Genomic DNA, 121,896 nt, shown 5'->3' on the forward strand with positions numbered 1-121,896 from the left:
TTTTTATAACATTATCTACTGAAGCAAATGAAAGTGCTCTGCATTTTGACAGCACTTTATGGTGTCCATTGCTTTTCATAATCTTCTCTAACTAAGCCTTCCTATACTGTCCCAAATTGGAAGAGATGTTTTACAACAAAGCATGCACTTCTTCATTCCTGAGCAATGACAATATGGCCAATGATACAACTCAGAAGAGGACTTACAAAAGTGTTTTAATTCATAAAGTCTTGTCTAACAATATCAAAATGATCAAATAATGTAAGGTACTGCACAAAGGAAGAAGAAATGTTAAATTTGAACACACAATGGGAGATCTGAAAGTACTCCTTATAAGAAGGACCTACGGGGCATAGTGGACCTGTAACTGTCTACACCCAGACAGAGCACAGAAACAATCAAAAAGGCTAATAAGATGCTAGATTATGTAACATCAAGACAAGGAAGGTTATCTATACTGCACACTTGTGAGGCCTCATCTAGAGTATTATGTTCAGCTCTGGTCTCTGTGTTGCAAGAAAGACATTCCAGTGCTAGAGAAAGTCTAGAGAAAAGTGAACAGGCTGATTCCCCGACTGAGAGGTATGAGCTATGAGGAAAGATTAAAGTTGAACCTTTTCAGTTTGTAGCAAACTGAGATTGAGAGCAGATGGGATTGAGGTTTTTAAAATTATGGAAGAAATCAGTAGAGTAGATCACAATTGTTACTTCAAAATAAATTCTGCAACAAGAACACAAACAGTGAACATGGCTGGAAACTTCTTAAGGGCAGATTTTGCACAAATGTTACAAAATATTTCTTCATGTAAAGAAGAGCAGTGACCTTTAAATCTCGATTTGATGTTATTCTGGTCAATCTAGATGAATAGAATGCACAAGCTAGTTGGGCTGAATGGCCTGTTCCCATCATAATCTTTCTACTTGCCTAATGTTCTAAAAAATGACTTGGATGTTATAAAAATCTATCTTGCTACTTCACCATGACACAAACCACCTTATGCTCTGCTTCGAAACACTCTATGAGTACCGAGTGTCTCCAGTTTGTCCTCCTGTGAAAGAGTCTGCCTAAACTACAAAAATATTTTGGCCCACTCTCCAGGATAAGCTATGACCCCTAAAATACAACAACAATTTTTCCACTTCTCTGATTTTTCTGATAGGTCTCAAAGTGTGGACTAGTTTTGAGCAAATTTAGCCACAAAATCTGATGAGATGATGTTTGTGTTCTAAATCAGGTTATATTCACTTTTACATACTTTAAGGATTAATTATGGAGTAATCTAATTATTTTGATTACTTTTTTTAAAGTCTTAGTTGCCTTTCTTTGTTTATTTTTTTACAATTCCATCCTGGATCATAGAATTGGAGTCGGGGTAATGGAGTTTCCGATTTATTGGTTGAAGTCCGACTCCAACACTTCATTCTCAAGAGTTTTAAAAACCAGAACTAGAACTCCAACTGTGACATCTGTCAATTTAAGTTGCGAAAACACTATTAAAAACGTACCAATCTGCCAACTAAACAGCTAATTTGTTTTAAACGTAATTCAGAAGTATTGAGCCCATCATGTAAGGTTGGAAAGGGGATGTCTCGTCATTTACTGTAAGTTAAGTAGCACAACCAAGAGATACAAAGAAAGTCATCAAGGAAGAGTGAGAGCCATTGCAGCGCTAGCATATAAATACAGTATTTTCAAATAAACTCAGTCCAATTTCCCTAAATAAACAATGGAATTCACTTAAAATCAGTTAACAGAGGAATGTTATTTTATTCAAAACAAATCTGCCTTATTTTGCAGTCATATCACTGAGGTATTGAGCAAGCTGCACACAGCTTTTTTCAGCTACAAAATTACATAGATGAGTGTCTTCACAACATGGGTAGATTTGTTAGAATAGATAGATAGATAGATAGATAGATAGATAGATAGATAAGGAGTGTCTAATGATAGATAGATAGATAGATAGACAGATAGATAAGGAGTGACTAATGACAGATAGATAAGGAGAGACTAATGATTGATTGATTGATAGATAGATAGATAAGGAGTGACTAATGATAGATAGATAGATGGATAGATAGATAGATAAGAAGTGACTAATGATAGATAGATAGATAGATAAGAAGTGACTAATGATAGATAGATAGATAAGGAGTGACTAATGATAGATAGATAGATAGATAGATAGATAGATAGATAGATAGATAGACGCTCACATCCACCTGATGTATGTCACAGTATATTTCACAGCACAGAACTCCAGCATTAGGAATCTTTTCTGGTGAATCAAGGCAGACTGAAACCCCATTCTTGATTAAATGGCTGAAATTTGAAAAGCACAGTTCAATGTGTTATTTCTACTTCTTCAGCCACTGTTTATTGGATATTTTATGCCAAACAGTTTGGAAAAAGCTGCCGCTTGCTATATATAAATATATACTGTATATATTTATAAGTGAAATTAAAGAGCTGTCATGTCTATGTAGCCTGCACCTCTAGCATATTATTTGGAAGTATGGAAATCACTACTAATGCTGTCATTTGACAGGTGATGTTGAAGACATTGAAAATTGTTGATGTTTAAGCAAAGCTAGTCTCAAAATTGTTGACAGCATTGCACAAAGCTGTAAAATCAACATTGACCAAACACAAAAGGGGCAGGCGTAGTACCAAGGGGAGTGCAAAGCATTACAGCAGGACCCCTAAAAATCAAACAGTTTGGTATCATTGCAATAGTTTTCATCTCCCATGGCATGTCTACATTTTATTAACTGTGTTAGGGATAGTGTTTCCAATTTTTGTTTTCATACCCGACCCGTATGCTTTACCCTTAGGCAATTCTATCAGACATGCTTTTCACAGAATGTTGTAAAAAATCACCTGAGCTACCATATCTTTTTTTTTTTTTTTGTTATTACATCTCACTCTGCTGTGGAGGTCCAAACAAACAAAACATCTTGTACACCTTTGCTAAGGAAAAAAGGCAACTTGTACATTTGCTACAGTGCTGAACAGAAATAACTTTAAAAAAGCTGTGTTATGTGCTGTAAAGTCTTACTTTTCTCAAGTTTGGTTTGTTATTAAAGGACAGCTAGAGCCCACACACCTCAATAGAATTCTGTGAAGACCAAGTCACTCCAGTATTCTGGAAGACTGGCAACTCTAATCTTTGTGGGTGTGTGTGCTCAGTGATGGGATAGTGTGCCATCTAGGCCTGCTTTTTACATTGAACCTACTACAGCCATGATGTAGTATTTAGTTTTGGATGATAATAACTGGAGAAAACTTAGGAGTGAATAAAAATGAATGGAAGGAAAATGGCCAGCTTCAGATCAAGTAATATTTGAAAAATTCCATTGTAGAGCCATTTGTAAATGCTAATTTACCTGAATACGAATTGATTTCACTCTGCCACTTTCTTTCATTAAGTTTCAAAGTATATGCAGGAATAAGATCAGACTCACAATGTTATAAAAGTCATATTCTTCTTTCTGTTCATCTTTTCCCTCTTCTATGTGGGGTCGATGTGCTTGTCCAACCTCCTCCATCCAGCTCAGTCCTGCACCTCCTCACCAGTCAAGCCCTTTTCCTTCAGATCTTCTTTTACTTTAACCATCCACCTCCATTTTGGCCTTCCTCGCCTCCTCTTCCCCTGTACTTTCATTCCCATCACTCTTTTGCCCACATATTTATTATCTCTCTTTATCACATGTCCATACCACTTCAACCTACTTTCCTGTACTTTCTTAGATATCTCTCCCACTTTTATTGTACCTCTGAAAGTCAAATTACAATGTATAAAACACAGTTCAATGAAAACTACAATATGAAAGTCTTCTTTTTCAGGATACATTGTATTGTTTTCTTCCTCATTTGTAAACAATTTAGAAATGTGTTGCGTTGCTGGCACAGTGGCCCAACAAAAGCATTGCTATCTGGTGACAAGGAGACCAACAAGGTTAAGCTTTCACGTTCTTCCCAAGTCTGTGTGGGTCTCCCTCAGGTGCTCTGATTTCCATCCCACAGTACCAAAGACATGGAGGTCAGGTGAAGTGGCGTTTCAAAACCGTCCCTGATGTGTATTTGTGTGAAGGTGTTCCCTCTTGAGGAATTGTTCCTGCCTTGCATCCTAAGCTTGTTGGGATAGTTGCCAGCTTCAGCTCAGGATAAACAGGTTTGAAGATGGATGGACGGATGGATTTTAATTTGCTGTTGCAATTAATAATGCCAACAGTATGCAACAGATAGTTTCTTAGTCTGTAAATGCTGTCTGTGCTCCCAGAAGTCTCCCTTTTGACCCCTTTACTCCAGGGTATTGCTTCTCAGGGCTAATGTAATGACCTGTTATTCTGCACATTGATTGACATTTCATAAACACATGAAATAAACATTGTAGATCACAGTGGCTCTTTAATAACTGGTATTGATTCCTGTCCCATGACGCACATTTCTATTCTGATTTTTGCCAAATTAAACTCATTGAGACGTAACATTTCCGACGCTGTAAGGCTGCTGCATTTTCCTTGATACAGTTGTCCTGTCTGCTGTGGTGTGTGTTCCTGCCCAGAGCACAGAATACACATCAGCCCCTTGATTTTTGGGAACGCTACAGCTATGAAGTTATCTTAAATGTACAGCAGTCACTTATCTGAGTGGTCTTACCTTCTACTCCATGGCCTTAAATGGTAAATAAAGGCCACAAACTATTAAACAATGTAAGATGTGTTCATATTATATATTAGAATTTGTGTAACATGCTCCAGTAAAGAGAATTTCTGGCTTACATAATTCAGTGTCTGAATTTTACAAAGTTGACATGGAAGTTCTTGGACATTGCTTATACACCACTTGGTCCTGAAGCTGGAGCCGAGGATTATCTTGCTCTCATAACTACCTTCTGAACCTCCTTCAACCTTGGCTCTCACAGGTCAAAGTTAACTTTGGTGGATTGATGTGAGCCTTGTGGGGATCATTCACCTGATCTCTCTGTGGATCTCTCAAGGCGTTATTAAGGAAGTGATCTACCTTTCCTAAAGCGCATGGTAGGTGACCACTGTGTTTATCCCCTGACAGCTTTTTGACAAGCCAGATGGGTTGAGGAGGAATATAGTTTGCTGCATCTCACCTGAAATCGCTCCTGTGCATTGCAATTCATGCTTTCTCAGATTCTCATTCTGGCCTGATGGATTTTAAGACCATCCTTATTGTTGCAAATAAATAATTAAAGAACCACTAATTCCTCCTATTTTCCTATTCACTCCATTATTACTAAGCCTAGTAAACCCAATATGAGAAATACAGAATTTGTGAGCATCCCCAGCAATGTTATGACCTAATCCTGCATATGTTTGTACCACCTCTGGTGCCACAATCATGTTTTAGCATCACAATTAATTAATTGCTAGTTAAAGTAAAACATTTTCAAAAATGGATTAAGGGAACAGGTGGCACGGTGGCGTAGTGGTAGTGCTGCTGCCTCGCAGTTAGGAGACCTGGGTTCGCTTCCCAGGTCCTCCCTGCATGGAGTTTGCATGTTCTCCCCGTGTCTGCGTGGGTTTCCTCCCACAGTCCAAAGACATGCAGGTTAGGTGGACTGGCGATTCTAAATTGGCCCTGGTGTGTTTGTGTGTGTCCTGCGGTGGGTTGCCACCCTGCCCAGGATTGGTTCCTGCCTTGTGCCCTGGGATTGGCTCCAGCAGACCCCCTGTGTTCGGATTCGATGGGTTGGAAAATGGATGGATTAAGGGAACACTTTAGGTGGCCTTCTGGCTGTTTTTTCTATTTACTCTTTTCAGGCTTTGTAAATGGATGCTGTCACATCATGCTTCAACTCCATCTCCAATTCAATCTCAATGCAAACTACACCTCCAGTCTTCATTTTCACAAATGGGATGTTGACACCAAAAAGAAGTAGAAAACCAGAAGTAAAGCGAATGCTGGCAAGCACCATCAATAATAACAAGAATAAAAAAAAAAAAGGAAAAAGAATTCAAAAGTGTACACAAATAAAGAACATGACAACATCTGGCATGCTCTTGCAGACGAGTTGATCCTGAAACGTTGGCTACTTCCTGTATGCAGAGATCCTTGAGGCATGCAGATGCCACAAGAAGAACTCTGTTTCTCATTTCATGGATTCAACAGCAAGAAAAACAGAGTCCATATAAAAAATTAAGGGTCAATAGCTTTTTTGAAATTAAACACATAGTATCTGATAACCAAAGCAGGCAAAAGGGAAAATTAGATTACGTGAAGGACTGCTGCTGGAGAATGGGATTAGAGGCTAGGAAAGGCAGCACAGAAGAGAGGGGTAGTGCTCCTAAAGCCCCTGAAAGAGACAGTAAGGTCCAAGTTGGCCTGAGACCTAAAAGACCTTCCTCACATGTCAGAGCCAGGCCAGAGGTGACCCCCAGAAGAGAGTTTCAAGCAGCTGCACAGCCAGAAGTCTATTTAGTTTGGAACAAGTAGATGAACTTGCTCATTTACACATTGTGGTTATTTTATAAGAAATATTAATGGCCATTTTTGTATACTTTGACATCATTCTGAAAAATGAGAAACACTGTGATTTATGTTTTATGTATGCTAAATAATAAGAGGCATAGAAAATCCTTCCATTGAAACAATTAGCTCAAGAAACAAGTGGCCAAAGGTGAAACTGACTGATCATCAAAAACAGAGCGACTTTCTGTACTCCTTTGGTACTGTGTATCTTCAGAGAATCCTTGGGTACCATTGGTTTGACTTTGTGTCGAATGAGTGGTTGCTTATGGAGTCCCGAATGAGGCACATTACCTGCATTGTGAGGGAGTGTCAGTTACGGCACTATAGGTGCATTTCCCCAAGGGTGATCCTGCTCATAAGATCCTCATTGTTGGGGGCCAGAGTGTCTGGACCAGGCCAAGGGGTCGCCCACATAACACCTGGCAGCAGGAGATAGAGGGTCATTTCCAGAGGGTGGGACTGGACCGTGTGTCTGCCTGGGGGGTTGCAAACCGGGATCCTGAGCTGTTTCGTTGTGTAGTGGGTGCAGCAACGCACTGTACCAGTGCATGCTCCCCAACTTGACTTGACTTTCTGAAAATCACAACATCAGAATTTCTATTGAAAACGGTCCCACAAAACGGCACTAAGTAATGAAAGACGACCCTTAACAATGGCAGTGTCTGGTGCAAAGACACAACTCGGTGACTCCAAATCCCTAGCACAAGTGTTAGTTTTCTAATAGGAAACAAAAAGACACGTTGCATAAAATTTACTTTTTAAAATATCTGCTTAGACTTAACTGCATTATTATTATACAAATCATTTAATAAATAATTTGATTTGCCACTAATCTTAAATCTCATGTTCTAAAATATAACTGGTTTAAAAATACTTTATTCTCTATTGTATATTTTCATCTGATTTTTGATTGCCTATCTTAACTATCCCCAAATCTCCATTACTTTAAATAATCCATGCACTACAGTCCTAATTTTTGATTCTGTTAACTGATACGTGAAAAAGATATTTTCTACTTCTGGAATTAGGATTTGGGTTAGGCTAAGGAATTAATTCTCAAAAATATGGGACTTAATCGAATGACACAGTTGTTATAAATTTTTTAAACTGACATCCATTTTGTTGTTACTTTATAAATGTGCTGGCAGCTGCCATATACTCTATATATGTTTTGTCATAGAAGACACAGGTTGGATGGCACCCTGGCTGGGGTGGATGGTTCCTTACCTGGCCAGTAAGCTGTGATAATGGAAGGATATGGCTGGTCAGGCATCTCACCTGGGTTTTTTAGTGATACCTTTCCCAGTTAGGAGGCCATTAGGAGGGAAGGACAGAGGGCTACTGCCTCTCGGGGGCTGTGTGTTCCCCCAGTACACCGCGTGGTGGTATCCCTCTGGTATGACTCCCACATGGCTAGGGGGAGCTACTGGGGGCAGGCTTTCCTGTTATGGAGAGGTCCCTCCAGACATGGAAGTGCTTTCAGGTGGCAGTCCTGTTGCACCAGAAGAACTCCAGGGTTCAGGTTGAAAATCAGCCGTTCTGCCTCAACTGGGGGTCAGAGTCGTGAGGAGAATAGGGTGCAAGGCAGGATCATACCTTGGATAGGGTGTCAGTTAATCTCTGGGCAGTCACACACACCCACCACACACACACCACACACAATTTAGTATTGCCATTTCACCTGACCTAAGATTGTGAGGAAACCAATGGAGACATGGGGAGAAACTCCACACAGGGAGTACCTAGGCCATGAACCTGTGTCTCCTTACTATGAGGCAGTACTACGACTGTGCCACCATCGTGCCCAACACAGTGTCACTGTTTACTAATGCACTCTGTTGTCCTACCAATAGACAGATTAAATAAAAGTGGTTTGAGACAGTAAATAAAGAAATTAAGCAACAGCTCATCCCAAAATTATCTGTACTCTCTTTCAGACATACAAATAATTTTTAAGCTGTTTGTGTACATATTTTATTTATTTAATCTGATATTTTTCCCTCAATACTTAAATGAAGATGAGTAAATAAATTCCAATGTGTATCAAAAATTCCTGCACTCACTCAAACAAAGTATCATGAAATGCAATCAAAGTCTCTTAATTAGAAACTGGGCAGCAAAACAAAATAACTATGCAAAAATGCAGTGATAGTGACTCTGCGTTAAGATCAGGAATTTTGACACCTGCAACATCCATCCCTCCTTTTTCTTCTTCAGCGGGACCCATTTGCACTAACAGCAATGTTGTACAGGACAGCACACAAAACAATCCCTGTGCATCATGGCTGAGGTGAAAATCCGGTGCTGCCTGACATTTTATGATGACAGCTCTAGCGAGTAGGCATATGGGTATCAGCATAAAGCTCTGCCTCTACCCAGATATTGCAGTCCATCAGAATGCAGGTTTGCTGACGTGCCGCACTGTATTGTTCTTTGACCGCCATCTGACAGCTAGTTACACATGTCAATAGATATACAGGAAGGAGATACCCCCATCACCCAATAATCGCTCATCAGAAAACTTGCTGCTTCTTGCTTTTTGACCCAGTCAAGATTAGCTCAGATGATGACCTTAGTGACTGCAAAACCACACATGCAGAGAACGTTTATGGCAGGTAAAGTGACTAGACTCCAAGGGGCTGGAAGTGTGAATAGATATTGTTTACGACTCATTGATTTCATTCAGAAAACGAGTGTGTGTCGGCTTCATGAGGTGGTGGTCAGGAGACGTAGGTACACAATTCAGGGGATATTTTGGGTGGGTTTGCTTAATTGCAGCCAGCCTGTCCCGTCCCAAAAGAATAAGTCTGTTGTCCTTGGCCCTTCTTGCTCTTTCATCCCAAAACCAGCAGCAATTCAAAAAATGTCTTGGAACACAGATACTTCAAAACATGTAAGGAATATAACCTAATAAATTTATAATTGTTAACAGTTTAAATTATTTCAATAATCCTAAAAATGCATTAATGCCTTTCATCATGAAAATAATACCATATCAATTGTAAATCTTAGTGTTCTAAATGTTCCGAGAACTGTCATGATGTGAATGCCATGTATTCTGTGAATGGCGTAAAATGCTCAGCAGTTTAAGAAGTGCTTAGCAGGAAATGAGTGGATCGGGAGAATATAGATTACAAAGGATTTAACGTGGTACTTTACTTGTGGTGGATTCTGAGTATCACTCTTAAACTTACAACCGATCTTAAGACTGAGTTTACGATGTTCTTAGCATTACGATGCTTATGGGAAAGGCACTCCACATTTAGTTGAGAAATAGCAACTAGACACAGCTTTAGAAATTTAAGTTAACTTCATTTGCTTACCTTCTGTTAATTTACACAAAGTTTTACTTGCCTTGCCTTCATCTAGTCAAATTAAAAAAGTCTAAGAAAAGAGAGTAGTCACTTAGTATTACACAAACAACTAACATACATTTCCATACAAACTGCTTGGTAGAAAATTATATGGGCACAAGTAAGGATGAAAATGTATCTATACTAATAAAAGGCAAAGCCCTCACTGACTCATTCACTCACTCATCACTAATTCTCCAACTTCCCGTGTAGGTAGAAGGCTGAAATTTGGAGGCTCATTCCTTACAGCTTCCTTACAAAAGTTGGGCAGGTTTCATTTCGAAATTCTACACGTAATGGTCATAACTAGACGCTATTTTTCTCCATTTACTGTAATGGAGTTGAGCTCGAAAGCCGTTGGGGGCGGAGTTCCATGTGACATCATCACGCCCACGTAATCACGTGAACTGACTATCAACGCAGTACGTAGAAAACCAGGAAGAGCTCCAAAAAGCGCTGAAGAAAACATGCATTATATAATTGAGAAGGCAGCGAAAAAATAAGAAGCGAGCGACTGACACATACAACCATATTCATGAGTGCTGCTACTTCAGAAACAAAACACGGTGTAAACCTAAAGTTTAAATTAAGTTCATAGACAGGCTGCCGCTGGCGTTTGTAATTTAGTGCCTGCCCATATAAGGCCGTCCGTCAGCGGCAATCCAATAGAAACACTGCCGCTAAATATTCACGGGTGAAGGACTGTGCTTATGCAGAGGAAGATGAGATGGTCAGGGTGGTGTTTGGCACAAACTCAGCGAAACTGCGAGAGAAAGTTTCAAGTGCCGGGCCTTAGCTAACATTAAATACAGCCATGGACATCGCATGAGATGGCACCAGCACAGCTGGGAACCTTCGATGCATGTACACCGAGCGGCTCACGTGAACTGGCGCGTGCACAGATAAAAAGCAACAGTTCCAAAGAGTGCTGAACAAAAACCGAATTACACAATTGAGAAGGCAGCAAAAAAATATGAAGCGTCTGATACATAGAATCATATTCATAAGTGCAGCTACTGCGGAAACAAAGCACACGGTGGAAAAAGTCAACGTCCTGCTAAAGGAAGACAGTGTAAAAAAAAACCCGTGCATGCAGTGTGTCACATCTCAGATAAAGAGGAAGACAAGCTGTTTATTGATGCAGTAAGAAACGAATCGATGAATGAAACCTGTCATCTTTACAACGATTGACAAACACGGAATGTAACTTGAACACAACACATCCTACAAATACGAACCTGATTGAAAGAAATAATGATAATCAAATCCTTGATGACAGCAACACTCAATAACACTCACAAAACAATTACTGTATATTGACAATCATGTTACATTATTTTTAAAATGTTCCCTTTTCTTTTTCATAACTTCTTTAACACACTACTTCTCTGCTGCGATACGCGGGTATATATATATTGTCACACATGTGCGATTAGGAGGCAGTCAAAGAGCCTAAAGGTGAGTGAAACATCGCGAGATAGAGGGTTGTCACGTGGTACTTACCTGAATCTCTTTTGCCCGACAGAAAACTGGAAGAAAAATAACTCCTCCACTTCCAGATTCCAAAATGGCTGCGACGACGTCACTTCCGGCTCCATCAATTCACATCACCTCCGTCCCATCCTGATGACGCTGTTTCTGGTTCCTGTTTTCAAACTTCACTTACTGCCAACCATTTCCTGTCCCATAATCCTTCCCTCTATAAAGTCGCCATTTTGTCTCAGGAAGATTGTTCATTGTTTTATTTTTAAGACTTTGAATCGTGTTTTCTTTGATTGTCTGGACGACAATATATGGGGACGGTCCCCAAAACTTTTTTTTTGTTTGTGTATCATTCTTTTGAAGAAGAATCCTTATCACATTGGCGTAGTCGACAAGGATTGTTTTTCGTCGAGTTAAAAGATGTCGGAAGAACAGGACCTTAATTCTATTCTGAGCACCATCATGACGGATCTACAAACCCTGAAGCTACAGATGGGTGAAACAAGGACCCAAGTAGCAGAAGCCAACGCTCGTGCTGCTGCTGCTACTGCAAGTGCACGGATGGAGGTCGCTCGGCCACCACCTGTTGCTATAGCGACACTAACAGAGTCAGATGACATTGAGACATACTTTTTGATTTTTGAGCGTACCGCTAAGCGGAACGCATGGCCGAGGTCGGAATGGGCATACATACTGGCTCCCTACCTGAAGGAGCGGCGCAGAGAGCCTATTACGATCTAACTGAGGAGCAGGCAGCTGATTACGACGCTCTAAAAAAGGAGGTCTTCAAGCGTTACGGCGTATCTCCGGAACAGCAGGCGAGAATGGAGGGAGTGGCAGTTTGATCCCGACAGACCTATAAGAACCCAGGGCTTTGAAGCCTGGGGAAAAGTATGTCGCTGGCTATGGCCCGATATTAATAATTCTCACAAAATGGCAGAACTTCTCGCTTGTGAAACTTTTGTGCATGCCCTCCCTGACCATATCGCCCAGCAAGTTCGGAAGCATAATTTTGAGGACATGGACTCCTTGATCCAGATCACAGAGCGTCATTGGGCGGCTTGCAAATCAGGGAAATCAGAGCGGTTCTCTCGTCGAACCCAACAGGCACGTGGGGCAACTCCTGAGCCCACCCGACAAGCTCCCGAGCCTGCCGTCCGTAAGCAGGACAGAGGTGCTAGTCTTCCCCGCTGTTTCAAGTGTGGGGAGATTGGACATCTGTCCCCCAATTGTACCATCGAGCCTATGGATTGCTCATTAGTTAAGGGAGAAAGGTATTGTGCCACTGTGACTAATCCTTTATCTCTTCCATATACAGGTGCAGTTATTATAAATGGCAGGAAGGTAAGAGCAATGTTTGATTCCGGGAGTAACATTTGCATTGTTGCCACCCGTTTCGTTTTACCGCAACAGTGGACTAGGATAAAACTAGTCTAAAATGTATTCATGGGGATATCAGGTATTATAAAACGGCCAGATGTGTAATATCAGTGAATCATCACCTAACGAGCATGGCCATGGCTGTATTACCGGATCCCCCTTTTCCAGTTATATTGGGTAGAGACTGGAATAATATTACCAGCGGTAATAACGTAACTGTACCTACGAAACATTTGGGCTTAGTAATGGAGAATACTGCTCCGACTGCCTCCACGCCATGTCCCACAGTAGCACGGACCCATACGGGTACCCAATGTGAAGAAATTGATGTCCCATCAACCTCTGCGGGAACCAGTGCAGTTAACGCAGAAGACGTGGAGACAGAAACCACGCCCCTTAAGGTCGCACAAGACCCTATACAAGATTTAACTGCTCAATTTGTATTAACACCATCATCTTTTAAAAGGGAACAATGGAACGATGATTCCTTAAAAAATATTAGGAATGCAGTAGTATCTACCGAGGGTTATACAACCCTGGATCCCATGCCACTGATGCCGTTCTTTGTATTAAAAAACGAATTATTATATAGAGTGGCAGATCACGAGGGAGAAGTGCGAACGTTGTTGTTAATTCCACGCACTTTTCGGCGAAAGGTGTGTGAATTAGCACACGCTCACCTTCTAGGAGCCCATTTAGGCTCCGAAAAAACGTTAGAGAGAATAAAGCTCCGATTCTATTGGCCGGGAATTAACGAGGAGGTCCGGCGATTTTGCGCTTCCTGTCCTGAGTGTCAACTTCGCCAGATTCCTAGAAGGACACGAGCTCCTCTCGTTCCCCTTCCCCTTATTGATATCCCTTTCGAACGAGTCGGTATCGATCTCGTAGGACCATTGGAACCCTCGTTAAAAGGTTTTAAATATATTTTGGTGCTAGTTGATTATGCCACTCACTTTCCGGAAGCTGTTCCTTTGCGCTCAGCTAATACAAAAAACATTGCACGGGAATTAGTAGGGATATTCGCTCGTGTGGGGATCCCCAAAGAGGTTTTAACGGACCAAGGGACTCCATTCACTTGGAGACGTTCAGGAAGTAGCCAAATTACTCCGAATAAAACATCTGAAAACGTCTGTCTATCATCCCCAAACTGACGGATTGGTAGAACGTTTTAATCAAACTTTGAAACAGATGTTACGCAAGGTAGTTAATGAGGATGGAAGAAACTGGGATCAGTTGCTTCCTCTCGTTTTGTTTGCCTATCGGGAAGTCCCTCAGACCTCTACTGGTTTCTCTCCCTTTGAATTATTATATGGAAGACAACCCAGAGGACTTTTGGATATGCTAAAAGAAGGATGGGAAGAGGAGGTCCTCCCAACTTCAAATATTCTCGAATATATCGCGCAATTACGCGATAGACTAGAGAAAATCAGACCAATTCTAAAAGAAAATTTGGAAAAGGCACAAGCAGCGCAGTCCCGTTATTATAACCGAAACACCACCATTCGGGAGTTTGTCCCGGGTGATCGTGTGATGGTACTCGTCCCAACTTCTCATTCAAAGTTGCTAGCACATTGGCAAGGCCCTTATGAAATTAAAGAAAGAAAAGGTCTCGTTGATTATTTGGTTAAACAACCTAATCGGCGACCTACTGAACGAGTATATCATATTAATTTGCTGAAACCATGGAAGGACAGGGAACCTGATCCCTCGTCCAATCAGCCTCGTTCTCTTTTTATGTCATGTGCCCATCTCAATTTTGGCCCGATTTGACATTCAAACAACGACAAGATCTCGAGGCGGCTATCTTGTCTGTCCCTAAAGTTGTGGACGAGATACCAGGACGTACTGCGTTGATTGTTCATGATATTATTACTAACCCTGGAGTGATTGTCAGAGAGAGACCTTATAGGCTCCGGAGGCAAAGAAAGCGGAAGTAGAGTTGGAAATTAGACGAATGCTAGAATTAGGGGTTATTGAGGAAAGCCATAGCCTTGGTCTAGTCCAATTGTCTTAGTTTCTAAACCTGATGGGTCGTGGAGGTTTTGTAATGACTTTCGTCGACTTAATCAGGTCTCTAAATTTGATGCGTATCCCATGCCGTGGGTAGATGATTTACTTGATCGGCTGGGGAACGCTCAATTCCTAACTACTCTTGACATGACGAAAGGGTATTGGCAAATTCCCTTAGCGGACTCCGCCAAAGAAAAAAACGCTTTTAGTACGCCCAGTGGACATTGGCAGTACAGGGTCCTTCCTTTTGGCTTGCACGGGGCACCAGCTACTTTCCAACGTCTGGTAGACACACTGCTAAGGCCCCACAATTCATATAGCGCTGCCTACCTAGATGATGTGGTCATTTATTCCAGCACGTGGAAGGATCATGTCTGGCAGGTTAAAACAATACTCTCCACGCTAGCGAATGCTGGTCTTCGAATTAATCCAAAGAAATGTTTTTTTGGATTAAAAGAAGCCAACTATTTGGGCTACCTAGTAGGAGGGGGTGTTGTTAAACCACAATGTTCCAAAATTGATGCCATTCTTAATTGGCCCCGTCCGATGAATAAGCGGCAGGTACAAGCATTTTTGGGACTGGCAGGTTACTATCGTCGTTTTGTACCTCATTTCTCAGAAATTGCTGCGCCCTTATCTAATTTGACAAGGAAACTGTCTGTTACGTAAGGCTGTTACGTCTTTGAGGTACTACCTACTGGGGCGTGAGTTTACTCTGGTGACGGATCATGCCGCTTTACAGTGGATGTCCCTTCATCGGGAGTCTAACCCTCGCGTCACTAGGTGGTTTTTGAATCTTCAACCTTATCGTTTCAATGTCATTTATCGTAGAGGTTCCTTGCAGGCCAACGCAGATGCTCTCTCTCGTGTCCACGACCTCTCGGTGCAGGTCGCCCGACCCGAGGGGTCTGGGCTGAGGGGGGGGTCATGTCACACATGTGCGATTAGGAGGAAGTCAAAGAGCCTATAGGTGAGTGAAACATCGCGAGATAGAGGGTTGTCACGTGGTACTTACCTGAATCTCTTTTGCCCGACAGAAAACTGGAAGAAAAATAACTCCTCCACTTCCGGATTCCAAAATGGCTGCGACGACGTCACTTCCGGTCCACCATGATGACGTCACTTCCGGCTCCATCAATTCACATCACCTCCGTCTGATCCTGATGACGTTGTTTCCGGTTCCTGTTTTCAAACGTCACTTACTGCCAACCATTTCCTGTCCCATAATCCTTCCCTCTATAAAGTCGCCATTTTGTCTCAGGAAGATTGTTCATTGTTTTATTTTTAAGACTTTGAATCGTGTTTTCTTTGATTGTCTGGACGACAATATATGGGGACGGTCCCCAAAACTTTTTCTTTGTGTATCATTCTTTTGAAGAAGAATCCTTATCACAATATGTATATATATACCCCGATCTACATACTCTCAAATAGACAAGCCATACCGTGCCGCAATTGTAGAGGCTTTGCCTCTAGCGCCGGCATCCGAGGTTCGATTCCCGAGAGGGGATGCACGAGTATGTACACGCGCTTCCCGATTCATTTTACCCTCGCATCCCCTTGGTTTGAGACGTATGAAAAAATATGCAGTTAGCGCAGAATCATGTTATGATATTTTTAAAATGTTTCCTTTTCTTAGCACAAGCACAGCTGAGAAGCTTTGATGCATGTACTCCATAATGCGTTAAAAAAAATAACGCATTTAATCACACTTTCAATTCCAAGCAAAGGGGAACTTTTGTCAATGCATGATTTCCTGGTACATCGATGACATTGATGCACACATCAGAGCTACAAAAATGTTAGAGTCGGAATAACGCGCATTCCTACGACTGATTGGAGGAAAATTTCATTTCAAAAGACTACCCGATGGAAACCTTGATAAAAGCATGGTTTTGTGCACACTGAAAAGCAAGCAAAATTAGATGCATTACAGAAAGCGGACTTTGTGGCTCTTACTGGGGATCATTGGACTTCCGTGACCATTAGTAATTTTAATAACATCTAATTACAAAATGTTCAATGATCACACTGTTTTAGCCTAATGTACAAAATAATTTTGGCTAAGGTTACTCGGAGTTTAAAGGTGAGGCTGGTCAAATGACCTTTTATGTTTGTGCCTTATTTTTTTAAGAAGAAAAACTGCACTTTATGTTGAAATTTTTGTTATTATTATTTAAAGACAATACCATTATGAAATTGTACTTAAAGTAATTAAAATACCACTTTATTTTTAAGTCTGCCCAATTTTGGCCAGGGATGATATTTTTGTTTCTGTTTTGAATTGAAATGCAGTTTAAAAGCATTTTTTTTTCCAGAAATTAAAAGAGCTTGAGTTTACAAGATTCATGTCCATGTCTATTATTTGATTCTGTCGCCCACTAAAACCCTTTTAAATTAAAAAAAAAAATTTGCGATTTGGGGTAAATTTTCATGTGTGATTACATACGATTAATCAATATTAATTATTACACAGCCTCTAATTAATTAGATTAATTTTTTTAATCGAGTCCCACCCCAATAATATATATATGTAGATTTGTATATATATATGTGTATATACAGTATATATGTAGATATGTACAGTATATGTATATATATGTGTGTGTGTGTATATACATGTATGTGTGTATATATATGTGTATATCTATACTAATAAAAGGCAAAGCCCTCACTCACTCACTCACTCACTCACTGACTCATCACTAATTCTCCAACTTCCCATGTGGGTGGAAGGCTGAAATTTGGCAGGTTCATTCCTTACAGCTTCCTTACAAAAGTTGGGCAGGTTTCATTTCGAAATTCTACGCGTAATGGTCATAACTGGAAGCTGTTTTTCTCCATTTACTGTAATTGAGATGAGCTTGAAACCTAGATTTTCACAAAAAATTGTACAGAAAACTATCTGGAGCCTGTCTTGGAGTAGGCCTGAGTGAAGAATGCCCTGGACAAAAATGTACAAAAATTGCAACTTAAGGTCATAGACAAAGATCCATGGCGCAGTTTTGAAAAATGCCTACGATCTGCTAATAGCTCAAATTAACAAATGTGGGGCCAGAGCAGCAGCAATTACTTGGTACTCATAAACAAGTCAAGAGCAAGAAGTGACAGCCTCAGATCTGACACAGAAATAGCACAAGGTTTTATTTTTACTATGAACACCTTGCTATCCTATTTCCATTGATTGTATTTCAGATTTACTTTCTAAGGACTTACAGCCATTCAGGTAACTGTTAATGAATTGTCAAAGTTGGTCATTTGTGCTTTCACAGAAACGTACCTTCTGGATCATTTAGCAATGTGGGTTTTGATGCAATTTTGTATTTAGGCAAGGAATACAGTTTGTATTCTATTATAGGGAAGCCCTTCTAATGTTATTTTGTTTGTTTTCCAGCAACTATCCTGAGATAAAGGCTCAAATAGAATGATTAAGTTTTAGATCCAGCAGCCAACTTGTCCCAATGTGTAGAATACATAAAATACATCCCAGTCCCCTTCTACTGGACTCTCGAATATCAGGCCTCCTGTACTGCTTTCAAGTGTTACAGGAGCTATTAGTTTGATCTGTAACTTAAAAGTCACCTTGGAAGAACAGATGATGTTATGTTTCAGGTTCTTCGGCCTGTGACACAAAACTGAGTAAACATTGAGAATTCCCATCATTATCTTGTCAGTCAAGTCAAATCAAGGCATGTCACATTTTCTCAGGGTGTACACAGTGCAATGAAACTCTTACTTGCATGACTCCTCTGAACATTGGACAAAGCTTGCCAGGATGTGATACACCCGTAGAACTTCGTCAGAACAGTTGGGAACATGTGAGCAGTCCTTAAACATTTGAGGAAGTAGAGGCCCGTGAGAGTCTTTTTGACAAAAGTCAAAATGCGTTGCATCCACCTCAGTACTTCAGTGAAATTCCTTGTGGCTCACCTTCCTAATGACTCCCCCTCGGATGTAAGCAGAAGTGGTGTGGTATTCCTTCTGCTTCCTGGTTTTGCTAATACTAGGGCAACCATTTACAGTATATTGTATCAGTGTCTGGGTGTGCGTCCTGTGGTGGGCTGGTGTCCTGCCCGGGGTTTGTTTCCTGCCTTGCGCTCTGTGTTGACTGGGATTGGCTCCAGTAGACCCCCGTGACCCTGTAGTTAGGATATAGCGGGTTGGATAATGGATGGATGAATGAATCTTTACTTACCTTCCATTTAGATTCAGTAGTCTATCTTTACTAGAAAAGTTTTCAATATTATTGCAAGATATCTTTTACAACCATTACTAATCATGCTAGTAGTAAAATGCCTGGGTGTGATCTCAGGTAGAAATGCTCATGATTCTTGAAGATGAAGACTTACAGTATACAGTACATCTGTTGTCAAAGCAATACAAGACACTCTTTCCCAAAGTAAGACATGCTTGGCTCTTGTGGCTTTCATTCATGTGGACCTTCTTAAATGCACATTATAAGTGATCACGCACCATTTTGATTTTGGTCAGTCTTGGATTTTCAAAGTCTCTGCTTTCCTTGGCTCTATGATTTCTTAAACTCATGGTGGCTTGCTTCAGTTACTAGTAAAATGTGTGTTTTCTCCCCCTTTAACAGACTTCACTTTGCTTATCTCTGGATTTTGACTTTGATTTAAGGTTGCTGCATGTTTTGTATTTCTATATACGACTGTGCATGTCATAATGGAGGTGGAGGCTTCTCCCTGAATAAAAGCATTTACAATAGAACCCCAATTTAACGGTAACATCATTAATGTTTTCACACATTTAATGTCTTTTGGATGCTGTTGTTGGATGCTGTCAGAAGAAGCGTGACTCTTTTAAGCCTATATTCAGATGGTAGCTAAGAGTGACTCTATCCTCATTTGTCCTTCACATCTCTTTTTTTGACTGCTCAGATAAATTCTGTGACTGATCCAAATCTGTCATTTCTGAATGCGACCAACAGGCACAAAATGAACGGCAAAGTTTGGTCAGCCAGATGCAAACTGAAAGCTGTTGGCTGCAGCTCTACTCTCTCACATTTCATCAGGACTTCACTGGGTATTTAGGTGTTCAAGATGTTTTTTGGCAGGAAAAAGTGCCAGCTGGGTTTTCCTTTGGTTGTGTTAGTGAGTAATGTCAGGTAAAGGGAAATTACCTTTGAACATATTTTAAATTAAAAACCTGAACGGGTTCTCCACCAACATGAGACATTGTGCACACTTATACAACCAAGTTTAATTTTTTATTATTTGCTTCTAAAAATGATCCAAATATGAAATTGTTGATTGCATATAAATATTTGAAAGAATCTGTCTTGATTTTAGGTTTTATGTCAATAAACACTGAAAGTTCAATCAGAACATGTAAACTTTTGATATCTAGTGTAGGTCAATAAGAACAGCAGAAATTTGACAAACAAGAGGAGACCATTCAGTCCATCAAGCCAATTTGTTTAGCTAATAGCTGAGGAGTCCTAACAGATATCATTTTTTTAATTACTAAATGAAAATTATTAGCATGACATACAGTAAATATATTATCTTTACAGTTTACAATGGAAAATTACAAACCTATGATGATTCTTTTATTTTTTTAATAATCGCAGTAAAGCCTTGTTTTATCAATTTAAAAACTGACTTTAATTCTTCAAAGAAATTAATCCCACGACAAGTTCTTTCATTGGAAAAAAAACTTAGTGTTTCTTTCAGCCTATCTGGACTGTGAAATTCTGAAACCTTAACATATCAAGAGTGCAGTTAATTTACAATGTTAATCTGAAGCTAAAAAAATCTTTTGATCACAATCACTGCATGCAATCATAAACAGAAATGCCTTCAGATTTTCTTTGTAGCAGTTCGACCTTGACTATATTAGCTTTTGGTTTAGCTTTGATTTGCCATAAACCTTTTTTATACTTATGAAGCATGTAATTCAAAACAGATCACTCTAACTGACAGAGGGAGTGCCCTGGGTATCAAGAGCTGCCAGATTATTTACAAGAGGTTACAAGTTTATATTCGCAATCATTTTAGAGTAAGCTTTGCAGCAAAGTAAGCAGATGTTCATCTGTTGAGTGTCTGTGCTGTTATTTGTTAATTGGCCTCTATAAAGTGTGAGAGTCTTGCAGAAACATGTCTGGAGGCAACCTTTTACCTCTGCCTCAAAGTGGTGCAACTTAATTGTTTTGACTGCAATAATGGTCAAATTTGCCAACACATCAGACAGCGGCCATCTGACTTTGCAGATGATAACTATAGTGCAATACACTGGGAACAGACAAAAGGTATCATTGCAAGTCAAGATGGAGCGGATTATATTTTGGAAGGATTGTATCTCTATATCTCTCTAAAAATGGGATGAGACCAACATGGTTTCATTTGCACATTGGCTTGTGCTGCTCAAAAAAAGTGAGATTTAAGTTATATCCATGTTTTCCAAATTCAGTCCTATTTACATTGCTCATAAACATTTAAAAGCAATGATAATTTTGCTTCTTACAATAGTAATCAAATTAAGGCCCTATATATAAATATATATATAAATACAGGGTGGTCCAGATCTAATTATGCAGATCCAGATCGTCTGGATGACTTATGCAGGGACGATTTCAGTTTGGCGCAAAGACGATTCTTCATGTAGTCAGTTTGCACACTTCTTGATGGTCCGGGATTTTTTGGGTAATTTTCTATGTAATAAACTTAATGAGTTATAGTGTAATGAAAATTGCATAATTAGATGTGGACCACCCTATATATTATATTATATTATATTATACTAGACATTAAGCCCGTTACAATAACGTGTGCTAGAACAGCAGTGCATAAACATTAGTAGGAACAGTCCATATTAAATGGCAAGGGACCTTGTATGTGGCTGTAATATGCGTCACTGTATTGTGTGCCTTTAATTTTCTCTCTCAGTAATACTGGTTTGTATTTCCGTAAAATGCCTGTAAATTTTGTCTGACAGTAATACAGTGGAACCTCGGTTCACGACCATAATTCGATCCAAAACTTGGTTGTAACCCGATTTGGTCGTGAACTGAAGTAATTTCCCTCATAGGATTGTATGTAAATACAATTAATCTGTTCTAGATCGTGTTAACTGTATGTAAATATGTATATTTTTTTAAGTTTTTAAGTACAAATATAGTTAATTATACCATTGAATGCACAGCGTAATAGTAAACTAATGTAAAAACATTGAGTAACACTAAGAAAACCTTGAACAAGAGAGAAAACTAACACTGCAAGAGTTCGCGCTATAGCCTTACGAGCCGCTCGCTAAAAACACTTTTTTTTTAATGAGTTTTAATGAGGGGATGAATGGAAAAAGAGAGGAAAGAAAGACGGAGGTTGCTGGAGAGCACGGAGCAGGTGAAAGCGAGAGAGCGCAAAGGCGAGAGATCAGGCTCAAGTGCAGCTGGCCGGTGGGCCCTAGTGAGGTGTTTAGCTAGCACCTAGGGCAGTTGATTGTAGTCGCTCCCGCTGAGCATTTGGAGAAGAGCGGGAGTGACTAGGAAGAGCGGGAGTGACTAGGAAGGTGACTCGCCATTGAAGAAAGCAGAAGTCAGGAGACTTGGCTGAGAAGTCCTTGTTGTGAGCGTTCTGGTTGGCAAGGACTCCAAGTGTCAGGCCTGGGATGAGTGCATGACCGAAGCCAGGATTGGGCGGCCTCCAGACCTGTGTTAGTGAGAGAAGGACAGCTGCAGAGAGAGCATCTCACCTGCTGCAGGGCCCAAACGGGAGAAGCCGGTTGAGACACTAGAGTAAAAGAAGCACCGGGCTTATTGTTTTAAAGGACTGTTTCCAGCCACGTTTTAACCTCCTCATCTTTTTAAAGGATTGTTTTTGTATATCTTTTAACCTCCACAATTGTAACTGTTTTAATAGATTATTTGTTTGTTTAAGACTTTTGGGAACCACTGCACTTTACTTTGAACACTTTGTTTTTGTTGTTGGTTTTGAAATAAAAGCACTTTTGCACTTTTATATACCATCCCCTTGCTCCATTGCTATATTGCCTCACTGTCTAGCTCATCTCGGTAACATTATCGACGGTGATGGGTTCAAGGGCTCCCGAACAGTGGATGGGAGCATGGAGCTGAACCCGCATCGTCACAACAACCCCTGACAGGATGTTGTACTAACCTGTAGAAGGAACTAAACAGTAAATGTATGACAAGGCTTACTTTACTCTCCTGCCCTTTTGCCATAGCGGGAGTACTTGATTGTTTGAATTAACTTATAATGGTTTTCCTAAGTAGCTATAGTTATGATGTTGCCTTTTACAAAAGTTCACAAATACAGACCTTAAAGTTCCAATGAGGCCTAACCAAAAATAAAGCCTTTCCCCAAAACTCAGGGAGCAGGTTTTTAGCCTATGAGTACTCAACAAGGGGGCTAAAGTTTTCAAAGGTCAAAAGCCAGAGAACTGTAAGAGAGGAACCGTTGAAACTCTTGCTCAAAATAAAAAAGCAGTATTCATTTATATCTATAAAATTTGTTAACAAAAAATTTGAAGAATGAACAAAAGCAATGGCAGAGAAATCCAAACTGAGTTCTACCCTAAAGGCAAACCTACAATCAAACAAATCCACTCTGTAATCCAGAAACCAAAATCAAAAACATAGCCAAGACAAATCCACTTTGTAATCCAGAAACCAAAATCAAAAACATAGCCAAAGTCAATTAATTGACGAGTAATCAGAAAAAACACAATAAACACAATCTGAAACCAAAGAAGAGCCAAACACAAGTTTTACCGCAATGTCGAGGCAGCCATTAAATAATAATGAGTGCAATTCCTTAGCTACAGCATGAGGAGGACGCACCCCCCTTAGGCTCAACAGGCAGAGTACAAAGAACATAATTTAAAACTGAGACACTGCAACAACATTAACCTATAATAACACAGTATAAAATAATAAAAAAAAATTCAAAATAACCAAAAATAATCACCAAAAAAAAACAAAACAAATAATAATGCAAAACCGAGTCCTGATAAGTTCATAACAGCTGTGTTAAAGTAATCTTAATGGAGATTTTAATAATCACCTAAAGTGGAAACACAATTAGAAAACAATTTTATCTCTGTTTAACTGGCAGGATTTTACCAAATTGTAAAAGGTCAAGTACACTTTTACAATCAAATGCTAAATCTCATTATCACTCTGTGGAGCCGTTATTCTAAATGTGACCACCTTTACCCAGAGGCTGTGTATGCCATTTGACCACTCTGTGCAAAACATAATTGGGGAACTGCCATCACAAGCAACAGAAAATTCCATAGCAAAAGTAAACACTGCGGTGCAATGGCACTTCCACTTTAAACAATCATCAGGCCTTCTATTGGACACACATGTTTTAACCCTGCAAGCAGTCGTGATGATTCAGTTCACACATATCCTCCACCAACGGCGATCTCTTGGTAATGCACAATCTTACTCTTACATGCATCGATAGACACAAACTAGAAGTCTACGGAGAAAAAAAATCAGCACCCACCCAACACTAAGTGTACTTAAACAACTAAAATAGCATTATTGCATCAATAATATTATTGCAATAATTAAGCTTAACTTCAGAAGTGTGTACATCAGATCTTCTGTACAAAGCAGCAAAGAACATAACTGCATCTTCTATTGAAATCTTCAGCGCCATTTCATGTACTGAGGAAATTGTAGCCAGACCATTAAGACTGTCCTTTATCACTATGTAGTGTAGAAATGCCTCTTTTTGTTTTTGGAGTGCGTTCCCTTTTAACAGTGCCCCCTTTTTTATCTTTAGACAAACTGTTTTAGACATTTTGCCATTGATTGGCAAGCTCTCATTGATCCTGCTCTCATCCCGCTGACCAGAATTGGCACGGGTACCATAATGCCAGGAGTGTGTCGCTCATGGTGGGTCTGGCACATTTCTCGGCTATTGAACATGATTTTAGAGTGCTTGGTAGGATAATGTGCTCTGCCATCACGTTTTAATGGTATGTTTGGCTGCCTTTGCTCAATCATGTAGCTCTCCACAATAGATGGAGATCTCTTCTAATTAAAAGTGCTTTTTACCATTACTCATTTTTCTACTTCTGTAATGTGCAAATTCAAACAAGAACAGTGCAACCGCTTGACAACAAGAATGGATGAAAGTTAAGGTTATATCAAGAGCAAATAGAATACGATTTAATTAAATAATGCAGACTAAACACTACAGTGTATAAAAATAGGTATTTATTTACCCTGCTGTGAATCCTGTTTCTGAGTGATAGATGAAAACAACAACAAATCTGACATATTGTTTAGAATGTTTTTTAAATTGACAAATGAGAATCTAAAATGATGGTTAAAATGCTTCCCAACATTAGTAAAAACGAGTTTATCAGTAGTCTCAGTGCCCTAAAAGAGATCAATGAGAAAGCTTTATTAAATAATCAGATTTAGATTCTTTTGTACTTAAGAGCTATATACCAATTTTCAATATATTGTTTCCTTCTGAAGTCCTTGACAAAATAGTTGTATACAATAAAATATTCATTTTGCTGTTCCGGGTCATGCATGAGAGTGGACTGTAATGTGGAGTGCCTGGGCTGTTGGCCAAGAGTTATGAAACCATTTGCTTCTGCTTTTTACTAAGCGCACTCAAGAGCCCTATTTTGTGATGAGTGTTCTTTAGTATTCATTAAATTTAGTTGTTTTATTGCAAACAATTGTATAAATTGAGTTAAATTTTCATGGTTGAGCTTAACTATATCTGAACGCAGGGATCAACTGTTCCTGACATGCATGCAACAAATGAATAAAGACTAACCTATTGTAATCTCTCAGATGAACAAGGAGAGTTTTCTTCAATGATAGCCTTATAATTTAAAATTGAATTGAAACAGTTTTATCTGTCTTTTAACACAGTAACACATGTAACTAATTTTATCCAAGATATTCTGCAATCCTCAGATAGAGGTAATGCAAGTTATTATGCTATTATTATATTTTAACAATAAAAACAATAATACTTTTCATTTAATTAGCACCTTTCCCATACTCAAAGTACTTTTAATGTAGCTTTTTGACACCAACAACCACGTCATTCTGAGAATTAACTTAGTCTGTCTGCATTTTTTCTCTCTTGAGTTTCTGCACCATATATTATTGAAAGTTCAGTACTCTCCATGATAAGTAAAAAAAAAAAAAGAACTCATTGCAAAGTGGTCTCCCTGTTAGAAGCCCCTATGTTGCTTTTATTTTGTTATCTTAAAATAATGAACTATTAAACAGTTTATTTAATGCTTCTGATTAGCTAATTATATATATACTAGGGGGGTCCCCCCTGCTTGCTTCGCTCACCATCCCCCTGGCCTGCACTACGCTCCAGCTATTTCACATCTTTGCTGCTTGCATTGTGAAGAGGGGTGCTGAACGCACCCAAGGAGACGCGGTCTTTCCTCCGAAACCCCCTCTTAAACGGTGATACAATGGGAAACAAATACAGGTTTTTTTTTTAACCTCCTCTTTGCTCGATCACCTGCTGCTGCTGCCATGTTGTATGAGCTGCATCTCGCACGGTGCTTCAAACATTTAAAAGCCCGTAGCGCGGCTGTCCTACTCTTTGTTTTTTATCTCCGGCTCCGAGTGTTGTTAAATCTCTTGGCACAAAGTCTCATCTCGCGGGACGTAAGTTGTTGATATTTTTTTTTAGTTTATAATTTAAAAAACGAAATAAGAATCTGAAAATCTAACAACATCACATTAAAATTTGATAAATTCTGATAAAAATGATACCAAGCATATATATGTAGGTTTTAAAATAAGAACGATTTAAAGCATGACAAAAAACGTGACATAAAATCGTTGCACTTTTAGGCTTAGGATTTTATCTATATAGAGTAGATATATACCTTGTGAATATTATTGAGGAAAATACACCTTCATGGTATCTTGCTTATAATTTATTATGCAAGCACCGTGCTGTTATCAACCTACAATGGTGGAAGTATTACAGACAAGTGGTCAAGGTTGTTTTCCGAATCATTATTTGTGGAGCGCCCATGTTGTAAGTGTAGCTACCTAACTGAGTGTGATTGATAGGGTTTGAAATATGGCAGGGCCTAGTCTTTAGTACAGTTTGCGTGTTTGTTCGTCGCCTCTCTGAACAAGAGAACAACAACAAAATACTGCAAGAACTGTAGGTTGTATTGCTGAATTATTAGCTTAGCTTTGTTTTTTAAGATGTATGGACTTGTACTATTCCAGACTGTAAAATGACAATGCTGGAGGCTGTCCGGCTGGAGTAAACACTAATTATATGCTTAGAGTTATATTTTGATAAAATTGAGGTGAATTTTCTATGATTCTTTCAGTTAGTATTGAAATAGAGCACTTTTGTCAGTGTTGAGCCATTTGCATTTTGAAACTTGGGACTTTTTGTCATGTAATGTGTTCCTGTTTCATTGTAACATGAGTGCCTAATAATTTATTTGCATGTTATTGTCCTCGGTGGCTTTAATATGTAAAACTAACTGACTAACTTCACCTTCAGATGCACAGCACTGGAGTGAAAGCTCCATCCACAAAATGGCACCACATTTACTGCTCGCAGTAGCCCTAAAAGAACAAGAGAACAGATTCACCCCAAAGCTTCTCTACTGTATCGGCTTTGTCTGTTTGTGCCTGGTGCTTCATAGAAGTGAAAACCTCTTACCTGAAGTTGATGAAAATTCTGGCCTAAGTCATTGTTGACACTTGACAAGGTTGATATCAAGAAAGAAAATATTTTAAGGTGTGAAATAAATTGCAACTTGATTCCAGGATTTACTACTAAAACATTGTTCTTGAATCGCAATTTTAAATATATAGGTAAACATAACATTGTATTTTCAGTCCCTATAAATCTTGAAATATGCAGGTAGACAGTGCCTATTTAACTTTGATCACTCACACAGGAGGAAGAGGAGACGGTTAGGAGCAGGAGAATGCACTGATATAGCGTGTTGCTGCACCCACCACACGATGAACCACCTCAGAATCCCAAATTAGGACCCGAGTACAGTTGTGCAACGGGTGACACCTCGGCACTACACTGAACAGTGTGAGGTTTTTTACAGCGGCTGGTGTGCCAATCCTGCCACCAGCTCCCAAGTTCTCCCTGCAAGTCGGTGGACCTGATTAACATCATACCCAAGACAGAGCAATTGCAGGATAAGGGCCTTGCTCAAGGGCTCACTGGAGTGGAATCATTTCTGGAATTTACAGGATTCAAACCGGCATCCTTCCAATTGCCGGCACAGATTCCTTGCCTCAGAGACACCACTCTGCTTACTTTACACAGCACAATCTAAAAACACTTTACTGTGGTAACGGATTCATTCTGCACTCACAAAATCATGAGAGTTGCAACCCCAGCTCTCCATGCAATTGCAGCTCTTTAAGATTGTATGTACCAATAAAAATAAACCTATTTTGTTTAAAAAAACTTGCACATTGAAACACATCTAAAAAAGTGGGCAAAAAGGATTTTATATATTTTTGAAAAGATGCTCATCAGCTATTTTAACTTGAATATGCATGTTAAATTTCATTTCATGAACGGTAACTGAGGTGTGTGTGTGTGTGTGTGCAAATCAGTGATGTCTTTATGTTTTTCCATCTGCACAGAATCCAGATGTTTCAGTAACATCTTGGACGTTGGAGGACCAACCTCAGAAAAGGCACTAATCCAGTACAGAGCTCACTCACACTTTAATGGAGTCAGTTTTGGGTGGTGTTATTTGCTTTCATATTCATTCATTTAACACATTATAACTATTTACTAAACTTCAACTTTCTTGTGATACACGTGTAAGCTTTTTATATGTTGTGTTTATTATAAACTTTATAAGCCCAATTCAAATGCTTTCTTATCCTGTCAATACAGATTTAGTTGCCATTAGGGTGGCTACAGTTCTGCTCAAATCAGCATCATCTTCAGGAGAGACTAACCCTTTACTTCCATGTTCATTTTTATCAGGGGTCTGCAAAGTTGGTCCTCTAGGCCTGCAGTGGTTGAAGGTTTTTGTTCCAAACTGATTGCTGAATTAGGGACTAATTCTTGCCAACAGTTGGTTTTGTTGGCAGCTTCTTATTTTGTTATTTTCAGGTTTTTATGTTGTCATGTCAGGTGTTTCTTATATTGCAGATTTTTTTTCCATTCAAAGGATATCTTCTAAATGACAAGTTATTCTCAGTTCTTCACTTATTAAAATTTGCCAATGACATGACTGTGGTGGGTCTCATCAGCAACAACAATGAGTCAGCATACTGAGAGGAGGTGCAGCAGTTAATGGACTGGTGTAAAGCCAATAACCTGTCTCTGAATGTAGGCAAAACAAAGGAGATGATTGTTGACTTTAGGAAAACTAAGAGTGACCATCTGCCACTGAACATTGACGGCTCAACTGTGAAGGTTGTCATTAGCACTAAATTTCTGGGTGTCCACCTAGCAGAGAACCTCATCTGGTCCTACAACACCAGGTCTTTAACCAAGAAAGCCCAGCAGTGGCTCTACTTCCTGCGTAGGCTGAGGAAAGCCCATCTGCCACCAGCTACTCTGACAATATTCCACAGAGGAACCACAGAGAGCATCCTGAGCAACTGCATCACTGTCTGGTTTGGAAATTTCACGGTCAGGGATTGTAAAGCTCTACAACAGATACTGAAGACAGCTGAAAAGATCATTGGTGTCCCTCTTCCTTCCATCATGGACATTTACATCATACGCTGCATCCGCAAAGCCACCAGCATTGTGAATGACCCAACACACCCTTCACACTCACTATTTACAGTACACTCCTGCCATTGGGAAAAAGGTACCAAAGCATTCGGACCCTCACCACCAGAATGTGTAACAGTTGCTTCCAACAAGCAGTCAGACTCCTGAACACTCATGGACCAGACTGATATCTGATATATGTGTTCTGCTCTGCAATGTTGCACATGTTTGCACATTTGACTCACATGCACCATGTTATATATTATGTGTCTTTATGTTATGTGTCGTGGATTCTTCGTTGTCCTATGTTTTATGTAGCACCATGGTCCTGGAGGAACGTTGTTTCGTTTCACTGTAAGCTGTGCTACTGTATATGGATGAAATGACAATAAATACTCTTGAATCTTTTTCTTCAGTTTCCTTCCAAATATTTTATTAATTAATAATTCACAATGAATACACAGAGGTATAAATAAAATCAAGTTAGTTCCAGTTCCTTTGTCATTTGCATCTTACTGCTAATAAAGGGTGGAGAATCTAAACTCAGCCCAATTCATATATCTATCTATATATATATATGCATACACTGTATATGAATTCTCTTTGAACAGTAAGTGTTTTAAAAGCAATAATTGCTTTCTCATTAAAAACTGCATTGGAACAAAGCCCTGCAGCCACTATGACCCTCCAGGACTGGCTTTGCAGACCCCTGATTTATATAATAACGCACATTTGGTGAAATGAGTAGCATTTCCACCACAGCACCTTACATTTAAGTCCCAACATGATTATCATGGCACAGCCATATTCTTTCTTTTTGTATTGCATTGTCATAGTATGGTCTAAAGGCTTAATTTAAGGACGAATCAAGGACGGACACTGAGAGCAACTTTGACAGGATTCAAAAAGTGTACCTTAAAGCAGAGCAGAAAGGCTCAGGAGTTGCACAGTTTCGTGGGAGGCTAAGCAGCGCAGACAGAAGCCGTGTACTTTCTTAGTCAGAAAACCATTCTGTTCTGCAGTTTGTGCTGTCAACCTCTTGGCTTAAATTACTCACTAAGTGAGTTAACAGTTGTCATTTGGACAGTTTCTGGTTCACATTTCTGTGATTACAATGGAGGTTCAATCATTCCCTAACAAAGCTTTACACTTTGAACTAATTTCCTTCTCCGTGAACAATGTTGATGGAATCTGGATGACTCATTTAGTCTGTGACTGACCAGTATTTAAAGTATCTCATTTATAGGCAGTTACATTAAGGCCTGTTTCATACTGATTTTCTTCTTAGTCCTTTTTTAACAAAATACTTATCCATATAGGTAAATCATTCAATTTATATTGGGCGTGTGTGATTAAAAATTAGATATATTGCATGCAAAAAATCTGTGGAAAACTGAAACCATAATTAAAAATGCACACATGCTTTACATGGTATATTTTTGCAGCTAGTATATAACATATAGTTTCTTATTATGACAAATTAAGGATCTTTTTTTTTCTTTTACTTACGTGTTCCAGCATCCTAGTGACCCATCCATCCATTTATTTCCTTAAACTGTCATTTTCATTACAAGACATCCCTCATCAGTGTCTGACAATCCTCTGAACTTCAAAGAATAAGCTGATGACAGAGAGAAAGTTAGCAATTGAAAAATACAGTAGAAAAAAAGTAAGGTCATGTTCATTTTCAGGCTTTTCTTTTCCATCACATTGTTATGCTGCAACACGCACTGCAAATGAACCACAGGGCTGGCCCTATTTTGGACAGGTCATTAGCTTATCACTGAGGGCACATAATGGTCAATTTTAGACATATATGGCTATCAGGAAGGAAGATTAAAAGGGCTGAGCCTTTTCAGTTTAAGCAAAAGAAGATTAAGAGGAGACTTGATTAAAAAGTTTTTAAAATGATGAAGGGAATTAGTACAGTGGATCAAGACAGTTATTTTAAAATGAATTCATCAAGAATATGGGATCACAGTTGGAAACATTCTAAGGGTAAATTTCGCACAAACATTAGAATGTTTTTCTGTACACAGAGAACTATACAGTAGACACTTGGAATAGGCTACCAAGTAGCGTGGTAGACTGTAAGACTTTAGGAACTTTCAAAAATCGACTTGATGTTTAGTGAAATTAAGTGGATAGGAGTGATGAGCTTTGTTGGGCGGAATGGCCTGCTCTCGTCTAGACTGTTCTAATAATTAGAAAAGGCATTCACAGACAGTTTCATCTGGTGGTGACCAGGCCAGGAATTGAACTTGGGTCAATGTAAGATGACAGCACAAATCATTGAGCCACTGTCATAAAGCCCACCGCTCCAGCCCACAACTGTATGGCCTAATCACAGCAGGGACTTTTTGGCATCTCTAGTCTTTGCTGTTTTTAGAGAATAATGTCACATAAGAGATATTAAAATTTTGAAAGAGTAAAGGTTGATCCGTGTAGTGTTTAAGAAGCTTGAATTTAAGTAGTAGTTCTGAAGTTTTAAATAACTACAATATCTTTACCCTATTATCACCCAATAATAAATTTCATTATCCATCCTTCCATTATCCAACCCGCTATATCCTAACTACAGGGTCACGGGGATCTACTGTAGCCAACACAGGGCGCCAACCCACCGCAGGGTGCAGACACCCACACACCAAGCACACACTAGGGACAATTTAGGATCACCAATGCACCTAACCTGCATGTCTTTGGACTGTGGGAGGAAACCCACAGAGACACGGGGAGAACATGCAAACTCCACGCAGGGAGCCACCGTGCTGCCCTATTTCATTATACTGTATATCTGTGTAATATTTTGGTCAGGGTGTTTATTATGAATGGCACTCCATAAAATACACCAACTTCAAATTGTAAGGATAAAGATAAACACTCCAAACTTTATTTGTCACAAGGGGAAATTTTCACTTTTTACAGAAGTTCAATAAATACATATAATATCAAACAAATCACACACTAGAATTACTAATAAGAAAGAAAACTTCTGACTTGGCTGTCACAGTCTCAGTAAGGCATTATATTGTTGGTGTAAAGGAGCCCCAGTAGTATTTCTTGACACGCACTTCCACTAAATAATTCATTGGTGGGTCAGAGAGAGAATGTGCAGCATTGTTCATAATGGCACTCAGGTTTGTTTTAATTCTCTCCTTTGCTGCTACCACCAGGGGGTCCAGAGTGTGTCTCCCATAACTGAGCCTGCACTTTAATTTAGCTGGTTAATCTGGTGGGCCCCTCTTGAACTGATGTTACTGGCCAAACATAATACAGTATATAAAATCACACTGGCCATAACAGAGTTGTAGAAGATGTGAAGGATGCCACTACCCTTATTAGAGGAGCACATTCCCCTAAGGATGAGGAGTCTGCTTGGCCTTTCTTATACATTTCCTCTGTGTTATGAGACCAGTCCAGCCTGTCATCAATGTGGAGTCCCAAACATTTATAGCAGTGCACCACCTCCACATTCACTCCTTGAATTTGGACCGCGTGAAGCAAAATTCTAGAACCTGTTCCTCGTTTTGCTGGTGGTAAGTTGCACAAAATTCGCTTTACACCAAGAAAGAAAAATCCCCACTTGAGACTCCAATGCTGTGGCTCATCCTGCACCATTAGGGCAGAATCATCTGACAATGAAGAAAGAGAACTAATGCATTGACAATTGCACCATTCTGGGTTAAATCTTGCAAAATGTTATTTTAGATAATTTGAGATTGGTCTTTTCACATCTCCAGTGGCATTTTTCTTATTGTGCACTTGAAGACAAGAGTCTCACGTGCATAGTAACCCTGTGAAGATCTTATATAAAAGAAGAAACTAGTCCCAATTAATAGAAACCCATTTTTGATAAACAATGCAGTGAACAACTGGGTCATGCAACAGACTGCCAATGCTCTGGAATGAAAACAGAGTGGTATTTTGATTTATCCTATAATATTCCTTTCACAAAGTTCAATACAGTGCATTCATCATATGCTATAGAGACTTGGACTTTTGAATAGACAATACAATAAATAACTGAGAAAGCTGAAGAATATATAAACTGTTTTGAACCATCAAAAAAGCAAACCCTTCAGGAAAGGGCAGATCTTTCACCGCATTTACAATTCTTCTGTTACCCTTACCTGTTTATTGTAAGTTCAGAAGTTAACAGAAAACTGAACACAAAGCAGGAACCATTGTACAACCCACTCACACAAGCACTCATAAAGGGTCAGTTGGAAATCTCCAAACGTTTATAGGTTTATCGGGTCATTACTGTCAAATGTACAGATTCCAGTAAAACTCTTACTTGATTGTTCCAATCAACATGCGACACATCAACACTCTCCAGTGCCAAGATCAGTAAAAAGAACTACATTAAAATGAACTGCTTTACTTGTCCTCCTTATCTTGCATATCTTTCAGAAGTATCAGGAAAACTAAAGGAAAAAAAATCCCACATACATAAAGAAGACTTCATAGACAGGACCAAAATTGAACTCAGTGCCCAGAAAATATTAAACAGCAGAGGTGGCCACTGTGCCACCTTCACTCCTTTCACATTTTGAAAATGCTGAATATTAATTTTTAAGTTATAGATTTACCAAAAACTTGGACAACTCAGAGTGAAATTCAGTTATTCTGTGTACAATTTTAAGTGATTAGTAAATTGCACTGTTACTTTACTAACTGACACAGCTCTAATAAAATATGATGCCAACAGAGAGAAAAAAAACATAAATCATTGCCAGATGCAAAGCTCATTCTGCTTTAAGAAAATTAAGCATATTTTTCATTGTGTTGAATAATTTAAGTGGTTTCATTAAAACAAAATCATGAGTTACTTAGAAGTAAAGCACTGGGTATGTTTGTATCATTTATTAGTATGTATTTTAGGCCTATCATCTGATTTCTGGAAACATGTTTCTTTCATTCATCCACTTCATTTTCTAAGTCTGCCTTGGCCAGCTGCCTCAGGTTCGAGGATGAAACATCAATTCATTGTAGAGCACATGCCCTTGTTCTCTCACACAGTGGCCAGTTTAGACTCACCAGTCCACATTTTTGAAAAGTGGTCAGGAGGTGCAAACTCCGCACAGATCATGCAGATTCCAACTCGGTCTCTTGTACGATCTGCTGCTTCAGCATAGTGCAGGAGCAGGAATTGTTAGCAGGTTAAGTTCAAGTTGAGTTTTTAATGTTTTTTAATATTAATAATTAGTTTTTTATTTCATGGTTTTCATTGCAATTAATACATAATTAACTGGTAAGTCGGTACCTTGTTTTATTTAAAATTGATCACGTTCCCCATCTCCTACCAAAACACAGAGCAACACTTATTAGATGTTACAAATCACAAAAGGTAAAGTGTGCAAAAGATTGTACAATTGTTTAGCATGTTGTTGTTTGAAGATAACACTTAAAATACCACTGAGAAACCTCTAGACTGTTTGTCATAAAGTGGAATTTAATGTCAAGCCAAGACATCTTTTCCCCATTCTATTATGGTAGGTTGGTTATGACTTTCCCAGTTATCCAAAATAAGCCAGTCTGCTCCTAGTACAATTGCAATGTGAGTTACCCCAACAGAGTCATTAAACAGTGATGCCCTGTTAGGTGTCAAGTGTCGTTAAAGAATTAGAGATTATTGCAAATTCAAGACTGATAAATAAGTAAGATTTTATTACACTAAAGTCTGAGAATCTGACATGAGACCAGTGATTTACAGTGAGATAAGCAGTGTAACTTTTAATTTGAATTTGATGAATTAGACTGGCGTCATGCATGTGCTTCAAAGAATCACACTCTAAGACTTCCCAAGAATGTGATACCACCCTGGGCCAAGAGGGGGCGCTGCCGCTAACTGTCTTGTCTTTTTCTTCCTCCATAGTTCACAACGAGGGCAAATGACTCCACCCCTTCCGACTGCCCAGAAGGAGGCGACACTTCTACCCAGAATGAGCAGAGCTAAGCAGCTCCATGATATTGCAAAGGCAGACAAGAAAGGCTAACTGATTGCAGACACTTTATTTTTAAGGTGAGAGTTTTGTTTCCTTTTATGCCATTGTGAATTTGTTTTTGTTTGGACTGAGAAGTAAATGGAGACAGCTGTGTTAACATCCCAAAAAATCCTTCTCTTTTTAGCCTGTTGTTCCCTCGGACGACCACGCCATATTCAAGTTTTATTTGTCATAGTTAATTCTATCCCACACTTTTTTTTTCTCTTGGTAATAAACTTAAAGGGAAAAAGATTTAATTTAAAATCATGTATACAGTATATACAAATGGTAATCACATCAGCTTTCATAGAATGAAAGAAGTATAACTAAAAGGAAAAAAGATTTAACATACAATCATATAGATCTACTCTATATATATATATATAAAATCCTAAGCCTAAAAGTGCAATGGTGACGTTTTTATGTCATGTTTTTTGTCACACTTTAAATATAATATATATGTTTGGTATCATTCTTTTCAGAACCTATTGAAATTTAATGTGACGTTGTTAGATTTTCAAATTCTTTTTCCATTTTTAAATTATGAGCTAAAAATATCAAGAACTCATGTCTCGCGGAATGGGACTTTGTGCCAAAAGATTTAACCACACCCGGGGCAGGAAATAAAAGACAAAGAGTAGAACAGCTGCTGTACGGGGTTTTAAATGTTCAAAACGCCATGCGAGATGCAGATCACGTGGCACTGCAGCAGCAGCAAAAAGGAGGTAAAAAAAACTGTACTGTTGTTGTTTTCTATTGTATCACCGTTTAAGAGAGGGTTTTGGAGGAGTGACCACATCTCCTTGGGGTGCATTCAGCCCCCCACTTCACAACACGAGTAGCAGAGATGTGAAGTGGCTGGCGAGTGAAGTGAGCGGGGGGAACCCCCTAGAATATATATGGTATACATATATATATATATATATATATATATTGTAACAAGGCACTATATATGCACCTGACCTGATACTGACTGATTCACAATGTAGGCATGTTTAAAATAAAAAGACTTTTATTGTTTCTTTACCTGTGGGGCACGTCTTCCCTGTAATCCCCACAAGCACAACACAGTCCCAAGTGCACAAACATAAATTAAACACCGCACTCCTCTCTTTCTCTTCCACCACCACCATTCCTCCTCCAAGCTTTGTCCTCCTCCTCCCGACTCTGGCCAATGAGTGCTGGCTGCTGGCTCCTTTTATTAGGCACCCAGAAGTGTTCCAGGTGCTTGATGGCCGACATCCAGCTGCACTTCCGGGTGTGGTGAAGCTAGTACCCAAAAGGGGCTAGCAGCTCTAGCTGCAGCACCCCCTGGCAGCGCCTGCGGAACCCAAAAGGGCTGCACCAAACTCCAACTCCCATAAAGCCCTGCGGGAGTCCAAGGCACCGCTACAACCCAGGGAGGCTGCCATCTAGCGTCCAGGGGGAGATGTTGGGTTTCCCTTGCTTGCTCCCTTGGAACATATGCTACAGGGGCGTCCCGGCCGGGCATGGGCCCTGGCCACCCATCACAATTATATATATATATATATATATATATATATATATACATACATACACAAATGGTAATCTTATTGCAGGAAGTATGAAGAATGAGAAGAGAGCATTCAGTTTGTCCAGCTTGTTTGGTTAGTTGCTATCTAGGTTTCCTCCTTCCAGAACAGAAAGCAGTGCAGTATACAACAACAACGTGTTGAATTGTGTCATGTGGCTTAGGAGATGTGAGCTGTGAGGAGAGATTGAAGGAATTGAACCTTTTCAGTCGAAGCAAACGGAGATTGAGAGGAGATGCAATTGATGTGTTTAATTGTATGAAAGGAATTAGCACAGTAGCTCCCAGTTATTCCTTTAAAATGCATTCTGCAACAAGAACACAGGGACACGGCTGGAAGCTTGGTAATGTCAGATTTCACATACATGTTAGAAAGTTTTTCTTCACACAAAGAGCTGTGAACACAAAGAATAAATTATCAGGTAGTGTGGTGGAGAGTAGGAATTTAGGGACCTTCAGATCTCAACGTAGTCTTATTTTGGACAATCTAGGTCAAAAGGATGGACAAACCTGTTGGGCTGAATGGCCAGTTCTCATCACAAATTTTATAATGTCCTAATGTATTGTGCAAAAGAGTTGTATAAAAACAGCAGTCAGAAAATTACAACACAACCACTCCCAGCTAAAACTGATTTGGTATCAACAACAGACAGTGTTTCGTCTTAAAAGCGACATAGTGGGAGAAAGCATGACAGAGTGCGTGGTTCACTTGAAAACCGTATTATAGTGCTCAGTATTAGTGGTGATGGAAGCCTCCTGAGCTAGAAGAAGTCTATTTATACAAGGGAAATGTATTGTTGAGGATATGAATTTAGAAGTTTGGTCCTTGTGCCAGAAATTTACCTGTTAATTGTGTTGTGGACAGTGGTTCTTATTAGTGCCCATGGGGCCTATGGAGGATTTTGGCAGGTGCCTCAAATATGAAAGTTTGATTTAAAAAAAAAAACTCCAAAAAAAGATTATAGTTAAACTATAACTGTGCCCTCAAGCACACCATTATATAATTTAAACACAAAGTTGTAAAAATTGAATACATGACCAAATATACAAAACAGTATGCAAAGCATACAGTACACATCACATTGTGATATATATTATAAAAATCAAAATACAACCTCATTAGCTTCAGATGTTAGTCAGTTTTTCATAAACCATTGAATTTCATTGCTGCTAACAAATCCCTTAATGTATAATACAATGCTTAATTAATGCAATTAATACTTTGTAATTATGTGAAGGACTATATACCTGGTAAAATGTTACAAGGAGCAATAATGCACATTAGTGTCATTTAGAGGTCCTGATCGTGCAGAAGTACTGGAACCACTGAAGAGCAGGACACCCTGTAAATGCTGAAATGCCAAGGGACCCTTACATTGTCTTTTGAGTGAGAAAGTGAAGGGCAAGAGGCTACAAGATGTCCTGGCTGCTAGAAGGCATGCAGACCTGGGTGGAAACCTAACCTATACTGTCCCTTTCTCAGATTCGGTGGCATAGGTGTTGCCTGGTAGAGCAAGTTCTTTAAGGTTTAAACGTAACAAAGCTCATAGATGCAGAGACAGCAATATCTGCTATTGGAAGCTCAAGTCTGATATCCCTGGAGCAAACATACAAGGGATTGTGGGATTTCAATGGCAGTGACCCAGAGACAGTGTTTAAAGACACATTACACCCAAGGGGCAAACTGAGTCTTGATTCAGGAGAAGAGTATAACACTTTAGGTGCACAGCTCCCAGTAATTTTGTTGCTAAATCATTTTCTAAGATATACAGTAACCCATCATTATTATTTCACAGTGCTGCTGTATCTGTTTGAGAAGTATTTTATGTGTCTCACTAAATGTTATTTATTTCACAGCTAAGCTTCATAATTAAAGTCATAATTTCAGCAGATAGCTGAAGTACCAGATGATGAGAATTTGTAAATGTGATGCTGTGCTACATGAAAAGAATTTAAGAGAAGCACAGTGTTTCATGTATTGAAATGTAATGTTAGTGCACTGGCATTGGGTTCAAATATGAATTGGTATCCTGTCTAGTGGTTTAATTTGACAGTCTTAAGGTGGGGCAAGGCAATGGACTGAGCACAGTGGGCATCTCATCACTATACTACAAAAAAGTCACATTGTGGAAGCGTTAGCAGCTGTGCAAAGAAGAGGCACCAAGTGCATCTCAGGATCCAAGGGCAGGTGCTATTTTGAGGCTGAGAGATTTAAACCTCTTTAGTCTCGAGAAGGAAAGCTGCATGGGGCACTCATCCAGGTGTTCAAAATTCTCAAGGGCAGTGGTGGTACTAGGTCATTTAGAGCCTTAGTCATGATCACACAAGCCTCTTATCCCACCTCCAGTTTCATGGATATAAACTGTGTTTATCAATTTTGGAGCAGTGTGCCATTTGCACCCACTTATTGCAACAAACAAAACAAAACCAATTAAAAAGTGTGGCAATATGTGTTGCTAGGACAGCACTGTATTCAGTCTTAAACTAAATAAATAATAATATAAGACTGAAATATTGCACGCACTACAGTGCCAGTGCTTATTACACTTAAACTTGAGTGTAAGGCTGACCCTCCTTGTCTTCCATGATGCAAAATCTTCTATGACTAGAAAACTTATTGTTGATGCTAATGGCAGCCAAGACCACTACGATGATTCCAAGTCAAGGTGAGCCTGACAGGTTTTAATGAGCTTCAAATCAGGTCAGGTCAGGTTAGGGAGCATGCACTGGTATAGCACGTAGCCACACCCAGTACATGACGAAACAACTCGGGATCCTGGTTCGCAATCCCCCAGGCAAACACGCGGTGCAGTCCCACCCTCCGGAAATGACCCTCTATCTGCCACAGCCAGGTGTTACATGGGCGACCCCTTGGCCTGGTCCAGCCACTCGGGTCCCCAGCAATGAGAATCTTACGAGCCAGATCACCCTCGGGGAATCGCGCCACATGGCCGTAGTGCCATAAGTGACGCTCCCTCACAATGCAGGTAATGCGCCTCATTCGGGACTCCATGAGCAACCACTCATTCAACACAAAGTCAAACCAACGGTACCCAAGGATTCTCTGAAGACAGACAGTACCAAAGGAGTGAGCTTCACCTTATAAAAAAAACTGTACTCCACTTTTCTGTAGCTACTGTCATCAACTTTATGCCTTAGCCCTTTAGCAGCACCTTGCTGACAAAGCAGCAGCAGACTGTTGCATTGCTGTAAGCTGCATTTTACTCTATGTAATGGGATTTACAGCAGAACATGAGATAAAGCTATCTCACTACTGGCCCCATTCTCATTTAGCCACCATTACTAATTCAAAACCACACATTAAAATGTTAATGATGGCATTGTGAGATAATGTACCTTTATCTTTAATTCTCTTCTCCTTTTCTGCCTTTCTTTTTTGCATGAAAAACAGACGACTGAACATTTCAATAAGTTATGACAACACTCACAGTTTTCTGAACTGTTTTCAGCTACTGTAGTGGTCATATCACCTGGACTTTTCACTGCATGATCATCCATCCCTGTCAATCAAACATCATACGTCTCTAAAGACTAAATGAACTCATTGTGTCTTACATGTATTTTTCATTGTTTATATTAGTTGGTGATCTATCTTGCAGTGTACTGTATGTCATGTGATTAGATACTATTTCATAAGCCATGTGTGCATTTAAAGAGAGCAGGGGCACATGCATGTATTCTGGTACAGTACATGTAATTTCACTGAGCTGCACAGTTTGGGAAAAGGGCTCTTTGACAGCCAACCCTCTGTGTTTTTGGGTTCCATTCTGGTGGCAGAAGGAGAGGAAGTGCAGATCAATGAAAGAGATTGCCAGCTACAGTAGTGAACCTGGGTGCTGTTTCGATTCAACTATGTGGACTGCATAGACGGGTTGGGGTTGGCACACTGTATGGTGTATGGTCTTATTATTTAGCACTCTAGGCATTTACTAGGAACTACATATATTTAAAGACATCAGCAATGTTGATTTAAGAGAATTTTCTGAATTGAAATCACATGCTCAATCACGGATGGAAATAAAGGAGCAGTACAGTGAATACAGAAACAAAGGAGCACATTGTCATACAAGGACTTGTGGAGTCCAGAACAAATTACCAGGGCATGCAGTTAAGGCAGACATCATGATAACTTTTGAAAATTACCTGAATGAGACATTGGGACAGTTTACCTATTAGCTAAAGAAATAAGCATGATGCCTTGAATAGGCTCCATTTGTTTGTTAAACTTAGTTTGTTCTTGTAATTTCATTCTCATCCAGGATTATCCTCCAGAGGAAAAAAGAATCTTCTTCTTTTGGCTGCTCCCGTTAGGGCTTGCCACAGCAGATCATCTTTTTCCATATCTTCATGTCCTCTTCATCTTGTTCTGTTACACCTACCGCCTGCATATCCTCCCTCACCACATCCATAAACATACTCTTAGGCCTTCCTCATAGAAATTTGTATTGTTGTCCACATATTGATTTGTCAAACTTTTACACCAGATGCCCTTCCTGACGTAACCCTCCTCATTTATCCGGGCTTGGGACCAGCACAAAGAAACACTGGTTTGTTCATCACCTGTGGTTGGGTTCCAGAGGCACAAAGAATAATACCCATATATCTGACACATGTAATGTATGTTTGTATTCAGTCCTTCAGCAGCAGAGAGCAGAGTCTAGAGGCTAACGTAATAGCCTTTAAACCACAAAGTATTTTAGGACAAAGTGAGCATTTCTCTTTTTAGAAGTTTTAAGTGGAACACAAGGTCTACTCTTCTGAAAGAGATGCAGAAAACCATCTGTCATTCATCCATTTCCATTCCAGAAGGATACTAATTTAAATGGCTGAACTTTTCTACAATTCCATCATTTTCCAACATATGGCCCGCTTGCTTTCTGAATTTCATTTGCTAACAAGAAGTATTAAACAAAGATGAGCTGACATTTCTGCAGAAGAAAGTGGCCCCTAAATGGATATTCATCTTAAGTGCAACTGTTTTTCACTCTTGATGGACACAAGTTTACATATATAAGGTGTATAAATCTCTTCATCCTGTTTGGAGCCAAGAAGCTCATCCATTCTGTCTGGGTATCAAATTATTCTGTTTGCATCCGGAAACTACTATGCCTAGAGCTCCTGGAGCTGGACATTCTGAACACCCTGAGAGGATCATTAGCTCTGTGATCAGCTATTCCAAGCCAGGCGGCTGTGCCTGTGACTGGGCCATTCTGAAAGAAGACGGCATTACTTCAAGAAGTAACTCTCCACATCTAAACTCCTGTGTCAAAAAAAAGTTATCATTTTCCCTGTGGAATTATAGGAACAGGCATAACAACCAAACTGATTAATGAAGACAATAGCACGCTATGGACACGCATAAAGGACCACATAGCAAAGATAATGTGTGGACGCAAATACAACCAGTTCTTCTGTTGAATCAAGAAGAATGACATGCACCATCTATAAATTCCTGGTATCCTAAAACTGCTTTCTTTACCTGTGGAAATATAACTTAGAACTCAAAGTAGCATCCAGGTAAAGATTTGCCTTGTTATGTTTAGTCGTTACTCTGTAACAAGCTCAAGATTATCTGTGTCAGGTAAACTGCTAGCTTTGGAGACTAAAGAGCCTCATGTTGCAACCTTTTCTCACCCACAACTGTGCATTGGGGCAGGGAAGAACTGACTGATTTCATGCTAAAATTCCACTCAAAAACACTACATGAAAAAGTCTGGAAATTCAGGAAACTTAAGAAAACCTCTGAATGAAATGAGAGAATTGTCTTTTGTGTTATATGTTTGTCTGTCTTGTGTGTCTCACATCCCATCTTTTGAATTGATACCTAAGGAGTTACCATATTTCTATAATCCTGCTGTTTGTTCAATTGTATCATTCAGTTTCTGAAAACGAATGTGTCTCAGCTACTATGGTATAAGTCTAACGGCCGAGACATCCCAGCTAGAGTATCTGCTCCAAGTCTTGTCTCTGATTAACTCTGTGACCCAAAACAAATCACGTAAACTGCTCCTGCTTTAAGTGTGTAAAAACTGTGTAGAGCATTTGTGTTCACCACAGTCAAAATGTCTGAGGATACGCATTTTCTTAGTATGTCATTCCGCGTTTAGCGTTTAGTTGAAGAAAATGCAACATTTTCTTTTTATTTTTACTATTAGCAATATTTATAGAAAAATAGTTTTTTATATGCTTTTTACACAATTTAACCTTATTATTAAAAAGATGACAAATATTATTTAATTGAAATATATTTAATGCAAGCAACTCTACACAGATGCGAAGAAAATATTCTTATTTAAAGGGAAAAATAACTGGGCTGATGATAAAGTCCAGTCCCCAGTACCCCTAAAATTAAATGAAGAGAGTTCCAAATTGGGATGGAAAGAATGGATAAAAGCAAAAAAATAAAAGATCCTCATTAGAGAAAAATGGCAAATTAAAAAAAAAAAAAATAATAAGTCTATTGAGCAGCCAGTCAGCCTATGCAAATCCTGCTTTTTCTTTTGACTAATAACTGTTTATTAACGCAAGCATATTATACAAACATTAGGAGTCATCTTTTGAATATTAAGATATATCTAGTCATATAAATAACAATAACTGTTTGCAAAAGTGATTATGACACTCTCCCCCAGGATCCCCTATGGTTTTTAGTTAAAATTGAAATCTCTTTAATTACATTTCTGCATCTGTCTAGCCTTGTAAGCTTCCCCTTGTTGATGAGGTTAAAATGCATCATATCAGTGAAAATAATAGCCAGGCTTGTTTCACACAGCTAGAAATGGTAGCATGCTAATTATATGCAGTATTTAGAGCTGTATTAAGAGAATGATCTGCTTGGTAATATGCTGTGACTAACAATGATAATGATTATTATTGCTCTTTGGATTTGTCTTAAACTATGTTGCTTTCCAAGTACTTGCTATTATTTCTCATATTTTGAATGTGTTTCTTAAAAGAACTGCTGATCTTATTTGAAAGAAAGAAAGGTTAGGAAAAGGTACATTTTATGTTTCAAATAGGAGCCATTTTGATTAAAACTACTGTAAATGTAAATGTAAGTTTTTTTTTAATAAAACTGAAGGCATTCCTATACTGTATTTATGCATTCATTCATCTTTCCTCTTCCTGGGATATCCTGAGAAGAATGTTTACAAAAGAATATAAGGGAACACTTAATAATGGCAGCAGTATAATCAGACATTAATTCTTTACTTATTTGTAAGTGATCATCAAATATCATCAAATATTAAGTCATAAGTACCATACAGAAAAAAAATATTTTTCTCACTCAATGATTTAATCATATTTAATATTTTGTCAGATAAAAATCTGATGACCCACACATTTACAGCAGGAGAATAATGGAAATATACAGTATCAAGCAATATACCACTGGATTTCTGTTTCACATTCACATACAAAAGCGTCTGAGCCTTAATGTGAACAATTAATTAATCAGTTGTGGCAGAAGCACTTGGTTGGCACCGACCCGACACAAACTGACACCGGAGGCACAGGTGAAAATCAACAAAGCTATTTATTTGTTCTTCGTCTGTGAGATGCACAATGGAAAACCCAAAAACAGCAAAAATCACTCCTCTTCCTTCACTCCTCCCAGGCAGCTTTGTCCTCGTCCTCCCAACTTTAGCACCATGAGTAGTGGCCGCATGCTCCCTTTATAAACCAACCCTGAAAGTGCTTCAGGTTAGATAGATAGATAGATAGATAGATAGATAGATAGATAGATAGATAGATAGATAGATAGATAGATAGATAGATAGATAGATAGATACTTTATTAATCCCAAGGGGAAATTCACATACAATTGTTGCAATTAACCTAAATTAGGCTGCACTTCCGGGTGTGGCTGCGTTGCCGCCTACACGGACTCAGGAAGCCTTGCAGCTCCCCCTGGCGGTGGCCATGGAGCCCAACAGGGATGAGCGGCAGTGTTCCAGGATAGTGGCCCCAATGTAACCCTGGGGGGCTGCCACCAAGTGTTCCGGGGGACATAGTGTGGATCCCATGGCTGCTCCCCCCGGATGTAGTGTCAAAGGTCGTCCACCACACAGTGCATTTGTAACTACTGGACATGAATTTTTTATTTCAAATAGCATACTTCATTTAAGATGTTAAAATTCAAGGAGTAGGAGTATAAATCCACACCTTCCGCCATGCAGCTAAGAGGGTCTTGGGGTGTGTAACCCCAACTAATAATCTGAAGGTCAGTCATTTTCTAACTTGCTTTGACCACACCAGGGTCACAAGGGCTGCTGGAACCTATCCCAGCTAGCATAGGGTGCAAGGCAGGAACAAACTCTGAACAGGACGCCAGTCATATCACAGGGTGACAAGGCACACGTACCAGGGCCAGTTTAGTATCACCAGTCCATCTAACATGCATGTCTTTGACTGTGGAAGGAAACTGTAGCACTAGGATAAAACCTCTGTAGACACGGGGAGAACATGAAAACTCCACACAAGGCTGACCTGAGACATGAACCCTGGTCTCCTTACTGTGGGCAGCAGCGCTACCACGACACCATCATGCTGCCCTAAACTGAAGGTGTTAATTTCAAAACTCAAAGTAGGAAAACTTTTTTTTTAAGCAAAATAAAATAAGTGCCTGTAATAAATAAATAGATACTGTAGTAATAAAATAAAGCTATAAAATGCAACAAATATTTCTTTATAATTAGAATTTGGCTTCTGTGAATCCTATTTATGAGCTCAAACTTTGGATTAAACTCAAAATTCAGAAAAGTCTTCTCTTTCAAAGTCCTTTATGTGTATGCCAAATCAACTTTTGTGAGCTTTGAGTCAAAGGTTTGGCTCTTGTTGGTATCGGCTTTTAAAACTTTCAACTGTAAAGGCTAGAAGGTAGTATTCACCCATCTTAAGACTAAAGAGTGCGAAATGGTCTACAAAATAATGAATCAATTTGCTTTCCAGTTACAGTATCCACTAAAGATTTTTTAAAAATACTTAAAATACATTCTATGAATATTTCAAAGGTGAAAATCCAAAGCCAACTTGTTCATTAAAGCAGTGCTACCTCTCTATGAAATACGGAGAAAGAAATAAAATGACCATTAGAATGCTGACTAACACCCCTTTCTTGGAATTAATAAATACATATTTTCATGGATATAACATAATCAAACTCAATGTTTCAGCTTATACAGTAGTCTCCCGCTTAAGTACGCATCTTGAACCTGTAAAGTTTGTGCGTACTTAGCCGGTAGGAGCGTACTTTAGGTTGGCCACTCCCAAACGCATCTTGAACCTGCGAAGTTTGCGCGTACTTAGCCGCCACTCCGAAATAGCTTACATTTCGCTACAATGTCAAAGAAACCAAACGGCAAGCGTCTCAATGAGTCTCAACGCTGCAAAATCATCTCGAAGCTATGCAAAACTTCTGCTCCCAGTAAGAGGGCCATAGCGCGGGAGTACAAGGTTAGTAAAGGCGCTAATTCGAAAGATTTGGGAGAATTGTGAAGCGATCCAAGAACGATCTGCCCTGTTGACTGAAGAGGCTAAGGAGAAGACTTTTCGAGCTTCAGATGGAAGATTTACGGAGCTTGAAGACATGCTTTATTTCTGGATTGACAGCATGCGGTGTGCCAGCCTTCCTGTATCACCATCCCTCGCCATTGCCAAAGCGAAAAGCATTGCTTCCAGCCTGAAAATGTCTACAACATGGACGAGACCGGCTTGTTTTTTCAATTGCTTCTGAGATATAGTCTTCTTATGCCAGACGAGGATATCTCAACCACCAGAGGCAAAAAGAAAGCGAAATATCGAGTTTCTCTGATCATTTGCGCCAATGCAACCAGAACTCACAAAATTCCTTGCGCTTTGATAGGAAAACCCAAAGAACCAGCTTGTATTAAAGACCGACATTGGCCAGTTCCTTCTTTCAATCAAGCAAAAGCTTGGATGGCTGTGGAAACGTGTTGGAAGTGGTTCAATAAGGTGTTTTTTCCAGAAGTGAAAAAGCAAACAGGACATCGCGTTCTATTGCTGATGGACAACGCTCCGGGACATTTTGAAGCCTTCGAACGCGACAATATTCGGATAGTTTTCTTTCCCCCGAATTGTACAAGCTGGAAACAGCCTTGTGACATGGGAATAATCGCAGCTGTGAAAAAGCGATACAAATATTTGTATCTCAAGAATGTTCTTGACTTTTAAGAACTTGACAAGGAGGTGAAAAGTCGAAAGAAAGATCAGGGGCGAAGATTGCGACGAGGTGCTGCAGGGGTCTTTTACGGGAACCCAGCACACCTGCTCGATGCTGCAAGTTATTTGAAAGAAGCCTGGGATTCTGTTTTGCCAAGCTCGATCAAAAATGCTTTCGTCAAGGCCGAACTAATGACTTTACAACCAGAACTGGAGGCTGATAGCAATGTTGAAGATGTGGGCACCGAAGCTGCGAAGGCTTTGGAAACATTGCATTTATCTATCGCTCCATCAGAACTGGAGGAACTTTGTTCACGTTGATGACGAGAACAACGAAGAATATGCTGCTGTGGTATTGGAAGATGTTGAAGAGCTTTTGGAGTCGATGAAAATTGTTGAAACGGTGATGGATGATGATGATGACGACGTTGATCATCAAGACCTGAATGCCGGTTTAGAAAGTGGAGTTGTATTTCAGGGGTTCGAATCCCTTTACAAGCAGGTTCTCGACATTGAGGATCAGCTGCTCTGCTCTGAAGTTCAAATTGAAGCTGATGATACATCCGATGATCTTAAGAAACCGTTTGAATCATTTCAGAGCAAGATCCGGGCTGTCTCCCTCAAAGCCAAACGCTAGAAACTTCAAAACCTTCGCCAAATGATGGTTCATGGCATGTTTAACTAATAAATCTTGAACCCAGAATTTTAGGGAAAAATATACGTACTTACCTGGGATGCGTACTTAAGCGGGAGGCTACTGTAATCGAGTGAGTGCAACACACAAATGAATACCAGGCAGGGACACGTCCTAAACACAGGCCAGCTTGGAATTGCCAATTCTCTTAACGCACACGCACACACACACACACACACACACACACACACACACGTACATCTTTGGACAAGTGGGAGCAAATCCACACGGACAGAGGGAGACAGACAGACTCCATGTGGCCTGTTTAAACCCAGGAAGCCTGAATCGGTGAGGCAGCAGCACTGATTTCTGTGCGTCTCTGCTTTTCTAATATTTTACTAAACTGTTTATACATGTTTACAGGTGATGCATTACAAGTTTTTCAAAAGTTAGAAAAAAATATAAGAAATAATGACATATTTACCTAATGAAAGAAATCTAGTTGTCAATACACTATTTGTTTCTTTATAATTTTCCACAAGTAAGTACAGAATGCATTATTCAAAAATTATCCATCCATCATGCTATATCCTAACTACAGTGTCAAGGGGGTCTGCTGGAGCCAATCCCAGCTAACACAGGGCGCAAGGCAGGAAACAAACCCCAGGCAGGGCGCCAGCCCACCGCAGGACACACACACACATTAGGGACAATTTAGTATCTACAATGCACCTAACCTGCATGTGTTTGGACTTTGGGAGGAAACCCACGCAGACATGGGGAGAACATGCAAACTCCACGTAGGGAGGACCCGGGAAGTGAACCCAGGTCTCCTAGCTGCAAGGCAGCAGCGCTACCCACTGTGCCACCGTGCCGCCCATATTCAAAACTTATTATGTTTTTATATTTGTTTTGAAATTGAGTTTATTGTAGTAAACCTTTCACAAACGATACGTATTGTATAAGGGTTTGATTTTCAAGCATGTCTGAAATAAATTTATGTGCTAACTTACAATACTAAACAGTAAATTTCTATGGTGTATCATTATAACACAGGCATATTTTAAAATTCAAAATGAAGAAAAAAACATGAGATAAAGTTTGTGCGCTAATGTTTTACAATGTATTCATGGGAGAACCAACTAATCAGTCTTGTCGATTTAGTACCCTTTTATGCTTAATTTACTTCTTTAGCTTATATTAAAGACACCTTTGAAAATAAAGGTCCTTTTCTATTCTTTCTAAATAACACACACACACACATAAATCCCTGGTTAAAGTTCACATCAGATTCCTGAGAATGCCACATTTACCATGCTAATAAGCGGTTAATTAGATACATCTGACCTATTCATCAGGGTAGCTCATGTTTTCATAAAATCCCTGATTTATATTGGGATAACCTGACCCATTTTTATAATGGCACAAATGAATTGTATGGAATTGGGCCTAACTACCATGAATTGATGTATTTTTTGAGTATAACATCAGGACAAAGTTGCTCACTGTTTTGGCCATGTCAAGACCCAGGCTACTCCACTCTGCAATGCTCAAGTGACTCGTATAACAAAAGTTTCAGCCCTCCTAATTCATGTTTCATTCATGATTTGGACGTGCCATTTCCTGAAGTGTCGCTTATCTCTTTTGGGCCTGGGTGTGAAAAAGAAATTGCATCAGGGAAATCAGAAATCCACATTTCTGTGCTACAGTGAATTTGACTTTACTTTCAGCAATTTCACCTAAAACAGTGGGACAAGAAACAAAATAGAATAGTGAAGATCTTTTTATTAAAAAATGAAACTGGAATAATAGTTCAATAGCTTAAATTTATTTTGTTTTAGAATTATCTTCATCCTTCTAATTGTACCTTTACCAGTAATCAGCATTTGACCTCCCACTACTGTTAAACTTTTATTTGACTCTGGACTGTTCATAGTGAATTGATGATGTATGATACAGGATGCATGAATAAACAGTGCATCTGGCAGAACCACCAAAAAATGTCTAAAGGTATTAAAATTAGAAATGTGTGTGTATCTAATGGTTGCTTCCATTGAGCCAGACCTGCACCATCACACATGGTGGCAGAGGTGGGATGAGCTGGCAATGGGAACTGAAGAAAGGTGACAGAGCAGCTAGTAGGATAAGTGCCAGACTTTGAAAGAACCCACAAATCCAAGCCAGAGGAAGACATTTTAGATACTGAACGCTTTAATGGACATTTATTTATTGATTGTTTTTATTTAAAGTTCTTTTTCTTTTAATATCCTGTTTTTACAAGGGGGCATGGGTTGGTTTTAGTAGGGTTTGTTTAAGTGGTTTTATTATTTATTGATTGCTTTTAGTGCAGTGTAGGGCCAACCAGGTTGGTTAAAGTATGGAGCCTTCCTGTGCAGCTTTTAAGGGTGGAGGTGTTTGGTAAAGTGAGGACCACAGCTTTTTGGCATTTTAAATAAATAATTGCCGCACTAGCATCTTGGTAGGAGGTGGGCATGGTATCGTGGCAAGAGCGGTTCCTGGGCATGATGCAGAAGCAGGTGGTCCTACATTAAGTGCATGGGTGTGGGGTCATCCGTGAACCTAATTGGCGACCGGGAGCTGCTAATCGACACAGCTGTGCCACGTCCCCAGTTCAAAAGGGGAAGCACGAGTGCAAGGAGAAGAAAAAGAAAGATTGGAAAGAGAGAAACTCAGGCAGAGCGAGAGTGCGGCATTGGGGGTAGAGAGAGAGAAAGAGCCAGCTGGTAAGAAAAGGCAACACAGTCGGTGGTCCTGCAATGGAGCGAAGGATCGGTGTAGTAAAGATGGATCAGCCTCACTGATTATGCAGACAAGTGGTTCCGATCAAGGTGGCATCCTCTCTGTGAATCTGAGGGACAACTGCTTGAGCGAGAAGGATGACGAGAGGGCAACCAACCCCGAGCAGTCTACTGGTGCAGTTCACAGAGGTTAAGACAGGGGTCGGGATTGAGAGGACTGCGGCTGCAGAAGTTTACGCCAGCTGAGCAAGCGATGGATGAGCCGAGTAGACTAGGAAGTAGTTGTGCTCGACTCGTTTGACCCAGACACTGTTGGTTTTTATTCTTTGTTTTTAATCACCAGGTTTTTCACTGTTTTACAGATTATTTATGTATTGAGAAATGACTGCACTATTTTTGGGACATACTGAACACTTTGCACCTTCCCCTTGCTTCATGTGGTGTCTCCATTAGTACAGCTCATCCTGGTCATGACTATCGACAATGTCGGCTCCACTAGCTTGCATAATGAAGGACATTCCTTTGTATTTACCCAAGCAGTAATATAAGTGAAATATCCAATAATTAATAAAGTTAAAAAAATATATTGATCTAAGCTCATTCATCAAACTTTATACCAAATATTGGTTTCTTTTCATGTGACAAGTAATGTATTAACAATAAAGATAATATTTTCATCTTATATTGCTTTATTTTTATTTTATACTTATTCTACTTATAATCTTATTTTACAAAAATGTTTTTTTATATAATATCCCTGAATTTATTTAAAGAACAAAAGACAGTCCAATTTTTTAAAAAAAAGAAAATGCAATAATGAGTTCCGAGGACAATTCTTAACACTCGGCTCTTATCCCCCACTTGACTCAGAACTATACCACAATGCAGCCATCTAAAGTGTTTTCCTCATGTAGAATAAAATGAAATAAAATTTAAAAAATGTTTAGCTTAGACCTGGTATGCTTACTTTACAAGTATATTAATGGATTATTATCAAACCATGCTAACAGATCCTCATAAAGAAAATGTGACTTTTTGTATTGTTAGATAATATATAGAACATCACTTTTCCTCCGAGTTATATAAAGTGGATTAGAATTCCTCCAGGAGAGCAGGATATGTTTCCATTTATATGAATATTTTTTCCTCACAATTGCTTAAGTGACAGTTTCCAAAATATGTGAACTTCCTATGCAGGCACTTGGTGGCATTGCTCGCAGGTGGGATTTTACACTGGGTACATGAGATATATTTAGTGCCTGAAGTACATATACAAAAGTGGTGGTACTCTCTGTTTAATGTTGATCTTTGTAATCAAAAATCAGAAAGGGGGTCTCTGAAATTTTTATTTACAATTAACCGTGAATCAGGAGTTAAAAATGACAAAATAACAGCAATCCTAATGTCAGATGTGTTAGCTTATAAATTCAACAAGTGGCAGGAACTGTGTTAGAAAATTGTTATACCCTACTTGTATTAAAACTTCTATCACACATCCTGTAGATGAGGCATTCTTGTTCTAGAAGATTCCACTAATACCCTGACAGAAAATAGTTCGCTACAGAATAATCCAGATCACCCAGAATTGCTTGGTTAATCTGGGAGTCAGTAGATCTGCAACCCCAATCCCCCCACAATAAAAGAGTTACCACAATTTTTCACCATAAACATAGGGGTATGTAGACTTTGGCGTGCCCCACACCTATACTTGTCTACTTGACAAGAACAAGCTGAAGAATATGGCAAGATGATGTCTTTCCCCTCCTCAATAGACAACAGGCTGATCCTGGTGAAACGTCTCCCATCTCAGATTAACACTTGACATCAAGCGACATAGAATTGCTGCAGATACTGTTTGTCATGTCAACCTTTCTTAAGGTCCTTTTGTTCACAAACATCAGTAATTTAGGCAGTCCTACCAAATGTGCCTTAACATTCAGCCCTCTCCTTAAGTCACTGAGATCTCTTCTTTAAGTCGTGCTAATTGACATAATGACCAACTGAGCCTGCCACACATTTTTATGCATGATCTTAAGCATGATGGGATGTTAATTGCTTAATTATCTTAATTACCACACCTGTGAAGAAGCATCTGCTTTCAATAAAATTTACACAAGTTTTTTTTTTTTTTGTCTGTAGTTTACAAAGAACTGATGTGGTTTTATAGGTTAATTTAATGAATATGTTATCCAATTTATCCAAAGTTTCTTATATCTTGTTAATATAATTTTGCACTATACGTATTCCTTCCAAATTCAAATGATGCCCTTTTATTGTTACAATAAAAATAGCAGAGGTATCAAGCAATATATCCAACAAACCACCATTGATAGCATATAATAAAAGGAAGCTCAAATGCCAGAAAGATTACAAATATCACAAAATACAAAAGACCTATGAGTCAAAAAATGACTTTCAAACTTAACATTGTATTGAAGATAGAATAATAGAAAATAAAAATACTAGGGGTGGCACAGTGGCACAGTGGTAACGCTGCTGCCTTACAACAAGGGGGCCGGCGTTTATGTCCTGGGTCCTTCCTGCATGGAGTCTGCATGTTCTCCCCTTGTCCCTCCACAGCTCAAAGACATGCAGGTTAGGTGGGCTGGCCTGTATGTGTGTGTTTGTGTCTGTGTGTGCTCTCTCTGTGACTTACTGGTGTCCTGTCCAGGGATTGTTGCTGCCTTGTCTTTGATGTTTGCTTGGATAGGCTCCCGTCTCCCCGTGACACTGCTCAGAGTAAAGTGGGTTTGGAAAATGGAGGGATAAAAATGCTAGGACCATAACATGGGTTACAGTAAAATCAAAAATTAAAAAAATAATGTGATATTAATCAACAAGTTTGTCAATGTGAAAGCTGAATTTTAACAATATGAAGTGACCTAGCTTTACTTAACATTAATTGCAAATTTCTGGTTGTAGATTCTACTTTCATATCTACTTCGTAGAGAGCACAATTTCAGCTGAGCACATCCTAACAAGACTTTTCACCACGTCTGTGCAATGTTTCTTTACATTTATAAGGACAAACTCCAAAAAATGTATCCTTGTTCTGTAGAAATGACAGCTCCACCAAAAGGAAAATTTGAGGTGCCGACCAGCTCGTCTTGTGTAATATTCAACAGTCCAACAAAAATAAACGCTCTTTGGTATACTTGTCCTCTAAATCAGCGTTTCTCATCCTTTAAGTATTTGCGACCCGAGTTTTCATAACAGTTTTAATCGCACCCGCCCTAACATTTTTTTGAAATGTAGATGCATATTTTATTATATTTATCTAACTCTATATTTATTGTTCTAGTATCAGAATGTGGTTGAAGTTAATTTGTTTTGGTTTCAACAGATGTTTTTTTTTTTTTATTTTTGATTCTTGTTTTCTTTTTTTCACATCTTCGAGCCCCCTTTTTGTTACTTTTTTGCCCGCCCCACAGGTTGAGAACCACTGCTCTAAATTCTAAGGCTGAAAGCCACTTAAATCAATCGGCTGGTTTAGCCACGGGTTTGGGGTCATGTTCGCTGGGACTTCTTCAAGCAGTTAGCCCCTGCCAAAAGTGACGCCACCTTCTGGGAAGCCCGAGCTTTTATGGAGAGTGAACCGGAAGGGGAGGAGTCAGTTGCCCTCACTGGGCGTTTCTCTGAGATGACAGTGTTAGCGATAGCGCCTCCTCTCTCCCCAGAGTGTTAGTACATACAGGCTCGAAAGAGAGAGCCTGTAAGGAGATCCTCCGATGCACACATATGACAGTCCATACTTACTATATTTAAAAACACTTTTCTAAATTATTACCTCTTAACATGAAAGAATGTTTCATTAGTTACAAAACATTAATAGCCAGATGAAAAGTAACATTAGGGTGGCACGGTGGCGCAGTGGGTAGCGCTGCTGCCTTGCAGTTAGGAGACTCAAGTTCGCTTTCCGGGTCCTCCCTGCATGGAGTTTGCATGTTATCCCCGTGTCTGTGTGGGTTTCCTCCGGGCGCTCCAGTTTCCTCCCACAGTCCAAAGACATGCAGTTTAGGTGCATTGGCGATTCTAAATTGTCCCTATTGTGTGTGTGTATGTGTGTGCCCTGCGTTGGGTTGGCACCCTGCCTGGGGTTTGTTTCCTGCCTTGTGCCCTGTGTTGGCTGGGATTGGCTCCAACAGGCCCCCGTGACCCTGTAGTTAGGATATAGCAGGTTGGATAATGGATGAATGGATGGAAAAGTTACATTAATACTGCCTTTATTTGTAATATTGTAGACTAAGTAGCATCAGATAATGGGCTGTTAACGCCTATTGGACAGCATTGTTTTCAAGATAGTGCTTCTCTTATAAAATATCTTTAATACAATTCAGTTAACTCTTTCAGGGCTAACGTCGGCATTTTTCAAAAGAAGGAGTTGATGATGGTAATCAACTGTAAACTGTGACAAAACCAGCTGTTACATTGGGCTCTCGTTGCTAGAAAGAAAGTTAGATTCATTGGTTTGCCCGAGATTCCCTGCGCTGCCGTGAGTAGCAAGGCACACACAACGGCAAAAATGGCACTGACATCTGGCGAGAGATCAATTCAAATGCGAAAAGCAAAATAGTCCGTGGATGATGCTTTGCCTATTATCTCTGAATTGGACTCTGACTTGTCTGACTCAGATTCTGATACACGTGATCGAAAACAAATGTAAGGTTCCAGCTGCAGCTGATCGGCCCCAAGCTAATCGTGTAGCTGACAATGTTCACCAGGGACGACTGCCACTTAACAATGATAAGACGTAGACACCAGATTGTAGTGCACTGCGATCGTGACCGCTGCTGCTGTCCCAGCCATATGAAGATAGCCTGGCAGCAAACTTGACAAACTGGCGGCCACAGCTGCAGCAACAGACGTTTTAGGTTGATTTCTGTGTGAAAGCATAATTTTTTGGAAAAAATATTCAGCCCACAAAGAGTTAAAGGCAAAGAAAAAGAAAAAAAAAACTTTAAACTAATTTTAGATTCATACAGCAATCTGCATCAGTGCTTTTCATCCTATCTATGTTAAATATTCTATAAAAGTTATTATTATTATTATTATTATTATTATTATTATCATTTTAATTGGCCAGTTTTATACAAATACACAAAAATGCATTTTGCAATATTGCTGTGGAAAAACAAGTACATTTTGAGTTTTTCCTCAGCAATGAATCTTGAATTCCCAGTTTTAAAATGAACCCATGTCATTACAAAGCCCTTTTTTTACTTTAACACAAAATTCCATCTGATTACTGACTGATTAATTAAAAAATAAAATGAGATGGATTTCATTCTTTGCGCAATTTGCAATATTTCACCACTGTACTTAACTGCTTAAATTAAAAGAGAAAACATGCTTGATTTAAAAATGGAAGAGAGAGAAAGGGCGCTTTTATTCATTATTTTAGTTTATAAGAGCTTAATTGTTTCTTCATTTTATAGGTGGGATCCCAAATTTGTGGTTAATTTTCACAGTATGAGACCCCGTTCCACTGGGGTCCCTGCCTTCTATAACTTGCTGTTTTATTTAAGTCTGAATTGCAATCCAATCTGACTGCCCTGCCTGGATACATCATATCAGAAATGAAGTGATAACCCAGTTTTAGCCGGGTTTATCTTTAATTATTGTCAGAGCTTTATATAGAGTCGGCTTCATCAACTGGATAAATATTTGACTGCTATTCAATAAATTGCATTAGTTTACTTTAACTGTGTGCTCAGCTTTATCCAAGCATCATACATTAGATGATGTAGTGTGTGTCGCTTCTCCACAGGTGACCAGAGCTATTCTCTGTATGAGGTAAATTAAAACTCATATTTTAAAAATTAAACATTCTTGCACTTCATGATTTCAATATTTAATTATAACCTATGTCAAAGCCTAATCTCTGGCTAAGTCAGGCATTAAATTAATCAAAATAGGCGAAAATACTTAACATTCTTGAGCAACATTTTAATAATGTATGGATGCTCTGCTGTGTGTACAATGTAACTAATTTTATTCATCTCTTCCCAATTTTTATAGTTACGTGGGGGAAGGCTAGCCAGATTCTGGTGCGTAAGTTGTGTCTGTCAGCAGCATTTCCAGCCACAACTGGTATCAATGTTTTTTACTGTGCTTCCAGTCACAACGGGGACATGATGGAGACAGTGGCAGGCAGGCAGGTAGGACACCTCAAGATTTAGAAGTGGGCAATACAGCAAGCACCTATGGGAAAAAGTCTCAGCTGCTGAATCACAGCCCTCTCTCTCACTATTTACAGTATATATATATATATATATATATATATACAGTATATATATATATATATATATATATATCTCAACATGTTGTCAGTGCCATGATAAACTAGAATGCATGAAGTACAGAACTTCATTTGAATTATTACTCAGTATAAACTGGCTAACCAAAAGTACTCCTCACTCCTGTTTCTATGTTTCCATTATCTAAAACAGTGTGGACACAAACATGAGGAAAATCTTAGTTTTTAGAATCTCTAGCATTTACGTATAGAGAGAATTCTTAGGTAATGAGAGACGGGCAAAAATAATGAAGGACATGAATACGCCTGTACTACTTTTGCAGTAGAGACACCTCAAAGCTGTAAGCATGCAATGCATACCTATAGTACTATTATTGGAAATTATTGGAACAGTTCTGACTTACAGTATCAGCATAACTTGTGTTATTTTCTACTTTAGCATTGACTTTCATTTCTCTGCCAATTTGCTTTTCTTTTCTTCATCACACATGCATAGACAAAGGTCACAGGAAACAAATTACATATTTTATCCCACATTTGTATAAAACACCCAAACATCAGATAGCGTACCATAATGTAGCATAGCATACCATAATAAAGTATAACATTTTCGAGCACACTCAAGTCCAAATCAGGGTTATAGCACATTTATTACTTTAGGAATCTATGCTATTTATGATTTTTTTCTCATATTTTGCTCACCTCACTCCATAAAGGACTATTAAAAGGAAGAATTTACTTCAGAATTGAACATTTTCGTGCCACACGCTGGGCTGCCTTGAACAGAATGAAGAGATGTTATACACAGCTGGAGACAGCTATCAGGGTACTGGTGAGTCACAGGGCACATTATGTTTGTCAGATTTGTTGTTTTGTTATTGCTGCGCATAAATATTTACACAAAGGAGGTTTGTATGCTGCCTGATCTCAGGATGTTAATAAATGTACTGACCTTTTCAATATATCATAACAAGCCCAAATCAATATTACACTGTATGGCTTTGGATAGCACTTTGTTTGCTCATTATTAAATACATTGCTGGCAACCTTTAAGTCACTTCATTTTATTCCTGTATGTATAATCTTGCTAGATTCTTTTATAGAAATGATCAAAGAAATTACCCAGACATTTTAATCACTTTTTTATAAATCAAATTTATTCCTAAAAATTGATTCACTATAATGAGGATTTTTTTTTAAATGCAAATCCAGATAACTGTCTTTAGTCATATTATATTGTTTAAAACATGCACGCTGTAATGTTCCCAATAAAACTGTTTCAATGTTGAAAATGCAAATCTTCATTCGTTGTTTACTGTAGTCTTATATAAAAGTGTATTTTGTTTTTTTTAGTAAATAGCGTAGTGCATTTGGCCACAAACACTGGACTTGAACATATGGGCTTGGTTATATGCATTCTTAAGATGAAGTAAAGTAGTTTTTCCAGATGTGCAGCAGAAACCAGTAGCAAATTAATGATACATTTTTCCTAATCTGTCAATTCATAGGGTTTCTAAAGTTAACTTGCTTTTACAAGACAATTATAGTGTTGTAATATTTTAACAGCAACAACTAAAGTGGTAGTTTAATAGACACAGAAATATTAATTATGCTGATAAATCTGTATTGGATACGCTCATTGAATGGCCCAGTTAATGTTTTTTTTTTTTTGTATTTGTAATTTGAGTGAGTTTTATTCTTAATGTACTGTATAAAATAACTATAATACCATGTGTTGTATGTTGCGTCAGACTCTGTCCAGATTTATGAGGAACTTGGAATTAGGGTTTTTTAAACTTCAAAGAGTAGCCTATTAGGGTTCATTTTTCTGGCAACACATCTATAAGAATTCTTTGAGGATTTCATCAAGTACTGATGTATTTGTAGCTGTTTAGTTCAAAGTGACATATTTTTGTAATGTGCACAAATGATGAGTCGATAAAAAAGCACTAATTTAAAACTTCCTGATTTTCAGACTTACACATTTGCAAAATTATATAGAGGGTAAATAAAAATAAGGGAAAAAACACACATCTGCTTCATGATAAATTGACAATTTTTCTAATATACTGCAGATACATAAAGGGAATCCTCTGCTCTTATACTTGGGGAGAAGGAATGATCAATCGTAAAGTAATTCTTGCTTACTGTTTTCAAACAAGTTTTATTTTTGAGTTTAAATTTCTTGCAAAAATGTAACATCTGGTCTGCTCTATAAAAAATATGAATGTTGGCCATTGTGTTAAACTTTGTATTAGTTGCTATGATTTATGGGGCTGTTGTTTCACTATATGCAGTAGAAGTTGCGTTTGGGAATACAGACTATGCTTGGCTTTACAACTTGGAAACTTTAAATTAAAACAAAAATGTGCTGTGCCACAGTGTCATTATAAGAACTGAATTCTTTGTTCCACTTTAATGTATTCACAAACTACATTGAGGCTGAAAAGGAGTAGCGGTGCAGGGGTTTTTAATCCCCTTCCGAGTGACAATTAATATGCTGTGTAGAGATGTCACACGCCTGTCCCATCACCATTTTATATACAATGTATGCTGTACAGTATGAAATAAATCTTAGAATGGCACTTCCAAGAACCAAAGAGGAAATCTGCCAAGTAACAAGAACACTTAATTTGAATGTGTGGAGCCAGTGAAAGAAATTTTTATATTGTACTGTTTAGGTGACTAACACTTTTTGTATATCTCAAGAAATATGTTGATTTTACAATAATGAGAGTTTAAAAATAGGAGACTATTCTAAATCTTTATTATTATTATTTCTATTAATAAATAGGAAAGAACCAGTTCAAGTTTAGAATGAGGGGTGACACTTTAACTTGAAATACGTAAATATTTTAAGAAATAATGAACAATACTTTAGGTCATTTATTTTAGGACATTTATTTATGTTTTTCTATACATATCTGAATTATACTTTTAACAACAGGGATTTGTCACCTTACACTTCAAGGACCTATGTACAGGTTGTACTCTGGGAAAAACTGTTTTATATGCTTCAACTTCCCTACATGTGTCAAAGACATGCATGTAAGGCTAATTCATGCCTCTAAACCAGACTGGGTGTTGACCTGCATGTCAGTGTGCTGACCTGACATCTCCATCCATCCATTATCCAACCTGCTATATCCTGACTACAGGGTCATGGGGGTCTGCTGGAGCCAATCCCAGCCAACACAGGGCGCAAGATAGGAAACAAACCCCGGGTATGGTGCCAGCCCACCGCAGGCGTGCACACACACTCCCACACATCAAGCACACAACTAGGGACAATTTAGAATCGCCAATCCACCTAACCTGCATGTCTTTGGACTGTGGGAGGGAACCAACGCTGACATGGGGAGAACATGCAAACTCCACACAGGGAGGACCTGGGAAGCGAACTTGAGTCTCCTAACTGCGAGGCAGCAGCGCTACCCACTGCACCACTGAGCCGCCCTGACCTGACATCTCATTTAAGATTAGTTTATGTCTACTCCAGTGCTGTCCAAATCTGCTCCATCTACCTGTGACCATATGATAGAAAAGAAGATTCAGAAAATGGATGGATGGATATTTATTAGTTATTAGTTTTTCCATGCATCAGTAACACATCCATCCATCCATCCATACATTATCTAACCCGCTATATCGGAACTACAGGGTCAAGGGGGTTCTGCTGGAGCTAATCCCAGCCAACACAGGGTGCAAGACAGGAAACAAACCCCAGGCAGGGCGCCAGCCCACCGCAGTCAGTAACACATGACCAGCCTATTTCATATCTGCCTCTCAAGGGCATGTAAGCTCAATGTAATCTGCAGACATTGCTTTTTGAGATGGGAAAGCCAAGGCACTACATTGGAAAGAAGAGCGTAACTCTAATAAACACAGAAGTCTGGCAAGCCAGTATGTGTAAACAAGAGGCTAGCCATAATGGATACGTGAAACAAATACTGTTTATCATTTAAAAGAATACTCCACAAGTAAATGATATGTTTTTATCTATTGCTTACCCTGAGTTGTTGGTAGTAATGGCAGAGAAAAACTTTTGTCTTTTCATTTTATGAAGAATATAGATAACAATGTTCCTGACACACAACAGGCTTCTATGGAAATGAACACTGTATAAAAAGCAATAAATATTATAGCATCCATAAAGAAAATCTCATCTAACTTATGTCAGATAATAAATATCTCAGATACCCAGTTGTATGCTCACAACATCCCAAACACATGTATTTTGGCTAAAATATTGTTAAATAAATCACTTCCGAAGACCCTCCATTGAATGGCTGGGAAGCGTGTTCAAACAGGATTGAGCTTTTGCACTAAATTAGCTTAATTATTGTTGCTAAGCAACAAGCATGGATAGGAGGGGCCATTGGAAAACTGCAAATGAAAGAATAGGCTAGGAGTGGAGCCTACCATAACACAACTACAAGGCTTGGCTCTTGGTGTGGATATTTCAAAACATTGAATTTCTTCCTTTTTAACAATTCTTTTGTACACTGTTTTGTACATTTTGATTTATTTTCTTGCTACATAATCCAGCTGAATTTCAGCTTTTCAGTTGACAAATTCAAAGACTGGAACACTTTGTAGCAACTAACAACATTATAAAGAAAGCAAGAAGTTGTCAGTAACGCTCTTTGTTTTTAAATACAAATCAAATGGAATGCTCTGTGGTAGAAATGTTTGTTGGAAAGAAATTAACTGATTTTTTTAACAAGTAAAAATTCCCTAATGCCTAACATAACTACAGTCTATGTGTGACAATACTACAGCTATTGCTACTACTGCCACAACTACTAAAACTACTACTAATACTACAACCAGTGGTTGAAGTGGACAAAAGAAGAGTCAGTCATCTTCTTCATCTAAGAAGGCAGGTAGACCTGTTGACGTTCTCCTAGTACATAAACACGATAGGCAACAGAGAGATTTTAGGTTGACAACCCTTCCTTCATACATTAAAGCTACGAAACAGAGAGGTTTTAGTTAGGAGGTCTCTCAGGAGATATTTGCCAGTTAACATGTGCACAATTATATTAATTAGAGGCTGTGAAAAATGTCTTTAATGTGGCCCGGGATTATGACTTTTTTGTAGGCTTCAGGGATTCTAGTGTTAAAAAAGCAACCATACTCTGTGCTGCATATTGTGAGTAGCGGCTGACTTCAAACTCTCCCAGTACTGAGAAAAAACTCCCCGTACTCCAAACAGAAATACCATTGTATAACAAACAATTTCAAGCACTGACTACAACTAACACAACCATGCATCCCAACTGACAGAAGAGATCTTGGTATTCATCTCCTTGCAAAGTTTCTTGTGGAGGTATGAGGATTATTCAAATAATTGAATATATATATATATATATTGTCACACACGTGCGCATGGGAGGCAGCTAAAGGGCTTGAGTGAAGGCAGTTCGAGGCATGCCGGGTGTGGCAGAGTGCACTGACTCTTTTCTCCTTGCCTGTAGACCATCCCCGGGGATTTCACCTGGATCTCCTGACATCACTTCCGGGACTGAGCCAAGGGAACTCGGCCACACCAGCTCCAGTCCCTCTGATGTCACCTCCGCTACTGAGCCAATGGTGGAAGACCACGTGCCAGATCCATACGACCTCACTTCCTGTCTCCCCCTTTAAAACCTGCCCCCTTTCCTTTGTTTCCTCAGTCTTGTTTTGGACTCGGTTGTATGCACTTCAGTGCTCTGTATTTTTACAAGAAAAACGACTTTGCAGCCAGGATACCACAATATACGGGTGGCTGCCCCAACTCTTTATCTGTCCATGTCTCGTTCTTGTGACAGTGGCGTAGTTGGCAGGATGGAGAAGTCCCAGAGGAGAAGGGGACAGGACCTGCAATATACCCAGGTGGGAGCGTGCCGGGGCCGAGTCTTCAGGCGGGAGGGTGCCCCGCGGTCCGGCGTGACCCGGTGCGGGCTCCGCTCCCAGCACTCATAACTAGGCCATCTGGAGAGGCCAGGGAGTGTGCGGGTGGGGCTCACAGAATTGGGCTGCCCTGGAGGGGAGGCAAAGGGACTCAGTATGCTCTCTGGGGAGAGTGCCTGCCTCCCTGCGAAACCAAAGCCCCATTTACCACCTAGGGGTGCCCCAGACTGGCAGGTGAATAAAATAAAAATGGAGGTTGGACCCTGAGCGGCCACCAACAGACAAGCCTGGTCCTTATGGGCAATGGTAGGGCATTGGCTACGGCCATTTGAAAACACGCCCTACCAAATAATAGAGCAGGTAGCTTGCTATCTGCTCCTGGAAGCGCTTCCCGTGGCTTCACCCAGCCGGTTTGGGGCGGCAGTTTAAGAACATGTCTGAGCTCATAGAGCTTATGGAGACGCAGAGGGCGGCCTCACACTCTGGGGGAGCAGAACCGTCCTCATGTCAAACCCAGCCGGGTATGCGTTCCAAGACCTAGCCCCTCCCTGTACAATCCGGAGCTCAGATGGCGTCCGCGGTGCAGCGCGCAAACCGCTTGGGGCAAGGAGGAATGCAGGTGGAGGGCGAGGAGGGTTGGTGTGCTCTGCTAATCCGTTGGCGGTCCCACATACTGGCGTGGTGATCGTCCAACGGACACAAGACCACAGGTTTGTTCGACTCCGCAGCAACATTTCCATTGTTGCCCGCCGCTTTGTGCAACCGCAACAGTGGCTAAAATTTAAGACCGGTATAACCTGTGTCCACGGAGACATCCGCTGGTACAGGTCCGCCGCTGTGTCATCAGTTACGGAGGGTCAGTTCAGAACTCACCGTAGCGGTCCTACCTGATCCTCCACACCCGGTGATACTAGGGCGGACTGGTCTAAAATCAAAAGCGGTGAGACACATACCACTCCCGGGGTTAATTTGGGCCTCGTTATGGACGGAGATAACCCGTCTCAAGCTGCCTCCACGCCGTGTAATCAGCCGGCAGAGAGAGAAGCGTCGCCCTGACTGGCGTGGCAACTCCGGCCGTCGCGGGCTAACACGTCATCCACCAACGCGCGGGCGGAGGAAGAAACCACGCCCATTGAGGTCGACGCTGACCCTCTCTCCGTGTTGCGGTTCCAATTTAAAGAAACGCCGGCTTCTTTTAGAAGGGAGCAATGGAATGATGACTCCCTGAAGTTTGTAAAAAATGCAGTGGTCCTTGTCAATGGCCAGCGCACTAATCAGTCGATGCCACAGGGCCCCTACTTTGTGCTAGATAATGACCTCCTTTACCGTGTAGCAATGCATGACGGGCAGGAGACGAGGCTGCTGCTGGTGCCGCGTACCTTCCGGCGGCAGGTCTGCGAGCTAGCACACGCCCACCTCCTAGGTGGCCACCTGGGCACCGAAAAAACTCTGGAGCGGATCAAGCTCCGTTTCTACTGGCCAGGAATTAATGAGGAGGTTCGCCGCTTTGGCGCTTCCTGCCCGGAGTGTCAACTGCGACAAATTCCTAGGAGGGACCGTGCTCCTCTCGTTCCTATTCCACTGATTGGCGTTCCCTTCCACAGAATCGGGTCGACCTGGTGGGACCCTGGAGCCCTCAGCCCGAGGACACAAGTACATTTTAGTCCTCGTGGATTACGCTACACGATACCCCGAAGCTGTTCCGTTGCGCTCAGCTACCTCTAAAGCCATCGCGGGAATTACTAGGGGTATTGGCGTGGGGATCCCGAAAGAAGTGCTTGACAGACCAGGGGACTCGCTTCACCTCGGAAACGTTCAAGGAGACTGCCAGATTACTGAAAATAAAGCATTTAAAGACCTCGTGTATCATCCTCAAACCGACGGATTAGTAGAGAGGTTTAATCAAACTCTCAAGCAAATGCTGCGTAAGGTGGTCAGCGAGGATGGAAGGAACTGGGATCAGCTCCTCCCCTCGTCCTTTTGCCTATCGGAAGTCCCACAAGCCTCCACGGGTTCTCCCCTTTGAACTACTGTACGGGCGACAACCTCGGGGCATATTAGATATTTTGAAAGAAGGCTGGGAAGAAGAGGCTCTTCCCTCCACAAACATACTGGAGTATATCGCGCGTTACGCGATAGATTTGGAAAGATTCGCCTGTCCTTAAAAGTCACATGGAGGAGGCTCAAGCAGCACAGGCCCGGTACTACAACCGCGCACGCCTCTTGGGAGTTCCGCCCGGAGATCGGGTCATGGTCCTAGTGCCTACCTCCCACTCTAAATTGCTTGCCCACTGGCAGGGCCCCTACGGTTAAGGAGAGGAAGGGACTGGTCGACTATTTGGTGAGTCAACCCAATCGCCGGCCAAAGGAGCGGGTTTATCATGTGAACCTGCTGAAACCGTGGAAGGACAGGGACCCCGATCCCTCCTCCGGCCAGCCCGCTCACTCTTCGCCACACACACGACCTTAACTTCGCACGGACTTAAGTCCCAGACAGCGGCAGGAGCTGGAAACAGTTATCCGGACCGTTGGGAGGTAGTCAGTGAGAACCCGGAAGGACCTCTCTGATTGAGCACAACATCGTGACAGAGCCCGGGGTTGTTGTCCGAGAACGCCCGTATCGTCTTCCCGAGGCAAAAAAGGCTGAAGTGGAGCTTGAGATCAAGCGCATGCTGGAGCTAGGTGTGATTGAGGAAAGTTATAGTCCCTGGTCCAGCCCCATTGTGCTCGTCGGTAAGCCTGACGGAAGTTGGAGGTTCTGCAATGACTTCCGTCGGCTTAATCAAGTCTCCCAATTTGATGCTTATCCAATGCCACGCTGGGACGACCTCCTCGAGAGGCTTGGACAGGCTCAATACCTGACCACACTTGACATGACGAAAGGGTACTGGCAGGTTCCTTTAACGGACTCCGAAGGTAAAACCGCGTTTAGTACCCCTAGCGGACACTGGCAGTATCGTGTCCTTCCATTTGGGTTACACGGGCTCCAGCAACCTTTCAGCGTCTGGTGGACAAAGTGCTTCGGCCTCATAACTCATACAGTGCTGCCTACCTGGATGACGTGGTCATCTATTCCAGCACATGGAAGGAACACCTACAGCATGTCCAAGCGGTATTACGGACACTTGGTGAGGCCGGGCTCCGGATTAATCCCAGGAAATGCTTCTTGGATTAAGCGAGGCCAAATATTTAGGCTACCTGGTGGGTCGGGTACCGTAAGGCCACAGTGCTCCAAAATTGATGCCATTCTGAAATGGCCCGTCCATGAACCAAGCGGCAGGTCCAAGCCTTTCGGTTAGCCGGGTACTACCGCCGGTTTGTACCTCGGTTTTGGAGAGCGGCGCCTTGACTGATTTAACAAAGAAGAGGGCCCGAACATTGTGGTATGGACTGAAAAACAGGCGCTGCATTTGGTGACTTAAAGCAGGCCCTTACGTCCACACCTGTTTTGATGGCACCTAACTTTTCTTTGCCTTTCATCCTCCAGACGGACGCCGGACACAGGCCTGGGCGCCGCTGAGCCAAAGCGTCGATGGTGTGGAGCACCCCATCATGTTCCTGAGCCGGAAACTGTTGGACCGGAGACCAGGTATGCTGCGGTGGAGAGGGAGGCTCTGGCGATTAAATGGGCGATTACTCAGCTGAGGTACTACCTGTTGGGCGGAATTCACCCTTGTCACGGACCATGCACCCTACAGTGGATGGCCCTCCACAAGGAGTCGAATCCGCTGGGTCACCCGGTGGTTTCTTGACCTGCAGCCGCACAAGTTTTCGCTCGTTCATCGCCGGGCGCTCCACGCCAACGCTGATGCCCTTTCGGGTTCACCTCTCGGTTAGGTCGCCCGACCCGCCGGGTCTGGGCTAAGGGGGCCTTGTCACACACGCGCATGGGAGGCAGCTAAAGGGCTTGAGTGAAGGCAGTTCGAGGCATGCCGGGTGTGGCAGAGTGCACTGACTCTTTTCTCCTTGCCTGTAGACCATCCCCGGGATTTCACCTGGATCTCCTGACATCACTTCGGGACTGAGCCAATGGAACTCGGCCACACCAGCTCCAGTCCCTCTGATGTCACCTCCGGCTACGAGCCAATGGTGGAAGACCACGTGCCAGATCCATACGACCTCACTTCCTGTCTCCCCTTTAAAACCTGCCCCTTTCCTTTGTTTCCTCAGTCTTGTTTTGGACTCGGTTGTATGCACTTCAGTGCTCTGTATTTTACAAGAAAAACGACTTTGCAGCCAGGATACCACAATATACGGGTGGCTGCCCCAACTCTTTATCTGTCCATGTCTCGTTCTTGTGACAATATATATATATATATATATATATATACTGCTCAAAAGAATTAAAGGAACACTTTTTAATCAGAGTATAGCATAGTCAATGAAACTTATGGGATATTAATCTGGTCAGTTAAGTAGCAGAGGGGTTGTTAATCAGTTTCAGCTGCTGTGGTGTTAATGAAATTAACAACAGATGCACTAGAGGGGCAACAATGAGATGACCCCCAAAACAGGAATGGTTTAACGGGTGGAGGCCACTGACATTTTTCCCTCCTCATCTTTTCTGACTGTTTCTTTACTAGTTTTGCATTTGGCTACAGTCAGTGTCACTACTGGTAGCATGAGGCGATACCTGGACCCTACAGAGGTTGCACAGGTAGTCCAACTTCTCCAGGATGGCACATCAATACGTGTCATTGCCAGAAGGTTTGCTGTGTCTCCCTGCACAGTCTCAAGGGCATGGAGGAGATTCTAGGAGACAAGCAGTTACTCTAGGAGAGCTGGAGAGGGCCATAGAAGGTCCATAACCCATCAGCAGGACCAGTATCTGCTCCTTTGGGCAAGGAGGAACAGGATGAGCACTGCCAGAGCCCTACAAAATGACCTCCAGCAGGCCACTGGTGTGAATGTCTCTGACCAAACAACCAGAAAGACTTCATGAGGGTGACCCAAGGGCCCCATGTCCTCTAATGGGCCCTGAGCTCACTGCCCAGCAGCATGCAGCTCGATTGGCATTCGCCATAGAATACCAGAATTGGCAGATGCACCACTGGTATCCTGTGCTTTTTACAGATGAGAGCAGGTTCACCCTGAGTACGTGACAGAAGTGAAAGGGTCTGGAGAAGCCATGGAGAACATTATGCTGCCTGTAACATCATTCAGCATGAGCAGTTTGGTGGTGGGTTAATGATTGTCTGGGGAGACATATCCATGGAGGGTCACACAGACCGTTACAGGCTTGACAAAGGCACCTTGGCTGCCATTAGGTATCAGGATGAAATCCTTGGACTCATTGTCAGACCCTATACTGGTACAGTGGCTCCTGGTGCACGACAATTCCTGGCCTCATGTGGTGAGAGTATGCAGGCAGTTCCTGGAGGATGAAGGAATTGATACCATTGACTGGCCACCACACTTTCCTGACCTAAATCCAATAGAACACCTCTGGGACATTATGTTTGGTCCATCCAATGCCATCAGGTTGCACCTCAGACTGTCCAGGAGCTCAGTGATGCCCTGGTCCAGATCTGGGAGGAGATCCCCCACAACACCATCTGTCATCTCATTAGAAGCATGCACCGATGTTGTCAGGCATGTATACAAGAACACAGGGGCCATACAAAGTGCTGCGTACAATTTTGAGTTGCTGCAATTAAATTTTGTCAAAATGGACTAGCCTCCCATATAATTTTTTCACTCTGATTTTTGGGGCGTCTTTGAATTCAGGGCTCTGTAGGTTGATCATTTTCATTTCCATCAAACGATGTGGCATCCTTTCATTCCTAACACATTACCCAGTCTATATCAGTATAGATAACCAGGAGGATTCCTTTTTTCCATTGAGATCTGATGTGTTTTCAAAGTGTTACTTTAATTTTTTTGAGCAGTTTATATATATATATATATATATATATATATATATATATATATATATATATATATATATATATATATAGTTAAAGAAATAGCCTGACACACAATGATAGTTTCCATGCTTGCAAAAGGCTTAAATTTGAGTACAATGTGTACAGGTTACAGTCTAAAACAGAACTGTTTAAGTATGGAGGAGGAGGGGTTTTTATAGGTGATTCACAGGAAGTGATGTCCTCAGGGCCAGGACAGTAAGTGATGTTCTCGGTGCCGGGACAGGAAGGATTTCTTGTGGTTGGCCTGTGAAGAGAAAAGAGAGAGGTTCAGTGCACCCCACCGCCCCCTGGCCTGGCATGGAATTGGCGTTTCCTGGTCCCTTTGGTTAAATCCCAAGCGCACGTGTGTGACAATATATATATATATATATATAATTTGGTTCTTTAAGTAATCAATACTTACAAGGAATCATATTTCTGCATATTTGCAAGGTATCATATTTTTGCATATTTTTGTGTGTTTTTTTTTTTTTAAAGAAGTGCCATAAATTCTGCCAAGGCAAGAGAGCCCACTTTTGGGGTTCTTTACGGTTTCCTCTGTGATTGCCAAGTTTACTCACACATATACAGCCATAACTTGAATTCTGTTATCGAGGATTGCTTTGGAAGTATACTGTATATACATTGTAAAAAGATCTGATTGATAAGTGTCAATTAATACATTTGTTCTTCCTTCTTCCTAACAGGTTTTATTGCTCCTTTCTGCCTCTTTGACATTTAAGAAGGATAAGGACAATCACTTTGTTGTATATAGTGTCTGGCATAGTAAGACTCATAGGGAGTTTACAGCACTGCTGTGTCACATAAGTCTGAGTCCAGCATTTGATCAGTCTCTATGTGGAGTTTATACAACTGAATTGAAATATGGGGATTTGAGAGTGTTGTGATGTTTCCATTTGGTGCATTGTTAATTACTCCATCCATTCTCAATTTAACAGGCTATACTATATTATATTATACTAGCTGCTTGTGGTCTTCGGGACAAAAAAACATCCTGAAGTCTCTCTAACAGTTTTACTATATTCATAAACTTGATGATGCATCAGCTAACTCTTACAAATTACCCAGGGCAGATGACATGGACCCGCTTGTGCTTGCTGCCCCACTGGCTTACATAATAAGACACTGGAGATACCATATCTCAGCTGTATAGCTGGCATATGAGTCCTATTAATCTTTGTCTCAAGAACATACCGCCAGATGGACAATATTTTTAGTGAAAACTTGAAGCCTTGCCCTCTGTTGCTGAGGTATTTCACTTGCACATTGCTGAGCCGAGGCGTTTGCTTCATTTTGTTGTTATGTCTCTCCATCTGCGTCATTAGCACAATATCATTGTTGCATGGCGGTGTTTGCTGCACACAGGTCTTTCGTAGTGAGAAGTGAGGTGCATGCAAGAGCCGGAAAAATGTAAAAGTACATGCATGCATCATCTAGTGGCTGTGGTTGAGTGTGAGCAGAGCAGACTGCCCCATACATACACACACACACACACACTCAGGTCTTTTGTTTACATATGTTTAATTATATTATATTATATTGTGCTACACTTTCCTGTACAGTATTCCCATATTTTGGCAGCACCCTCAACACTGCTTGGGCCCTTTCAGATCATAAAGCAGTGTCTTTTTTTATTTTTTGTGCATAACATATCATTATAGTCCTGTGTTGTGCTTAGAGGCTCCCTTGAAATAAGGAATGACTTCAGGGTATATATTTCTTTGTCCAATAATCTATTTATGCAGCTGAAAAAATGTAGTAATGTGGAGGGTGAAAAGTAGTTCCAGCATGTTCTCTGTGATCTTCAGTCTCTAAATGTAGCTAAAAGTACACTATTAGGAATCAAGAGCACAACACATAAAAAGGATAGGAGTTTCCAAAAGATTAAATAATTTAAGTACCAAATGAAAAAAAAGATAGAAATGTAAAGAAGAAGGGGTTGCACGTTGAAACGCTGATAAAGAAGCCTCTGGTTCAATCACACTGGTGTTCTGTCTTTAATTGCTGGTTCTTATTGGCAGTTGGCAGAGGCACGTTTGGAGATATACATTAAGTCCTCGAGACTGCAAAGGGAGTTAGTGGAGAGGGGTCTTAGGAGATTATTTGGTTTGCTGCAACTTACAAACAAGTAGCTTATGAAACCTCCAAATCTTTCCCTGGTGTTGGCTTTAAGTTGGTCCCAGTAAAGCTCACAATAATCTCCTGTATATGACATAACTCTTTATCTCACCACTCTCCCCTCTAAGCTGTAAGATGTGGTTTATGATCAGGAGTGTATGCATTGTTATTTATGTATTGGTAAAATTACAAAATAATGAAAATGAAAAGTAAATTCAATGAAAATCAACAAAATAATAAAAGAAAGTGATTAATAAATCAAGTTATAAAGAAAACCAAAATAACTGTAGAAATAAGGATAATGATGGAGTCCAGCAAAACTATAAACTATTTAACTATATAACAACGAGAATTGATAGGCTTCAATGTGAAATGTGAAAGGAAGGATGAATTTTAAAGTGACTGGGTAATGCTGATTTATGTACAGTGGTGCCAATGCTTTCTAATCCATTCACCATCACCACCACCACCCACACTTCAGGAGAAGCAGAAACAGTATTTGAGTATATGACCATGTTCTCCAGATTAGGATCATTTGGGTGCATCTATAGTAGTGCAGGGAGTCTCAAATGTCAGGGTTTTACTCTCACAAAGACTCTAGAACCTGAAAGACAAGTGGTGCAGTTCTAGGATTTCTCCAATTGACCATTCATCCCCCCTAAGTTCACTCTCTGTGTGACTTCTCTTGGTGTCATGAGATTATTTTAATACGTTTCTCAGCACTCTTTCAGTAGTGATGCTACACATATCTAGAAAGACACTATAGGAGACCCTGAAATAAATAAATATTTAGCCACCACTAATTCCGACATTTTCTCCTCCTTGCAAAAACCTTGTCATTCGACCCCTTAAATCAACACTTGAGCTCTAGTGGTTTTGGCTGACTTGTACTGCCACGCAAGATACTTTCAGGCCTTAATGGGAAGGCTGACACTGTAAAAAGCCAGAACATCTTTTTTCAAATTTTTGTTACTATATGTCTCTATACTGTAGTAGGCCGTAGAGGGTCCACATCAAGAAGATGTTGAGGAGACCAGCAGTAAAAAGTGGATGTGTGCTTAAGTACTTGGAAGAAGACCCCAATATCCTTGTACTGAGTCTGTACCTGTTGATGATGTACTTTCAGTGGCATGTTGGCAAAAGATGAAAATGTAAAGAAAGCAAACCGTGCACAGTGACGATAATACCAAAGCTCTTGATTCATTTACACTAGTGTGCCATCTTCAGTTGCTAGTCCTGACTGACAGCTGACACAAATGTCTTCTGGCAGACCACAAAGAGAGATGCTTAAGTGAATTCTTCCACAATGTTTTCTGGGCCATGCCCGGAAAAGTAATAAATCGGTCATAACAATGCAAATCCCCCCGATAGTTCTTCGTTGTTATTTTTAAATTGGTTCCCATAACACTATAACATTTTTTTTTATCATATATAAATGTCTATGCATGGAAGTGTGTGTCTCTGTCTGGCCTGGAAGTGAGAGGTGGAGGTGGGATAAGGACTCCACCTCAGAGGAAACAGAAAACTCGCTTAGCCACTAATAACATAAGCGGGGCCAGAACATCAGCAAAATGAAACCTCAGAAGAAAGATAAAGTCACCTAGCCACTAACTTCGGAAAAATGGTATCCCTTTTACTTTTCCTCCTGTCGCTAATACACAAGTGATGCAAGCATGTCAGCAAAACAAAACCTCCTAGGAGAGAGAGACGTTCCTTTCATTCACCTGACATCTCTACATTTCAATTTTTTTCCTGTCAATTTCAGTAGTTTCTAGGACCCTGGGCTTTTTACAGCACGGGCTTATACAGCTAGTACATTATATACGTACCACGTGACATTGGAATATTTTTGTTCTCAATGATGGCCCATCAAATTGATATGCTGATAGTACATCACTACTCCCCTACCCCCTAAGCCTAATACAGCTTGAGTGCATGTAAAAATAATTCATTTCTCCACACACTTCTTTTTTTTTTGCATATATTTTCACCTGAAATGTTAGCATATGTTTTCAATTAAAAAATTTCCAGGGTGGTGGTGCTGCTGCTTGGCAGGAAACTGTTTCGGTATTTATTAGTATTTATTACTAATTATTATGTATAAGCAGTCCTGGTGCCAACTAAAAATAAACAAAATACAATGAAAAAAATGTGTGCTTAAATGTATATATTTTTAAGCTTCTATTTTCATGCTGTGCCTGCAGTATGTTAATCAAATTATTATTGTATTTATGCTGCGTTTACTGCAATTTATAATTTAGAAAATATATTAATCAAACTGATAGCAGACCTGAAAAGATTGTGAGGGCATGCCAGGCCAGCAAGAAGTTGCCAGCACAAAAGTCAGTAAGGGGCAAAGAAGGCCAACAAGACATAGAAAACCTTTTAAGACAGAAAGTAGCATACTGAGAAGCTGTCATGCATGAAAATAAAATAAAACATATTGTGAAAGAATAAGAGAATGTGAAAGGCACTCAGGAAGAAGCATAATGGAATAGGTTCCTTAAGATACCAGAGGCTATGCAGCACAGCAAGGATCAGGTGCCCCTGACCCTCTGCTTGGGAGTAGAGGGAGAACATGAAGGTCAAGGATGATTTGGAGGAGGCCAGTTGATTACCTCCTAACTGGTTCAGTGAAAACACGCAGTCACTGAAAAGGAGCAATTAGAATCGGTCGACCCAGTAAGAAAATGAACAGCTAAGAGGATGTCTGAGAAACCAAAGAAGACCAACATTTCTGAATCCAAACGTTTTTCTGGTGTTTAGCAAGAAATGTGCTTCTGGCCAGAGACAAAGAAGTATGACTGGCATTGAGAAAGAGATGAGAATGGAGAGTGCTTTAGAGTGAAGTGGGTGAGTTGATAAGTTATTCTGCAAGGCAAATGGGGTAAATATCTGTGAAGGCAGATGTGATGGGGAACCCGGATTTTGATGTTATCCTGGCATTTTATTTTTTGCCTTGTCTTTTGTGTACAATTTGCACATTCTTTTCGAATATTAGATCTATTGGAATCTTTCTAGGTGTGGAATGGTATGGTACGCTCTCCTTTGAGTGCTGAAAATCATTTAGAATTCTTTACTTTTCATTGTGCGTTTAGTAGTATTGTAAAGTACATTGCAATGATGATAGTGTAGTTTGCCTGTCTATGTTGTCCATCAATGTTTTTTTTTTTCTTTTATTCCTTTAACTATAAATCATTTAATTGATACCCTTCACTTCATCTTCAGCTATCCATGATTCATCTCTAAAATTTAGTGTAACAAGTAGAGAAAATGATCAATACTAGATAACATGTTGCTGTGATTTGTGCTTTATGTTGCTTTGAAAACGTTTATTGACAACATACGATAAAAAAGCAATGATGTAAACTGAAACCAAAGTAGAAGAAAGGAAGTGTAAGAGAGAAAGATGATAAGGGAATGGAAGAAAAGGTAAGAACCAAGTCAATTTACAAAACCCTGTTTTTTACATCCAGAAATAAGTAGGAATATCAGGTGGAACACATAAAGTACACCAGGATATGTAACAGGATTGTGATGAAGGTGGACATTTTTAATCAGATGAGGTTTTCAAACCAAAATACTGGACAAAGTTACAAAATAATCTAAACCCTCTGATTTGCTGTTTTATACCTCTGCGAGTCTGCCAACTGAAGAGATTCAGAGACAGGCCACAGCAGTCAACAGATGAGCCTGTGGAATTCAGCTTAAGCAAGATTATTTTCTTGTTCCTGTTTCCACTAAAGTGGACAATAAGACACTTTTACAGCTGTTTGCCCTTCAGTTAGTAAATTTAAGTTAATTTAATTTAGTATTAATATGCAAGCCAAGTGCAATTTTCTTCTCCAATGCTCGAATGTTCTTCCATGATTGTGCAAATGCTGGGTGGCAGAATGTGGTTTCTAGCTACTGGTATGAATTGTTCTATCTATCAAGAGAGAACGTTAAGATTTTTTAACAGGATGAGGAAATGGATAAAACAAATTTATTGAAAACCAGAATATTTAAACCAACAACCACCAAACCAAGAACAGAAGTAAAAAGAAAATCATGAAACAAGGCAGTTGCCAGTAGGTCAAAGAAAAGATTGCTAAACCACTTGAACATACTCACAAATTCCAAAATTTTGGAGTTGTGGAAGAAACAACAAATAAAACGTAGTTAAATAATGCTCTTTTTTTAGCATTTTTATTAAATATTTCAATTGATACATAACATGACAACATTTTATCTTTTAATCCGGATAACAATAGAGAGAGAGAAGTAAAAATCAAACACCAAAAAATACCCCCCAACCCACCCTCCCTTCCTCATTCCCAGTCTTGAGGAGTGAGGAAAGTTATGTGAAGGAAACAAAAAAAAGGACAGTGGTACAACGGTTGGCTAGAAGGTAGAGGAGACTGAAGTGCAATAAAAAGAACTAGGAAATTATATCACGGGGAAACCCTTCACCCAACTGCACTAAGCCATCTCTGAATTGTAGATGAGCTGTTAACTCGTGAAGCAGAAAGTTTCTAGAGGGCTAAGTTCAAGAATGATGCCTTCCAAAGAGATAAAGCAACAAAATCAGGTGATCTTCAGGAGGTCAGCAACAGTTTTGTGGGTATAGTGACTACATGGATTACCTTTTGCTGCAATGCAGAAAGGAAGAGAGTGGAGAAACTGAGCTGACAAGGAAATATGCACAGAGAGAATTGAGGAGAGTCAGATGGACACAAAGGACCAAAGTGAAGCAACAGGGGGCACTGCCAGAAAATGTGGAAGAAAGAGCCAGGACCATTCAAGGAACAGACAGCAAAAAGTGAGTCTAGAGCCAAGTCCATTAAATGGTGGTATGAGTTTTTGGATTACGTTTTAATAACAGCAACAGCATTTATTCATATAGCACATGTTCATATCAACAATGTAGCTCAAAGTGCTTTACAAGATGAAATAAAAAGGAAGTTGATATATAAAATATAAACAAACAAGATTAAGCAATAAAATTATACAGTATGTAATGAAGAAAAAGGTAAGGTTGGATGGCCAGGAGGAGAGAAAAAAAATGAAATAAAAAAAAATCTGCAGGGGTCCCAAGGCCCACCTAACACAGATATTCTAAATTAGTCCTTATGGTTTACAGGCTTCACATGGAAGAATTTGATGACGATGGTCATGTGACCATCTGGGACGCCCACCATTCAATCCATAAACACCGGGGGCCATGAGATGTTACCTTTTTCTTTGTTACATACTGTATAATATTATTGCCTAATCTTGTTTGCTTATGTTTTATATAATAACATTTTGTAAAGCACTTTGAGCTACAATATCTATATGAAAATGTGCTATATAAATAAATAAATACAAATAAATGTTGTTGTTGTTGTAACGTACAAATTAAATAATAAGTCTTGAAAATCAAAGCATAATGTAAAAACCAAAAGTGAAACTGAAAACTGAACAAGTAGCAGAGTAAAAAATCTGTAAACAAAATCAGTAACTAACAAATTATAATATAAATAAAAGCAGTGTGTATCCCTTTTTACTTGACAAGTCTGCAAGTGATTTTGCCACTTGTCACTACAACATACAGTATATTGCATGTATCTGTGTGTTACACTCTCTTAGGAGTATTTATTAAACAAAAGATGTTATTGTTGTACCTGAGGATTGGTAGGAAGTAAAATGCTATTTTTTTCATAGAAATATTTTGCAATCTGACCTTAAAGAGAACTAAGTTAGATGTTGCCTGGGAGGGTCTGAAAGTCTTACTGTTAAGAGAGATAATGTGACAGAGTGAGGCTAATTAAGGTTTATAAGAACAGAACACAATGGACTGTATCTGTCAGTATGTTATTCTCCTCTTTTTTTCTGGCTATAAATGTTGGTTCAAACAAAATGAGTACACATTGGGGTTCTTACCCATTATGTCAGAAGTTTAGAGATCTGATGAAGCATTGTGCCATGCATGAAGAATAAATGAAGCAGGAAACCATCATTTTGAAAATATTGAAAGAATAAAAGAGCTTTGCCAGTCATGATGAAGAAATTGTATGTATGAATGTACATTACATGCACAGCTGTTAATTTCAGCTATGTCAATGTATAATATAATATAATATAATATAATATAATATAATATAATATAATATAATATAATATAATATAATCCTATTCAAGGTCAGTCTATCCTGGCAGAATTGGGGACACAGTTCCTGCACACCTTGGAGTACTTGGAGAATAACTTTTTGCCAAGACATTTTGACAAGTCCCTCACTCCTCTCAAACATTTACAACCATGCCCATAGTCCAATCACTTCTCATTCATGTGAATGCCATTGTCAGACACAGTTCCTGAACTCTCAGCTCCAAGCAGGTTTGGAAATAAAAGACAAAGAGTAGAAGACAAAGTAGAACGTTGTAAAGAGGTTCAAAAACGTTGGCTCGATACACATGCAGAGCAGGTTTGAGATTATGAAAGTACTAAAATTTGAAAGTCCAAAAAAACTGATAGTAAATGTTGCATTAGCGCTAACAAACTGAGATTATTACTCGGTGAAATAACGGAGCAGCGAAAAGAGATCGAATATATGGACATAGGTGATATGACAGAAGTATGTAGATATTGTTTGGCTTTAAACCTTTAAGTCAGAGACTTGTAAATTGTCTAATTTCTGTTGCCATTAGGGAAAAGTAGAGTTTCTTCCCAATGAAGAGGCCTGTCCGTGAGAATTAAAAGATTTGTTGTTTGGTGAAAGGGAAATTCACATACGCGAGCAACAGAGACGTGAAGTGGCTGGCACATAGTGCATGCTGGGGCATTGGCAAGTGATGCAAGCAGGGGGTGAAGCCCTCTAGTATTGTAAAAAGACAACCAGATAGTTGTTGAAAGAGCTTGAATGCAAAGAGGGCAAATCCCACCTTGGATGCTCATGTGGTAGGTTGTTCTAGACCTCTCGGATATCTTGCCACTGTTCCACTGCAGACTTTGGCTGCTTTACTTACTATCTGTAAGTGATTCCAGACTGGCTCCATGCTGTTGAGATCAGCTCAAACTACAGAGAATCTCCAATGCGCTTCACTGTTTCCTGTAGACGTTTATCTATTTACCAGTCATCAATACTTCGGCGGACAAATTGCCCTCTTTTAGAAGCAAAAATGTCAAAGTTTGTCTCTTCATTTCATAGTACCTGCTGCCATTTTCTGCACCCCAATCCTTGATTTTCATCTGTGGCTTTACGTCCATCTTGGCAGAATTGTTTTTGGTCAAAACTTCTCCAAGAAGAACATTTCTGATAAGAGTTCTCTGGACTGTAAATAAGTGTGCTAGGGCCACAGCAGTTTCTGGCAGTTTTCAGCTGATAGTGTTGCTGGACATGTTCTAATTTCAAGGGAAAGTAAGCTTGATGCATCTGTCACTACTGCACTCAGTTTCCATGCCTGGACCCTACCTTTCTGGCCCTCAACTTTGCCCATTTTTTAGGAAACACCAAAATGATGGAGAATGACCACCTTGGATCTTGTTGCTACACTCACCTTTGCCATGTAAAATTTGCGGGTTAAACCGCCACATCCACTGCAGTCTCTCAGCTGTTTCTGTTTCAGTGAAACACTTTAGATAAAGCTACACATTAAATGAATACTCCATCCATTTTTTTTTATATGTTACTTAACCCATGTACTTTGTAATGGTGGCCAAGAAATTTTTTAAAACTCATGATTTCATGCAAATTAGAGAAAACAGTTTTCATTTGATATATGATATAATACAACATTATGGTGAACAATTTTGTACAACAGCAAGTGATGTGGTAAACATTCATGGAAAAAAGAAAAGACACACAGTATTATGGGAATGATTCCAGCCTGTTTATCTTGTACACTGAGTTTTTCAGAAGTAACTGTTAATGATATTTTAGTAAAAAATGCATGCATTTTGCATATTCTGAGCACACAAATGGACAACGGACATGTGGGTTATGCTTAATGAGTTATATGAGATTTTTTTTTCATGGACATTTTCCCATTGTTTGCTATTGGGCCAAATGGAGTAGCATTATATTCCATTTTATCTTGAACTGCTTTTTCTCATTCTTCAAGAAAACATGCGATTAACATTGACTAGCACTATAAACTACATGCTAAAGTAGCATATAAAATATTTCATTTTTGGGTGGTAAAAACCTTGCTTTGATTCCATACTAAAATTTTGCTTATGCTAGAAAGGCAAAATGTTGTACCCACAATAAAAATCAGATTTACAAATCCATATATATGCTAGGTCCCATGCTAAGTAAATCTCAAATAAACTTACAAGAGTACGCTCGTGCACATGCTTTGAGCCACTCCAACTCAACCTTCCACCAATAACCATATATGGCTTAAAAAACTCCCTGTTTGACTACCCATGACCTAGTCACCATATAAATTTGGCCAGGTTCCTGCGTTATTACTGTCAAACCATTGGAGAACACAGAAAACGAAACTTCAGTAAATGTGAACTTAAGGTATTACTGATATTTGGCAAATTGTAACGACTGGTTTGGGGGTCTGCCCCCCCAGTAAATGTTATAAAAATAAGTCTTAAATAAAGTGTATTTCTTCCTCAATTTTTAAGCTCACAGATCAGGTAAATATGTGAATAATCCAGAAATTAGGCATATAATGACATAGTGGTAGTGCTGCCGTCTTGTTGTAGGGAGTCTGGGGGTCGTGTTCAGGGTGCTCTACATATGGAGTTTGCATGTGGGTCTGTGTGGGATGGCTCAGGTTTCCTTACATAGTCCAAAGACATGCAGGTTAGGTGAATTGGTGATGCTAAATTGTCCCCTGATGTATGTGAATATGTGTGTTTGTGTGTGCACGTGTGCGTTCACCCTGTCATGGGCTGGAGTCCAGTCACAGAGTTGTTCCTGCCTGTGTCCTTTGCTAGCTATCACAGGCTCCAGTTGCCCCCTGCCCTGTTAACTGGGTTTACAGGATGGATGGACCAGCAAATTCTTGAATCAGTTCTGCCCAAAGCAACTCTCTCTCTGCTGTTGTCAATCCTTAAAACAGACAGAGCAATACAATTTCAATTACTGGTCAGTTCACCGTTTCAGATTTAGCTTGAGAGAGGTTACCTCAGGTTGTATATTTTGTCTATAGTATTCTCTTCTTTTACACATCCAATTGATTCCTCTGCTCAGTTAACAGTTCCTCGGTTGTCAGCAGTGAGCAAGTGAAATGGCGTGGCTGCTGCTTCTGCTTGACTGTACAGCTAGGGGTGTCGCGGTCTGTGAGAATTAAAAGGTTTTTTGTTTGGTGAAAGTGAAATTCACATACGCGAGCAACAGAGACGTGAAGTGGCTGGCGCGTAGTGCACACTGTGACAAAATATTTTATTATATTTGTTTAATCAAACACTGGGCTAAAATCTCCCTTTATTAACTGGAAAGTGATCTGTTATTTCTTTAAGGTCATTCAATTTTTTTAGTTTTGCTTAGTTTACTACAACAGGAATGTTTGGAACTCTAAAATACGCTAATCCAGAATATGTGAAATAATCGTCTAGAACACGGATCTGTTGCTGTTTTATACCAAACTTACAGAAACAGCTAATCTATGATCTTCTTTCGCAGTTTAATTTTATTAATGAATCTTTTTGTTGTATTAATTTGTTACAATCATTTTTTTATTATGATTTTATTTAAAAGCTTAAACACCTATAATAGAATGCATTCCTATCACACCTGTTTTTTCACTTGCCACCATACAGGGAAATATAACATATATATCACATGGTAAGGAATCTGCTAAAAACAACTTTAATTATTTAAATTGACATTTTAATAAATTTTAATTATGAATGCAGTGATGTCCAATAAACACTTTGCTTTCTTGCTTAAATACAAAGACACACTTGAAATTAAAGCAATTTCCTTTCCAGCTAACATTCTGCATTAAAATGCGCCTTTAGTGAGTGACAGCATGTGGGTTCACAAATAAATGTGTTTGCAGTCTGCTTGCTGTTTCCTAGCTTCTTCACACCAGGTGTAACAGATAAGCTAATCAAACTCACTGTTGTGAGACAGCTCCTTCACTGACCTCTTCTTGGTGTACAGGTCAGGCAAAAGCAGCCACCTAGGAATGGGAGGCTGTAACAAGCACCTTGAACTAGAACAACTCCCAGCTGCTGTGGAAAACTGTCAGATTTAGCAGTAGCTGCTTTAAATCTGCTTACACTTTACAGTCTGTAGGAATAAGGAGAATTTTCAACCCCTCACAGATATTTCTTTGTTGGCGTGTTATGAGGTAATGTCCTGTTTAAGAAAGTAAATGAGATTTTTTCACAATGTTAAAGCAGCCACTTAGACCCAAAAGAAGTACTTTCTGTATTTTTTATATTAGCCAACAACTGGATTTATTTAATTTGTAAAATAAGCAATATATGTCTTATATACTGCGGAGGGCTGGTGTCCTGCCCAGGGTTTCCTTCCTGTCTTGCACCCTGTGTTGGCTGGGATTGGCTCCAGCAGACCCCCGTGACCCTGTAGTTAGGATATAGCAGGTTGGATAATAGATGGATGTATGTCTTATATATATATATATATATATATATATATATATATATATATATATATATATATTGTGAAGGACAGCCAGGTCCCATGCCCGGCAGGGACGCCCCTGCTACTTATGTTCCGGGGGAGCCACCATGGGCAGTCCAATACCTCCCCCGGGACGCTTGGTGGCAGCCTCCCTGGCCGACGGTGACTCCCCAACCGCTCGCAGGGCTCCATGGGAGATGGAGTCCTCCACAGCTTGGCTGGGGCCCGGCGTGGGCGCTACGGGAGCTGCCTGCTTCCCACAGCCCGGCTGGACGAGCTTTCAGCCCCACCCCGAAGTCCAATCAGGACCAGGTGGTTAATCACCTGGAACGCTTCGGGTGGGCTATAAAGGGCCCAGCCACTACCACTGGGAGCCAGAGTTGGGAGGAAGAAGGAGACAAGCTTGCCTGGGAGGAGTGGTGGAGAATTGTGAGTTTGTGCTTTGGGACTGTGTTTGGTCTGTGTGGCACGGGGAAGGCGTGTCACACAGCTGGAGAAAAAATAAAACCTGTGTGTTTTTGTACACGTTGCCTCTGTGTGGTCTGTGCCGGGTCAGGTGCTATATAGCGCCTTTTACAATATATATATATACACTGTATATATATATATATATATATATATACACTGTATATATATATATATATTGTGGAGAACTGCCGGCTTCCCATGCCGGTCCGCACCCCCAGGCCACCAGGAGGAGCTCTCCCGACAGCAGGATCGTGCCCTGAGTTCCAGCAGGGCCTTATGGACTATGTCGTGTTTTTACACAGCCCTGCTGGATACCTTGGGGACCACCAGGAGTCGCTGTAGGGGCTCATGGGCTCTTGTGTGCCCTATAACTCGGAGTACGTCCACGGTCATGTGACAGGAAGGAACGCGTGCTCCTGGGTTGAAGAAAAGGACTGTTTGCCCTGACCCGGAAGGAATAAGGAACTGTGGACTGTTGGGACAGGAACACCTCCGAGTCAGGGACTATAAAAGGACGGTGCCTCAGTCCAGACACTGAGCTGTGCTGGGTAGGAGAGGAGCAAAGTGTCTGGGCGAGGAGGAGAGTTTATTGTGGTTGTTATAGTTAATGAGTAGTGTGGAAGGTGCTTGGTGCACTCTGTGGATAAAAATAAACAATCGTGGACTTTTACCTGGTGTCTGGAATTGTTCCTGAGGGTTCCAGGGTGCACTACTGCCCCCTACTGCCACTATATATATATATATATATATATATATATATATATATATATATATATATATATATATATACACATATGTGTGTGTAATCAAGGGCTAGCAGCTAGGAAATCAGCATAAGAGAAAATTCATATTCTTATGGTCGTCTTTGTATATGTTTCTCATCTTAATTAAGAAAAACTTTTTTTGTCCAATATACTATAGCCTCCAAAATAATATTTTTGTGAATATTCAGGTTCAGCCAATATTTTTCTCACTGTCCAGAATTTAAAAAAAATCTTTTTTGTCTACCTGCCTAGGTAATTAAACAAAGTGCAGCTTTGATTTTATTTACTTCATTTTTCATCCTTTAAACTATTCAGGTATGTCTTTGGTGCTGTTCGGACTTCATTCTTACCCTGAGAGAAAGCATGCTCAGTTCAAAGCAATGCTGTGCTTAATTTAGCCAACCATTATAAATAAATAAATAGAATGTAGCACAAACATTTAATGATAATGGCAGAATTTACAATGTGTTAAGTGAAAGGGTCTTAAAATGCAAAAAAAAAAAAAAATCATAAATGGAAGGACAGGCTAAAGAACTTCATACAAGAACAATTGCTTAAAAGGGCATAAAAGAACACAGGACAAGTCTCTGGATACAAATATTTGGTACCGGTATCTGTCTTCAAAAAGGCAACCAGTCGTTGACATTTCAGATTGATGCCACATCCATTCATAAACCATAAACCCTTGACACATGCCAGATGACAGGCACTATGTGTACACCAACCCCCTACAAGGTAGTGTCTTGACATGGCAAACAGGAGACTGCCCAGGGTTAGCTTTGCACAGCTGATAAAATTCATACATTGAAGTGGTCATTGTGGTCAGACATAACATGCTGTACATACAGCATATTTATTGAAAATGGTGTCCCTTTCTGTTTTACTCCTTTCTGCTTCTACCTTTAACTCTCAAGTAATGTTTTATTCACATACCATCATAAAGACTGCCTAAAACTGACTTGAACCTAACTACTGTGATTAGCACTTTAAAAAACATCCACCCACTGCTACCTGCATAGGCTATGACACCTTTTAACTGTATACTAGTGAATGTCAGAATTTGCAAACTTGCAAAAAAAAGTGACATACTAAATTAAATTATGCAAAGATTTATTATAATTTTGAAATGTTTAGGTTAATAGGACTGTAAGGCTTTTTCCTTGGCAAATGATCACGAAATGGAACTAAAATTATTTCAAGATCTCTCCCAAACATTTTGACCCCTTTCTAAAAGATCATTAAGCTTCTGTTGATCTATTTTTTACAGAGGATGGCACAGTGCTGCAGTGGCCTAATGTATCTAACATCCTGGGTTTGAATTCCACACTTATCCATTTGGAGTCGACACAATCTTCTGGTGTCTGAATATGTCGTACCCTGAATATCCAGTTTTCCTCCTGAATCCCCATTAATATGCATTTGCAAGTAGTTAGCTACTCTGAATTTGCCCTCACCTCTTGCCTTCAGGAAAAAAACTCATGTTTTTCCAAAGAAACCTGTGCCATTAATTTGGAAGCACTGATTCTCATCACAGTGCTTCACAATGGTCAGCAAACTGTTTAAAGCACTTAAACACTAAAGCCTGATGAGGCAAAGAAGACAGCATAATCTACAAACAACAGAGGTACAACTAGATAGATAGATAGATAGATAGATAGATAGATAGATAGATAGATAGATAGATAGATAGATAGATAGATAGATAGATAGATAGATAGATAGATACTTTATTAATTCCCAGTGCTGAATACTCTCCAAACTCCAGATGCGCCTTGCTATCTAGTCCAATGACTACAATGAACAGACTTACGTTAATGCCAAATATGCACAACTCCCACTTTGCAAATCCATGAACCAAACAGCACACAATATTGACCAGAGGACATCATACTCTCAAAAGCTATCATGGGGTACACAGTCAAGCATTTTGCAAGTATACAAAGAACAATTCAGTAGGAATGGCAAATACTCTCTAGCACCTGAGCAAATACAAAGAGTTTGTCCATTATTACACGTCCAGGATGGAATCCACTTTGACCTCCTTGATCTGAGGTTTAGCTCTTGAACAAACTTTTTTTCAGGCATAGGCTTTACCAAGGAAGCTGAGGAGTGTGATCAATCTTTAATTGAAACCCACCATATTATTCACCTTTAAAAAAATGGAAACCGCTAAACCAATCTGCCAATCCCAAGGCACAGTTCCCACGTTCCACGTATTAGTTAAGAGGTCTACTAATTAAAACAAACAGGATGTCCAGTCTCATTTCCAGTTAGATCACATCCATCTTACATGTTTAGCTATGTGGAACCTTTTAATCAAGGGATCTACCACAGAATGCACTGAACTCCACCCAAAGCTTCTGGCACTGCGTCTTTGTCCTAAAGGGTAGCAACTGTATTTAGGAATTCCTTATACCATTCAGTAATATCCTTATTTGAGGCTGCCTGGGAGTGGTTCTAGCTGCCCTTCCTGTGTCATGAAACATTTTGTCACAACCTGTTTGTGGTCATCGAAAAGTCATTCCTAATGAACTTGTCATACTCCTCCCACATATGGGATTTCTCCTCAACCGCTGCTGGTACCTCTCAGTCATATCTGGTAAACCTTCTACTAACATTATCAATACTAACTAATAACTAAAACTAATATTTTTAGGAAGTCACTGTGCACTGGAGAGATTCCAAAGGACTGGAAAATGGCAAATATCATTCCATTATATAAAAGGGGTGACGGGCAGATCCAAGCAACTATAGGCCAGTAAGCTTAACATGCATCACAGGAAAATTAATGGAAGGAATTATTAAGGATAAGATTGAGCAACACATGGCAAGGACAGGAGTTATTCTGAACAGTCAGCATGGGTTCAGAAGAGGGAGGTCGTGTTTTACTAACATGTTGGAATTCTATGAGGAGGCAACAAAAGGATACGATCAAAGTGGAGCTTATGATATTATTTATCTGGACTTTCAGAAAGCATTTGATAAGGTGCCACATGAGAGGTTGGGCATCAAGTTAAAAGAAGTGGGAGTTCAGAGTGATGTTTTTAGATGGGTGCAGAATTGGCTCAGACACAGGAAGCAGAGGGTGATGGTGCGAGGAACTTCATCAGAACTGGCCAGTGTTATGAGTGGTGTTCCACAGGGGACAGTGCTAGGGCCGCTGCTATTTTTAATATATAAATGATTTGGATAGGAATATAAGTAACAAGCAGGTTAAGTTTGCAGATGATACCAAGATAGGTGGATTAGCAGATAATTTGGAATCCGTTATATCATTACAGAAGGACTTGGATAGCATACAGGCTTGGGCAGATTTGTGGCAGATGAAATTTAATGTCAGTAAATGTAAAGTATTACACATAGGAAGTAAAAATATTAGGTTTGAATACACAATGGACGGTCGGAAAATCGAGAGTACACCTTATGAGAAGGATTTAGGAGTCATAGTGGACTCCAAGCTATCAACTTCCAAACAGTGTTCAGAAGCCATTAAGAAGGCTAACAGAATGTTAGGTTATATAGCACGATCTGTGGAGTACAAGTCCAAGGAGGTTATGTTCAACCTTTATAATGCACTGGTGAGGCCTCATCTTGAGTACTGTGTGCAGTTTTGGTCTCCAGGCTACAAAAAGGACATAGCAGCACTAGAAAAGGTCCAGAGAAGAGCGACTAGGCTGATTCCAGGTCTACAGGGGTTGAATTATGAGGAAAGATTAAAAGAGCTGAGCCTTTACAGTTTAAGCAAAAGAAGATTAAGAGGTGACATGATTGAAGTGTTTAAAATTATGAAGGGAATTAGTGCAGTGGATCGAGACTTGTATTTTAAAATGAGCTCATCAAGAACACGGGGACACAGTTGGAAACTTGTTAAGGGTAAATTTCGCACAAACATTAGGAAGTTTTTCTTTACACAAAGAACGATAGACACTTGGAATAAGCTACCAAGTAGTGTGGTAGACAGTAAGACGTTAGGGACTTTCAAAACTCGACTTGATGTTTTCTTGGAGGAAGCAAGTGGATAGGACTGGCGAGCTTTGTTGGGCTGAATGGCCTGTTCTCGTCTAGATTGTTCTAATGTTCTAAACATTGCATTAAAGGCATCTTTTTTCAGTGTGACCACTTTTCTTATCCCTACTGTCCACCAGCAAGTAATAATCCCAAGAGAGGCATAATTTCACAGTGATCCTTTAATGTAAGAAGCACAGATACTGTATTCACTTTTTACAAGATCACCTCTCTATATATTCAATGGAGACTTTTTAATTAAATAGAATCAATACATTAAAAACTAAATATTATATGACCACAAAAGCAGCATAAATTGAAAACTGATGCAGCTCTTGTCAAAAATGCAGGTTGAGAACTGGGAAGAATTCATTTTTGATCCGTATGATACAGTATATCAAAGTGATCCGATAAATTCTATTACTTCTAACTACAATGACATCAATTGGAGATACTGGAAATGCTAAAGAAAGTTTAAATGTGATATACATCAAACCTCTTAATAATCAAACTTACCAAATATGTCCATTTTGGATATGCCCCGAGGTATGCATATTACAGTAAAACTAAGCTGGAAGAAAAAAAAATCACAGTTTCGTGGAACTATTCTCTAGAGGTTTCCTTTTAGGTTGCTTGCTTACGGCAGCCATCAAAGGTAGAGTTTTACATTTTCCACAGATGCACCACCAGTTGTCCTTGGTTTTGCTGTAGCTTCAGGCTGCACATTTTTCTCCTTGCGTCTCTTCAATTCTGTTTCATAAATAGTTATGTTCTGTCATGGTTTGTATCAGATGATGTTCTGCACAGCAAGTGTGCTGATTGTCTGACATAGCATTAGAGCTGTCAGTATGTTATGAAATCATCTAATCTGAGTACGCAACTGCCATCAAAGCACAGTTACTATATGTGATTCAAAATATATGCAAACACTGACAGCACATGTGCATTTAAATCATAATTTTTCTTAAAGAATGTATATTTCAATCATAAATTTTATATGTAACACTGTGACACATATTGAATTAGATACAGACACAGTGGTTTGACATCAGATGTCTGTGAGCATTGTGCTGTATGCACTGTACCATTTTGTCTTTTCACCACATGGATACTGGTGAAGGTTATGTGCTAATTACTGTAAATATGTGAAAAACATTGTAATGCCATTCTTGGTGATTTTACATAAGGTTTTACCTAAGTGAAATCATAACCCGGAAAATAGGAAATTGTAACATAGGCTACTTTTCCCTATACAGATTAGATCTCATTATAGTGAATACCGAGGTAACAAAATTTTCAGAATAATGAATACTTTTTGTGGATCCAGAAAAACTTTCATAGAACATCATGTTAAACGAATCTTGGTTTAACAAAATGTAAATCTCAGTATTACATAGGATATTTTCAACCAAAAATGGCCACCAAAGATAATGTGATGCAAAATATACTTAGTGCCACTACTACACTTTGCACACCGAGTTTCGTGAACCCTACAACAGGTTGTTTCAAAGAGAGAGAGACAGTCTGTTGTGAAATTTCCGTTCTCGGTCAATCTCGGCAAGCGTGTAGGTGCAATGGCCAGATGTCCTGACATTTTCCTTTAGAATTCTGTGATATAATTCAGAATTCATTGTTCCATCAATGAAGGCAAGCTGCCCTGGCCCAGATACAGCACAACAGGCCCAAACCATGATAATACCACCACCAAGTTTCACAGATGGGATAAGGTTCTTATGCTGGAATGTAGTGTTTTCCTTCCTCCAAACATAATGCTTTTCATTTAAACCAAAAAGTTCTATTTTGGTCTCAACATTCTTCTAATAGCCTTCTGGTTTGTCCACGTGATCTTTAGCAAACTACAGATGAGCAGCAATGTTTTTTTTGGAGAGCAGTGACTTTCTCCTTGCAACCCTGCCATGCACACCATTGTTGTTCAGTGTTATCCTGATGGTGGACTCATAAACATGAACATTAGCCAATGTGAGAAAGGCTTTCAGTTGCTTAGAAGTTACCCTGGGGTCCTTTGTGACCTTGCCGACTATTACACGCCTTGCTCTTGGAGTGATCTTTGTTGGTCAAGCACTGCTGGGGAGGGTAACAATGGTCTTGAATTTCCTCCATTTATACACAATTTGTCTGACTGTGGATTGGTGGAGTCCAAACTCTTTAGAGATGGTTTTGTAACCTTTTCCAGCCTGATGAGCATCAACAACTTTTTCTGAGGTCCTCAGAAATCTCCTTTGTTCGTACCATGATACACTTTCACAAACATGTGTTGTGAAGAGCAGACTTTGATAGACCCCTGTTCTTTAAATAACACAGGGTGCCCACTCACACCTGATTGTCATCCCATTGATTGAAAACACCTGACTCTAATTTCACCTTCAAACTAACTGCTAATCCTAGAGGTTCACATACTTTTGCCACTCATAAATATGTAATATTCGATCATTTTCCTCAATAAATAAATGACCAAGTATAATATTTTTGTCTCATTTGTTTAACTGGTTTCTCTTTATCTACTTTTAGGACTTGAGTGAAAATCTGATGATGTTTTAGGTCATATTTATGTAGAAATATAGAAAATTCTAAAGGGTTCACAAACTTTCAAGCACAACTGTATATGGTGACATTGGTGAAGCCTTTTAACAGCATCTGGTGATGCCACTTCTATGTGATATCAAGTCTCGATCCAGACTCTTTTCTTGTGTAGTTCCTAGTTGGTGGAATGAGATACCCAATTCCACCCAAATTGCTGACTCCCTCAATGTATTTAAGAAGTAAATGAAGACTCATCTGTTGTATGAATATCTGTCTAATTGATAGGAGGAGAAAAAAACTTTGCTCTGTGATATTTTATATCGTTGGTTAATTTACTGTTAGATTAAGTTTAATTGCTTTATCAATTGTAATCAATGACTATAATTTAACAGTTATTACATCTTTTCACTTGTGGCAATTAAATTTTGCTACCTGTCCTAAGACACTTGCTGAACAAACTGGTCCTAGCCTAATGTTACTTGATTATGTAAGTCGGCTTTGGTAAAAAGTGTCTGCTAAGCGAATAAATGTAAATGTACAAAAAATTTGAATTAATCAAACTAAGCTGATTACATTAAAATGCATTTTTTTATCAAAGTCTTGGATTTTTGAAAGAGCCAAGGACACATTTGTGTCAATACCAAATTGAAAATGCCTCTGCATTGTGCACTTTCTGTGGTGTGCTGTGTGCAGGAATGAAAAAAATGAAAAATGCGAAAAGCAAATTATGTTATAGAGCTAAACCACAATGAAACAGACTGAAACCCCACAAACCAATTACTCAATTTTATAGCACCCTTTGAGGATATGGTGTTTTCAAATAAGTGGGAGAAATTAGTAAATTTCATAGTTTCTTTTCAGTATACATTACTTAAGCCCACAGCATGATGCGGTTAATCTTAATTTGTGATTCGTGAATCATCTTGATCTTTTTTTAATCAATTTTTATTTCATTACTAAACACCACTGCTGGTGCTGTTCCATATTTATATGGGGTTGAAAATTTGCCTTGGAAAGAGATGAGCAGTGAGGTGAAGTGCAGAGCTGGTGTCATTTTAAAATGGCCAAAGCTCATGTTTTGTTTTTATTTAATAAATAAATTACCCTCTTTTACATTATCTATGCAATCTCAAGATGCAGATCAATGCTCAATAACAATCTTGACTTAAAAAATAGACAAGTTCAGGATGTTTTGAGGATTTTGTTTTCACATTTGGACTTGTGACTCTTGAAACTCATATTGGTACTTTTTGCTTAAAAGTGAATCACGATCTTGAGGACACCAGTGGAAATAAAAGTGAACTGCTTTCTGGACATAAATCCAGAGCCCCCTCTCCAGTGTTACCTAGTTTACACCAGATTCGTTATATTTTGTGGAATCTAGACTACATTAAAGGATAATATGGCTAAAGCAGGAATAATAAAAGATTTTAAAAATGTCTGAATGAGATATTGGGACAAATTAGCTCATCAAACAAGCTTTCTGAACTGAATGAATTTATTATGTGCTATAATTCTGATTCTTGAGTGTATCAGATGCTACCCTCTCTGGAATTGAAAAAGCTGAAATGAAGAATTTTACACTGAATATTCACATTGCAATTTCAAAATAATAAGATAATACATAATAAACTCTTTCTGCTTCCATTAATTGAAATGCTAAAATATCATATAGTTGCAACACATACGTTTTATATGTAAATGAAGGTCTGACAAGGTTCCAGTTCATCTCAGAGGACTTTGTTGTTCTTACAACAACAAACACATTTATTTCTGTAGCACATTTTCATACAAAGTGCTTCAAAAGATGTCAATGAAGTAATTACAAGAAAAGAAAAAAACTAATTAAAATTAGATAAGAATAATAATGAAAAAATAGCATAGAAAAATAATATACCCTTACATGTGATAGACATATAATTAACAGAGGCCGAGTCCTTAAATATAGAATTGTTTTTGTAAGTCTGTAATTGACAGTTGGATGATAAGGTCAGGTGGCCAGGGTGGGCAGAAAAAAATAAAAAAGACTCTAGATAAGCCAAAAATACCCTGAACCTCCACTGGGCATTATATCTAATACAGCGTTTCTCAACCTTTAAGTATTTGCGACCTGAGTTTTCATAACAGTTTTAATTGCGCCACCCCCCTAACATTTTTTTGAAATATAAATGCATATTTTATTATACCTGCTTAACTTTTATCGACATTTATCTAACTCTATATTTATTGTTCTGGTATCAGAATGTAGTCTAAGTTAATTTGTTTTGGTTTCAACAGATGTTTTTTTCATATTTTGTTTTCTTTTTTTCACATCTTCGCACCCCCCATTTTGTTATGTTCTTAAATGTTCTTAAGTTGTTCTTTATTGTGTTTTTTTAGGCTTCATCTTAGAAGATTTGATGCAGTGGGTCTCGTGGCAAGTTTGGGTGTCTGCTTTCACTCAAACATCTCGGGCAGCTGCACAGGACTTTAATCAGGTGGCAGAACACCACAGAAGAACCAGAAAAGAAAGCAGACAAAAGTAAATATGAATATTGATTCATTGCAGAGTACAAGAGTTCTATGTGTACCTAGTTTATGTGAGTAATACAGCTTGTAGTATTGAGATTATGCATTTTTTCCTGCTATAGTGAAAAATACATAATAATAATACAGAAGTCCATTCCGTTCCAAGCTGAAAACGTTCACAGTACTTGCATGAGCAGATTAAACACTAGTCTGCAATGATTACATACTTTAGTAGCCCATGCTGGTCATGCCATTTTCCATTGAATTAATAATAGATAGATAGATAGATAGATAGATAGATAGATAGATAGATAGATAGATAGATAGATAGATAGATAGATAGATAGATAGATAGATGGTACTTTAGATAATACTTTAATAATGCAGTATAATGCAATATGCCTTAATAGAAAACACTGTTGTGTTAGGCTATATATTTTAATACAAAAAACAACATTCATCTGTTTCTAAATTCATATATTTATACTCTTTAGTTTTAATCAACTCTGTCCTGTGGACCCCCATTGCTGATGATTTTTGTCCCAGCCAATTTAATAATCACATAGAAACGTCTGCCTTTATGTGAGCCCCATTTTTAATTAGATGGCTCAGAAATCCCAAATGATTTTATTTTTCTGAGATATTCATCAGCCACATGGGGCTCCTAGAATAATGGTGTAAATTTATTCCACAATGCCAACTTCATGTCAAAGCAGAATTAAAACATTACTGATTTCTCGATTTGTGACAGAATTTGGTCAAGCAACTCGCAGTTTGCACTTGACCTTGGCGCACATTTCATTGATGTGTAGGAAGTGAAATCAGTTTACACATCTGCCGTGATTGTTCTGTCCTTCAGTGTTACGATGTGGCTGGTGTTTGCACAATGACCTAGTACAGCTACCCAGAATCAGGGTGTTACAGTGACAACCATAAGCAAAAGTGACCCAGAGCTTCAATGAATGCAAATTTAAGCAACGCCACAAAATTTCAAGTTTTAAATATAGAGTGACAAATACTGGAGTTATACAGTGTAGTTATAATCTGATACCAAATGTTATGGACCAGATAGTGTTATTAAAGATCATGTCATGACTAAACAGCAAATACAATTATGCAAAGACATGAAGAGAAGGTTTAAGGTCCACACAATGATCAGGTTCATACTCTCAGAGCTGTAAGACAGCAGGGGTAACCACTGCACCACCGTACTGCCCAAATAGCAAACCAGCAAATGGAAATTTATGTCATGCATTGTATCTGAATGTATTCTTTATAATATATTGAATGGATTGAAAAACATTTAACAAATTTGTATACTTCTACTAGTAATTTAAAGCATGATACTATTTTTATTATTATATTAATTTGGGATAGAAAATATAAAAAGTATATCAGTGTTGATCCTTAAGCTATTTTTTTACTCAGTTTTTACTTTGAAAAAAAAAAAATCTGGCACCAGATATTGTATAAAGCTGTATTAATAAAAGAAACTGCATAATATTATTTGCTATTTTTAGTATACCACATACGGCGTTCTGTCTGATTTAATTGATGCCTTTTTAACTAAGTGACAAAAAAGGATGCCTTGATTTACGGCTTAGGTGCGCCAGAAATGCCCTTTTAAAAATTTTGACCACCTGCTCCCAAAATGGTCTTTGTACAGGTGTGATTTATTCGTTATTTAAAATAAAGTCAACTCTTAAATGAATTAATGAATATATTAGACTAAACCAAAAAACTGATTTTTTTTTTAAATACTTCTATAAATACAACAGTTTATAGGCAAGTGAAAATGCTACATTATTGATGGAAGCATCTTCTTCCTCCTTGACATGCTCAAATGCAAGTGTCTTTGACTGGCTTTGGATCAATATAGCATATCTTATGCTTTTTAAGTGTTTATTCATATTCTTTTAGCAAATAAGATCCAATAGAAAATATAACGATCTGGGTGGCCCATAAATGGTAAATTATGCAAAATTTAGGCAAAGGCTTGTTTTTATCGATTATGCTGACTCAAACCTTCTAAGTATAAGGTTTAAACCTAAGGCCTTCAGCACGCTGTCACTGTATCTGGGTTCTCTTTCAGCAATCCTCAATAAATGCGGAGTGACTGAGATTCTTCATCTTTTGATGCCATTTAATGATTTAAAAGTTGGTTTCCCCTTATTTTCAAAATGACTACTTGTCCAGTTTAGTTAAAACTAATCATAAACTGATTTCCATCCACATTTATAAAGTCATCAATGTCATTGTGATCATATTGTAACATCTATACAGGTGCCGGTCATAAAATTAGAATATCATGACAAAGTTGATTTTATTTCAGTAATTCCATTCAAAAAGTGAAACTTGTATATTAGATTCATTCATTACACACAGACTGATGTATTTCAAATGTTTATTTCTTTTAATTTTGATGATTATAACTGACAACTAATGAAAGTCCCAAATTCAGTATCTCGGAAAATTAAAATATATATTAAGACCAATGCAAAAAAAGGATTTTTAGTTATGTTGGCCAACTGAAAGGTATGAACATGAAAAGTATGAGCATGTACAGCACTCAATATTTAGTTGGGGCTCCTTTGGCCTGGATTACTGCAGCAATGCGGCGTGGCATGGAGTCGATCAGTCTGTGGCACTGCTCAGGTGTTATGAGAGCCCATGTTGCTCTGATAGTGGCCTTCAGCTCTTCTGAATTGTTGGGTCTGGCGTATTGCATCTTCCTCTTCACAATACCCCATAGATATTCTATGGGGTTAAAGTCAGGCGAGTTTACTGGCCAATCAAGAACAGGGATACCATGGTCCTTAAACCAGGTACTGGTAGTTTTGGCACATTGTGCAGGTGCCAGGTCCTGTTGGAAAATGAAATCTGCATCTCCATAAAGTTCATCAGCAGCAGGAAGCATGAAGTGCTCTAAAACTTCCTGGTAGACGGCTGCGTTGACCTTGGACCTCAGAAAACACAATGGACCAACACCAGCAGATGACATGGCACCCCAAAACATAACTGACTGTGGAAACTTTACACTGGACCTCAAGCAACGTGGATTCTGTGCCTCTCCTCTCTTCCTCCAGACTCTGGGCCCTTGATTTCCAAAGGAAATGCAAAATTTACTTTCATCAGAGAACATAACTTTGGACCACTCAGCAGCAGTCCAGTTCTTTTTGTCTTTAGCCCCGGCGAGATGCTTCTGACACTGTCTCTTGTTCAAGAGTGGCTTGACACAAGGAATGCGACAGCTGCAAACCATGTCTTGCATACATCTTTGCGTGGTGGTTCTTGGAGCACTGACTCCACCTGCAGTCCACTCTTTGTGAATCTTCCCCACAGTTTTGAATGGGTTTTGTTTCACAATCCTCTCCAGGGTGCGGTTATCCCTATTGCTTGTACACTTTTGTCTACCACATCTTGTCGTTCCTTCGCCTCCCTATTAATGTGCTTGGACACAGAGCTCTGTGAACACCCAGCCTCTTTAGCAATGACCTTTTGTGTCTTGCCCTCCTTGTGCAAGGTGTCAATGGTCGTCTTTTGGACAACTGTCAAGTCAGCAGTCTTCCCCATGATTGTGTAGCCTACAGAACTAGACTGAGAGACCATTTAAAGGCTTTTGCAGGTGTTTTGAGCTAATTAGCTGATTAGAGTGTGGCACCAGGTGTCTTCAATATTGAACCTTTTCACAATATTCTAATTTTCCGAGATACTGAATTTGGGACTTTCATTAGTTGTCAGTTATAATCATCAAAATTAAAAGAAATAAACATTTGAAATACATCAGTCTGTGTGTAATGAATGAATCTAATATACAAGTTTCTAGAATTACTGAAATAAATCAACTTTGTCATGATATTCTAATTTTATGACCGGCACCTGTATATACTGACATGAAAAAACCTCCTCAGGTAGAAAAGTGGTAAATGATTTTAAATATCCTTGTTTAACAACAAACCAAATTTATGCATTAAAGCAAGTTCAAAAAGAAACATTATGTAGAAACTGCATAACTCTCTTACATTCCGTGAGAACATTTTGCATTTACAGAACAGAAGGCAACGTTCTCAAACCTGCTTAATCCAATAAGTATACCATTACAGAGGGCTGGTAACACTCGGCACAAAAAAGGAATCGACTCTGGACTGGTCACCAGTTCATTGCATGCTACACCCAAGTACACTCTCACAGTGTCAATATGGAAACTCCAGTAAACCTCAAATGCACGTGTTTGGAAATTTGAAAGGGAAAAACACGGTGGAATTCCCACATAGATGCAGGAGCAATATTCAGGTTCTCCTATGACAATAACATAGCGTGGAATTGGAGTGCATGCTACTGGACCTATGAGACAGCAGCGATAACCATCGCACCACCCTCAATGTTTACAGAAAAGTAAAATCAAACTTGAAAACTTTGACTAAAGACTATAAAAGTTAAAAACATCTTTGACTGAGAGCCTAACGCCTTAAGTAAGCATGCTTCAGTTATACTCACAGTATAAGTCTCACGATCACAGACCAACAAAACAGAACAAAGAAGAATACAGAATAAATAAAATAAAGAAGTGGGTTTTGTTTTCAGTCTTACAGCTTTGTTCCCATGTATGATTTGTCCCATAACCATCTCATTTATTAGTGCATGCATGCTAATGGAAACGCAAGTTATCAAAGAATACATTTAAATACACCAAATAAATTCTTTTTATGCAATATCAGCTTGGCAGTTATAGTAACTAAAAACTATGTAAGTGTCCTTTTCAAATTACGTTCATTATCAAATACTGTACCTGAAAGATGCACATTTTGTGACGTAATAGTGACAGCGAAACTTCTAACAGTGGAGCTTGTGGTAGCTCAACTTGCCATATTATCAAGCGTTTTTGATTAAGCCAAACGTTAGCTTAGACATATGGTAGACCATTTTGAAAGTTTTGTGATCCCCTAGTGAACTGCTGATCCTGCTCTCTTTACAACAGATTTATTCAATTTATGTCTAATTGAAGTAGAACTATTGAGCTGTTGATGATAAAAAATTTTTTTCACATTAACTTTTATTGGTTAAACAAATGACAGTATATACATTTTTTATTGAGTAAATGATGGTACTGGTTAAAGTGTTTCAAGTCATGTAAAAATATCATGATCAGATGATTTTGGATATACTGCTGGGATAGGCGCTGATCCTGAAATCCTGAATTGGATAACTGTGTTAGAGAATGACTGCATGGGTGAATAAAAGTTAAATGCTGATTAGAAAAAAGCAACGTTAAAATTGGTGGACATACTGTAGGAAGAGACAGACGTGCGCCTTACGCCGATGGGTTGGCAGAAACATTTGAGAGTAAAAAACAAAGTGATGTTATTACGCTCAATATAATGATTTGCTATGTGTGCTTGTAACAAACAGTCATCAAAGGAAATGCTACAGTCTGACAGATACATTAAGGATACTTGAGTTGCATACTGGAATTCCAACATTATTTTTATCAGAAAAAGAAATATGGATATTGTTACACATATAAAAACTTTTTACATGTACACTTAAGAACACATCATCATACACTTTAGAAAAAAAGTATTAAGATGGTGTAGATTTATTAATGAAGTATCTTTCCAGGTACTGTGCACAACAATAGCTGTCGCAGCTTTTGGTATTTATAAATTTAGAAGCCATATATGTATGGGCAGTAAATGTAAATATCCTTAAAATTACTCATATGAAAAATGTGAAAAAATATACATCTGCAACTTTACCTTAACAAGTTTCAAGAAAAACCCAAGTTACTTGCAAATATAATTTTTATGTTTATTTGCTGAAGTGCTTATTGCTCTTATTTTGATAAGTAATGGGTTACTTCCGAAAACATAAGGATGAGATAGCAGCATTTATACTCCACTCACATATGTGTGTATGTCTCATATCACATTAGGCATTAAAACCCAATTTTATACTAGGCCAAGAATGAAGACTTCTAGAATTATATTGAAAATATTTACAAAACACATATTTGTGCACCGCGACAAAAATATATTTCATTGTGCGCATTCTGCGATGTATTAGCGTTCTTCCCAAGGCTTGCATCCTGCCTGGCACCGGATACTGCTGGGATAGCATGTTCCTGCTATGATGCAGTGGTTTTCTTCCAAGTGCCTCTGAATTATTACAACTTTTCAAAGATCTGCTTTCAATGTATTTTCTTGCCCTCAGAGATTACATTTTTTTAATATAAAACTATAAACAGTATGCACATAAACAGATGTACATAAAAAGTGACATTATACTTTTGCTTCATATTCATACTTCTTAAATAGGAGTTACATGTGTGTAGAACAAAAAGAATAATTATCACTTTAATGTCACCCTACATAGAGAGGGCACCAGGATGTAAACAATGCCATAGTTTTTGAGGAAATCACTCATGAGCATTTTAGGTTCAAGGTGTTGGGCATGCATATCTTGTCAAAAAAATAAATAATAATAATAATATTGTAGGCTTAAAGTGTATCGCCTACCATCAAAGCTTTACTTTTTACACAAGCAAGATTTACACGTCAGTCTGTTTAAAAAAATTAAAAAATGTCAATCTGTGATAAAGCCACCACTGCTTACCTTGGTAGCCTTGAGAACAAACACATTATAACTGAAATGGAAATGTCACTTACACTGAAATGTACAACAAAAAAGACAGTTTTTATTTTGAATTTTTAAGTTCATTTTAACCATTATAATTTTAAAAATCATTTTTAAACCTTTAAATGACCTCTTGGCAATTTCACAAATGATTCTGTCAGGGTAGCTGAAGGAGTGCTGAGCTCCTCACAGTCCCCTATTTATTTGCCACCATGAAGACCACTCTAAGATTTTATTTAGAATTTATTATTTTTTTTATTCCTTTGTTATTATTTAGTTTTATTGATTGTATGCAGTCCATGATAAATAATAGCTTTTCAGCAGGCTACAAAAAAAATTACCTCTGATGCAGCCAGTGATTTAATTAGAAACTCTTTCAAAATTATTTATAACTGCACATTATTGTTTCCAAATTGCTGTTTTATGTAACTTTATCAAAGCAAAAGATCTAATTAATGATGATTTTGTTTTTAAGACAGGCAATTTAATTTTTTCTCCTTCATTGTCCTCTGTCCTCTTTGAGCTGATCACTTTTTACTAAGGGATGGTGGGAACCAAAGCCAGCATTACCTTTCTGTGACAATTTGTCGATGCCGGGTTTTTCTCTGCATACTCTCGATTTCTGTTCACATCCCAAAAACACATCTAATTTACTGTTTAGAAACTGTAAATGTCCTTCTTTGGAAAGGCACCCCATCAAATTTTTGTTCCTGTCCTGTGCTTAACCCTGCTAGTTTAGCCTCCAGCTCTCCACAACCCTACACTTAAGTTAACCTGGTTTATAATGTGGATAACTGCCTATAATACATCCTGTGATCTAGTTTGCTACTACTTCAAAAAAATCAGACATTACATTTTGAACTCAGGTTTGTCTTATTTAATATTTGTGGTCATGTTTATGGCAATTTCAACAAAAGAGTGAAATCAAGACGAGTTTATTGAGGGGAAACTTCCTTCTCCTTGAAGTGACCTTTTATTAACTCCATCTAGCAGCGCATTCTTACAATTGTAGTATAAGCCTCTTATCTAATTACTTCCAATAATGTCTTAGTTTGAGAGCTTGACATGAGTGAACTGGCACCAGAGGACTGACAAAATATTCAAATCCTTCATTTAGGTGTACTCTGTGAAACTTCCTAGTTTTTGAGATTATACAATGAGACTGGAAGAAGCTTTGCAGCCTGTGATTCAATGCAGTTTCTACTAGTTTTCCATTTACAATTTTTGTTGAAACTCAAGTTCAAAGTGTTTTTGTTTCCAATGTGAAGCTAATGTAATTTAACTGAAAATCATCAATATTCATTATTAATTTAAAATGCTGTCAATTTTCAAATAAGTTGCAGGGCATTCAAAAATAATTATAACTGTACATTTCCTATAGCCTGTTATAAATCTAAAGGAGTCTATAAATTGTAGCTTTATAGGTGCCAATTTATCTAAAGGGAATTAAGTTCAAGGAGATAAAATGCTGCAAGCTTAAGAAAACACCCCAGTTTTAGTTTAAATTTGGAACAATTCAAATGTAATGGGTCAGCTTGATGGTGTAGCCTCACTGCTCTCTGGCCCTGGATTTAAAGCCCAGTCTGATCGCTTGCCTGTGAGGAGACTGCACATTCACACCATGTGAGTTGTCCTCCTACTTCCTCAGTTTTCCATATCCCAAAGAAGCATGTGTGACATGAATTGATTTCTTTAAATTGGCCTGGTTTAGGTGTTTGAATGAGTTTGACCTGTGATAACTGCACACTCTCCAGAGTGTCTTTCTGTCTTGCAATGCAGTGTTGCTGGCTGCTAGTTTCTAGGGTGCTTAAATATTTATTTTAATGTGTGTATGTGAGCAAAAGAGAGGTTTGGCATGTGAGCCAGGGTTTGCGTCAATCTTGTGTCTTAACATCGCATCCCACATCAAACCCCTGAATCCAAATCCTTGCTAGTTTACACAATGTCTCACTATTGGTGCTAACGTTTCAGATACTGCAATGAATAAAAAATCAGTGAAAATTTTTATCAGGATATTTACCGCTGTACTTTCAGACAGAGACATTGTTAAACAAACCCACAACATGTACCCTAACAGTTGTTACGATAAAAGACCAGTTTATGACAAAAAGCCTACAGCTATTTTCTTTAAAATGTTACAAACAAATAAGCTGGTGCTTACAGGGTTGTCAAATCTCAAAATCATTTTTGAACTATCCTCACTCATATCAAATAAAACTATGCTTTACTTTGATAAAGATAGCTTGCCCTTATCACTCAAATGATTAAAAGCAATATTTAATCAAGTGAAATACAATACATCATTATGATTTTAAGGGGGGAATTGTTACCCATTCTTGATCTTGGTTTTTACATCAGTTGCTTTGTTTTTTCATTTTTTTCAAGCTACTCCATGTATTGTCGACATTTATAACAATATTAGGAACAAACCAGCAGGGGCTGGAGGTCTTTCAAACAGTGGAAACACATTTTAGACCTACATCATAAAATGAGTCATGTTATTTATATGGAAATTTTGTCCACCTTTCTTTTTGTAGAATGGAGTCTGTGACCCTGTCATACCAACTGGGTGTCTTTTCCAGAGATTTGACCAGTACCTCTCAATGGCCAGCACAGCAAGGTTGCTTAAGCAGTTTTAGCCCATTGTGTCGTGAACTCATTTTAAACAGAAGAAGCTCCTCTGTTCACCTGCTCATGAAGCTCCAATTGTTGTCACTAAATACAATACAATACAATACAATTTATTTTTGTATAGCCCAAAATCACACAGGAAGTGCCGCAATGGGCTTTAACAGGCCCTGCCTCTTGACAGCCCCCCAGCCGTGACTCTCTGAGAAGACAAGGAAAAACTCCCAAAAAAAACCTTGTAGGGAAAAATGGAAGAAACCTTGGGAATGGCAGTTCAAAGAGAGACCCCTTTCCAGGTAGGTTGGGCGTGCAGTGGGTGTCAAAAAGAAGGGGGTCAATACAATACAATACACAGAACAGAACAAATCCTTAATACAGCATAATAATACAAATTTTAGAAGCACGGAGCAGAATTTAACAGTAGATGATATCAGATAATATGATTTGGATATTTTTAGAGTCCTAGAGACCTCATCCATCAAGCTGCCTCCCCATTTGGCCATTCCACGGCTGAAACGTTGCTCGGCCAGCCAATCCGATGAAAGGACCCCTTTTTCCCATGATTCCTGTGATCCTCCAAAGACAATAGCTTGCATTATCCAACTCCAAGTCTTTCAAAATAACACCAAGAAATCACCCACCTTACCCCTGTTGCCCTGCAAGTCATGATCTGAATATAAGACTTGGAGTTCACATCTCAGTCTCCCTGAATCAAAGAAATGGCCTTAACTTTTCAGGGCACTTTGGAATGGCTCCTCTGGAAACATCTGTCTCATTTTTTTCCAATTTCCCTGGATTCATTAGTTCTATGAAGTGCATACTTTCCAAATTTGAAAAACGCTGAGAAATCTGCTCATATAAGATTGTCTAGAATGGCCAAGTGCAGATTTCTGCCAGAATTGTGACACCACCATGTTTGCCTTGGCTCATTTTGAGGGTCTGAGGTGAGACTTTCCGCTCTTGCATAAACAACTCTGAAAAACTCCTCTGACCTCTTCTCCTTTGCAAAAGCCAGGAGACTCTCAGTTCTTTGTTTGCAGTAAAGAACATCCTTCACCCCCTGCTCCACAATGTCAAAGACCACATCAGTTTTTGAGAAGATTCGTTCATATGTGTTCAACATGAAAACAAACTCAAAATCCTCCAGTGTCCTTAAGAAGACTCTGGCAGCATTGTGTGCATCCTCATCTCCTATGGTCTCATCTTTGATAATCTTTTCAAAAGTCTGCATGAGCCCATCATATTTGTTTGCCATAGTGCTCACTATTCATGATCTAAAGTTCCACTGAGCAACCTTGAACACTCTGCAGACTTGAGAAAAGACATCCTCTTGGTAGATTTAGAAAAAAATTTGGCAAACTCAGAGAGAGATGCAAAAAGCATAGCAGTGTACACACATTGGATTGGGGGGCTACTGCTATAACAGTAGCCTGAAGTGCATTCAGAGAGGAAGCCATGACAGCGGCCCCATCATAGGTTTGAGCCACAATTTTCTTTGTAATTGAAGCCCTGCATGTTTTCATTTAAAACATCAAAGACAGACTGAGCATCTCTCCCCAATGAAACATCAAAAAACCAATCGCTCCTGAATTTGACCTGCAGTATCAACATATTAAACTATGACAGACGGATGTGCATGACATGAAATGTCAGTTGCCTCATCTACTTATAATGCACAGTTTGAACTTGACCTTTAACCTGCAATAATTGAAATCAAATCAATGGAATGGGACAAGCCAGAAAACACAAAAGATGACTGGAAGTGTGTGGCCAAGACAGGATCATATTTGGATAATGTTTCAGTGAATTCTCTGTAATTCCCCTTATTAACAGACTCACTACTCTCATTATGCCCCTGAGTAACAGCTCTTGATGGCCAAACATTAAAGTGACGTCAATTAGATGGTTATGGAAGGGCATTTTTTTCATTGTTTTATTGTGTTTTACCACCTGAATGTGAACACCATCATTAATTACATCTTTTACTGTGACCCTGCCAAGACAACTTAACCATGCACATAAACTCACTTGCTCTTTGTTTTTCTCATGTTTTTTGTATGTCCTGTCAGAGTTAGCCAAATCCCCAAAACCCAGTTTTAAACAAACAACCTGAGATGGTTTCATTAAGAGGCATGGTCCACAGTACATTCACTTTGTCACAGCATTTCCTGTCAGCCAGCTCACCTTTTCATAACAGGAGAGTTATTTTTCCCTGAATTTTAAACCAGATCAGTCTTGAGCATCGATCTGCCCTGCTTTTTAATTCTGAGTCTCTCTTCATAAGGAAGACAATCAAATGACTTTGAATGCCAAAAGCAGATCACCAATTTTAGCACTGTCTGCCATTATGTACAGCTAGCCAGCTGGCTGGCTGGCTAGATCCCGAGCCCCATGGCCTAGTTTGAAAAAAAAACAAACAAACTTTACTAAACAAGGAACATACTCAAGAATGCTATATTTTTGTTTTTGTTGTTGTTTGCAGTAAGATATGTACAAATGAAAAAAGTGGGCTAAATAACAGGCTGTGAGCAGCAGCTTGTCTCACAACTTCTCTTGCCAAAAATCCACATGGGACTGAGCTTGAAATGTTCCGATGCCAAAACGCTGTTAATCAAAAAGATGTCCAGCCACTTTGACAGTTGCTCCAATCATCATGCAGCAGCCCAACATCCCAGATGCTAAGCTTCCCCGGAAATGATGAAAACAAAGCATATTCTGAAATGCAATTGAAGTCCAGTGAAGCTGCACTTCAATAGGTTTTAATGGATCATGCTTGCCGGGGAATGTATGAGAAGAAAATCATGTTAGATGACCAGCAAGAAATTATAGCTGATTCTGAATGAATTAGCCATGAAGTTGAACCTATTCTAGCACACTTGTTGTGATAGCAATGTAAATACAACTGTATGTAATTGACTAATCTTTTTCAAGACATTTTAGAGGAGGTGGATCTTCCCTTGTATTGTTAGAGCAGTCACCGCTGGAATAAACATACCTAGTACATAAACCAAAATACATAGTCCACAAAAGCTCAGAGGTTGCAATACACCAGTCTTCTAAAATATCGGCTGTGTATTGTGGAGGATAAGGTGCTGGACCTTAAGCCTTTCCCAGAGTAAGATGAAACTGCCTGTGCACTAATTATGCTGAAATATATCTTTATTCTGAAAGTAGCCTTGAAAATATACAGATGTACACTAGTGTTCAAAAGTTTGATATTGCCCAGAAATGTTCATGTTTTTGATAGAAATTGATACTTTTTAAAGAAGGTACCATTTAATTGATTTAAAAATACAGTGAAGGCATTATTAATGCAAAAGGCTATTTCGACATGGAATGATTTATAGTGGGCGGCACGGTGGCGCAGTGGGTAGCACTGCTGCTTCACAGTTAAGAGACCCGAGTTCGCTTCCCGGGTCCTCCCTGCGTGGAGTTTGCATGTTCTCCCTGTGTCTGCGTGGGTTTCCTCCCACAGTCCAAAGACTTGCAGGTTAGGTGCATTGTAGATTCTAAATTGTCCCTGGTGTGTGAGTGCCCTGTGGTGGGCTGGCACCCTGCCCAGGGTTTGTTTCCTGCCTTGCGCCCTGTGTTTGCTGGAATTGGCTCCAGCAGACCCCCGTGACCCTGTAATTAGGATATAGCAGGTTGGATAATGGATGGATGGATGATTTATAGTTTATTATTGAGATATTAGTGCAAAGCCCCATCTTCAGCAGCCATCCTTATTTATTCATCTTTAAATGCCAATTGGTTGTCAGAGAAACTTTTGTAATTGTGTGAGCACAGCTAAAATTTGTTATTCTGTTTAATAAAACAGGTAAATTGTCTTTCCTTGGCTTGCAAGGCATCAGTATTTGTAAACTTCAATTCCACTTTCAAAAAATGGTGAAAACAAAACAACTTTCTCAAGAAACATGTCGATCTATTGTTGTTTTTTTTTCAGAATTAAGGTTATTCCATGTCATGGATTGAAAAGAAACTAAAGATTTCATACAAAAGTGTCCAGTAATGTCTTATGAGGACAAACTGGATTAAACCAGGATAGAAAAAGATCAGAAAGAACCCAGCCACAGGGGATGCACAAACCAGTGTGTTTCTTTGTACCAGTCCCAAGCCTAGATAAATGGGGAGGGTTACGTCAGGAAGGGCATCCGGTATAAAATTTTGCCAAATCAATATGTGGACAACAATACAAATTTCCATACTGGATCTGTCGAGCCCCGGGTTAACAATGACTGCCACCAGTACTGTTAGCCAACAGGGTGCTGGCGGAAATTGGCCTACGGTTGGCTGAAGGAGAAGAAGAGGGGGGAGACGTGTCCGGAGGCAGGAGGAGAGGAGGAAAGTAAAGAGAGTGGAACTGATGGTAGGAACTTTGAATGCTGGCAGTATGACTGGTAAGAGGAGAGAGTTAGCAGATATGAAGGAGAGAAGGAAAGTTGATATATTGTGCTTGCAAGAGACTAAATGGAAGGGGAGTAAGGCCAGGTGGATTCAAATTGTTCTATCATAGTGTGGATGGGAGGAGAAATGGAGTAGGAGTTATTCTGAAGGAACAGTATGTCAAGAGTGTTTTGGAGAGGAAAAGAGTGTCAGACAGAGTAATGATTACGAAGTTGGAAATTGGAGGTGTGATGATGAATGTTGTTAGTGCATATGCACCACAAGTTGGGTGTGCGATGCGAGAGAAAGAAGATTTTTGGAGTGAGTTGGATGAAGTGATGAACAGTGTACCCAAGGGACAGAAAGTGGTGATTGGAATGGATTTCAATGGGCATGTTGGTGAAGGGAACAGTGGAGATGAGGAGGTGATGGCTAGGTATTGTGTCAAGGGGAGGAATGAAGAAGGACAGAGGATAGTGGATTTTGCCAAAAGGATGGACATGGCTTGGTGAATACATATTTTAAGAAGAGGGAGGAACATAGGGTTACGTACAAGAGTGGAGGAAGATGCACACCGGTAGATTACATCCTATGCAGTTGAGTTGATCTGAAGGAGACTGCAAAGTAGTGGCAGGGGAAAGTGTAGTTAAGCAGCATAGGATGGTGGTCTGTAGGATGACGTTAGAGATCAAAAAGAGGAAGAGAGTAAGGGCAGAGCCAAGGATCAAATGGTGGAAGTTGAAAAAGGAAGACTGCAAGGTTGAGTTTAGGGAGGAGGTAGGACAGGCGCTGGGTGGCAGTAAAGAATTACCAGACAACTGGGAAACTACAGCAGATGTAGTAAGGGTGACAGCAAGAAGGGTGCTTGGCGTGACATCTGGAAAGAGGAAGGAGGAAAAGAAAACCTGGTGGTGGAATGAGGAAATACAGGAGAGTAAACAGAGGAAGAGGATGGCAAAGAAGAAGTGGAATAGTCAGAGAGATGCAGAAAGTAGACAAGAGTACAAGGAGGTAAGGCGCAAGGTGAAGAGAGAGGTGACGAAGGCTAAAGAAAAGGCGTATTATGAGTTGTATGACAGGATGGACACTAAGGAGGGAGAAAGGGCCTGTACCGATTTGCTAGACAGAGGGACCGAGCTGGGAAAGATGTGCAGCAGGTTACGGTGATAAAGGAAAAAGATGGAAACATACTCACAAGCGAGGAGAGTGTGTTGAGCAGATGGAAAAAGTACTTTTAGAGGTTGATGAATGAAGAGAACGAGAGAGAGAAGAGGTTGGATGATGTGGAGATAGTGAATCAGGAAGTGCAACAGATTAGTAAGGAGGAAGTAAGGACAGCTATGAAGAGGATGAAAAATGGAAAGGCGAATGGTCCAGATGACATACCTATGGAAGCATGGAGGTGTTTAGGAGAGTGCTATTTTTTACCAGATTGTTTAATGGAATCTTGTAAAGTAAGAGGATGCCTGAGGAGTGGAGAAGAACTGTACTGGTGTTGATATTTAAGAATAAGGGGGATGTGCAGGACTGCAGTAACTACAGGGGAATACAATTGATGAGCCACAGCATGAAGTTATGTGAAAGAGTAGTGGAAGCTAGGTTAAGAATTAAGGTGATGATTAGTGAGCAGCAGTATAGTTTCATGCCAAGAAAGAGCACCACAGATGCAATGTTTGCTCTGAGGATGTTGATGGAGAAGTTTAGATAAGGCCAGAAGGAGTTGCATTGCTTCTTTGTGGACCTGGAGAAAGCATATGACAGGGTGCCACGAGAGGAGCTGTGGTATTGTATGAGGAAGTCGGGAGTGGCAGAGAAGTACGTAACAGTTGTACAGGATATGTACGAGGGAAGTGTGACAGTGCTGAGGTCTGCAGTAGGAGTGACGGATGCATTCAACGTGGAGGTGGGATTACATCAGGGATTGGCTCTGAGCCCTTTCTTATTTGCAATGTTGATGGACAGGTTGACAGACGAGATTAGACAGGAGACCCCATTTGCTGATGACATTGTGTTCTGTAGCAATAGTAGGGAGCAGGTTGAGGAAACCCAGGAGAGGTGGAAATATGCTCTAGAGAGGAGAGGAATGAAGGTCAGTAGGAACAAGACAATACATGTGTGTAAATGAGAGGGAGGTCAGTGGAATGGTGAGGATGCAGGGAGTACAATTGGCGAAAGTGGATGAGTTTAAATACTTGGGATCAACAGTACAGAGTAATGGGGATTGTGGAAGAGAGGTGAAAAAGAGAGTGCAGACAGGGTGGAATGGGTGGAGAAGAGTGTCAGGAGTAATTTGTGACAGATGAGTATCAGCAAGAGTAAAAGGGAAGATCTACAGGATGGTAGTGAGACCAGCCATGTTATATGGGTTGGAGACGGAGGCACTGACCGTAAAGCAGGAGACAGAGCTGAAGGTGGCAGAGTTAAAGATGCTAAGATTTGCACTGGGTGTGACGAGGATGGATAGGATTAGAAATGAGTACATTAAAGGGTCAGCTCAAGTTGGATGGTTGGGAGACAAAGTCAGAGAGGCGAGATTGCATTGGTTTGGACATGTGCAGAGGAGAGATGCTGGGTATATTGGGAGAAGGATGCTAAGGACAGAGCTGCCAGGGAAGAGGAAAAGAGGAAGGCCTAAGCTAAGGTTTATGGATGTGGTGAGAGAGGACATGCAGGTGATGGGTGTAAAAGAGCAAGATGCAGAGGACAGAAAGATATGGAAGAAGATGATCCGCTGTGGCAACCCCTAACGGGAGCAGCCGAAAGAAGAAGAAGAAGAAAAAGATCAGAAAGACCTAGATGCACAACTGCACAATAGGATAAACACATCAGAGTCTGTAGTTTGAGAAACAAAATGCCTTAGAGAATTTCAGTTGCCTACTTTCTTGAACTGAAAATGACAAATACCAGAAAGCTTTAAACACAATGAACACCAGACTGAGATTGTTCGAAATTTTTATCTGTCATCTTGGATACTGTACTGAGCAGGTGAGGGCTGTGACGTGGCACATGGTACCACTTGGGAGGCAGCACCTAGCAATAAATTATTAATGCAGACACATTAGAACTCTCAAATGTGTCAAAAGATACTAACAAATTATTCCAGTTTGCAACACACACATTGTAATGGCTCCAGAAGACCACTATTCTGTACTTGTTTTCCCATCCTCTATGGAGATACTGTGCTTTTTCTAGTCAGGTCAGGTTGGGGAACGTGCACTGATACAGAGTGTTGCTGCACCCATCACATGACAAAACAGCTTAGGATCCCAGTTGGCAACCCCCCAGGGCAGATACACACTTCAGTCCAACCCCCTGGACATGACCATTTATCTGCCACAGCCAGGTGTTACATAGGCATCTCCTTGGCCTGGTCCAGCTGCTCTGGCCCTCAGCAAACAGGATCCTGCTTGCCAGATCACCCTTGGGGAATCATGCCACAAGTCCATAGTCCCGTAACTGACGCTCCCTCACAACACAGGTAATGTTGCTCATACGAGACTCCACGAGCAAACACTTGTAAAACACAAAGTCAATCAAGTGTTACCTAAGAATTGTCCAAAGAGACACAGTACCAAAGTAATTCAAAGTTTGTCTTAGGTCACTGGAAAGCGTCCATGTCTCACAACCACATAGAAAAAAAAGCACCGGGACTCTAATGACTTGGACCTTCATTCTTTTGAATAGATATCCAGAGCGCCAGACACCCCTTTCCAGCGACCTCATGACTCCTCATGCTCTCCAGATCCATCTATTGACTTCATAGGAAGAGTCACCAGAGACATGAATGTTGCTACTGAGGTACTGTAAGTAAACCTCTCAACACTCTCTCTCTGCAGAAACGGTCAGAATACCAGGCTTGGTAGACACCAACAAGGAAGAGCAAGCTATTTGGAGTAACCGACTGCTCTTGAAAGAAATGGGGAACATTTTTACAGCTTTCTAGAAAGTTCTTTTCAGGAGGCCACATTGCTCCTAACAGTGAAGTTTACGTAGGTGCACTTATCAAAAATATATATAAATTCACATTCTAGGTAGCATCCCATGTCAATGCTCATTAAAATATTTTACAGCTCTATATGCATTACAAAATGACTTTTTAGTTTATACTTGTTTCGCTGCCATTTGTCATACCACTTTACATAGAGAAGCCAGAGGGCCAATGTTGCTTTGTAACCTCATATTTTTATACAACTCACTAAGGTTCTTCTTTTCAGTCCTTTTACATCTAATGTGTTTAACTGGAGCTTTCTCGACTTTTCCATTCTGTCTTCCTTTATTTTTTTTCTTACACTTACAAGTAAGTGCTGTATTTCAAATATGTCATGTCTAGTATTGTATAGTATAGTAGTAGTAATAGTTTGATTGTGCTTAAAATATGTTTTAACCTGCATTTATTTATCCTATAACACTAGTGTTCTGCAATCTCTGCCCTCAGCACAGTATACTTTGTAGATCTAGTAGAATAGCCCCAACTGTCTACAGACTCCTGGAGTTTTTTGATGGTTTATGTTTTTTTAGTTCAATTTACCCCTTAAAAGCTCAACACTCAACACACTAATTGCCAAATACAGTTTAGTCATAACAGTAACACAAAATTACATCCTATATGTAGAGCAGTGGTATTTTGTGTTAGACTATGGCAAAGGCATGCCACTTGGTATAATGAAAATTAGTGACAAAATATACAATATATATTTGGTTAAATAGGGGATTTACTCTTAGTATAATGAAAGCACATGCTGCAATCCCTTGTTGAAGTCAATTAATCACTAATTATGCTGACGGTCAAACTTCTCTGTCTATACATATGGCTATCATAGCTAAAAGAGTGCTGTACTTTAGTTTCCCATTGGTCACCTGACATACAATGTCTTATAGTCAGTATGAAAGGAAATATGACAGTGCATCACTGTGACTTCAACAGCATTGTGGAAAGCTAATCTAAGTTTTCAAAATTCTCAAAGGTATCGATAAAATGTACCCAGCAGTACACTTACATTTAAACAGTGAATAGTGAGATTGAGGATGCCAGTGGAAATTGGGAGAAATGCATTAAAAACTGAAGCCAAAAAGCATTTCTTTACTCTATATTTTTTTTAAAAGGGATTTGGATGAGAAGATATATCTTCAAGGCTAATTTCAGAATCAGGATACATTGCTAAACAATTAGAAGCACAAAGCATCTTGCTTAGGGAAAGGTTTGAGGTCCGGCACCTTTTCCTCCAAAATTATGTTTAGTAGGCACCTTGACAACTTTTGCTTGTCTTAAGACTGCTGCAGTTAAACCCCTACTTAAGAAAAATAATCTTGACCTCTCTGCTCTTGAAAATTTTAGACCCATCTCTAACCTGCCTTTCTTAAGTAAAATTCTAGAGAAGGCAGTCATATGCAGTTAAATGACCACCTCAATAAACATGCTATTCTTGATAAATTTCAGTCAGGTTTTAGAACAAATCACAGCACAGAAACTGCTCTCGTTAATGTAGTAAATGACTTGCAGGTAAATGCAGACAGAGGCCATTTATCTGTTCTCATCCTCCTCGATCTGAGTTCCGCATTTGACACCATTGATCACAATATTCTTAGAAATCGCCTTAGTCAATGGGTGGGCCTCTTTGGCAGCGTCTTAAATTGGTTTGAATCCTACCTGACAGGGAGAAAATATTTTGTTAGTTGTGGGAATTACAACTCGAAGACGCATGATATCCAATATGGTGTTCCACAAGGCTCTATCCTGGGTCCGCTGCTCTTCTCAATCTACATGCTTCCGTTAGGTCAGATTATCTCAGGGCACAACGTGAGCTACCACAGCTATGCTGATGACACACAGCTGTACTTATCAATAGCACCTGATGACCCTGATTCTATTGATTCATTAACAGAATGTCTGACTAGTATCTCAGAATGGATGAATAGTAACTTTCTCAAGTTAAATAAAGAGAAAACTGAAATCTTATTGATTGGTAATAATGGATACAATGGATACAATGTTAGAAATAAACTGTATACATTAGGATTAAAAGTCAAGATGGAGGTAAAAAGCTTAGGGGTAATTGTTGACTGTAATCTGAATTTTAAAATCACATATTAATCAGATCACTAGGACAGCATTTTTTCACTTAAGAAACATAAGTAAAGTTAGACCGCTTATATCACTGAAAGATGCTGAGAAATTAGTTCACACGCTTGTTTTCAGTCGACTAGATTACTGTAACGCACTCCTCTCAGGACTACCCAAAAAAGACATAAATCGTTTGCAACTAGTGCAGAATGCAGCTGCTAGAATCCTAACTAGGAAAAGAAAATCTGAGCACATTTCTCCAGTTTTGATGTCACTACACTGGTTACCTGTATCATTCAGGATTGACTTTAAAATTCTGCTTATGGTTTATAAAGCCTTAAATAATCTCGCTCCATATTATATATCTAAGTGTCTTACACCTTACATTCCAAATCGTAACCTCAGATCCTCAAATGAGTGTCTCCTTAGAATTCCAAGAACAAAACTTAAAAGAAGTGGTGAAGCGGCCTTCTGCTGCTATGCACCTAAAATCTGGAATAGCCTGCCAATAGGAATTCGCCAGGCAAATACAGTAGAGCAGTTAAAACACTGCTGTAAACACATTACTTTAACATGGCCTTCTCATAACTTCACTGTAATTTAATCCTGATACTCTGTATATCCAATTAATTATAATAACTATTCATGGTGGCTCTAAAATCTGTACTAACCCCTACTCTCTCTTCTGTTTCTTTTTCCGGTTTCTTTGTGGAGGCGGCCTGCACCACCACCATCTACTCAAAGCATCATGATGCTCCAACATTGATGGACTAAAAGCCAGAAGTCTGCATGACCATCATCACCAAGTCCTTCCGTGAGAACCCTAAATACAAAAAGGACTGTTTCATTTACAGGTATGTGAGGGAGAATGCCCAGAGGGGACTTGCTGGTCTCATGGCCTGGAACTCCGGCAGATTTTATTTTTTTCTCCAGCCATCTGGAGTTTTTTTTTTTTTTGTTTTTTTCTGTCCTCCCTGGCCATCAGACCTTACTCTTTTTCTATGTTAACTAATGTTCTTATTTTGTCTTTTATTTTTCTTCATTTTGTAAAGCACTTTGAGCTACTTGTTTGTATGAAAATGTGCTATATAAATAAATGTTGTTGTTGTTTTGCTACTGATGGTTCTCTGAAATGGAATATTGGCTGCTGTTATAAGTAGCAAGTCAAGTTCAGAGACAGAGACAGCTCAACTTTATGATAACATATTGAGGAAATAACATGATTAGCCACAGAGACCTGGAGTCACTAGTATACTCACTGGTGCTCTCTGCAGTTTGAGGAAAAGGGCTAAACAAGCTGCTAGACAAGCAACTATAAATAAAATTACTGCAAATTTCAATCAAGTTAATGAGCAGGCAGTTTCATCAAGAAAGGTCCGTTGAGAACTCTGCATGGCAGGATACCTTAGTCAGATTGCGCTGTAGGAACAACTAATTTTAATTTATATCAATGATTAAAATAAACATTTAACAAGTAATTAGGGTAAATGTGCAGATGGTATTGGATTAGGTGGATAACCAGGCAGTTAAATCCCTACAGACTGATCAGGACACACTTTAGAATTAAGTAGCTACTGTATATGCTATGGCTTATAAAGTTTAATGTAAACTTTTACATGTAGGAATCATAAATATTTTTAAAAATGTGTACAAAGAAGGGTTTAAAGATAGAATTTGCATATAAATGTCTCCACATAAAATACCTTATTTAGAAACAGTAAAAATGGATACTAAGTTAAATAACGTGACAAGAAGTCAAGAAGTGATATCTTTAAGCTGTCTAATGCATTTGATACGCAGTATATACAATATCATGAATAGGTTTACCTTGATATTAAAAGGACATAGTAGTACTAAAGAAAGTCCAGATAGAAGCTCCTAAACTCAGTCTGAAAAAGACATTTAGTCTCACTGTGTGAAAATTGTTGATAAAGTGTAAACTATTGTAATTATCTAACTATTGTAATAATACAGTATAAAATAAATATTCTGCCTATGCAATTGTACTATCATGCTTTCATGCAGAATGGAGATAACAAAGTTTCTGATGTAATAAACATTTGTGGTGACCAATGATGGACAAAAGCAACTTAGCTTTTGAATTGTAGACCTGCCTCCCATCATTACTTTTAAATTCATAGTGGTGAGCCACAGCTGGAGTACATCTGGATTATTTCGTGACAGTCTGTGAAACTGCATAGTTGAATTCACCTTCTTCTTATTGAAGCAGCATGCATATGCACAAGTCTGAAGCACATTGTCTTCCTGTTAATATGTTCACTCCCTTTTTATTAACTTTTAATATTTAATTTTACAAATCTCTCAGTTCATGCTTTTGTTAATATCATGTGAAGTGCAATGTTTGCCAATCAATAAAGCTGTTACTGGGCTGGACTCCTGAAGCTGGAAGGATGGTCTTAAATTCAAATGCTTGGTGGCTTCATTTTCATTCATGAAAGTATTTTCCAGGTGTGGTTTATTTAACATATCTTAGTAAAAACACATGTGTTTAGAATGTAGTGAGCATACAACTGGATGACTTGATATGTGGAATATGCAACACAACAAATGTGAGATATTAGATGGACTTTTTGACATTGCTTGTTTTTTCCAGTGTTGGTTATCATAGACCCCTACTATGTCAGGAATTTTGCTATCTTCGTTCTGAATGAAAACATAAGATTTGTTTTTTTCAGACATTACTGCAAACTACATGGGGAAAGTAACATATAAAAAATATAATTTTGGGGTGAAGTATTCGTTGAACATTAAAATAAATTCTGAATTTTTAAGGTAATAATGTTGAAGCCTCCCAATTAAGAGTATATTCCACAAGTATTAGAAAACATTTCTTACATTTTGTGCTTTGAGAGAGAAGGTCTGTTAGTTAAATTAAAAGTAATGCAATTTGAACATGACAATGTACCACAGTTTGCAGAGACACCACTATATAATACTCTTACTGATATGGCAACAAAACACATTGCAAGCTATTTTTCAATGGTGTAAGAAGAAGATAAACTTTTTAAAAGCAGTGGACCACATTCAGTCCATTAGGTTTGAATACTTTGACAGTAGATAGATTGTGCCAGTATCTCATTCAGATATTTATTAAGACCCATTAAAATATACACCTTCTGACTTAATCATGAAGTGCTTTATATTCTATTTTGTACAGGAACTGATTGGAAAGTAACAAGACTGTCCCTGTTTCTCTTTCATGGAGGTAGACTTGGGAATGCTGTGCAGGTGTTTGTGAATAGCATACATCAAGGTGTGCGAACCTGTAGCTGGACCACTGTATTCTTCAGTGTTCTGTCAGAGCAAATGGATGCACCTCATGTGTGTTGTCATGGATGAAGAAAACAACCTGTGAAATTATGCCAGATTTGTGTTTGAATTTTGAGTTAACCTTGGGAAGAGTGATAATGAAACAGCAACTGAAAAAAAGGAAAAAAAAAAAAAAACACACACACAAAAAGAAGTTCTCCTCAGATTATGAAGTGAAAAAACCCCACAGCTCCATCGCTAAAAGTGATGTTGCAAAACAGTCTGCTATTTGTCTTTCAATCATTTTTGAAAAAAAGAGCTTCCGTACTGGAGTTATCCAATTCTGAATAAAACAAAATCAGTCTCATTATTTTTCAATCAGCCCTTGTATGAAGAACTGCTTTTTGTGAATGTTGAAGTCTTTATTTAGTTCTTCACTTAGTCATCAAACTTTGGGGAGAAAAATCTAAACGATTTTTTAAATTTCTCCTAAAATGTAATTTTGGTTTATTTGCATTAACAATTAAAAAGGACTAGATCATACAAAGGTGTTTCTAAATGAAAAAATGAAGGATTTGAATTAAAGTGATCTACAGATATAAATCAAAATTAAAATGAAAGTGCTTGATGTAAGTTCAAGAAATTCTTGCTGAAATTGTTGTGTCTGAATACTCGTGGATCCTAAAATGCTTTTGGTGTATGCAGTACCTGGATACATACCAAGCATACAGAAATGGAACCAGTGAGAGATCATTTGAATTTTGTGACATGGCATGTTATCCTGGTGAAAGTGTCCATTTAAAGAGGTTAAATTATGACTATAGAAATATGCAAATGCTCAGCAGCATTCTAATGATGCTTAATTGACACATGTGCCAAGAAAATATCCTCACACTTTTACCCTACTACCCTACTATAACCAGCCTGTATCATTCATATAAAGTAGGATGGATTTATGAATTCATGATGTTTGCTGCAAAATTTTCATGTACATGTTACAGAAAGAACTGTTACACTAGGCTGCATTTTTTTCAATCATTCCTCATCCAGTTTTCGGGATCATGCTCTAACTATATCTACATCTTCCTGTTCTTTACATTTATTTACTTCTATGGTTTCTTTACTGTATAATGGGTTTGAATAAATGTTTACCACCAAAAATAAAAACTAATTACTGTTGTAATGAGGCACATTACCTGCATTGTGAGAGAGCATTAATTATGGCACTTTGGCAATATGGTGTGATTCTCTGAGGGTGATCCAGCTCGTAGGATCCTCATTGTTGGGGACCCAAGTGGTTGGACCAGGCCAAGGGGTCACCCATGTACCACCTTGCTGCAGCAGATAGAAGGTGAATTCCAAAGGGTGGGACAGGACTGCATGTCTGCTTGGGAGGTTGCCAACCGGGATCCCGAGCTGTTTCGTCATGTGATGGGTGTGGCAACACACTGTACCCAGTGCATGCTTCGAAACTTGACTTGACTGACTGTTGTAAGAAACAAGACAGAGACCATCAAAGTGTTGGGGCACCCTTAGCTTAATCTGTATAATTGGTTGTCTAAAGATTTCAAAATAAACACGTTAACTCTGCAAAAGAGTCTTTTTCTGACATGATTCCTAAATACTCGACTGCCCAAGATGGAGGCTCTTCTTGTCATATGGCTACTGGACAGGAAGAGGCAGGTCCAGGGTGGGTGAACACTAGAAGTTACATCAATGGAAAGGAGCTGTCAATCCTTGAGTCTGCTCAAAAGCTCTTAAACTGCAGCAGTAGCTCAGTCGGTAGAGCGGGTTGTCCAGCAATCGGAGGGTCGCAGGTTTGATCCTGGCTCCCGGCATGAGAATGCAGCTGTTGTGTCCTTGGGCAAGACACTTAACCTACCTTGCCTGCTGGTGGTGGTCAGAAGGATTGGTGGCGCCAGTGATCGGCAGCCTCGCCTCTGTCAGTGTGCCCCAGGGCAGCTGTGGCTACAAAGTAGCTTATCATCACCTGTGTGTGAATGGGTGAATGACTGTTGTGTTGTGAAGCGCCTAGGTGGGTTCTTGAACTCTAGTAGGCGCTATATCAAATACAGGCCATTTACCATTATATAATGAAACAGTACTAATTTTTGGCTTGAGTGCCAATGTAGAGTCGAGATTTTAAGCATTTTTAGCTTTGAATGAATGAACTTTAAATTGCATTCATAACATTACAAAACATTGGTAAAGTCCAGGAATATGGAGTTCTACTGCAATCTCTTCCATGACATAAAACACCATACCCTCTGGTCTCCCTGGTTTCTGAGGTCTCTGATGTGCACCTAAGGCAAAACAGTAACCCAATATTTGAGATCAAAAGAAATCTCCCAATAATTTGTCACTGAAAAAGTCAAATACAGTAAGTCTAATTGACTCCTTCTCTATTCATTTTAAACAATCGTAACTAATGGTGGTGTCAAACTGGTTAAGTACCATTGTTCCAATTTAACATGATACTGATGTGATTACCTGTCACCTCCCTCTCAAAATGGCAGTGCAAGATGGTATTGCAGCAAAACAGTAAATTGTAAACAATCAAGAATTACATACTGTAAGTAATAAATAAAAGAAAATTGGCAAACAAAACTGAAATAATAAACATAAAGTAAAGATAAAAAAATACAACCATTAGGAAAAATTTATTAGAAAGAAAATATTTTAGGAGAAAAAAAAGAAACAACACTCTTTACAAGTTCCTAATTCATGACAGCACAGTAATGCTAACTGCCCCCAATTACCAACCAATCTGATCCACCTGGCAGCTCCAGCACAGACAAATAGCCTTTGAAGCAACCTCAATTGCCCTTTACTAGTTTAGAAACATCTCTAAGTAATTCCAAACTAAAACAGCTGCACTAAACACATGAAACAAAGTCAAACCTAACATACTCTCTACATTGTATTCTCTCTCATGTTTTTCACTCATACTGCAATTTATTAATAGCATTTAGAAATTTAATTAGAGGTTTAAGTTAAAAAGTCAACATCTTAAAATCTTAAATTTAGTTAGCACCTTGACTATATGTTCAGCAAACTGGATTTATGTTTTCAAAGGGAATTTAACAAATAAGCAGAAAATTCAGATGTGTAAATATATCTAAATCTGTATTGTAGAAATAAGAGTATGTATTATATGATCCATTTATTATTATACGTATGTATATTATTTAAAATTTTATATGAATTTAAATTTATATCAATTTAAGTTAAAATTTTATATTTATTTTTTGTAGATACAATACAGGACTGGAATAGGAGTTTGGCATAGTGAAACAGTGACAAATAGTCAGCTTTTTGTTGACTTTTGCATTTACAAAACAGTTTTTAATTTGCTGTTTTTTATTCTACAGTATATTTCAGTATCATATACAGATTAATTCAAGTTTTCCCAAGATGACTTCCACAGAATGTTTGATAAGTAATGTTTTAACATGCTTTTGCTAGATATACCTTAACACGTACAAAACTCTGTGACTATATTATTTCAATCGGGCAATACAACACTGATTCCTTATTTTTTTCAGGTTATTTCCAAGCTCTTGTTATGGAAATGCAAAGTTCTGAACTGAAATCTTACTACTTGTCTATACTGTACTTACAGTAAACCTTGGAAACAAGTTTTGGATATGTAGCACTTTCTTACATTAAAATGTAAAACTGTGATAGTGACTTCTTCTCTGCATAATATGTATAACAATAATCTTACCATTTACATGATGGAAATATTTTTAACTTCTAGCACAGCTGCAATAAATGCAAGTATTAGGCATGGATATAACATTTTAAACCGGGACAAAGAGTCTTCAGTCCACCTCACGTGTAACACCTTGGGTTGTGAACTAAAGAGTACTGTAGATAGATAGATAGATAGATAGATAGATAGAAATATCATAGACCTCATCTCATGTAAACTAAATACTTCAGCATGTCAGTTGGAAATGATAAGAATAACACTTTTAAATTTTCAGCTTCCATAGCAAAGCAGTTGGTGGACTGGCAGAAGGCACTGACAATTGTTTCAGGCTTCCTGGGGACGGTAGACAACTTGGAGATTCTCTAAACCGATATTACTGTGACTAAATAGCATTGTCTCTGGTTGATGGAGTGTTCTGCTAAATGAAATCTGTGAGGTGAAAGGTCAATCAACGAGAATGAAAAAAAAAACAAACAATAATAATAATTTTAGTCAGAACTCAAAAACCTAAAGCACTAATTAAGAATCAAAGTCAAAAACAGGCAAAGATTCAACTCTCTAAATTTATTTCAACACACAGACTCTGTCAGAATTCCCTAGAAACTTGGGTGCCAAGAGTATTGTACTACCTGTTTAAATAGTTTTTGCAGATGGCATCATGTGTTGGAATTCTTTGTTGTGATGTGGTAGCACATAAATATTATAAAAATCATGGTAGAAAATATGAATGATTCTGAAATTGAAATATGAGTTGAGAATATGTGCAGAATTGGGTCCTGTATGATCAAGTACTCCCAAATCATAGAGTAGAGGTAGAGTGATTCCATAGTTTGGCATAAAAGGGATCATAGAGGTTTAGGTATTGTATAATTTTAAGAAAGGACTCCAAGGCATAAGTAAAGGAACTAAGTCATGAGTGAGATGATAGGTGAAAATTAAAAAAGCTTTTGGGGGCGCTTGGAAGGTGAACTAGTAAGAGCACCACCATCCGTTCTGGTAAGGCCAGTTTAGTCCTTTGGGTCAGCAGTATTTTTTGTTTATTTCTCATTCATTATATCAAATGTAATTTTCATTCCATTAGACACTAGCCTCTCCAAAGATCCATTGATCTATTTCATATTAAAGGCCTAAAGAAAAGCTTTGCTTAGGCAATTAGTTCAAATTAATAATAAAAAAAAATAACTCTCTCCAAATACAGCAGCAGCCTATTCTTATACCTGCCGCACCTGTTTTGTAAGAGCCCTTCTGCTATTAAGTTTCCCAGTTTAAAAATAAGCCTGCAGTGGTGCAGTAGACAAAATTTGCAAAAAAAAAAATACAAAGCAGGTGTCACCATATAACACTATCATAAAAGACTGATAGGAAAGATATAAACTAGAACTTTATGTAAAAGCCCAATGGAAATCCAGTTTTATAGCTTTATGACAGTAATATACAAAGCAGTTGCTTAACATTATTTTTCATTTATATTTGCATATTGTAAAAATGAAAACTGACATGGAAATTTACTGCATTACATTTTAATAAGCTAACATGCAAAGTTGCTTACAATTTTCTGTTTTCACCCTTTATTATAATAGTATTATTATTTTACATGCCATTACTAGTATTATTACTATGGTACTGTATTGGTTGGCACTTGGGCATAATTTACTCAGTGGCCTGCATCTGATCCCTGATCTTAAAATTTTGTGGTGGATTTTTCTTGTTCTCCCTATGTCTGTGTGGCATTTCAGTAGATACTTTAACATCTCAAAGACTTGGACAGTAAATCAGTTAGTATTTCTGAATTGCTGGTGAGTGTGGATAAGCAGAATGTGATGGAGTAGAGCTTATGATCAATTTGATTGCCATTTCATCCAGGGTTTGCTTCTGCCTTGTGCTGATAGGACTGTGAACCTACATGGGATTATTTCTGTTCAAAAAAAGAATGTATAAGTGAATGGATTTTGCAAATTAATAAACCACAACTGGAAATACAAGTTCTTTTTAGTTATGTTGTGCAGTCTATCATTTTAATCAAGGTAAATGTACATTTTCATTTTTCAAAAATGAAGGCCACTTAATTCAGACATCTCTGAAAATAAGGTACAATAAAGACTAAAAGTAAGCTAATGCAATGTGAGCACTGATTTTTGCCATTTCTAACATTAAATCATGTTTGTGAGTCATTGATATAGAAAGTAGTATATTTTTCTGTTGATTGCTTTATTTACAAATCTGCCAGAAACTTTTGTGTATCTAAAATCTGTCAATACATTTTTAATGGGAAAATGCAGTAATAAAACATAATAAAGTAAAAAAGGAAGAAAACAGAAGTGGTGTTAGGAAATAAATGTTAAAGAAAAAAACAAAAAAAATAATCTGAATGTACACTCGTTAGAAAATAAGTAGGCCATTATGTACACACAATGCAGTGATTAAGTCCTGAGAACTCCAATTTTCCAAGTCAACTTTTTTCTTGTGCATAATGTACACTTTTATGACTTTTCAGAGAGTATCTACAGAAAAACCACAGGACTGATATGATTAGAAAATGTGAACTTTGCACCAAAACTAGCAAACACTGAGCAAGTAGCAAATGTACTGTAATTCTAAAATTATGGCCGTCATCATGCAACCATTCCAGCAGGATGATTTTGCAAGATGAGACATATAGTTCTTTTCTCAACCATCTTTTATGAATTGTTGTGGTGGTGTAACCTGATGGTCAGTCAGGCAGTCATTTTCCAACCCGCTATATCCTAACACAGGGTCACGGGGGTCTGCTGGAGCCAATCCCAGCCAACACAGGAACAAACCCCGGGCAGGGCGCCAGCCCACTGCAGGGCACACACACACCAGGGAAAATCTAGGATTGCCAGTGCACCTAACCTGCATGTCTTTGGACTGTGGGAGGAAACCCACGCAGACAAGGGGAGAACATGCAAACTCCACGCAGGGAGGACCCAGGAAGTGAACCCAGGTCTCCTTACTGCGAGGCAGCAGCTTTTCCACTGTGCCACCGTGCCACCCCAAGTTGATGATATTTTAAAAAAGTAAAATTGGTTAACAACCTTTAAAGATCAAAATTTAAAATGGCCGAGTAATCCAGGCATTAAAACAGAAAGCATTGAGACTTAAAGAAACACTCCAAACAGCTTTCACAAGTGAAACACACATCTATTACTAAATGACCCTCTTAATTAACATTTTATACAATTGGTTTCCTGTAAATAAAGCTTGACTTCAATAAGTTAAGAAAGTGTGCTTTCTGCTGAAGGCTACTTACTGCATGCACAATACACCTTAATCGAATGGCAGCTTTATTACCTCTCAGGAAAAATGGTTAATTCAGTGCCTGCACCAGACAATGGTGGTATTTAATCTTGTGTCCAGCTTTCCAATAGCTTAAGTCTAGGGAGCACTAGCATCACTCTACATAGAGCATCAGCTTCCCAAGGGAGGGCAGCAATAAGTCAAAAGGGTCTCTTTACTTACAGCCATATAGTAAAGAGGCGGCACTTTACTTGAAATAAAAAAATAGCACCGGAAGGGGTAAAGGCTAAATAGGCAGGCCCTGCCA

General features: G+C 39.1%; 1 long non-coding RNA gene across 1 annotated transcript; it reads left to right on the plus strand.

Annotated features, from left to right (window-relative positions):
• The first annotated feature begins 57,583 nt into the window (after window positions 1-57,583).
• Window positions 57,584-112,090, plus strand: LOC120533885. Its single transcript, XR_005634643.1, has 3 exons — window positions 57,584-57,676; window positions 91,513-91,654; window positions 112,061-112,090. It is a non-coding gene; the product is annotated as an uncharacterized LOC120533885 (long non-coding RNA).
• The last annotated feature ends 9,806 nt before the right edge of the window (window positions 112,091-121,896 follow it).

This window comes from Polypterus senegalus, chromosome 8, assembly GCF_016835505.1.
Source record: "Polypterus senegalus isolate Bchr_013 chromosome 8, ASM1683550v1, whole genome shotgun sequence".
In the NCBI taxonomy this organism is placed as follows: domain Eukaryota; kingdom Metazoa; phylum Chordata; class Cladistia; order Polypteriformes; family Polypteridae; genus Polypterus; species Polypterus senegalus.